Here is a 144,179-nt window from a genome sequence, read left to right as displayed (position 1 = left end):
CCTCATTGCAGTCACGGTCCATGAGCATAGTAAGATGCTGTAGAATCCCTTGTTGTCTTCTCTGCATTGTACGTCCCTCCCCATGCCCCCCTTCCACTTTATGCATGCCAAAGGTAATGTGCACATTGTCCCCCGCTCCCCCTGACTTACTGCTCCGTTCCCACCTGTGCACCTCCATCCCTTTCCCTTTGGTAACTGTTAGTGCACTCTTCTGGTGCCGTTTTTCTTCTTCGGAGGTCTCTTGGTTCTCCTGCACAGGCGAGTGAAATCATTTGATATTTGTGTTTCTCCACCTGCCTGCCTTATTGCACTGAGTATGATGCACTCTCACACCATCCATGTTTCTTCCAATGGTAGGATTTGTTTTCATATGACGGAATAATATTCCAATGTTCATCTACTGGTGGACACTGAGCTTGGCTATTGAGATTAGTGCTGTGGTAATCATAGGGATGCACGTGTCGCTTTTAAACTCGCGGCGGCATTCTCTCATTCATTCATTCATTCATCTATTTATTCTTTTATTTATTTGTCATCAATCTACAATTATGTGGATAACATCATGTACAGTACACTCCCCCCATCACCAACGTAGCAAAGGTTAAGGGACTAGGGAGGCTGGTTGTGAAGGACGGGAGCAGGCTGCTAAGGGGGCATTACGATGAGCTCACATAATGTGGGGGGGAATTCTATGGGGAAGGCAGTATAGTTCAGAGAATTCAAGCAGTGATTCTGTAGCATGTTACTCTGCTGGTGAACAGTGAGTGTAATGGGGTCTGCGGGGGCGACTGGATGATCTGGGCAGTCCAGTATCCTTAATGTTCCTTATATAATTGTAGATTGGTTATTCAGAATCGTGCTGCCATACATTTAGGGGTGCAGATGTCTTTCTTGAACTGGGCTGCTGCATTCTTTATGTATGTACGTTTGAATGTAGGTATGTATGTATGTATTCATCCTTCCATGCATCCATTCATTCATGCATTCTTTTATCTGTCTACCTATCTCTCTGTGTATCTTTGTGTCATTACTACACAATTAGATGAGTAACATGATGTCTACTAGACTCCTCCCATCACGCACGTGCCCCGAGATACCCCATTGCAGTCACAGTCCATGAGCATAGTAAGATACTGTAGAAGCCCTACTTGTCTTTTCTGTGTTTTGCAGCCCTGCCTGTGACCCCCGCTCCCACATTATATATTCTTATTCTAATGTGTCCTTACTTCCCCCTCCCTAATCCCTCCATGCCCACCCATTCACCTCAGTCTCTTTCCCTCTGTTAACTTTTAGTCCATTCATGGGTTTTCTGAGACTGCTGCTGTTTTGTTCTTCAGTTTTTTGTTTGTTCTGAGACTGTAATGATGAGTGATATCATTATACATATATATATATATATATATATAATATATATATATATATATATGTAGGTAAGTAACTCTAATGTTTGGTAAGATGATGCAGCTCTCCACGGCTGGGCAGTGCCCCTCCCCGTGGGTGAAGTTTGTGAGCGCATCACTGTTGCCTGGAGATTCCACGATGTCACAGTGGTTCCTCTGTCCTAGAGACATAATGTGTATGCTGAGAGGAGCAGGTGTGATTCCGGTGAGGTGGACACTGACCAACTTGACAGCATCAGGGTAAATGGAATCCAGAGCCAAGGTACTGTGTGTTCCTTTTAATTTTGGTGACACTACTTCACAGTTACATGAACAACATTATGGTTCCTAGACTACCCCCACTGTCAAGTCCCCACCACGTAGCCCGTAAGAGTGGCTGTCCAACAGCCCAGGAATATGCCGTAGAAGTGCTGCTGATCATCGCTATGTTATACGGACTTACCTAAGCACGCCGCCGGGCCGCTGCCTGTGTGCCACTCGTACTGCCCCATTTTCCCTCTCTCCCCTCCCTCCTAACCCGTCCTCCTCAGTCCCATTCCCTTTGGTAACCGTGAGTCCATTCTTGGGTTCGCTGCGGGTGCTACTGTCCTGTTCTATCACTCCCTTTCTTATTTCCGGTAGTCCCCAGGTGAGCGAAATCAGTTGACACTTGTCTTTCTCTGCGTGGCTTATTTCGCTGAGCATGATACCCGCTACCTCCCTCCATGTTGTTGCACATGGTAGGATTGGTTTCTTCATATGGCAGAATAATATTCCACTGTTCATCCTCTGATAGACACTTAACCTTTGCAGTTATGGATAGTGCTTGATAATCATACGGGTTCAGAGGTCTTTTTTAAACTGGGCTGCTGTATTCTAGTGGTTATTTTTGTATGTATGGATGTGTGAATGTATTTAGTCAGTCAATTACTCACTTAGATATCTGTTATTTATTTATTTATTTATCATTAGTCTACATCGACGTGAGTCACATGTGGTTGACTAAACTGCCCCCCACAACGAAATGCCCCCAGATACCTCATTGCAGTCACGGTCCATGAGCATAGTAAGATGCTGTAGAATCCCACGTTGTCTTCTCTGCATTGTACGTCCCTCCCCATGCCCCCCTTCCACTTTATGCATGCCAAAGGTAATGTGCACATTGTCCCCCGCTCCCCCTGACTTACTGCTCCGTTCCCACCTGTGCACCTCCATCCCTTTCCCTTTGGTAACTGTTAGTGCACTCTTCTGGTGCCGTTTTTCTTCTTCGGAGGTCTCTTGGTTCTCCTGCACAGGCGAGTGAAATCATTTGATATTTGTGTTTCTCCACCTGCCTGCCTTATTGCACTGAGTATGATGCACTCTCACACCATCCATGTTTCTGCCAATGGTAGGATTTGTTTTCATATGACGGAATAATATTCCAATGTTCATCTACTGGTGGACACTGAGCTTGGCTATTGAGAATAGTGCTGTGGTAATCATAGGGATGCACGTGTCGCTTTTAAACTGGCGGCGGCGGCATTCTCTCATTCATTCATTCATTCATTCATCTATTTATTCTTTTATTTATTTGTCATCAATCTACAATTATGTGGATAACATCATGTTGAGTACACTCCCCCCATCACCAACGTAGCAAAGGTTAAGGGACTAGGGAGGCTGGTTGTGAAGGACGGGAGCAGGCTGCTAAGGGGGCATTACGATGAGCTCACATAATGTGGGGGGGAATTCTATGGGGAAGGCAGTATAGTTCAGAGAATTCAAGCAGTGATTCTGTAGCATGTTACTCTGCTGGTGAACAGTGAGTGTAATGGGGTCTGCGGGGGCGACTGGATGATCTGGGCAGTCCAGTATCCGTAATGTTCCTTATATAATTGTAGATTGGTTATTCAGAATCGTGCTGCCATACATTTAGGGGTGCAGATGTCTTTCTTGAACTGGGCTGCTGCATTCTTTATGTATGTATGTTTGAATGTATGTATGTATGTATGTATTCATCCTTCCATGCATCCATTCATTCATGCATTCTTTTATCTGTCTACCTATCTCTCTGTGTATCTTTGTGTCATTAATACACAATTAGATGAGTAACATGATGTCTACTAGACTCCTCCCATCACGCACGTGCCCCGAGATACCCCATTGCAGTCACAGTCCATGAGCATAGTAAGATACTGTAGAAGCCCTACTTGTCTTTTCTGGGTTTTGCAGCCCTGCCTGTGACCCCCGCTCCCACATTATATATTCTTATTCTAATGTGTCCTTACTTCCCCCCTCCCTAATCCCTCCATGCCCACCCATTCACCTCAGTCTCTTTCCCTCTGTTAACTTTTAGTCCATTCATGGGTTTTCTGAGACAGCTGCTGTTTTGTTCTTCAGTTTTTTGTTTGTTCTGAGACTGTAATGATGAGTGATATCATTATACATATATATATATATATATAATATATATATATATATATATATATATGTAGGTAAGTAACTCTAATGTTTGGTAAGATGATGCAGCTCTCCACGGCTGGGCAGTGCCCCTCCCCGTGGGTGAAGTTTGTGAGCCCATCACTGTTGCCTGGAGATTCCACGATGTCACAGTGGTTCCTCTGTCCTAGAGACATAATGTGTATGCTGAGAGGAGCAGGTGTGATTCCGGTGAGGTGGACACTGACCAACTTGACAGCATCAGGGTAAATGGAATCCAGAGCCAAGGTACTGTGTGTTCCTTTTAATTTTGGTGACACTACTTCACAGTTACATGAACAACATTATGGTTCCTAGACTACCCCCACTGTCAAGTCCCCACCACGTAGCCCGTAAGAGTGGCTGTCCAACAGCCCAGGAATATGCCGTAGAAGTGCTGCTGATCATCGCTATGTTATACGGACTTACCTAAGCACGCCGCCGGGCCGCTGCCTGTGTGCCACTCGTACTGCCCCATTTTCCCTCTCTCCCCTCCCTCCTAACCCGTCCTCCTCAGTCCCATTCCCTTTGGTAACCGTGAGTCCATTCTTGGGTTCGCTGCGGGTGCTACTGTCCTGTTCTATCACTCCCTTTCTTCTTTCCGGTAGTCCCCAGGTGAGCGAAATCAGTTGACACTTGTCTTTCTCTGCGTGGCTTATTTCGCTGAGCATGATACCCGCTACCTCCCTCCATGTTGTTGCACATGGTAGGATTGGTTTCTTCATATGGCAGAATAATATTCCACTGTTCATCCTCTGATAGACACTTACCTTTGCAGTTATGGATAGTGCTTGATAATCATACGGGTTCAGAGGTCTTTTTTAAACTGGGCTGCTGTATTCTAGTGGTTATTTTTGTATGTATGGATGTGTGAATGTATTTAGTCAGTCAATTACTCACTTAGATATCTGTTATTTATTTATTTATTTATCATTAGTCTACATCGACGTGAGTCACATGTGGTTGACTAAACTGCCCCCCACAACGAAATGCCCCCAGATACCTCATTGCAGTCACGGTCCATGAGCATAGTAAGATGCTGTAGAATCCCTTGTTGTCTTCTCTGCATTGTACGTCCCTCCCCATGCCCCCCTTCCACTTTCTGCATGCCAAAGGTAATGTGCACATTGTCCCCCGCTCCCCCTGACTTACTGCTCCGTTCCCACCTGTGCACCTCCATCCCTTTCCCTTTGGTAACTGTTAGTGCACTCTTCTGGTGCCGTTTTTCTTCTTCGGAGGTCTCTTGGTTCTCCTGCACAGGCGAGTGAAATCATTTGATATTTGTGTTTCTCCACCTGCTTGCCTTATTGCACTGAGTATGATGCACTCTCACACCATCCATGTTTCTGCCAATGGTAGGATTTGTTTTCATATGACGGAATAATATTCCAATGTTCATCTACTGGTGGACACTGAGCTTGGCTATTGAGAATAGTGCTGTGGTAATCATAGGGATGCACGTGTCGCTTTTAAACTGGCGGCGGCGGCATTCTCTCATTCATTCATTCATTCATTCATCTATTTATTCTTTTATTTATTTGTCATCAATCTACAATTATGTGGATAACATCATGTTGAGTACACTCCCCCCATCACCAACGTAGCAAAGGTTAAGGGACTAGGGAGGCTGGTTGTGAAGGACGGGAGCAGGCTGCTAAGGGGGCATTACGATGAGCTCACATAATGTGGGGGGGAATTCTATGGGGAAGGCAGTATAGTTCAGAGAATTCAAGCAGTGATTCTGTAGCATGTTACTCTGCTGGTGAACAGTGAGTGTAATGGGGTCTGCGGGGGCGACTGGATGATCTGGGCAGTCCAGTATCCTTAATGTTCCTTATATAATTGTAGATTGGTTATTGAGAATCGTGCTGCCATACATTTAGGGGTGCAGATGTCTTTCTTGAACTGGGCTGCTGCATTCTTTATGTATGTATGTTTGAATGTATGTATGTATGTATGTATTCATCCTTCCATGCATCCATTCATTCATGCATTCTTTTATCTGTCTACCTATCTCTCTGTGTATCTTTGTGTCATTAATACACAATTAGATGAGTAACATGATGTCTACTAGACTCCTCCCATCACGCACGTGCCCCGAGATACCCCATTGCAGTCACAGTCCATGAGCATAGTAAGATACTGTAGAAGCCCTACTTGTCTTTTCTGGGTTTTGCAGCCCTGCCTGTGACCCCCGCTCCCACATTATATATTCTTATTCTAATGTGTCCTTACTTCCCCCCTCCCTAATCCCTCCATGCCCACCCATTCACCTCAGTCTCTTTCCCTCTGTTAACTTTTAGTCCATTCATGGGTTTTCTGAGACTGCTGCTGTTTTGTTCTTCAGTTTTTTGTTTGTTCTGAGACTGTAATGATGAGTGATATCATTATACATATATATATATATATATAATATATATATATATATATATATATGTAGGTAAGTAACTCTAATGTTTGGTAAGATGATGCAGCTCTCCACGGCTGGGCAGTGCCCCTCCCCGTGGGTGAAGTTTGTGAGCCCATCACTGTTGCCTGGAGATTCCACGATGTCACAGTGGTTCCTCTGTCCTAGAGACATAATGTGTATGCTGAGAGGAGCAGGTGTGATTCCGGTGAGGTGGACACTGACCAACTTGACAGCATCAGGGTAAATGGAATCCAGAGCCAAGGTACTGTGTGTTCCTTTTAATTTTGGTGACACTACTTCACAGTTACATGAACAACATTGTGGTTCCTAGACTACCCCCACTGTCAAGTCCCCACCACGTAGCCCGTAAGAGTGGCTGTCCAACAGCCCAGGAATATGCCGTAGAAGTGCTGCTGATCATCGCTATGTTATACGGACTTACCTAAGCACGCCGCCGGGCCGCTGCCTGTGTGCCACTCGTACTGCCCCATTTTCCCTCTCTCCCCTCCCTCCTAACCCGTCCTCCTCAGTCCCATTCCCTTTGGTAACCGTGAGTCCATTCTTGGGTTCGCTGCGGGTGCTACTGTCCTGTTCTATCACTCCCTTTCTTCTTTCCGGTAGTCCCCAGGTGAGCGAAATCAGTTGACACTTGTCTTTCTCTGCGTGGCTTATTTCGCTGAGCATGATACCCGCTACCTCCCTCCATGTTGTTGCACATGGTAGGATTGGTTTCTTCATATGGCAGAATAATATTCCACTGTTCATCCTCTGATAGACACTTACCTTTGCAGTTATGGATAGTGCTTGATAATCATACGGGTTCAGAGGTCTTTTTTAAACTGGGCTGCTGTATTCTAGTGGTTATTTTTGTATGTATGGATGTGTGAATGTATTTAGTCAGTCAATTACTCACTTAGATATCTGTTATTTATTTATTTATTTATCATTAGTCTACATCGACGTGAGTCACATGTGGTTGACTAAACTGCCCCCCACAACGAAATGCCCCCAGATACCTCATTGCAGTCACGGTCCATGAGCATAGTAAGATGCTGTAGAATCCCTTGTTGTCTTCTCTGCATTGTACGTCCCTCCCCATGCCCCCCTTCCACTTTCTGCATGCCAAAGGTAATGTGCACATTGTCCCCCGCTCCCCCTGACTTACTGCTCCGTTCCCACCTGTGCACCTCCATCCCTTTCCCTTTGGTAACTGTTAGTGCACTCTTCTGGTGCCGTTTTTCTTCTTCGGAGGTCTCTTGGTTCTCCTGCACAGGCGAGTGAAATCATTTGATATTTGTGTTTCTCCACCTGCTTGCCTTATTGCACTGAGTATGATGCACTCTCACACCATCCATGTTTCTGCCAATGGTAGGATTTGTTTTCATATGACGGAATAATATTCCAATGTTCATCTACTGGTGGACACTGAGCTTGGCTATTGAGAATAGTGCTGTGGTAATCATAGGGATGCACGTGTCGCTTTTAAACTGGCGGCGGCGGCATTCTCTCATTCATTCATTCATTCATCTATTTATTCTTTTATTTATTTGTCATCAATCTACAATTATGTGGATAACATCATGTTGAGTATACTCCCCCCATCACCAACGTAGCAAAGGTTAAGGGACTAGGGAGGCTGGTTGTGAAGGACGGGAGCAGGCTGCTAAGGGGGCATTACGATGAGCTCACATAATGTGGGGGGGAATTCTATGGGGAAGGCAGTATAGTTCAGAGAATTCAAGCAGTGATTCTGTAGCATGTTACTCTGCTGGTGAACAGTGAGTGTAATGGGGTCTGCGGGGGCGACTGGATGATCTGGGCAGTCCAGTATCCTTAATGTTCCTTATATAATTGTAGATTGGTTATTGAGAATCGTGCTGCCATACATTTAGGGGTGCAGATGTCTTTCTTGAACTGGGCTGCTGCATTCTTTATGTATGTATGTTTGAATGTATGTATGTATGTATGTATTCATCCTTCCATGCATCCATTCATTCATGCATTCTTTTATCTGTCTACCTATCTCTCTGTGTATCTTTGTGTCATTAATACACAATTAGATGAGTAACATGATGTCTACTAGACTCCTCCCATCACGCACGTGCCCCGAGATACCCCATTGCAGTCACAGTCCATGAGCATAGTAAGATACTGTAGAAGCCCTACTTGTCTTTTCTGGGTTTTGCAGCCCTGCCTGTGACCCCCGCTCCCACATTATATATTCTTATTCTAATGTGTCCTTACTTCCCCCCTCCCTAATCCCTCCATGCCCACCCATTCACCTCAGTCTCTTTCCCTCTGTTAACTTTTAGTCCATTCATGGGTTTTCTGAGACTGCTGCTGTTTTGTTCTTCAGTTTTTTGTTTGTTCTGAGACTGTAATGATGAGTGATATCATTATACATATATATATATATATAATATATATATATATATATATATGTAGGTAAGTAACTCTAATGTTTGGTAAGATGATGCAGCTCTCCACGGCTGGGCAGTGCCCCTCCCCGTGGGTGAAGTTTGTGAGCCCATCACTGTTGCCTGGAGATTCCACGATGTCACAGTGGTTCCTCTGTCCTAGAGACATAATGTGTATGCTGAGAGGAGCAGGTGTGATTCCGGTGAGGTGGACACTGACCAACTTGACAGCATCAGGGTAAATGGAATCCAGAGACAAGGTACTGTGTGTTCCTTTTAATTTTGGTGACACTACTTCACAGTTACATGAACAACATTATGGTTCCTAGACTACCCCCACTGTCAAGTCCCCACCACGTAGCCCGTAAGAGTGGCTGTCCAACAGCCCAGGAATATGCCGTAGAAGTGCTGCTGATCATCGCTATGTTATACGGACTTACCTAAGCACGCCGCCGGGCCGCTGCCTGTGTGCCACTCGTACTGCCCCATTTTCCCTCTCTCCCCTCCCTCCTAACCCGTCCTCCTCAGTCCCATTCCCTTTGGTAACCGTGAGTCCATTCTTGGGTTCGCTGCGGGTGCTACTGTCCTGTTCTATCACTCCCTTTCTTCTTTCCGGTAGTCCCCAGGTGAGCGAAATCAGTTGACACTTGTCTTTCTCTGCGTGGCTTATTTCGCTGAGCATGATACCCGCTACCTCCCTCCATGTTGTTGCACATGGTAGGATTGGTTTCTTCATATGGCAGAATAATATTCCACTGTTCATCCTCTGATAGACACTTACCTTTGCAGTTATGGATAGTGCTTGATAATCATACGGGTTCAGAGGTCTTTTTTAAACTGGGCTGCTGTATTCTAGTGGTTATTTTTGTATGTATGGATGTGTGAATGTATTTAGTCAGTCAATTACTCACTTAGATATCTGTTATTTATTTATTTATTTATCATTAGTCTACATCGACGTGAGTCACATGTGGTTGACTAAACTGCCCCCCACAACGAAATGCCCCCAGATACCTCATTGCAGTCACGGTCCATGAGCATAGTAAGATGCTGTAGAATCCCTTGTTGTCTTCTCTGCATTGTACGTCCCTCCCCATGCCCCCCTTCCACTTTATGCATGCCAAAGGTAATGTGCACATTGTCCCCCGCTCCCCCTGACTTACTGCTCCGTTCCCACCTGTGCACCTCCATCCCTTTCCCTTTGGTAACTGTTAGTGCACTCTTCTGGTGCCGTTTTTCTTCTTCGGAGGTCTCTTGGTTCTCCTGCACAGGCGAGTGAAATCATTTGATATTTGTGTTTCTCCACCTGCTTGCCTTATTGCACTGAGTATGATGCACTCTCACACCATCCATGTTTCTTCCAATGGTAGGATTTGTTTTCATATGACGGAATAATATTCCAATGTTCATCTACTGGTGGACACTGAGCTTGGCTATTGAGAATAGTGCTGTGGTAATCATAGGGATGCACGTGTCGCTTTTAAACTGGCGGCGGCGGCATTCTCTCATTCATTCATTCATTCATTCATCTATTTATTCTTTTATTTATTTGTCATCAATCTACAATTATGTGGATAACATCATGTTGAGTACACTCCCCCCATCACCAACGTAGCAAAGGTTAAGGGACTAGGGAGGCTGGTTGTGAAGGACGGGAGCAGGCTGCTAAGGGGGCATTACGATGAGCTCACATAATGTGGGGGGGAATTCTATGGGGAAGGCAGTATAGTTCAGAGAATTCAAGCAGTGATTCTGTAGCATGTTACTCTGCTGGTGAACAGTGAGTGTAATGGGGTCTGCGGGGGCGACTGGATGATCTGGGCAGTCCAGTATCCTTAATGTTCCTTATATAATTGTAGATTGGTTATTGAGAATCGTGCTGCCATACATTTAGGGGTGCAGATGTCTTTCTTGAACTGGGCTGCTGCATTCTTTATGTATGTATGTTTGAATGTATGTATGTATGTATGTATTCATCCTTCCATGCATCCATTCATTCATGCATTCTTTTATCTGTCTACCTATCTCTCTGTGTATCTTTGTGTCATTAATACACAATTAGATGAGTAACATGATGTCTACTAGACTCCTCCCATCACGCACGTGCCCCGAGATACCCCATTGCAGTCACAGTCCATGAGCATAGTAAGATACTGTAGAAGCCCTACTTGTCTTTTCTGGGTTTTGCAGCCCTGCCTGTGACCCCCGCTCCCACATTATATATTCTTATTCTAATGTGTCCTTACTTCCCCCCTCCCTAATCCCTCCATGCCCACCCATTCACCTCAGTCTCTTTCCCTCTGTTAACTTTTAGTCCATTCATGGGTTTTCTGAGACTGCTGCTGTTTTGTTCTTCAGTTTTTTGTTTGTTCTGAGACTGTAATGATGAGTGATATCATTATACATACATACATATATATATATATATATATATATGTAGGTAAGTAACTCTAATGTTTGGTAAGATGATGCAGCTCTCCACGGCTGGGCAGTGCCCCTCCCCGTGGGTGAAGTTTGTGAGCGCATCACTGTTGCCTGGAGATTCCACGATGTCACAGTGGTTCCTCTGTCCTAGAGACATAATGTGTATGCTGAGAGGAGCAGGTGTGATTCCGGTGAGGTGGACACTGACCAACTTGACAGCATCAGGGTAAATGGAATCCAGAGCCAAGGTACTGTGTGTTCCTTTTAATTTTGTTGACACTACTTCACAGTTACATGAACAACATTATGGTTCCTAGACTACCCCCACTGTCAAGTCCCCACCACGTAGCCCGTAAGAGTGGCTGTCCAACAGCCCAGGAATATGCCGTAGAAGTGCTGCTGATCATCGCTATGTTATACGGACTTCCCTAAGCACGCCGCCGGGCCGCAGCCTGTGTGCCACTCGTACTGCCCCATTTTCCCTCTCTCCCCTCCCTCCTAACCCGTCCTCCTCAGTCCCATTCCCTTTGGTAACCGTGAGTCCATTCTTGGGTTCGCTGCGGGTGCTACTGTCCTGTTCTATCACTCCCTTTCTTCTTTCCGGTAGTCCCCAGGTGAGCGAAATCAGTTGACACTTGTCTTTCTCTGCGTGGCTTATTTCGCTGAGCATGATACCCGCTACCTCCCTCCATGTTGTTGCACATGGTAGGATTGGTTTCTTCATATGGCAGAATAATATTCCACTGTTCATCCTCTGATAGACACTTACCTTTGCAGTTATGGATAGTGCTTGATAATCATACGGGTTCAGAGGTCTTTTTTAAACTGGGCTGCTGTATTCTAGTGGTTATTTTTGTATGTATGGATGTGTGAATGTATTTAGTCAGTCAATTACTCACTTAGATATCTGTTATTTATTTATTTATTTATCATTAGTCTACATCGACGTGAGTCACATGTGGTTGACTAAACTGCCCCCCACAACGAAATGCCCCCAGATACCTCATTGCAGTCATGGTCCATGAGCATAGTAAGATGCTGTAGAATCCCTTGTTGTCTTCTCTGCATTGTACGTCCCTCCCCATGCCCCCCTTCCACTTTATGCATGCCAAAGGTAATGTGCACATTGTCCCCCGCTCCCCCTGACTTACTGCTCCGTTCCCACCTGTGCACCTCCATCCCTTTCCCTTTGGTAACTGTTAGTGCACTCTTCTGGTGCCGTTTTTCTTCTTCGGAGGTCTCTTGGTTCTCCTGCACAGGCGAGTGAAATCATTTGATATTTGTGTTTCTCCACCTGCTTGCCTTATTGCACTGAGTATGATGCACTCTCACACCATGCATGTTTCTGCCAATGGTAGGATTTGTTTTCATATGACGGAATAATATTCCAATGTTCATCTACTGGTGGACACTGAGCTTGGCTATTGAGAATAGTGCTGTGGTAATCATAGGGATGCACGTGTCGCTTTTAAACTGGCGGCGGCGGCATTCTCTCATTCATTCATTCATTCATTCATCTATTTATTCTTTTATTTATTTGTCATCAATCTACAATTATGTGGATAACATCATGTTGAGTACACTCCCCCCATCACCAACGTAGCAAAGGTTAAGGGACTAGGGAGGCTGGTTGTGAAGGACGGGAGCAGGCTGCTAAGGGGGCATTACGATGAGCTCACATAATGTGGGGGGGAATTCTATGGGGAAGGCAGTATAGTTCAGAGAATTCAAGCAGTGATTCTGTAGCATGTTACTCTGCTGGTGAACAGTGAGTGTAATGGGGTCTGCGGGGGCGACTGGATGATCTGGGCAGTCCAGTATCCTTAATGTTCCTTATATAATTGTAGATTGGTTATTGAGAATCGTGCTGCCATATATTTAGGGGTGCAGATGTCTTTCTTGAACTGGGCTGCTGCATTCTTTATGTATGTATGTTTGAATGTATGTATGTATGTATGTATTCATCCTTCCATGCATCCATTCATTCATGCATTCTTTTATCTGTCTACCTATCTCTCTGTGTATCTTTGTGTCATTAATACACAATTAGATGAGTAACATGATGTCTACTAGACTCCTCCTATCACGCACGTGCCCCGAGATACCCCATTGCAGTCACAGTCCATGAGCATAGTAAGATACTGTAGAAGCCCTACTTGTCTTTTCTGGGTTTTGCAGCCCTGCCTGTGACCCCCGCTCCCACATTATATATTCTTATTCTAATGTGTCCTTACTTCCCCCCTCCCTAATCCCTCCATGCCCACCCATTCACCTCAGTCTCTTTCCCTCTGTTAACTTTTAGTCCATTCATGGGTTTTCTGAGACTGCTGCTGTTTTGTTCTTCAGTTTTTTGTTTGTTCTGAGACTGTAATGATGAGTGATATCATTATACATACATACATACATATATATATATATATATATATATGTAGGTAAGTAACTCTAATGTTTGGTAAGATGATGCAGCTCTCCACGGCTGGGCAGTGCCCCTCCCCGTGGGTGAAGTTTGTGAGCGCATCACTGTTGCCTGGAGATTCCACGATGTCACAGTGGTGCCTCTGTCCTAGAGACATAATGTGTATGCTGAGAGGAGCAGGTGTGATTCCGGTGAGGTGGACACTGACCAACTTGACAGCATCAGGGTAAATGGAATCCAGAGCCAAGGTACTGTGTGTTCCTTTTAATTTTGTTGACACTACTTCACAGTTACATGAACAACATTATGGTTCCTAGACTACCCCCACTGTCAAGTCCCCACCACGTAGCCCGTAAGAGTGGCTGTCCAACAGCCCAGGAATATGCCGTAGAAGTGCTGCTGATCATCGCTATGTTATACGGACTTCCCTAAGCACGCCGCCGGGCCGCAGCCTGTGTGCCACTCGTACTGCCCCATTTTCCCTCTCTCCCCTCCCTCCTAACCCGTCCTCCTCAGTCCCATTCCCTTTGGTAACCGTGAGTCCATTCTTGGGTTCGCTGCGGGTGCTACTGTCCTGTTCTATCACTCCCTTTCTTCTTTCCGGTAGTCCCCAGGTGAGCGAAATCAGTTGACACTTGTCTTTCTCTGCGTGGCTTATTTCGCTGAGCATGATACCCGCTACCTCCCTCCATGTTGTTGCACATGGTAGGATTGGTTTCTTCATATGGCAGAATAATATTCCACTGTTCATCCTCTGATAGACACTTACCTTTGCAGTTATGGATAGTGCTTGATAATCATACGGGTTCAGAGGTCTTTTTTAAACTGGGCTGCTGTATTCTAGTGGTTATTTTTGTATGTATGGATGTGTGAATGTATTTAGTCAGTCAATTACTCACTTAGATATCTGTTATTTATTTATTTATTTATCATTAGTCTACATCGACGTGAGTCACATGTGGTTGACTAAACTGCCCCCCACAACGAAATGCCCCCAGATACCTCATTGCAGTCACGGTCCATGAGCATAGTAAGATGCTGTAGAATCCCTTGTTGTCTTCTCTGCATTGTACGTCCCTCCCCATGCCCCCCTTCCACTTTATGCATGCCAAAGGTAATGTGCACATTGTCCCCCGCTCCCCCTGACTTACTGCTCCGTTCCCACCTGTGCACCTCCATCCCTTTCCCTTTGGTAACTGTTAGTGCACTCTTCTGGTGCCGTTTTTCTTCTTCGGAGGTCTCTTGGTTCTCCTGCACAGGCGAGTGAAATCATTTGATATTTGTGTTTCTCCACCTGCTTGCCTTATTGCACTGAGTATGATGCACTCTCACACCATGCATGTTTCTGCCAATGGTAGGATTTGTTTTCATATGACGGAATAATATTCCAATGTTCATCTACTGGTGGACACTGAGCTTGGCTATTGAGAATAGTGCTGTGGTAATCATAGGGATGCACGTGTCGCTTTTAAACTGGCGGCGGCATTCTCTCATTCATTCATTCATTCATTCATCTATTTATTCTTTTATTTATTTGTCATCAATCTACAATTATGTGGATAACATCACGTTGAGTACACTCCCCCCATCACCAACGTAGCAAAGGTTAAGGGACTAGGGAGGCTGGTTGTGAAGGACGGGAGCAGGCTGCTAAGGGGGCATTACGATGAGCTCACATAATGTGGGGGGGAATTCTATGGGGAAGGCAGTATAGTTCAGAGAATTCAAGCAGTGATTCTGTAGCATGTTACTCTGCTGGTGAACAGTGAGTGTAATGGGGTCTGCGGGGGCGACTGGATGATCTGGGCAGTCCAGTATCCTTAATGTTCCTTATATAATTGTAGATTGGTTATTGAGAATCGTGCTGCCATACATTTAGGGGTGCAGATGTCTTTCTTGAACTGGGCTGCTGCATTCTTTATGTATGTATGTTTGAATGTATGTATGTATGTATGTATTCATCCTTCCATGCATCCATTCATTCATGCATTCTTTTATCTGTCTACCTATCTCTCTGTGTATCTTTGTGTCATTAATACACAATTAGATGAGTAACATGATGTCTACTAGACTCCTCCCATCACGCACGTGCCCCGAGATACCCCATTGCAGTCACAGTCCATGAGCATAGTAAGATACTGTAGAAGCCCTACTTGTCTTTTCTGGGTTTTGCAGCCCTGCCTGTGACCCCCGCTCCCACATTATATATTCTTATTCTAATGTGTCCTTACTTCCCCCCTCCCTAATCCCTCCATGCCCACCCATTCACCTCAGTCTCTTTCCCTCTGTTAACTTTTAGTCCATTCATGGGTTTTCTGAGACTGCTGCTGTTTTGTTCTTCAGTTTTTTGTTTGTTCTGAGACTGTAATGATGAGTGATATCATTATACATACATACATATATATATATATATATATATATGTAGGTAAGTAACTCTAATGTTTGGTAAGATGATGCAGCTCTCCACGGCTGGGCAGTGCCCCTCCCCGTGGGTGAAGTTTGTGAGCGCATCACTGTTGCCTGGAGATTCCACGATGTCACAGTGGTTCCTCTGTCCTAGAGACATAATGTGTATGCTGAGAGGAGCAGGTGTGATTCCGGTGAGGTGGACACTGACCAACTTGACAGCATCAGGGTAAATGGAATCCAGAGCCAAGGTACTGTGTGTTCCTTTTAATTTTGTTGACACTACTTCACAGTTACATGAACAACATTATGGTTCCTAGACTACCCCCACTGTCAAGTCCCCACCACGTAGCCCGTAAGAGTGGCTGTCCAACAGCCCAGGAATATGCCGTAGAAGTGCTGCTGATCATCGCTATGTTATACGGACTTCCCTAAGCACGCCGCCGGGCCGCAGCCTGTGTGCCACTCGTACTGCCCCATTTTCCCTCTCTCCCCTCCCTCCTAACCCGTCCTCCTCAGTCCCATTCCCTTTGGTAACCGTGAGTCCATTCTTGGGTTCGCTGCGGGTGCTACTGTCCTGTTCTATCACTCCCTTTCTTCTTTCCGGTAGTCCCCAGGTGAGCGAAATCAGTTGACACTTGTCTTTCTCTGCGTGGCTTATTTCGCTGAGCATGATACCCGCTACCTCCCTCCATGTTGTTGCACATGGTAGGATTGGTTTCTTCATATGGCAGAATAATATTCCACTGTTCATCCTCTGATAGACACTTACCTTTGCAGTTATGGATAGTGCTTGATAATCATACGGGTTCAGAGGTCTTTTTTAAACTGGGCTGCTGTATTCTAGTGGTTATTTTTGTATGTATGGATGTGTGAATGTATTTAGTCAGTCAATTACTCACTTAGATATCTGTTATTTATTTATTTATTTATCATTAGTCTACATCGACGTGAGTCACATGTGGTTGACTAAACTGCCCCCCACAACGAAATGCCCCCAGATACCTCATTGCAGTCACGGTCCATGAGCATAGTAAGATGCTGTAGAATCCCTTGTTGTCTTCTCTGCATTGTACGTCCCTCCCCATGCCCCCCTTCCACTTTCTGCATGCCAAAGGTAATGTGCACATTGTCCCCCGCTCCCCCTGACTTACTGCTCCGTTCCCACCTGTGCACCTCCATCCCTTTCCCTTTGGTAACTGTTAGTGCACTCTTCTGGTGCCGTTTTTCTTCTTCGGAGGTCTCTTGGTTCTCCTGCACAGGCGAGTGAAATCATTTGATATTTGTGTTTCTCCACCTGCTTGCCTTATTGCACTGAGTATGATGCACTCTCACACCATCCATGTTTCTGCCAATGGTAGGATTTGTTTTCATATGACGGAATAATATTCCAATGTTCATCTACTGGTGGACACTGAGCTTGGCTATTGAGAATAGTGCTGTGGTAATCATAGGGATGCACGTGTCGCTTTTAAACTGGCGGCGGCGGCATTCTCTCATTCATTCATTCATTCATTCATCTATTTATTCTTTTATTTATTTGTCATCAATCTACAATTATGTGGATAACATCATGTTGAGTACACTCCCCCCATCACCAACGTAGCAAAGGTTAAGGGACTAGGGAGGCTGGTTGTGAAGGACGGGAGCAGGCTGCTAAGGGGGCATTACGATGAGCTCACATAATGTGGGGGGGAATTCTATGGGGAAGGCAGTATAGTTCAGAGAATTCAAGCAGTGATTCTGTAGCATGTTACTCTGCTGGTGAACAGTGAGTGTAATGGGGTCTGCGGGGGCGACTGGATGATCTGGGCAGTCCAGTATCCTTAATGTTCCTTATATAATTGTAGATTGGTTATTGAGAATCGTGCTGCCATATATTTAGGGGTGCAGATGTCTTTCTTGAACTGGGCTGCTGCATTCTTTATGTATGTATGTTTGAATGTATGTATGTATGTATGTATTCATCCTTCCATGCATCCATTCATTCATGCATTCTTTTATCTGTCTACCTATCTCTCTGTGTATCTTTGTGTCATTAATACACAATTAGATGAGTAACATGATGTCTACTAGACTCCTCCCATCACGCACGTGCCCCGAGATACCCCATTGCAGTCACAGTCCATGAGCATAGTAAGATACTGTAGAAGCCCTACTTGTCTTTTCTGGGTTTTGCAGCCCTGCCTGTGACCCCCGCTCCCACATTATATATTCTTATTCTAATGTGTCCTTACTTCCCCCCTCCCTAATCCCTCCATGCCCACCCATTCACCTCAGTCTCTTTCCCTCTGTTAACTTTTAGTCCATTCATGGGTTTTCTGAGACTGCTGCTGTTTTGTTCTTCAGTTTTTTGTTTGTTCTGAGACTGTAATGATGAGTGATATCATTATACATACATACATATATATATATATATATATATATGTAGGTAAGTAACTCTAATGTTTGGTAAGATGATGCAGCTCTCCACGGCTGGGCAGTGCCCCTCCCCGTGGGTGAAGTTTGTGAGCGCATCACTGTTGCCTGGAGATTCCACGATGTCACAGTGGTGCCTCTGTCCTAGAGACATAATGTGTATGCTGAGAGGAGCAGGTGTGATTCCGGTGAGGTGGACACTGACCAACTTGACAGCATCAGGGTAAATGGAATCCAGAGCCAAGGTACTGTGTGTTCCTTTTAATTTTGTTGACACTACTTCACAGTTACATGAACAACATTATGGTTCCTAGACTACCCCCACTGTCAAGTCCCCACCACGTAGCCCGTAAGAGTGGCTGTCCAACAGCCCAGGAATATGCCGTAGAAGTGCTGCTGATCATCGCTATGTTATACGGACTTCCCTAAGCACGCTGCCGGGCCGCAGCCTGTGTGCCACTCGTACTGCCCCATTTTCCCTCTCTCCCCTCCCTCCTAACCCGTCCTCCTCAGTCCCATTCCCTTTGGTAACCGTGAGTCCATTCTTGGGTTCGCTGCGGGTGCTACTGTCCTGTTCTATCACTCCCTTTCTTATTTCCGGTAGTCCCCAGGTGAGCGAAATCAGTTGACACTTGTCTTTCTCTGCGTGGCTTATTTCGCTGAGCGTGATACCCGCTACCTCCCTCCATGTTGTTGCACATGGTAGGATTGGTTTCTTCATATGGCAGAATAATATTCCACTGTTCATCCTCTGATAGACACTTACCTTTGCAGTTATGGATAGTGCTTGATAATCATACGGGTTCAGAGGTCTTTTTTAAACTGGGCTGCTGTATTCTAGTGGTTATTTTTGTATGTATGGATGTGTGAATGTATTTAGTTAGTCAATTACTCACTTAGATATCTGTTATTTATTTATTTATTTATCATTAGTCTACATCGACGTGAGTCACATGTGGTTGACTAAACTGCCCCCCACAACGAAATGCCCCCAGATACCTCATTGCAGTCACGGTCCATGAGCATAGTATGATGCTGTAGAATCCCTTGTTGTCTTCTCTGTGTTGTACGTCCCTCCCCATGCCCCCCTTCCACTTTATGCATGCCAAAGGTAATGTGCACATTGTCCCCCGCTCCCCCTGACTTACTGCTCCGTTCCCACCTGTGCACCTCCATCCCTTTCCCTTTGGTAACTGTTAGTGCACTCTTCTGGTGCCGTTTTTCTTCTTCGGAGGTCTCTTGGTTCTCCTGCACAGGCGAGTGAAATCATTTGATATTTGTGTTTCTCCACCTGCCTGCCTTATTGCACTGAGTATGATGCACTCTCACACCATCCATGTTTCTGCCAATGGTAGGATTTGTTTTCATATGATGGAATAATATTCCAATGTTCATCTACTGGTGGACACTGAGCTTTTCTATTGAGAATAGTGCTGTGGTAATCATAGGGATGCACGTGTCGCTTTTAAACTGACGGCGGCATTCTCTCATTCATTCATTCATTCATCTATTTATTCTTTTATTTATTTGTCATCAATCTACAATTATGTGGATAACATCATGTTGAGTACACTCCCCCCATCACCAACGTAGCAAAGGTTAAGGGACTAGGGAGGCTGGTTGTGAAGGACGGGAGCAGGCTGCTAAGGGGGCATTACGATGAGCTCACATAATGTGGGGGGGAATTCTATGGGGAAGGCAGTATAGTTCAGAGAATTCAAGCAGTGATTCTGTAGCATGTTACTCTGCTGGTGAACAGTGAGTGTAATGGGGTCTGCGGGGGCGACTGGATGATCTGGGCAGTCCAGTATCCTTAATGTTCCTTATATAATTGTAGATTGGTTATTGAGAATCGTGCTGCCATACATTTAGGGGTGCAGATGTCTTTCTTGAACTGGGCTGCTGCATTCTTTATGTATGTATGTTTGAATGTATGTATGTATGTATGTATTCATCCTTCCATGCATCCATTCATTCATGCATTCTTTTATCTGTCTACCTATCTCTCTGTGTATCTTTGTGTCATTAATACACAATTAGATGAGTAACATGATGTCTACTAGACTCCTCCCATCACGCACGTGCCCCAAGATACCCCATTGCAGTCACAGTCCATGAGCATAGTAAGATACTGTAGAAGCCCTACTTGTCTTTTCTGGGTTTTGCAGCCCTGCCTGTGACCCCCGCTCCCACATTATATATTCTTATTCTAATGTGTCCTTACTTCCCCCCTCCCTAATCCCTCCATGCCCACCCATTCACCTCAGTCTCTTTCCCTCTGTTAACTTTTAGTCCATTCATGGGTTTTCTGAGACTGCTGCTGTTTTGTTCTTCAGTTTTTTGTTTGTTCTGAGACTGTAATGATGAGTGATATCATTATACATACATACATATATATATATATATATATATATGTAGGTAAGTAACTCTAATGTTTGGTAAGATGATGCAGCTCTCCACGGCTGGGCAGTGCCCCTCCCCGTGGGTGAAGTTTGTGAGCGCCTCACTGTTGCCTGGAGATTCCACGATGTCACAGTGGTGCCTCTGTCCTAGAGACATAATGTGTATGCTGAGAGGAGCAGGTGTGATTCCGGTGAGGTGGACACTGACCAACTTGACAGCATCAGGGTAAATGGAATCCAGAGCCAAGGTACTGTGTGTTCCTTTTAATTTTGTTGACACTACTTCACAGTTACATGAACAACATTATGGTTCCTAGACTACTCCCACTGTCAAGTCCCCACCACGTAGCCCGTAAGAGTGGCTGTCCAACAGCCCAGGAATATGCCGTAGAAGTGCTGCTGATCATCGCTATGTTATACGGACTTACCTAAGCACGCCGCCGGGCCGCAGCCTGTGTGCCACTCATACTGCCCCATTTTCCCTCTCTCCCCTCCCTCCTAACCCGTCCTCCTCAGTCCCATTCCCTTTGGTAACCGTGAGTCCATTCTTGGGTTCGCTGCGGGTGCTACTGTCCTGTTCTATCACTCCCTTTCTTATTTCCGGTAGTCCCCAGGTGAGCGAAATCAGTTGACACTTGTCTTTCTCTGCGTGGCTTATTTCGCTGAGCGTGATACCCGCTACCTCCCTCCATGTTGTTGCACATGGTAGGATTGGTTTCTTCATATGGCAGAATAATATTCCACTGTTCATCCTCTGATAGACACTTACCTTTGCCGTTATGGATAGTGCTTGATAATCATACGGGTTCAGAGGTCTTTTCTAAACTGGGCTGCTGTATTCTAGTGGTTATTTTTGTATGTATGGATGTGTGAATGTATTTAGTTAGTCAATTACTCACTTAGATATCTGTTATTTATTTATTTATTTATCATTAGTCTACATCGACGTGAGTCACATGTGGTTGACTAAACTGCCCCCCGCAACGAAATGCCCCCAGATACCTCATTGCAGTCACGGTCCATGAGCATAGTAAGATGCTGTAGAATCCCTTGTTGTCTTCTCTGCATTGTACGTCCCTCCCCATGCCCCCCTTCCACTTTATGCATGCCAAAGGTAATGTGCACATTGTCCCCCGCTCCCCCTGACTTACTGCTCCGTTCCCACCTGTGCACCTCCATCCCTTTCCCTTTGGTAACTGTTAGTGCACTCTTCTGGTGCCGTTTTTCTTCCTCGGAGGTCTCTTGGTTCTCCTGCACAGGCGAGTGAAATCATTTGATATTTGTGTTTCTCCACCTGCCTGCCTTATTGCACTGAGTATGATGCACTCTCACACCATCCATGTTTCTGCCAATGGTAGGATTTGTTTTCATATGACGGAATAATATTCCAATGTTCATCTACTGGTGGACACTGAGCTTGGCTATTGAGAATAGTGCTGTGGTAATCATAGGGATGCACGTGTCACTTTTAAACTGGCGGCGGCATTCTCTCATTCATTCATTCATTCATTCATCTATTTATTCTTTTATTTATTTGTCATCAATCTACAATTATGTGGATAACATCACGTTGAGTACACTCCCCCCATCACCAACGTAGCAAAGGTTAAGGGACTAGGGAGGCTGGTTGTGAAGGACGGGAGCAGGCTGCTAAGGGGGCATTACGATGAGCTCACATAATGTGGGGGGGAATTCTATGGGGAAGGCAGTATAGTTCAGAGAATTCAAGCAGTGATTCTGTAGCATGTTACTCTGCTGGTGAACAGTGAGTGTAATGGGGTCTGCGGGGGCGACTGGATGATCTGGGCAGTCCAGTATCCTTAATGTTCCTTATATAATTGTAGATTGGTTATTGAGAATCGTGCTGCCATACATTTAGGGGTGCAGATGTCTTTCTTGAACTGGGCTGCTGCATTCTTTATGTATGTATGTTTGAATGTATGTATGTATGTATGTATTCATCCTTCCATGCATCCATTCATTCATGCATTCTTTTATCTGTCTACCTATCTATCTGTGTATCTTTGTGTCATTAATACACAATTAGATGAGTAACATGATGTTTACTAGACTCCTCCCATCACACACGTGCCCCGAGATACCCCATTGCAGTCACAGTCCATGAGCATAGTAAGATACTGTTGAAGCCCTACTTGTCTTTTCTGGGTTTTGCAGCCCTGCCTGTGACCCCCGCTCCCACATTATATATTCTTATTCTAATGTGTCCTTACTTCCCCCCTCCCTAATCCCTCCATGCCCACCCATTCACCTCAGTCTCTTTCCCTCTGTTAACTTTTTGTCCATTCATGGGTTTTCTGAGACTGCTGCTGTTTTTTCTTCAGTTTTTTTTTGTGCTGAGACTGTAATGATGAGTGATATCATTATACATATATATATATATATTTATATATATATGTAGGTAAGTAACTCTCATGTTTGGTAAGTTGATGCAGCTCTCCACGGGTGGGCAGTGCCCCTCCCCGTGGGTGAAGTTTGTGAGCGCATCACTGTTGCCTGGAGATTCCACGATGTCACAGTGGTGCCTCTGTCCTAGAGACATAATGTGTATGCTGAGAGGAGCAGGTGTGATTCCGGTGAGGTGGACACTGACCAACTTGACAGCATCAGGGTAAATGGAATCCAGAGCCAAGGTACTGTGTGTTCCTTTTAATTTTGTTGACACTACTTCACAGTTACATGAACAACATTATGGTTCCTAGACTACCCCCACTGTCAAGTCCCCACCACGTAGCCCGTAAGAGTGGCTGTCCAACAGCCCAGGAATATGCCGTAGAAGTGCTGCTGATCATCGCTATGTTATACGGACTTACCTAAGCACGCCGCCGGGCCGCAGCCTGTGTGCCACTCGTACTGCCCCATTTTCCCTCTCTCCCCTCCCTCCTAACCCGTCCTCCTCAGTCCCATTCCCTTTGGTAACCGTGAGTCCATTCTTGGGTTCGCTGCGGGTGCTACTGTCCTGTTCTATCACTCCCTTTCTTATTTCCGGTAGTCCCCAGGTGAGCGAAATCAGTTGACACTTGTCTTTCTCTGCGTGGCTTATTTCGCTGAGCATGATACCCGCTACCTCCCTCCATGTTGTTGCACATGGTAGGATTGGTTTCTTCATATGGCAGAATAATATTCCACTGTTCATCCTCTGATAGACACTTACCTTTGCAGTTATGGATAGTGCTTGATAATCATACGGGTTCAGAGGTCTTTTTTAAACTGGGCTGCTGTATTCTAGTGGTTATTTTTGTATGTATGGATGTGTGAATGTATTTAGTTAGTCAATTTCTCACTTAGATATCTGTTATTTATTTATTTATTTATCATTAGTCTACATCGACGTGAGTCACATGTGGTTGACTAAACTGCCCCCCACAACGAAATGCCCCCAGATACCTCATTGCAGTCACGGTCCATGAGCATAGTAAGATGCTGTAGAATCCCTTGTTGTCTTCTCTGCATTGTACGTCCCTCCCCATGCCCCCCTTCCACTTTATGCATGCCAAAGGTAATGTGCACATTGTCCCCCGCTCCCCCTGACTTACTGCTCCGTTCCCACCTGTGCACCTCCATCCCTTTCCCTTTGGTAACTGTTAGTGCACTCTTCTGGTGCCGTTTTTCTTCTTCGGAGGTCTCTTGGTTCTCCTGCACAGGCGAGTGAAATCATTTGATATTTGTGTTTCTCCACCTGCCTGCCTTATTGCACTGAGTATGATGCACTCTCACACCATCCATGTTTCTGCCAATGGTAGGATTTGTTTTCATATGACGGAATAATATTCCAATGTTCATCTACTGGTGGACACTGAGCTTGGCTATTGAGAATAGTGCTGTGGTAATCATAGGGATGCACGTGTCGCTTTTAAACTGGCGGCGGCGGCATTCTCTCATTCATTCATTCATTCATTCATCTATTTATTCTTTTATTTATTTGTCATCAATCTACAATTATGTGGATAACATCATGTTGAGTACACTCCCCCCATCACCAACGTAGCAAAGGTTAAGGGACTAGGGAGGCTGGTTGTGAAGGACGGGAGCAGGCTGCTAAGGGGGCATTACGATGAGCTCACATAATGTGGGGGGGAATTCTATGGGGAAGGCAGTATAGTTCAGAGAATTCAAGCAGTGATTCTGTAGCATGTTACTCTGCTGGTGAACAGTGAGTGTAATGGGGTCTGCGGGGGCGACTGGATGATCTGGGCAGTCCAGTATCCTTAATGTTCCTTATATAATTGTAGATTGGTTATTCAGAATCGTGCTGCCATACATTTAGGGGTGCAGATGTCTTTCTTGAACTGGGCTGCTGCATTCTTTATGTATGTATGTTTGAATGTATGTATGTATGTATGTATTCATCCTTCCATGCATCCATTCATTCATGCATTCTTTTATCTGTCTACCTATCTCTCTGTGTATCTTTGTGTCATTAATACACAATTAGATGAGTAACATGATGTTTACTAGACTCCTCCCATCACACACGTGCCCCGAGATACCCCATTGCAGTCACAGTCCATGAGCATAGTAAGATACTGTTGAAGCCCTACTTGTCTTTTCTGTGTTTTGCAGCCCTGCCTGTGACCCCCGCTCCCACATTATATATTCTTATTCTAATGTGTCCTTACTTCCCCCCTCCCTAATCCCTCCATGCCCACCCATTCACCTCAGTCTCTTTCCCTCTGTTAACTTTTAGTCCATTCATGGGTTTTCTGAGACTGCTGCTGTTTTTTCTTCAGTTTTTTGTTTGTGCTGAGACTGTAATGATGAGTGATATCATTATACATATATATATATATTTATATATATATGTAGGTAAGTAACTCTCATGTTTGGTAAGTTGATGCAGCTCTCCACGGGTGGGCAGTGCCCCTCCCCGTGGGTGAAGTTTGTGAGCGCATCACTGTTGCCTGGAGATTCCACGATGTCACAGTGGTGCCTCTGTCCTAGAGACATAATGTGTATGCTGAGAGGAGTTGGTGTGATTCCGGTGAGGTGGACACTGACCAACTTGACAGCATCAGGGTAAATGGAATCCAGAGCCAAGGTACTGTGTGTTCCTTTTAATTTTGTTGACACTACTTCACAGTTACATGAACAACATTATGGTTCCTAGACTACCCCCACTGTCAAGTCCCCACCACGTAGCCCGTAAGAGTGGCTGTCCAACAGCCCAGGAATATGCCGTAGAAGTGCTGCTGATCATCGCTATGTTATACGGACTTCCCTAAGCACGCCGCCGGGCCGCAGCCTGTGTGCCACTCGTACTGCCCCATTTTCCCTCTCTCCCCTCCCTCCTAACCCGTCCTCCTCAGTCCCATTCCCTTTGGTAACCGTGAGTCCATTCTTGGGTTCGCTGCGGGTGCTACTGTCCTGTTCTATCACTCCCTTTCTTATTTCCGGTAGTCCCCAGGTGAGCGAAATCAGTTGACACTTGTCTTTCTCTGCGTGGCTTATTTCGCTGAGCATGATACCCGCTACCTCCCTCCATGTTGTTGCACATGGTAGGATTGGTTTCTTCATATGGCAGAATAATATTCCACTGTTCATCCTCTGATAGACACTTACCTTTGCAGTTATGGATAGTGCTTGATAATCATACGGGTTCAGAGGTCTTTTTTAAACTGGGCTGCTGTATTCTAGTGGTTATTTTTGTATGTATGGATGTGTGAATGTATTTAGTTAGTCAATTTCTCACTTAGATATCTGTTATTTATTTATTTATTTATCATTAGTCTACATCGACGTGAGTCACATGTGGTTGACAAACTGCCCCCCACAACGAAATGCCCCCAGATACCTCATTGCAGTCACGGTCCATGAGCATAGTAAGATGCTGTAGAATCCCTTGTTGTCTTCTCTGCATTGTACGTCCCTCCCCATGCCCCCCTTCCACTTTATGCATGCCAAAGGTAATGTGCACATTGTCCCCCGCTCCCCCTGACTTACTGCTCCGTTCCCACCTGTGCACCTCCATCCCTTTCCCTTTGGTAACTGTTAGTGCACTCTTCTGGTGCCGTTTTTCTTCTTCGGAGGTCTCTTGGTTCTCCTGCACAGGCGAGTGAAATCATTTGATATTTGTGTTTCTCCACCTGCCTGCCTTATTGCACTGAGTATGATGCACTCTCACACCATCCATGTTTCTTCCAATGGTAGGATTTGTTTTCATATGACGGAATAATATTCCAATGTTCATCTACTGGTGGACACTGAGCTTGGCTATTGAGAATAGTGCTGTGGTAATCATAGGGATGCACGTGTCGCTTTTAAACTGGCGGCGGCATTCTCTCATTCATTCATTCATTCATCTATTTATTCTTTTATTTATTTGTCATCAATCTACAATTATGTGGATAACATCATGTACAGTACACTCCCCCCATCACCAACGTAGCAAAGGTTAAGGGACTAGGGAGGCTGGTTGTGAAGGACGGGAGCAGGCTGCTAAGGGGGCATTACGATGAGCTCACATAATGTGGGGGGGAATTCTATGGGGAAGGCAGTATAGTTCAGAGAATTCAAGCAGTGATTCTGTAGCATGTTACTCTGCTGGTGAACAGTGAGTGTAATGGGGTCTGCGGGGGCGACTGGATGATCTGGGCAGTCCAGTATCCTTAATGTTCCTTATATAATTGTAGATTGGTTATTGAGAATCGTGCTGCCATACATTTAGGGGTGCAGATGTCTTTCTTGAACTGGGCTGCTGCATTCTTTATGTATGTACGTTTGAATGTATGTATGTATGTATGTATTCATCCTTCCATGCATCCATTCATTCATGCATTCTTTTATCTGTCTACCTATCTCTCTGTGTATCTTTGTGTCATTACTACACAATTAGATGAGTAACATGATGTTTACTAGACTCCTCCCATCACGCACGTGCCCCGAGATACCCCATTGCAGTCACAGTCCATGAGCATAGTAAGATACTGTTGAAGCCCTACTTGTCTTTTCTGTGTTTTGCAGCCCTGCCTGTGACCCCCGCTCCCACATTATATATTCTTATTCTAATGTGTCCTTACTTCCCCCCTCCCTAATCCCTCCATGCCCACCCATTCACCTCAGTCTCTTTCCCTCTGTTAACTTTTAGTCCATTCATGGGTTTTCTGAGACTGCTGCTGTTTTGTTCTTCAGTTTTTTGTTTGTTCTGAGACTGTAATGATGAGTGATATCATTATACATATATATATATATATATATATATATATATATATATATATATATATATATATATATATATATGTAGGTAAGTAACTCTAATGTTTGGTAAGATGATGCAGCTCTCCACGGCTGGGCATTGCCCCTCCCCGTGGGTGAAGTTTGTGAGCGCATCACTGTTGCCTGGAGATTCCACGATGTCACAGTGGTGCCTCTGTCCTAGAGACATAATGTGTATGCTGAGAGGAGCAGGTGTGATTCCGGTGAGGTGGACACTGACCAACTTGACAGCATCAGGGTAAATGGAATCCAGAGCCAAGGTACTGTGTGTTCCTTTTAATTTTGGTGACACTACTTCACAGTTACATGAACAACATTGTGGTTCCTAGACTACCCCCACTGTCAAGTCCCCACCACGTAGCCCGTAAGAGTGGCTGTCCAACAGCCCAGGAATATGCCGTAGAAGTGCTGCTGATCATCGCTATGTTATACGGACTTACCTAAGCACGCCGCCGGGCCGCTGCCTGTGTGCCACTCGTACTGCCCCATTTTCCCTCTCTCCCCTCCCTCCTAACCCGTCCTCCTCAGTCCCATTCCCTTTGGTAACCGTGAGTCCATTCTTGGGTTCGCTGCGGGTGCTACTGTCCTGTTCTATCACTCCCTTTCTTCTTTCCGGTAGTCCCCAGGTGAGCGAAATCAGTTGACACTTGTCTTTCTCTGCGTGGCTTATTTCGCTGAGCATGATACCCGCTACCTCCCTCCATGTTGTTGCACATGGTAGGATTGGTTTCTTCATATGGCAGAATAATATTCCACTGTTCATCCTCTGATAGACACTTACCTTTGCAGTTATGGATAGTGCTTGATAATCATACGGGTTCAGAGGTCTTTTTTAAACTGGGCTGCTGTATTCTAGTGGTTATTTTTGTATGTATGGATGTGTGAATGTATTTAGTCAGTCAATTACTCACTTAGATATCTGTTATTTATTTATTTATTTATCATTAGTCTACATCGACGTGAGTCACATGTGGTTGACTAAACTGCCCCCCACAACGAAATGCCCCCAGATACCTCATTGCAGTCACGGTCCATGAGCATAGTAAGATGCTGTAGAATCCCTTGTTGTCTTCTCTGCATTGTACGTCCCTCCCCATGCCCCCCTTCCACTTTATGCATGCCAAAGGTAATGTGCACATTGTCCCCCGCTCCCCCTGACTTACTGCTCCGTTCCCACCTGTGCACCTCCATCCCTTTCCCTTTGGTAACTGTTAGTGCACTCTTCTGGTGCCGTTTTTCTTCTTCGGAGGTCTCTTGGTTCTCCTGCACAGGCGAGTGAAATCATTTGATATTTGTGTTTCTCCACCTGCCTGCCTTATTGCACTGAGTATGATGCACTCTCACACCATCCATGTTTCTTCCAATGGTAGGATTTGTTTTCATATGACGGAATAATATTCCAATGTTCATCTACTGGTGGACACTGAGCTTGGCTATTGAGAATAGTGCTGTGGTAATCATAGGGATGCACGTGTCGCTTTTAAACTGGCGGCGGCATTCTCTCATTCATTCATTCATTCATCTATTTATTCTTTTATTTATTTGTCATCAATCTACAATTATGTGGATAACATCATGTACAGTACACTCCCCCCATCACCAACGTAGCAAAGGTTAAGGGACTAGGGAGGCTGGTTGTGAAGGACGGGAGCAGGCTGCTAAGGGGGCATTACGATGAGCTCACATAATGTGGGGGGGAATTCTATGGGGAAGGCAGTATAGTTCAGAGAATTCAAGCAGTGATTCTGTAGCATGTTACTCTGCTGGTGAACAGTGAGTGTAATGGGGTCTGCGGGGGCGACTGGATGATCTGGGCAGTCCAGTATCCTTAATGTTCCTTATATAATTGTAGATTGGTTATTGAGAATCGTGCTGCCATACATTTAGGGGTGCAGATGTCTTTCTTGAACTGGGCTGCTGCATTCTTTATGTATGTACGTTTGAATGTATGTATGTATGTATGTATTCATCGTTCCATGCATCCATTCATTCATGCATTCTTTTATCTGTCTACCTATCTCTCTGTGTATCTTTGTGTCATTACTACACAATTAGATGAGTAACATGATGTTTACTAGACTCCTCCCATCACGCACGTGCCCCGAGATACCCCATTGCAGTCACAGTCCATGAGCATAGTAAGATACTGTTGAAGCCCTACTTGTCTTTTCTGTGTTTTGCAGCCCTGCCTGTGACCCCCGCTCCCACATTATATATTCTTATTCTAATGTGTCCTTACTTCCCCCCTCCCTAATCCCTCCATGCCCACCCATTCACCTCAGTCTCTTTCCCTCTGTTAACTTTTAGTCCATTCATGGGTTTTCTGAGACTGCTGCTGTTTTGTTCTTCAGTTTTTTGTTTGTTCTGAGACTGTAATGATGAGTGATATCATTATACATATATATATATATATATATATATATATATATATATATATATATATATATGTAGGTAAGTAACTCTAATGTTTGGTAAGATGATGCAGCTCTCCACGGCTGGGCATTGCCCCTCCCCGTGGGTGAAGTTTGTGAGCGCCTCACTGTTGCCTGGAGATTCCACGATGTCACAGTGGTTCCTCTGTCCTAGAGACATAATGTGTATGCTGAGAGGAGCAGGTGTGATTCCGGTGAGGTGGACACTGACCAACTTGACAGCATCAGGGTAAATGGAATCCAGAGCCAAGGTACTGTGTGTTCCTTTTAATTTTGTTGACACTACTTCACAGTTACATGAACAACATTATGGTTCCTAGACTACCCCCACTGTCAAGTCCCCACCACGTAGCCCGTAAGAGTGGCTGTCCAACAGCCCAGGAATATGCCGTAGAAGTGCTGCTGATCATCGCTATGTTATACGGACTTACCTAAGCACGCCGCCGGGCCGCAGCCTGTGTGCCACTCGTACTGCCCCATTTTCCCTCTCTCCCCTCCCTCCTAACCCGTCCTCCTCAGTCCCATTCCCTTTGGTAACCGTGAGTCCATTCTTGGGTTCGCTGCGGGTGCTACTGTCCTGTTCTATCACTCCCTTTCTTATTTCCGGTAGTCCCCAGTTGAGCGAAATCAGTTGACACTTGTCTTTCTCTGCGTGGCTTATTTCGCTGAGCATGATACCCGCTACCTCCCTCCATGTTGTTGCACATGGTAGGATTGGTTTATTCATATGGCAGAATAATATTCCACTGTTCATCCTCTGATAGACACTTACCTTTGCCGTTATGGATAGTGCTTGATAATCATACGGGTTCAGAGGTCTTTTTTAAACTGGGCTGCTGTATTCTAGTGGTTATTTTTGTATGTATGGATGTGTGAATGTATTTAGTTAGTCAATTACTCACTTAGATATCTGTTATTTATTTATTTATTTATCATTAGTCTACATCGACGTGAGTCACATGTGGTTGACTAAACTGCCCCCCGCAACGAAATGCCCCCAGATACCTCATTGCAGTTACGGTCCATGAGCATAGTATGATGCTGTAGAATCCCTTGTTGTCTTCTCTGTGTTGTACGTCCCTCCCCATGCCCCCCTTCCACTTTATGCATGCCAAAGGTAATGTGCACATTGTCCCCCGCTCCCCCTGACTTACTGCTCCGTTCCCACCTGTGCACCTCCATCCCTTTCCCTTTGGTAACTGTTAGTGCACTCTTCTGGTGCCGTTTTTCTTCTTCGGAGGTCTCTTGGTTCTCCTGCACAGGCGAGTGAAATCATTTGATATTTGTGTTTCTCCACCTGCCTGCCTTATTGCACTGAGTATGATGCACTCTCACACCATCCATGTTTCTGCCAATGGTAGGATTTGTTTTCATATGATGGAATAATATTCCAATGTTCATCTACTGGTGGACACTGAGCTTTTCTATTGAGAATAGTGCTGTGGTAATCATAGGGATGCACGTGTCGCTTTTAAACTGACGGCGGCATTCTCTCATTCATTCATTCATTCATCTATTTATTCTTTTATTTATTTGTCATCAATCTACAATTATGTGGATAACATCATGTTGAGTACACTCCCCCCATCACCAACGTAGCAAAGGTTAAGGGACTAGGGAGGCTGGTTGTGAAGGACGGGAGCAGGCTGCTAAGGGGGCATTACGATGAGCTCACATAATGTGGGGGGGAATTCTATGGGGAAGGCAGTATAGTTCAGAGAATTCAAGCAGTGATTCTGTAGCATGTTACTCTGCTGGTGAACAGTGAGTGTAATGGGGTCTGCGGGGGCGACTGGATGATCTGGGCAGTCCAGTATCCTTAATGTTCCTTATATAATTGTAGATTGGTTATTGAGAATCGTGCTGCCATACATTTAGGGGTGCAGATGTCTTTCTTGAACTGGGCTGCTGCATTCTTTATGTATGTATGTTTGAATGTATGTATGTATGTATGTATTCATCCTTCCATGCATCCATTCATTCATGCATTCTTTTATCTGTCTACCTATCTCTCTGTGTATCTTTGTGTCATTAATACACAATTAGATGAGTAACATGATGTCTACTAGACTCCTCCCATCACGCACGTGCCCCGAGATACCCCATTGCAGTCACAGTCCATGAGCATAGTAAGATACTGTAGAAGCCCTACTTGTCTTTTCTGGGTTTTGCAGCCCTGCCTGTGACCCCCGCTCCCACATTATATATTCTTATTCTAATGTGTCCTTACTTCCCCCCTCCCTAATCCCTCCATGCCCACCCATTCACCTCAGTCTCTTTCCCTCTGTTAACTTTTAGTCCATTCATGGGTTTTCTGAGACTGCTGCTGTTTTGTTCTTCAGTTTTTTGTTTGTTCTGAGACTGTAATGATGAGTGATATCATTATACATATATATATATATATATAATATATATATATATATATATATATGTAGGTAAGTAACTCTAATGTTTGGTAAGATGATGCAGCTCTCCACGGCTGGGCAGTGCCCCTCCCCGTGGGTGAAGTTTGTGAGCCCATCACTGTTGCCTGGAGATTCCACGATGTCACAGTGGTTCCTCTGTCCTAGAGACATAATGTGTATGCTGAGAGGAGCAGGTGTGATTCCGGTGAGGTGGACACTGACCAACTTGACAGCATCAGGGTAAATGGAATCCAGAGCCAAGGTACTGTGTGTTCCTTTTAATTTTGGTGACACTACTTCACAGTTACATGAACAACATTGTGGTTCCTAGACTACCCCCACTGTCAAGTCCCCACCACGTAGCCCGTAAGAGTGGCTGTCCAACAGCCCAGGAATATGCCGTAGAAGTGCTGCTGATCATCGCTATGTTATACGGACTTACCTAAGCACGCCGCCGGGCCGCTGCCTGTGTGCCACTCGTACTGCCCCATTTTCCCTCTCTCCCCTCCCTCCTAACCCGTCCTCCTCAGTCCCATTCCCTTTGGTAACCGTGAGTCCATTCTTGGGTTCGCTGCGGGTGCTACTGTCCTGTTCTATCACTCCCTTTCTTCTTTCCGGTAGTCCCCAGGTGAGCGAAATCAGTTGACACTTGTCTTTCTCTGCGTGGCTTATTTCGCTGAGCATGATACCCGCTACCTCCCTCCATGTTGTTGCACATGGTAGGATTGGTTTCTTCATATGGCAGAATAATATTCCACTGTTCATCCTCTGATAGACACTTACCTTTGCAGTTATGGATAGTGCTTGATAATCATACGGGTTCAGAGGTCTTTTTTAAACTGGGCTGCTGTATTCTAGTGGTTATTTTTGTATGTATGGATGTGTGAATGTATTTAGTCAGTCAATTACTCACTTAGATATCTGTTATTTATTTATTTATTTATCATTAGTCTACATCGACGTGAGTCACATGTGGTTGACTAAACTGCCCCCCACAACGAAATGCCCCCAGATACCTCATTGCAGTCACGGTCCATGAGCATAGTAAGATGCTGTAGAATCCCTTGTTGTCTTCTCTGCATTGTACGTCCCTCCCCATGCCCCCCTTCCACTTTATGCATGCCAAAGGTAATGTGCACATTGTCCCCCGCTCCCCCTGACTTACTGCTCCGTTCCCACCTGTGCACCTCCATCCCTTTCCCTTTGGTAACTGTTAGTGCACTCTTCTGGTGCCGTTTTTCTTCCTCGGAGGTCTCTTGGTTCTCCTGCACAGGCGAGTGAAATCATTTGATATTTGTGTTTCTCCACCTGCCTGCCTTATTGCACTGAGTATGATGCACTCTCACACCATCCATGTTTCTGCCAATGGTAGGATTTGTTTTCATATGACGGAATAATATTCCAATGTTCATCTACTGGTGGACACTGAGCTTGGCTATTGAGAATAGTGCTGTGGTAATCATAGGGATGCACGTGTCACTTTTAAACTGGCGGCGGCATTCTCTCATTCATTCATTCATTCATTCATCTATTTATTCTTTTATTTATTTGTCATCAATCTACAATTATGTGGATAACATCACGTTGAGTACACTCCCCCCATCACCAACGTAGCAAAGGTTAAGGGACTAGGGAGGCTGGTTGTGAAGGACGGGAGCAGGCTGCTAAGGGGGCATTACGATGAGCTCACATAATGTGGGGGGGAATTCTATGGGGAAGGCAGTATAGTTCAGAGAATTCAAGCAGTGATTCTGTAGCATGTTACTCTGCTGGTGAACAGTGAGTGTAATGGGGTCTGCGGGGGCGACTGGATGATCTGGGCAGTCCAGTATCCTTAATGTTCCTTATATAATTGTAGATTGGTTATTGAGAATCGTGCTGCCATACATTTAGGGGTGCAGATGTCTTTCTTGAACTGGGCTGCTGCATTCTTTATGTATGTATGTTTGAATGTATGTATGTATGTATGTATTCATCCTTCCATGCATCCATTCATTCATGCATTCTTTTATCTGTCTACCTATCTATCTGTGTATCTTTGTGTCATTAATACACAATTAGATGAGTAACATGATGTTTACTAGACTCCTCCCATCACGCACGTGCCCCGAGATACCCCATTGCAGTCACAGTCCATGAGCATAGTAAGATACTGTTGAAGCCCTACTTGTCTTTTCTGGGTTTTGCAGCCCTGCCTGTGACCCCCGCTCCCACATTATATATTCTTATTCTAATGTGTCCTTACTTCCCCCCTCACTAATCCCTCCATGCCCACCCATTCACCTCAGTCTCTTTCCCTCTGTTAACTTTTAGTCCATTCATGGGTTTTCTGAGACTGCTGCTGTTTTGTTCTTCAGTTTTTTGTTTGTTCTGAGACTGTAATGATGAGTGATATCATTATACATACATACATATATATATATATATATATATATATGTAGGTAAGTAACTCTAATGTTTGGTAAGATGATGCAGCTCTCCACGGCTGGGCAGTGCCCCTCCCCGTGGGTGAAGTTTGTGAGCGCATCACTGTTGCCTGGAGATTCCACGATGTCACAGTGGTGCCTCTGTCCTAGAGACATAATGTGTATGCTGAGAGGAGCAGGTGTGATTCCGGTGAGGTGGACACTGACCAACTTGACAGCATCAGGGTAAATGGAATCCAGAGCCAAGGTTCTGTGTGTTCCTTTTAATTTTGTTGACACTACTTCACAGTTACATGAACAACATTATGGTTCCTAGACTACCCGCACTGTCAAGTCCCAACCACGTAGCCCGTAAGAGTGGCTGTCCAACAGCCCAGGAATATGCCGTAGAAGTGCTGCTGATCATCGCTATGTTATACGGACTTACCTAAGCACGCCGCCGGGCCGCAGCCTGTGTGCCACTCGTACTGCCCCATTTTCCCTCTCTCCCCTCCCTCCTAACCCGTCCTCCTCAGTCCCATTCCCTTTGGTAACCGTGAGTCCATTCTTGGGTTCGCTGCGGGTGCTACTGTCCTGTTCTATCACTCCCTTTCTTATTTCCGGTAGTCCCCAGGTGAGCGAAATCAGTTGACACTTGTCTTTCTCTGCGTGGCTTATTTCGCTGAGCATGATACCCGCTACCTTCCTCCATGTTGTTGCACATGGTAGGATTGGTTTCTTCATATGGCAGAATAATATTCCACTGTTCATCCTCTGATAGACACTTACCTTTGCAGTTATGGATAGTGCTTGATAATCATACGGGTTCAGAGGTCTTTTTTAAACTGGGCTGCTGTATTCTAGTGGTTATTTTTGTATGTATGGATGTGTGAATGTATTTAGTTAGTCAATTACTCACTTAGATATCTGTTATTTATTTATTTATTTATCATTAGTCTACATCGACGTGAGTCACATGTGGTTGACTAAACTGCCCCCCACAACGAAATGCCCCCAGATACCTCATTGCAGTCACGGTCCATGAGCATAGTAAGATGCTGTAGAATCCCACGTTGTCTTCTCTGCATTGTACGTCCCTCCCCATGCCCCCCTTCCACTTTATGCATGCCAAAGGTAATGTGCACATTGTCCCCCGCTCCCCCTGACTTACTGCTCCGTTCCCACCTGTGCACCTCCATCCCTTTCCCTTTGGTAACTGTTAGTGCACTCTTCTGGTGCCGTTTTTCTTCTTCGGAGGTCTCTTGGTTCTCCTGCACAGGCGAGTGAAATCATTTGATATTTGTGTTTCTCCACCTGCCTGCCTTATTGCACTGAGTATGATGCACTCTCACACCATCCATGTTTCTGCCAATGGTAGGATTTGTTTTCATATGACGGAATAATATTCCAATGTTCATCTACTGGTGGACACTGAGCTTGGCTATTGAGAATAGTGCTGTGGTAATCATAGGGATGCACGTGTCGCTTTTAAACTGGCGGCGGCGGCATTCTCTCATTCATTCATTCATTCATTCATCTATTTATTCTTTTATTTATTTGTCATCAATCTACAATTATGTGGATAACATCATGTTGAGTACACTCCCCCCATCACCAACGTAGCAAAGGTTAAGGGACTAGGGAGGCTGGTTGTGAAGGACGGGAGCAGGCTGCTAAGGGGGCATTACGATGAGCTCACATAATGTGGGGGGGAATTCTATGGGGAAGGCAGTATAGTTCAGAGAATTCAACAGTGATTCTGTAGCATGTTACTCTGCTGGTGAACAGTGAGTGTAATGGGGTCTGCGGGGGCGACTGGATGATCTGGGCAGTCCAGTATCCTTAATGTTCCTTATATAATTGTAGATTGGTTATTGAGAATCGTGCTGCCATACATTTAGGGGTGCAGATGTCTTTCTTGAACTGGGCTGCTGCATTCTTTATGTATGTATGTTTGAATGTATGTATGTATGTATGTATTCATCCTTCCATGCATCCATTCATTCATGCATTCTTTTATCTGTCTACCTATCTCTCTGTGTATCTTTGTGTCATTAATACACAATTAGATGAGTAACATGATGTTTACTAGACTCCTCCCATCACGCACGTGCCCCGAGATACCCCATTGCAGTCACAGTCCATGAGCATAGTAAGATACTGTTGAAGCCCTACTTGTCTTTTCTGTGTTTTGCAGCCCTGCCTGTGACCCCCGCTCCCACATTATATATTCTTATTCTAATGTGTCCTTACTTCCCCCCTCCCTAATCCCTCCATGCCCACCCATTCACCTCAGTTTCTTTCCCTCTGTTAACTTTTAGTCCATTCATGGGTTTTCTGAGACTGCTGCTGTTTTGTTCTTCAGTTTTTTGTTTGTTCTGAGACTGTAATGATGAGTGATATCATTATACATATATATATATATATATTTATATATATATGTCGGTAAGTAACTCTCATGTTTGGTAAGTTGATGCAGCTCTCCACGGGTGGGCAGTGCCCCTCCCCGTGGGTGAAGTTTGTGAGCGCATCACTGTTGCCTGGAGATTCCACGATGTCACAGTGGTGCCTCTGTCCTAGAGACATAATGTGTATGCTGAGAGGAGCAGGTGTGATTCCGGTGAGGTGGACACTGACCAACTTGACAGCATCAGGGTAAATGGAATCCAGAGCCAAGGTACTGTGTGTTCCTTTTAATTTTGTTGACACTACTTCACAGTTACATGAACAACATTATGGTTCCTAGACTACCCCCACTGACAAGTCCCCACCACGTAGCCCGTAAGAGTGGCTGTCCTACAGCCCAGGAATATGCCGTAGAAGTGCTGCTGATCATCGCTATGTTATACGGACTTACCTAAGCACGCCGCCGGGCCGCAGCCTGTGTGCCACTCGTACTGCCCCATTTTCCCTCTCTCCCCTCCCTCCTAACCCGTCCTCCTCAGTCCCATTCCCTTTGGTAACCGTGAGTCCATTCTTGGGTTCGCTGCGGGTGCTACTGTCCTGTTCTATCACTCCCTTTCTTCTTTCCGGTAGTCCCCAGGTGAGCGAAATCAGTTGACACTTGTCTTTCTCTGCGTGGCTTATTTCGCTGAGCATGATACCCGCTACCTCCCTCCATGTTGTTGCACATGGTAGGATTGGTTTCTTCATATGGCAGAATAATATTCCACTGTTCATCCTCTGATAGACACTTACCTTTGCAGTTATGGATAGTGCTTGATAATCATACGGGTTCAGAGGTCTTTTTTAAACTGGGCTGCTGTATTCTAGTGGTTATTTTTGTATGTATGGATGTGTGAATGTATTTAGTTAGTCAATTACTCACTTAGATATCTGTTATTTATTTATTTATTTATCATTAGTCTACATCGACGTGAGTCACATGTGGTTGACTAAACTGCCCCCCACAACGAAATGCCCCCAGATACCTCATTGCAGTCACGGTCCATGAGCATAGTAAGATGCTGTAGAATCCCTTGTTGTCTTCTCTGCATTGTACGTCCCTCCCCATGCCCCCCTTCCACTTTATGCATGCCAAAGGTAATGTGCACATTGTCCCCCGCTCCCCCTGACTTACTGCTCCGTTCCCACCTGTGCACCTCCATCCCTTTCCCTTTGGTAACTGTTAGTGCACTCTTCTGGTGCCGTTTTTCTTCTTCGGAGGTCTCTTGGTTCTCCTGCACAGGCGAGTGAAATCATTTGATATTTGTGTTTCTCCACCTGCCTGCCTTATTGCACTGAGTATGATGCACTCTCACACCATCCATGTTTCTGCCAATGGTAGGATTTGTTTTCATATGACGGAATAATATTCCAATGTTCATCTACTGGTGGACACTGAGCTTGGCTATTGAGAATAGTGCTGTGGTAATCATAGGGATGCACGTGTCGCTTTTAAACTGGCGGCGGCGGCATTCTCTCATTCATTCATTCATTCATTCATCTATTTATTCTTTTATTTATTTGTCATCAATCTACAATTATGTGGATAACATCATGTTGAGTACACTCCCCCCATCACCAACGTAGCAAAGGTTAAGGGACTAGGGAGGCTGGTTGTGAAGGACGGGAGCAGGCTGCTAAGGGGGCATTACGATGAGCTCACATAATGTGGGGGGGAATTCTATGGGGAAGGCAGTATAGTTCAGAGAATTCAAGCAGTGATTCTGTAGCATGTTACTCTGCTGGTGAACAGTGAGTGTAATGGGGACTGCGGGGGCGACTGGATGATCTGGGCAGTCCAGTATCCTTAATGTTCCTTATATAATTGTAGATTGGTTATTGAGAATCGTGCTGCCATACATTTAGGGGTGCAGATGTCTTTCTTGAACTGGGCTGCTGCATTCTTTATGTATGTACGTTTGAATATATGTATGTATGTATGTATTCATCCTTCCATGCATCCATTCATTCATGCATTCTTTTATCTGTCTACCTATCTATCTGTGTATCTTTGTGTCATTACTACACAATTAGATGAGTAACATGATGTTTACTAGACTCCTCCCATCACGCACGTGCCCCGAGATACGCCATTGCAGTCACAGTCCATGAGCATAGTAAGATACTGTTGAAGCCCTACTTGTCTTTTCTGTGTTTTGCAGCCCTGCCTGTGACCCCCGCTCCCACATTATATATTCTTATTCTAATGTGTCCTTACTTCCCCCCTCCCTAATCCCTCCATGCCCACCCATTCACCTCAGTCTCTTTCCCTCTGTTAACTTTTAGTCCATTCATGGGTTTTCTGAGACTGCTGCTGTTTTGTTCTTCAGTTTTTTGTTTGTGCTGAGACTGTAATGATGAGTGATATCATTATACATATATATATATATATATATATATATATATATATATATATATATATATATATATATATATAGGTAAGTAACTCTAATGTTTGGTAAGATGATGCAGCTCTCCACGGCTGGGCAGTGCCCCTCCCCGTGGGTGAAGTTTGTGAGCGCATCACTGTTGCCTGGAGATTCCACGATGTCACAGTGGTGCCTCTGTCCTAGAGACATAATGTGTATGCTGAGAGGAGCAGGTGTGATTCCGGTGAGGTGGACACTGACCAACTTGACAGCATCAGGGTAAATGGAATCCAGAGCCAAGGTACTGTGTTTTACTTTTAATTTTGTTGACACTACTTCACAGTTACATGAACAACATTATGGTTCCTAGACTACCCCCACTGACAAGTCCCCACCACGTAGCCCGTAAGAGTGGCTGTCCTACAGCCCAGGAATATGCCGTAGAAGTGCTGCTGATCATCGCTATGTTATACGGACTTCCCTAAGCACGCCGCCGGGCCGCAGCCTGTGTGCCACTCGTACTGCCCCATTTTCCCTCTCTCCCCTCCCTCCTAACCCGTCCTCCTCAGTCCCATTCCCTTTGGTAACCGTGAGTCCATTCTTGGGTTCGCTGCGGGTGCTACTGTCCTCTTCTATCACTCCCTTTCTTATTTCCGGTAGTCCCCAGGTGAGCGAAATCAGTTGACACATGTCTTTCTCTGCGTGGCTTATTTCGCTGAGCATGATAGCCGCTACCTCCCTCCATGTTGTTGCACATGGTAGGATTGGTTTCTTCATATGGCAGAATAATATTCCACTGTTCATCCTCTGATAGACACTTACCTTTGCAGTTATGGATAGTGCTTGATAATCATATGGGTTCAGAGGTCTTTTTTAAACTGGGCTGCTGTATTCTAGTGGTTATTTTTGTATGTATGGATGTGTGAATATATTTAGTTAGTCAATTACTCACTTAGATATCTGTTATTTATTTATTTATTTATCATTAGTCTATATCGACGTGAGTCACATGTGGTTGACTAAACTGCCCCCCACAACGAAATGCCCCCAGATACCTCATTGCAGTCACGGTCCATGAGCATAGTAAGATGCTGTAGAATCCCTTGTTGTCTTCTCTGCGTTGTACGTCCCTCCCCATGCCCCCCTTCCACTTTATGCATGCCAAAGGTAATGTGCACAATGTCCCCCGCTCCCCCTGACTTACTGCTCCGTTCCCACCTGTGCACCTCCATCCCTTTCCCTTTGGTAACTGTTAGTGCACTCTTCTGGTGCCGTTTTTCTTCTTCGGAGGTCTCTTGGTTCTCCTGCACAGGCGAGTGAAATCATTTGATATTTGTGTTTCTCCACCTGCCTGCCTTATTGCACTGAGTATGATGCACTCTCACACCATCCATGTTTCTCCCAATGGTAGGATTTGTTTTCATATGACGGAATAATATTCCAATGTTCATCTACTGGTGGACACTGAGCTTGGCTATTGAGAATAGTGCTGTGGTAATCATAGGGATGCACGTGTCGCTTTTAAACTGACGGCGGCATTCTCTCATTCATTCATTCATTCATCTATTTATTCTTTTATTTATTTGTCATCAATCTACAGTTATGTGGATAACATCATGTTGAGTACACTCCCCCCATCACCAACGTAGCAAAGGTTAAGGGACTAGGGAGGCTGGTTGTGAAGGACGGGAGCAGGCTGCTAAGGGGGCATTACGATGAGTTCACATAATGTGGGGGGGAATTCTATGGGGAAGGCAGTATAGTTCAGAGAATTCAAGCAGTGATTCTGTAGCATGTTACTCTGCTGGTGAACAGTGAGTGTAATGGGGACTGCGGGGGCGACTGGATGATCTGGGCAGTCCAGTATCCTTAATGTTCCTTATATAATTGTAGATTGGTTATTGAGAATCGTGCTGCCATACATTTAGGGGTGCAGATGTCTTTCTTGAACTGGGCTGCTGCATTCTTTATGTATGTATGTTTGAATGTATGTATGTATGTATGTATTCATCCTTCCATGCATCCATTCATTCATGCATTCTTTTATCTGTCTACCTATCTCTCTGTGTATCTTTGTGTCATTAATACACAATTACATGAGTAACATGATGTTTACTAGACTCCTCCCATCACGCACGTGCCCCGAGATACCCCATTGCAGTCACAGTCCATGAGCATAGTAAGATACTGTAGAAGCCCTACTTGTCTTTTCTGTGTTTTGCAGCCCTGCCTGTGACCCCCGCTCCCACATTATATATTCTTATTCTAATGTGTCCTTACTTCCCCCCTCCCTAATCCCTCCATGCCCACCCATTCACCTCAGTCTCTTTCCCTCTGTTAACTTTTAGTCCATTCATGGGTTTTCTGAGACTGCTGCTGTTTTGTTCTTCAGTTTTTTGTTTGTGCTGAGACTGTAATGATGAGTGATATCATTATACATATATATATATATATATATATATATACATACATATGTAGGTAAGTAACTCTAATGTTTGGTAAGATGATGCAGCTCTCCACGGCTGGGCAGTGCCCCTCCCCGTGGGTGAAGTTTGTGAGCGCATCACTGTTGCCTGGAGATTCCACGATGTCACAGTGGTGCCTCTGTCCTAGAGACATAATGTGTATGCTGAGAGGAGCAGGTGTGATTCCGGTGAGGTGGACACTGACCAACTTGACAGCATCAGGGTAAATGGAATCCAGAGCCAAGGTACTGTGTGTTCCTTTTAATTTTGTTGACACTACTTCACAGTTACATGAACAACATTATGGTTCCTAGACTACCCCCACTGTCAAGTCCCCACCACTCAGCCCGTAAGAGTGGCTGTCCAACAGCCCAGGAATATGCCGTAGAAGTGCTGCTGATCATCGCTATGTTATACGGACTTACCTAAGCACGCCGCCGGGCCGCAGCCTGTGTGCCACTCGTACTGCCCCATTTTCCCTCTCTCCCCTCCCTCCTAACCCGTCCTCCTCAGTCCCATTCCCTTTGGTAACCGTGAGTCCATTCTTGGGTTCGCTGCGGGTGCTACTGTCCTGTTCTATCACTCCCTTTCTTCTTTCCGGTAGTCCCCAGGTGAGCGAAATCAGTTGACACTTGTCTTTCTCTGCGTGGCTTATTTCGCTGAGCATGATACCCGCTACCTCCCTCCATGTTGTTGCACATGGTAGGATTGGTTTCTTCATATGGCAGAATAATATTCCACTGTTCATCCTCTGATAGACACTTACCTTTGCAGTTATGGATAGTGCTTGATAATCATACGGGTTCAGAGGTCTTTTTTAAACTGGGCTGCTGTATTCTAGTGGTTATTTTTGTATGTATGGATGTGTGAATGTATTTAGTTAGTCAATTACTCACTTAGATATCTGTTATTTATTTATTTATTTATCATTAGTCTACATCGACGTGAGTCACATGTGGTTGACTAAACTGCCCCCCACAACGAAATGCCCCCAGATACCTCATTGCAGTCACGGTCCATGAGCATAGTAAGATGCTGTAGAATCCCTTGTTGTCTTCTCTGCATTGTACGTCCCTCCCCATGCCCCCCTTCCACTTTATGCATGCCAAAGGTAATGTGCACATTGTCCCCCGCTCCCCCTGACTTACTGCTCCGTTCCCACCTGTGCACCTCCATCCCTTTCCCTTTGGTAACTGTTAGTGCACTCTTCTGGTGCCGTTTTTCTTCTTCGGAGGTCTCTTGGTTCTCCTGCACAGGCGAGTGAAATCATTTGATATTTGTGTTTCTCCACCTGCCTGCCTTATTGCACTGAGTATGATGCACTCTCACACCATCCATGTTTCTGCCAATGGTAGGATTTGTTTTCATATGACGGAATAATATTCCAATGTTCATCTACTGGTGGACACTGAGCTTGGCTATTGAGAATAGTGCTGTGGTAATCATAGGGATGCACGTGTCGCTTTTAAACTGGCGGCGGCATTCTCTCATTCATTCATTCATTCATTCATCTATTTATTCTTTTATTTATTTGTCATCAATCTACAATTATGTGGATAACATCATGTTGAGTACACTCCCCCCATCACCAACGTAGCAAAGGTTAAGGGACTAGGGAGGCTGGTTGTGAAGGACGGGAGCAGGCTGCTAAGGGGGCATTACGATGAGCTCACATAATGTGGGGGGGAATTCTATGGGGAAGGCAGTATAGTTCAGAGAATTCAACAGTGATTCTGTAGCATGTTACTCTGCTGGTGAACAGTGAGTGTAATGGGGTCTGCGGGGGCAACTGGATGATCTGGGCAGTCCAGTATCCTTAATGTTCCTTATATAATTGTAGATTGGTTATTGAGAATCGTGCTGCCATACATTTAGGGGTGCAGATGTCTTTCTTGAACTGGGCTGCTGCATTCTTTATGTATGTATGTTTGAATGTATGTATGTATGTATGTATTCATCCTTCCATGCATCCATTCATTCATGCATTCTTTTATCTGTCTACCTATCTCTCTGTGTATCTTTGTGTCATTAATACACAATTAGATGAGTAACATGATGTTTACTAGACTCCTCCCATCACGCACGTGCCCCGAGATACCCCATTGCAGTCACAGTCCATGAGCATAGTAAGATACTGTTGAAGCCCTACTTGTCTTTTCTGTGTTTTGCAGCCCTGCCTGTGACCCCCGCTCCCACATTATATATTCTTATTCTAATGTGTCCTTACTTCCTCCCTCCCTAATCCCTCCATGCCCACCCATTCACCTCAGTTTCTTTCCCTCTGTTAACTTTTAGTCCATTCATGGGTTTTCTGAGACTGCTGCTGTTTTGTTCTTCAGTTTTTTGTTTGTTCTGAGACTGTAATGATGAGTGATATCATTATACATATATATATATATATTTATATATATATGTCTGTAAGTAACTCTCATGTTTGATAAGTTGATGCAGCTCTCCACGGGTGGGCAGTGCCCCTCCCCGTGGGTGAAGTTTGTGAGCGCATCACTGTTGCCTGGAGATTCCACGATGTCACAGTGGTGCCTCTGTCCTAGAGACATAATGTGTATGCTGAGAGGAGCAGGTGTGATTCCGGTGAGGTGGACACTGACCAACTTGACAGCATCAGGGTAAATGGAATCCAGAGCCAAGGTACTGTGTGTTCCTTTTAATTTTGTTGACACTACTTCACAGTTACATGAACAACATTATGGTTCCTAGACTACCCCCACTGACAAGTCCCCACCACGTAGCCCGTAAGAGTGGCTGTCCTACAGCCCAGGAATATGCCGTAGAAGTGCTGCTGATCATCGCTATGTTATACGGACTTCCCTAAGCACGCCGCCGGGCCGCAGCCTGTGTGCCACTCGTACTGCCCCATTTTCCCTCTCTCCCCTCCCTCCTAACCCGTCCTCCTCAGTCCCATTCCCTTTGGTAACCGTGAGTCCATTCTTGGGTTCGCTGCGGGTGCTACTGTCCTGTTCTATCACTCCCTTTCTTCTTTCCGGTAGTCCCCAGGTGAGCGAAATCAGTTGACACTTGTCTTTCTCTGCGTGGCTTATTTCGCTGAGCATGATACCCGCTACCTCCCTCCATGTTGTTGCACATGGTAGGATTGGTTTCTTCATATGGCAGAATAATATTCCACTGTTCATCCTCTGATAGACACTTACCTTTGCAGTTATGGATAGTGCTTGATAATCATACGGGTTCAGAGGTCTTTTTTAAACTGGGCTGCTGTATTCTAGTGGTTATTTTTGTATGTATGGATGTGTGAATGTATTTAGTTAGTCAATTACTCACTTAGATATCTGTTATTTATTTATTTATTTATCATTAGTCTACATCGACGTGAGTCACATGTGGTTGACTAAACTGCCCCCCACAACGAAATGCCCCCAGATACCTCATTGCAGTCACGGTCCATGAGCATAGTAAGATGCTGTAGAATCCCACGTTGTCTTCTCTGCATTGTACGTCCCTCCCCATGCCCCCCTTCCACTTTATGCATGCCAAAGGTAATGTGCACATTGTCCCCCGCTCCCCCTGACTTACTGCTCCGTTCCCACCTGTGCACCTCCATCCCTTTCCCTTTGGTAACTGTTAGTGCACTCTTCTGGTGCCGTTTTTCTTCTTCGGAGGTCTCTTGGTTCTCCTGCACAGGCGAGTGAAATCATTTGATATTTGTGTTTCTCCACCTGCCTGCCTTATTGCACTGAGTATGATGCACTCTCACACCATCCATGTTTCTGCCAATGGTAGGATTTGTTTTCATATGACGGAATAATATTCCAATGTTCATCTACTGGTGGACACTGAGCTTGGCTATTGAGAATAGTGCTGTGGTAATCATAGGGATGCACGTGTCGCTTTTAAACTGGCGGCGGCGGCATTCTCTCATTCATTCATTCATTCATTCATCTATTTATTCTTTTATTTATTTGTCATCAATCTACAATTATGTGGATAACATCATGTTGAGTACACTCCCCCCATCACCAACGTAGCAAAGGTTAAGGGACTAGGGAGGCTGGTTGTGAAGGACGGGAGCAGGCTGCTAAGGGGGCATTACGATGAGCTCACATAATGTGGGGGGGAATTCTATGGGGAAGGCAGTATAGTTCAGAGAATTCAACAGTGATTCTGTAGCATGTTACTCTGCTGGTGAACAGTGAGTGTAATGGGGTCTGCGGGGGCAACTGGATGATCTGGGCAGTCCAGTATCCTTAATGTTCCTTATATAATTGTAGATTGGTTATTGAGAATCGTGCTGCCATACATTTAGGGGTGCAGATGTCTTTCTTGAACTGGGCTGCTGCATTCTTTATGTATGTATGTTTGAATGTATGTATGTATGTATGTATTCATCCTTCCATGCATCCATTCATTCATGCATTCTTTTATCTGTCTACCTATCTCTCTGTGTATCTTTGTGTCATTAATACACAATTAGATGAGTAACATGATGTTTACTAGACTCCTCCCATCACGCACGTGCCCCGAGATACCCCATTGCAGTCACAGTCCATGAGCATAGTAAGATACTGTTGAAGCCCTACTTGTCTTTTCTGTGTTTTGCAGCCCTGCCTGTGACCCCCGCTCCCACATTATATATTCTTATTCTAATGTGTCCTTACTTCCCCCCTCCCTAATCCCTCCATGCCCACCCATTCACCTCAGTTTCTTTCCCTCTGTTAACTTTTAGTCCATTCATGGGTTTTCTGAGACTGCTGCTGTTTTGTTCTTCAGTTTTTTGTTTGTTCTGAGACTGTAATGATGAGTGATATCATTATACATATATATATATATATTTATATATATATGTCGGTAAGTAACTCTCATGTTTGGTAAGTTGATGCAGCTCTCCACGGGTGGGCAGTGCCCCTCCCCGTGGGTGAAATTTGTGAGCGCATCACTGTTGCCTGGAGATTCTACGATGTCACAGTGGTGCCTCTGTCCTAGAGACATAATGTGTATGCTGAGAGGAGCAGGTGTGATTCCGGTGAGGTGGACACTGACCAACTTGACAGCATCAGGGTAAATGGAATCCAGAGCCAAGGTACTGTGTGTTCCTTTTAATTTTGTTGACACTACTTCACAGTTACATGAACAACATTATGGTTCCTAGACTACCCCCACTGACAAGTCCCCACCACATAGCCCGTAAGAGTGGCTGTCCTACAGCCCAGGAATATGCCGTAGAAGTGCTGCTGATCATCGCTATGTTATACGGACTTCCCTAAGCACGCCGCCGGGCCGCAGCCTGTGTGCCACTCGTACTGCCCCATTTTCCCTCTCTCCCCTCCCTCCTAACCCGTCCTCCTCAGTCCCATTCCCTTTGGTAACCGTGAGTCCATTCTTGGGTTCGCTGCGGGTGCTACTGTCCTGTTCTATCACTCCCTTTCTTCTTTCCGGTAGTCCCCAGGTGAGCGAAATCAGTTGACACTTGTCTTTCTCTGCGTGGCTTATTTCGCTGAGCATGATACCCGCTACCTCCCTCCATGTTGTTGCACATGGTAGGATTGGTTTCTTCATATGGCAGAATAATATTCCACTGTTCATCCTCTGATAGACACTTACCTTTGCAGTTATGGATAGTGCTTGATAATCATACGGGTTCAGAGGTCTTTTTTAATCTGGGCTGCTGTATTCTAGTGGTTATTTTTGTATGTATGGATGTGTGAATGTATTTAGTTAGTCAATTACTCACTTAGATATCTGTTATTTATTTATTTATTTATCATTAGTCTACATCGACGTGAGTCACATGTGGTTGACTAAACTGCCCCCCACAACGAAATGCCCCCAGATACCTCATTGCAGTCACGGTCCATGAGCATAGTAAGATGCTGTAGAATCCCACGTTGTCTTCTCTGCATTGTACGTCCCTCCCCATGCCCCCCTTCCACTTTATGCATGCCAAAGGTAATGTGCACATTGTCCCCCGCTCCCCCTGACTTACTGCTCCGTTCCCACCTGTGCACCTCCATCCCTTTCCCTTTGGTAACTGTTAGTGCACTCTTCTGGTGCCGTTTTTCTTCTTCGGAGGTCTCTTGGTTCTCCTGCACAGGCGAGTGAAATCATTTGATATTTGTGTTTCTCCACCTGCCTGCCTTATTGCACTGAGTATGATGCACTCTCACACCATCCATGTTTCTGCCAATGGTAGGATTTGTTTTCATATGACGGAATAATATTCCAATGTTCATCTACTGGTGGACACTGAGCTTGGCTATTGAGAATAGTGCTGTGGTAATCATAGGGATGCACGTGTCGCTTTTAAACTGGCGGCGGCGGCATTCTCTCATTCATTCATTCATTCATTCATCTATTTATTCTTTTATTTATTTGTCATCAATCTACAATTATGTGGATAACATCATGTTGAGTACACTCCCCCCATCACCAACGTAGCAAAGGTTAAGGGACTAGGGAGGCTGGTTGTGAAGGACGGGAGCAGGCTGCTAAGGGGGCATTACGATGAGCTCACATAATGTGGGGGGGAATTCTATGGGGAAGGCAGTATAGTTCAGAGAATTCAACAGTGATTCTGTAGCATGTTACTCTGCTGGTGAACAGTGAGTGTAATGGGGTCTGCGGGGGCGACTGGATGATCTGGGCAGTCCAGTATCCTTAATGTTCCTTATATAATTGTAGATTGGTTATTGAGAATCGTGCTGCCATACATTTAGGGGTGCAGATGTCTTTCTTGAACTGGGCTGCTGCATTCTTTATGTATGTATGTTTGAATGTATGTATGTATGTATGTATTCATCCTTCCATGCATCCATTCATTCATGCATTCTTTTATCTGTCTACCTATCTCTCTGTGTATCTTTGTGTCATTAATACACAATTAGATGAGTAACATGATGTTTACTAGACTCCTCCCATCACGCACGTGCCCCGAGATACCCCATTGCAGTCACAGTCCATGAGCATAGTAAGATACTGTTGAAGCCCTACTTGTCTTTTCTGTGTTTTGCAGCCCTGCCTGTGACCCCCGCTCCCACATTATATATTCTTATTCTAATGTGTCCTTACTTCCCCCCTCCCTAATCCCTCCATGCCCACCCATTCACCTCAGTTTCTTTCCCTCTGTTAACTTTTAGTCCATTCATGGGTTTTCTGAGACTGCTGCTGTTTTGTTCTTCAGTTTTTTGTTTGTTCTGAGACTGTAATGATGAGTGATATCATTATACATATATATATATATATATTTATATATATATGTCGGTAAGTAACTCTCATGTTTGGTAAGTTGATGCAGCTCTCCACGGGTGGGCAGTGCCCCTCCCCGTGGGTGAAGTTTGTGAGCGCATCACTGTTGCCTGGAGATTCCACGATGTCACAGTGGTGCCTCTGTCCTAGAGACATAATGTGTATGCTGAGAGGAGCAGGTGTGATTCCGGTGAGGTGGACACTGACCAACTTGACAGCATCAGGGTAAATGGAATCCAGAGCCAAGGTACTGTGTGTTCCTTTTAATTTTGTTGACACTACTTCACAGTTACATGAACAACATTATGGTTCCTAGACTACCCCCACTGACAAGTCCCCACCACGTAGCCCGTAAGAGTGGCTGTCCTACAGCCCAGGAATATGCCGTAGAAGTGCTGCTGATCATCGCTATGTTATACGGACTTCCCTAAGCACGCCGCCGGGCCGCAGCCTGTGTGCCACTCGTACTGCCCCATTTTCCCTCTCTCCCCTCCCTCCTAACCCGTCCTCCTCAGTCCCATTCCCTTTGGTAACCGTGAGTCCATTCTTGGGTTCGCTGCGGGTGCTACTGTCCTGTTCTATCACTCCCTTTCTTCTTTCCGGTAGTCCCCAGGTGAGCGAAATCAGTTGACACTTGTCTTTCTCTGCGTGGCTTATTTCGCTGAGCATGATACCCGCTACCTCCCTCCATGTTGTTGCACATGGTAGGATTGGTTTCTTCATATGGCAGAATAATATTCCACTGTTCATCCTCTGATAGACACTTACCTTTGCAGTTATGGATAGTGCTTGATAATCATACGGGTTCAGAGGTCTTTTTTAAACTGGGCTGCTGTATTCTAGTGGTTATTTTTGTATGTATGGATGTGTGAATGTATTTAGTTAGTCAATTACTCACTTAGATATCTGTTATTTATTTATTTATTTATCATTAGTCTACATCGACGTGAGTCACATGTGGTTGACTAAACTGCCCCCCACAACGAAATGCCCCCAGATACCTCATTGCAGTCACGGTCCATGAGCATAGTAAGATGCTGTAGAATCCCTTGTTGTCTTCTCTGCATTGTACGTCCCTCCCCATGCCCCCCTTCCACTTTATGCATGCCAAAGGTAATGTGCACATTGTCCCCCGCTCCCCCTGACTTACTGCTCCGTTCCCACCTGTGCACCTCCATCCCTTTCCCTTTGGTAACTGTTAGTGCACTCTTCTGGTGCCGTTTTTCTTCTTCGGAGGTCTCTTGGTTCTCCTGCACAGGCGAGTGAAATCATTTGATATTTGTGTTTCTCCACCTGCCTGCCTTATTGCACTGAGTATGATGCACTCTCACACCATCCATGTTTCTGCCAATGGTAGGATTTGTTTTCATATGACGGAATAATATTCCAATGTTCATCTACTGGTGGACACTGAGCTTGGCTATTGAGAATAGTGCTGTGGTAATCATAGGGATGCACGTGTCGCTTTTAAACTGGCGGCGGCGGCATTCTCTCATTCATTCATTCATTCATTCATCTATTTATTCTTTTATTTATTTGTCATCAATCTACAATTATGTGGATAACATCATGTTGAGTACACTCCCCCCATCACCAACGTAGCAAAGGTTAAGGGACTAGGGAGGCTGGTTGTGAAGGACGGGAGCAGGCTGCTAAGGGGGCATTACGATGAGCTCACATAATGTGGGGGGGAATTCTATGGGGAAGGCAGTATAGTTCAGAGAATTCAAGCAGTGATTCTGTAGCATGTTACTCTGCTGGTGAACAGTGAGTGTAATGGGGACTGCGGGGGCGACTGGATGATCTGGGCAGTCCAGTATCCTTAATGTTCCTTATATAATTGTAGATTGGTTATTGAGAATCGTGCTGCCATACATTTAGGGGTGCAGATGTCTTTCTTGAACTGGGCTGCTGCATTCTTTATGTATGTACGTTTGAATATATGTATGTATGTATGTATTCATCCTTCCATGCATCCATTCATTCATGCATTCTTTTATCTGTCTACCTATCTATCTGTGTATCTTTGTGTCATTACTACACAATTAGATGAGTAACATGATGTTTACTAGACTCCTCCCATCACGCACGTGCCCCGAGATACGCCATTGCAGTCACAGTCCATGAGCATAGTAAGATACTGTTGAAGCCCTACTTGTCTTTTCTGTGTTTTGCAGCCCTGCCTGTGACCCCCGCTCCCACATTATATATTCTTATTCTAATGTGTCCTTACTTCCCCCCTCCCTAATCCCTCCATGCCCACCCATTCACCTCAGTCTCTTTCCCTCTGTTAACTTTTAGTCCATTCATGGGTTTTCTGAGACTGCTGCTGTTTTGTTCTTCAGTTTTTTGTTTGTTCTGAGACTGTAATGATGAGTGATATCATTATACATATATATATATATATATATATATATATATATATATATATATATATGTAGGTAAGTAACTCTAATGTTTGGTAAGATGATGCAGCTCTCCACGGCTGGGCAGTGCCCCTCCCCGTGGGTGAAGTTTGTGAGCGCATCACTGTTGCCTGGAGATTCCACGATGTCACAGTGGTGCCTCTGTCCTAGAGACATAATGTGTATGCTGAGAGGAGCAGGTGTGATTCCAGTGAGGTGGACACTGACCAACTTGACAGCATCAGGGTAAATGGAATCCAGAGCCAAGGTACTGTGTGTTCCTTTTAATTTTGTTGACACTACTTCACAGTTACATGAACAACATTATGGTTCCTAGACTACCCCCACTGTCAAGTCCCCACCACGTAGCCCGTAAGAGTGGCTGTCCAACAGCCCAGGAATATGCCGTAGAAGTGCTGCTGATCATCGCTATGTTATACGGACTTCCCTAAGCACGCCGCCGGGCCGCAGCCTGTGTGCCACTCGTACTGCCCCATTTTCCCTCTCTCCCCTCCCTCCTAACCCGTCCTCCTCAGTCCCATTCCCTTTGGTAACCGTGAGTCCATTCTTGGGTTCGCTGCGGGTGCTACTGTCCTGTTCTATCACTCCCTTTCTTCTTTCCGGTAGTCCCCAGGTGAGCGAAATCAGTTGACACTTGTCTTTCTCTGCGTGGCTTATTTCGCTGAGCATGATACCCGCTACCTCCCTCCATGTTGTTGCACATGGTAGGATTGGTTTCTTCATATGGCAGAATAATATTCCACTGTTCATCCTCTGATAGACACTTACCTTTGCAGTTATGGATAGTGCTTGATAATCATACGGGTTCAGAGGTCTTTTTTAAACTGGGCTGCTGTATTCTAGTGGTTATTTTTGTATGTATGGATGTGTGAATGTATTTAGTTAGTCAATTTCTCACTTAGATATCTGTTATTTATTTATTTATTTATCATTAGTCTACATCGACGTGAGTCACATGTGGTTGACTAAACTGCCCCCCACAACGAAATGCCCCCAGATACCTCATTGCAGTCACGGTCCATGAGCATAGTAAGATGCTGTAGAATCCCTTGTTGTCTTCTCTGCATTGTACGTCCCTCCCCATGCCCCCCTTCCACTTTATGCATGCCAAAGGTAATGTGCACATTGTCCCCCGCTCCCCCTGACTTACTGCTCCGTTCCCACCTGTGCACCTCCATCCCTTTCCCTTTGGTAACTGTTAGTGCACTCTTCTGGTGCCGTTTTTCTTCTTTGGAGGTCTCTTGGTTCTCCTGCACAGGCGAGTGAAATCATTTGATATTTGTGTTTCTCCACCTGCCTGCCTTATTGCACTGAGTATGATGCACTCTCACACCATCCATGTTTCTGCCAATGGTAGGATTTGTTTTCATATGACGGAATAATATTCCAATGTTCATCTACTGGTGGACACTGAGCTTGGCTATTGAGAATAGTGCTGTGGTAATCATAGGGATGCACGTGTCGCTTTTAAGCTGGCGGCGGCATTCTCTCATTCATTCATTCATTCATTCATCTATTTATTCTTTTATTTATTTGTCATCAATCTACAATTATGTGGATAACATCATGTTGAGTACACTCCCCCCATCACCAACGTAGCAAAGGTTAAGGGACTAGGGAGGCTGGTTGTGAAGGACGGGAGCAGGCTGCTAAGGGGGCATTACGATGAGCTCACATAATGTGGGGGGGAATTCTATGGGGAAGGCAGTATAGTTCAGAAAATTCAAGCAGTGATTCTGTAGCATGTTACTCTGCTGGTGAACAGTGAGTGTAATGGGGACTGCGGGGGCGACTGGATGATCTGGGCAGTCCAGTATCCTTAATGTTCCTTATATAATTGTAGATTGGTTATTCAGAATCGTGCTGCCATACATTTAGGGGTGCAGATGTCTTTCTTGAACTGGGCTGCTGCATTCTTTATGTATGTACGTTTGAATATATGTATGTATGTATGTATTCATCCTTCCATGCATCCATTCATTCATGCATTCTTTTATCTGTCTACCTATCTATCTGTGTATCTTTGTGTCATTACTACACAATTAGATGAGTAACATGATGTTTACTAGACTCCTCCCATCACGCACGTGCCCCGAGATACCCCATTGCAGTCACAGTCCATGAGCATAGTAAGATACTGTAGAAGCCCTACTTGTCTTTTCTGGGTTTTGCAGCCCTGCCTGTGACCCCCGCTCCCACATTATATATTCTTATTCTAATGTGTCCTTACTTCCCCCTTCCCTAATCCCTCCATGCCCACCCATTCACCTCAGTCTCTTTCCCTCTGTTAACTTTTAGTCCATTCATGGGTTTTCTGAGACTGCTGCTGTTTTGTTCTTCAGTTTTTTGTTTGTGCTGAGACTGTAATGATGAGTGATATCATTATACATATATATATATATATATATATATATATATATATATATATATATATATATATATATGTAGGTAAGTAACTCTAATGTTTGGTAAGATGATGCAGCTCTCCACGGCTGGGCAGTGCCCCTCCCCGTGGGTGAAGTTTGTGAGCGCATCACTGTTGCCTGGAGATTCCACGATGTCACAGTGGTGCCTCTGTCCTAGAGACATAATGTGTATGCTGAGAGGAGCAGGTGTGATTCCGGTGAGGTGGACACTGACCAACTTGACAGCATCAGGGTAAATGGAATCCAGAGCCAAGGTACTGTGTTTTACTTTTAATTTTGTTGACACTACTTCACAGTTACATGAACAACATTATGGTTCCTAGACTACCCCCACTGACAAGTCCCCACCACGTAGCCCGTAAGAGTGGCTGTCCTACAGCCCAGGAATATGCCGTAGAAGTGCTGCTGATCATCGCTATGTTATACGGACTTCCCTAAGCACGCCGCCGGGCCGCAGCCTGTGTGCCACTCGTACTGCCCCATTTTCCCTCTCTCCCCTCCCTCCTAACCCGTCCTCCTCAGTCCCATTCCCTTTGGTAACCGTGAGTCCATTCTTGGGTTCGCTGCGGGTGCTACTGTCCTCTTCTATCACTCCCTTTCTTATTTCCGGTAGTCCCCAGGTGAGCGAAATCAGTTGACACATGTCTTTCTCTGCGTGGCTTATTTCGCTGAGCATGATAGCCGCTACCTCCCTCCATGTTGTTGCACATGGTAGGATTGGTTTCTTCATATGGCAGAATAATATTCCACTGTTCATCCTCTGATAGACACTTACCTTTGCAGTTATGGATAGTGCTTGATAATCATATGGGTTCAGAGGTCTTTTTTAAACTGGGCTGCTGTATTCTAGTGGTTATTTTTGTATGTATGGATGTGTGAATATATTTAGTTAGTCAATTACTCACTTAGATATCTGTTATTTATTTATTTATTTATCATTAGTCTATATCGACGTGAGTCACATGTGGTTGACTAAACTGCCCCCCACAACGAAATGCCCCCAGATACCTCATTGCAGTCACGGTCCATGAGCATAGTAAGATGCTGTAGAATCCCTTGTTGTCTTCTCTGCGTTGTACGTCCCTCCCCATGCCCCCCTTCCACTTTATGCATGCCAAAGGTAATGTGCACAATGTCCCCCGCTCCCCCTGACTTACTGCTCCGTTCCCACCTGTGCACCTCCATCCCTTTCCCTTTGGTAACTGTTAGTGCACTCTTCTGGTGCCGTTTTTCTTCTTCGGAGGTCTCTTGGTTCTCCTGCACAGGCGAGTGAAATCATTTGATATTTGTGTTTCTCCACCTGCCTGCCTTATTGCACTGAGTATGATGCACTCTCACACCATCCATGTTTCTCCCAATGGTAGGATTTGTTTTCATATGACGGAATAATATTCCAATGTTCATCTACTGGTGGACACTGAGCTTGGCTATTGAGAATAGTGCTGTGGTAATCATAGGGATGCACGTGTCGCTTTTAAACTGACGGCGGCATTCTCTCATTCATTCATTCATTCATCTATTTATTCTTTTATTTATTTGTCATCAATCTACAGTTATGTGGATAACATCATGTTGAGTACACTCCCCCCATCACCAACGTAGCAAAGGTTAAGGGACTAGGGAGGCTGGTTGTGAAGGACGGGAGCAGGCTGCTAAGGGGGCATTACGATGAGTTCACATAATGTGGGGGGGAATTCTATGGGGAAGGCAGTATAGTTCAGAGAATTCAAGCAGTGATTCTGTAGCATGTTACTCTGCTGGTGAACAGTGAGTGTAATGGGGACTGCGGGGGCGACTGGATGATCTGGGCAGTCCAGTATCCTTAATGTTCCTTATATAATTGTAGATTGGTTATTGAGAATCGTGCTGCCATACATTTAGGGGTGCAGATGTCTTTCTTGAACTGGGCTGCTGCATTCTTTATGTATGTATGTTTGAATGTATGTATGTATGTATGTATTCATCCTTCCATGCATCCATTCATTCATGCATTCTTTTATCTGTCTACCTATCTCTCTGTGTATCTTTGTGTCATTAATACACAATTACATGAGTAACATGATGTTTACTAGACTCCTCCCATCACGCACGTGCCCCGAGATACCCCATTGCAGTCACAGTCCATGAGCATAGTAAGATACTGTAGAAGCCCTACTTGTCTTTTCTGTGTTTTGCAGCCCTGCCTGTGACCCCCGCTCCCACATTATATATTCTTATTCTAATGTGTCCTTACTTCCCCCCTCCCTAATCCCTCCATGCCCACCCATTCACCTCAGTCTCTTTCCCTCTGTTAACTTTTAGTCCATTCATGGGTTTTCTGAGACTGCTGCTGTTTTGTTCTTCAGTTTTTTGTTTGTGCTGAGACTGTAATGATGAGTGATATCATTATACATATATATATATATATATATATATATACATACATATGTAGGTAAGTAACTCTAATGTTTGGTAAGATGATGCAGCTCTCCACGGCTGGGCAGTGCCCCTCCCCGTGGGTGAAGTTTGTGAGCGCATCACTGTTGCCTGGAGATTCCACGATGTCACAGTGGTGCCTCTGTCCTAGAGACATAATGTGTATGCTGAGAGGAGCAGGTGTGATTCCGGTGAGGTGGACACTGACCAACTTGACAGCATCAGGGTAAATGGAATCCAGAGCCAAGGTACTGTGTGTTCCTTTTAATTTTGTTGACACTACTTCACAGTTACATGAACAACATTATGGTTCCTAGACTACCCCCACTGTCAAGTCCCCACCACTCAGCCCGTAAGAGTGGCTGTCCAACAGCCCAGGAATATGCCGTAGAAGTGCTGCTGATCATCGCTATGTTATACGGACTTACCTAAGCACGCCGCCGGGCCGCAGCCTGTGTGCCACTCGTACTGCCCCATTTTCCCTCTCTCCCCTCCCTCCTAACCCGTCCTCCTCAGTCCCATTCCCTTTGGTAACCGTGAGTCCATTCTTGGGTTCGCTGCGGGTGCTACTGTCCTGTTCTATCACTCCCTTTCTTCTTTCCGGTAGTCCCCAGGTGAGCGAAATCAGTTGACACTTGTCTTTCTCTGCGTGGCTTATTTCGCTGAGCATGATACCCGCTACCTCCCTCCATGTTGTTGCACATGGTAGGATTGGTTTCTTCATATGGCAGAATAATATTCCACTGTTCATCCTCTGATAGACACTTACCTTTGCAGTTATGGATAGTGCTTGATAATCATACGGGTTCAGAGGTCTTTTTTAAACTGGGCTGCTGTATTCTAGTGGTTATTTTTGTATGTATGGATGTGTGAATGTATTTAGTTAGTCAATTACTCACTTAGATATCTGTTATTTATTTATTTATTTATCATTAGTCTACATCGACGTGAGTCACATGTGGTTGACTAAACTGCCCCCCACAACGAAATGCCCCCAGATACCTCATTGCAGTCACGGTCCATGAGCATAGTAAGATGCTGTAGAATCCCTTGTCTTCTCTGCATTGTACGTCCCTCCCCATGCCCCCCTTCCACTTTATGCATGCCAAAGGTAATGTGCACATTGTCCCCCGCTCCCCCTGACTTACTGCTCCGTTCCCACCTGTGCACCTCCATCCCTTTCCCTTTGGTAACTGTTAGTGCACTCTTCTGGTGCCGTTTTTCTTCTTCGGAGGTCTCTTGGTTCTCCTGCACAGGCGAGTGAAATCATTTGATATTTGTGTTTCTCCACCTGCCTGCCTTATTGCACTGAGTATGATGCACTCTCACACCATCCATGTTTCTGCCAATGGTAGGATTTGTTTTCATATGACGGAATAATATTCCAATGTTCATCTACTGGTGGACACTGAGCTTGGCTATTGAGAATAGTGCTGTGGTAATCATAGGGATGCACGTGTCGCTTTTAAACTGGCGGCGGCATTCTCTCATTCATTCATTCATTCATTCATCTATTTATTCTTTTATTTATTTGTCATCAATCTACAATTATGTGGATAACATCATGTTGAGTACACTCCCCCCATCACCAACGTAGCAAAGGTTAAGGGACTAGGGAGGCTGGTTGTGAAGGACGGGAGCAGGCTGCTAAGGGGGCATTACGATGAGCTCACATAATGTGGGGGGGAATTCTATGGGGAAGGCAGTATAGTTCAGAGAATTCAACAGTGATTCTGTAGCATGTTACTCTGCTGGTGAACAGTGAGTGTAATGGGGTCTGCGGGGGCAACTGGATGATCTGGGCAGTCCAGTATCCTTAATGTTCCTTATATAATTGTAGATTGGTTATTGAGAATCGTGCTGCCATACATTTAGGGGTGCAGATGTCTTTCTTGAACTGGGCTGCTGCATTCTTTATGTATGTATGTTTGAATGTATGTATGTATGTATGTATTCATCCTTCCATGCATCCATTCATTCATGCATTCTTTTATCTGTCTACCTATCTCTCTGTGTATCTTTGTGTCATTAATACACAATTAGATGAGTAACATGATGTTTACTAGACTCCTCCCATCACGCACGTGCCCCGAGATACCCCATTGCAGTCACAGTCCATGAGCATAGTAAGATACTGTTGAAGCCCTACTTGTCTTTTCTGTGTTTTGCAGCCCTGCCTGTGACCCCCGCTCCCACATTATATATTCTTATTCTAATGTGTCCTTACTTCCTCCCTCCCTAATCCCTCCATGCCCACCCATTCACCTCAGTTTCTTTCCCTCTGTTAACTTTTAGTCCATTCATGGGTTTTCTGAGACTGCTGCTGTTTTGTTCTTCAGTTTTTTGTTTGTTCTGAGACTGTAATGATGAGTGATATCATTATACATATATATATATATATTTATATATATATGTCTGTAAGTAACTCTCATGTTTGATAAGTTGATGCAGCTCTCCACGGGTGGGCAGTGCCCCTCCCCGTGGGTGAAGTTTGTGAGCGCATCACTGTTGCCTGGAGATTCCACGATGTCACAGTGGTGCCTCTGTCCTAGAGACATAATGTGTATGCTGAGAGGAGCAGGTGTGATTCCGGTGAGGTGGACACTGACCAACTTGACAGCATCAGGGTAAATGGAATCCAGAGCCAAGGTACTGTGTGTTCCTTTTAATTTTGTTGACACTACTTCACAGTTACATGAACAACATTATGGTTCCTAGACTACCCCCACTGACAAGTCCCCACCACGTAGCCCGTAAGAGTGGCTGTCCTACAGCCCAGGAATATGCCGTAGAAGTGCTGCTGATCATCGCTATGTTATACGGACTTACCTAAGCACGCCGCCGGGCCGCAGCCTGTGTGCCACTCGTACTGCCCCATTTTCCCTCTCTCCCCTCCCTCCTAACCCGTCCTCCTCAGTCCCATTCCCTTTGGTAACCGTGAGTCCATTCTTGGGTTCGCTGCGGGTGCTACTGTCCTGTTCTATCACTCCCTTTCTTCTTTCCGGTAGTCCCCAGGTGAGCGAAATCAGTTGACACTTGTCTTTCTCTGCGTGGCTTATTTCGCTGAGCATGATACCCGCTACCTCCCTCCATGTTGTTGCACATGGTAGGATTGGTTTCTTCATATGGCAGAATAATATTCCACTGTTCATCCTCTGATAGACACTTACCTTTGCAGTTATGGATAGTGCTTGATAATCATACGGGTTCAGAGGTCTTTTTTAAACTGGGCTGCTGTATTCTAGTGGTTATTTTTGTATGTATGGATGTGTGAATGTATTTAGTTAGTCAATTACTCACTTAGATATCTGTTATTTATTTATTTATTTATCATTAGTCTACATCGACGTGAGTCACATGTGGTTGACTAAACTGCCCCCCACAACGAAATGCCCCCAGATACCTCATTGCAGTCACGGTCCATGAGCATAGTAAGATGCTGTAGAATCCCACGTTGTCTTCTCTGCATTGTACGTCCCTCCCCATGCCCCCCTTCCACTTTATGCATGCCAAAGGTAATGTGCACATTGTCCCCCGCTCCCCCTGACTTACTGCTCCGTTCCCACCTGTGCACCTCCATCCCTTTCCCTTTGGTAACTGTTAGTGCACTCTTCTGGTGCCGTTTTTCTTCTTCGGAGGTCTCTTGGTTCTCCTGCACAGGCGAGTGAAATCATTTGATATTTGTGTTTCTCCACCTGCCTGCCTTATTGCACTGAGTATGATGCACTCTCACACCATCCATGTTTCTGCCAATGGTAGGATTTGTTTTCATATGACGGAATAATATTCCAATGTTCATCTACTGGTGGACACTGAGCTTGGCTATTGAGAATAGTGCTGTGGTAATCATAGGGATGCACGTGTCGCTTTTAAACTGGCGGCGGCGGCATTCTCTCATTCATTCATTCATTCATTCATCTATTTATTCTTTTATTTATTTGTCATCAATCTACAATTATGTGGATAACATCATGTTGAGTACACTCCCCCCATCACCAACGTAGCAAAGGTTAAGGGACTAGGGAGGCTGGTTGTGAAGGACGGGAGCAGGCTGCTAAGGGGGCATTACGATGAGCTCACATAATGTGGGGGGGAATTCTATGGGGAAGGCAGTATAGTTCAGAGAATTCAACAGTGATTCTGTAGCATGTTACTCTGCTGGTGAACAGTGAGTGTAATGGGGTCTGCGGGGGCAACTGGATGATCTGGGCAGTCCAGTATCCTTAATGTTCCTTATATAATTGTAGATTGGTTATTGAGAATCGTGCTGCCATACATTTAGGGGTGCAGATGTCTTTCTTGAACTGGGCTGCTGCATTCTTTATGTATGTATGTTTGAATGTATGTATGTATGTATGTATTCATCCTTCCATGCATCCATTCATTCATGCATTCTTTTATCTGTCTACCTATCTCTCTGTGTATCTTTGTGTCATTAATACACAATTAGATGAGTAACATGATGTTTACTAGACTCCTCCCATCACGCACGTGCCCCGAGATACCCCATTGCAGTCACAGTCCATGAGCATAGTAAGATACTGTTGAAGCCCTACTTGTCTTTTCTGTGTTTTGCAGCCCTGCCTGTGACCCCCGCTCCCACATTATATATTCTTATTCTAATGTGTCCTTACTTCCCCCCTCCCTAATCCCTCCATGCCCACCCATTCACCTCAGTTTCTTTCCCTCTGTTAACTTTTAGTCCATTCATGGGTTTTCTGAGACTGCTGCTGTTTTGTTCTTCAGTTTTTTGTTTGTTCTGAGACTGTAATGATGAGTGATATCATTATACATATATATATATATATTTATATATATATGTCGGTAAGTAACTCTCATGTTTGGTAAGTTGATGCAGCTCTCCACGGGTGGGCAGTGCCCCTCCCCGTGGGTGAAATTTGTGAGCGCATCACTGTTGCCTGGAGATTCTACGATGTCACAGTGGTGCCTCTGTCCTAGAGACATAATGTGTATGCTGAGAGGAGCAGGTGTGATTCCGGTGAGGTGGACACTGACCAACTTGACAGCATCAGGGTAAATGGAATCCAGAGCCAAGGTACTGTGTGTTCCTTTTAATTTTGTTGACACTACTTCACAGTTACATGAACAACATTATGGTTCCTAGACTACCCCCACTGACAAGTCCCCACCACGTAGCCCGTAAGAGTGGCTGTCCTACAGCCCAGGAATATGCCGTAGAAGTGCTGCTGATCATCGCTATGTTATACGGACTTCCCTAAGCACGCCGCCGGGCCGCAGCCTGTGTGCCACTCGTACTGCCCCATTTTCCCTCTCTCCCCTCCCTCCTAACCCGTCCTCCTCAGTCCCATTCCCTTTGGTAACCGTGAGTCCATTCTTGGGTTCGCTGCGGGTGCTACTGTCCTGTTCTATCACTCCCTTTCTTCTTTCCGGTAGTCCCCAGGTGAGCGAAATCAGTTGACACTTGTCTTTCTCTGCGTGGCTTATTTCGCTGAGCATGATACCCGCTACCTCCCTCCATGTTGTTGCACATGGTAGGATTGGTTTCTTCATATGGCAGAATAATATTCCACTGTTCATCCTCTGATAGACACTTACCTTTGCAGTTATGGATAGTGCTTGATAATCATACGGGTTCAGAGGTCTTTTTTAATCTGGGCTGCTGTATTCTAGTGGTTATTTTTGTATGTATGGATGTGTGAATGTATTTAGTTAGTCAATTACTCACTTAGATATCTGTTATTTATTTATTTATTTATCATTAGTCTACATCGACGTGAGTCACATGTGGTTGACTAAACTGCCCCCCACAACGAAATGCCCCCAGATACCTCATTGCAGTCACGGTCCATGAGCATAGTAAGATGCTGTAGAATCCCACGTTGTCTTCTCTGCATTGTACGTCCCTCCCCATGCCCCCCTTCCACTTTATGCATGCCAAAGGTAATGTGCACATTGTCCCCCGCTCCCCCTGACTTACTGCTCCGTTCCCACCTGTGCACCTCCATCCCTTTCCCTTTGGTAACTGTTAGTGCACTCTTCTGGTGCCGTTTTTCTTCTTCGGAGGTCTCTTGGTTCTCCTGCACAGGCGAGTGAAATCATTTGATATTTGTGTTTCTCCACCTGCCTGCCTTATTGCACTGAGTATGATGCACTCTCACACCATCCATGTTTCTGCCAATGGTAGGATTTGTTTTCATATGACGGAATAATATTCCAATGTTCATCTACTGGTGGACACTGAGCTTGGCTATTGAGAATAGTGCTGTGGTAATCATAGGGATGCACGTGTCGCTTTTAAACTGGCGGCGGCATTCTCTCATTCATTCATTCATTCATTCATCTATTTATTCTTTTATTTATTTGTCATCAATCTACAATTATGTGGATAACATCATGTTGAGTACACTCCCCCCATCACCAACGTAGCAAAGGTTAAGGGACTAGGGAGGCTGGTTGTGAAGGACGGGAGCAGGCTGCTAAGGGGGCATTACGATGAGTTCACATAATGTGGGGGGGAATTCTATGGGGAAGGCAGTATAGTTCAGAGAATTCAAGCAGTGATTCTGTAGCATGTTACTCTGCTGGTGAACAGTGAGTGTAATGGGGACTGCGGGGGCGACTGGATGATCTGGGCAGTCCAGTATCCTTAATGTTCCTTATATAATTGTAGATTGGTTATTGAGAATCGTGCTGCCATACATTTAGGGGTGCAGATGTCTTTCTTGAACTGGGCTGCTGCATTCTTTATGTATGTATGTTTGAATGTATGTATGTATGTATGTATTCATCCTTCCATGCATCCATTCATTCATGCATTCTTTTATCTGTCTACCTATCTCTCTGTGTATCTTTGTGTCATTAATACACAATTAGATGAGTAACATGATGTTTACTAGACTCCTCCCATCACGCACGTGCCCCGAGATACCCCATTGCAGTCACAGTCCATGAGCATAGTAAGATACTGTAGAAGCCCTACTTGTCTTTTCTGTGTTTTGCAGCCCTGCCTGTGACCCCCGCTCCCACATTATATATTCTTATTCTAATGTGTCCTTACTTCCCCCCTCCCTAATCCCTCCATGCCCACCCATTCACCTCAGTCTCTTTCCCTCTGTTAACTTTTAGTCCATTCATGGGTTTTCTGAGACTGCTGCTGTTTTGTTCTTCAGTTTTTTGTTTGTGCTGAGACTGTAATGATGAGTGATATCATTATACATATATATATATATATATATATATATACATACATATGTAGGTAAGTAACTCTAATGTTTGGTAAGATGATGCAGCTCTCCACGGCTGGGCAGTGCCCCTCCCCGTGGGTGAAGTTTGTGAGCGCATCACTGTTGCCTGGAGATTCCACGATGTCACAGTGGTGCCTCTGTCCTAGAGACATAATGTGTATGCTGAGAGGAGCAGGTGTGATTCCGGTGAGGTGGACACTGACCAACTTGACAGCATCAGGGTAAATGGAATCCAGAGCCAAGGTACTGTGTGTTCCTTTTAATTTTGTTGACACTACTTCACAGTTACATGAACAACATTATGGTTCCTAGACTACCCCCACTGACAAGTCCCCACCACGTAGCCCGTAAGAGTGGCTGTCCTACAGCCCAGGAATATGCCGTAGAAGTGCTGCTGATCATCGCTATGTTATACGGACTTACCTAAGCACGCCGCCGGGCCGCAGCCTGTGTGCCACTCGTACTGCCCCATTTTCCCTCTCTCCCCTCCCTCCTAACCCGTCCTCCTCAGTCCCATTCCCTTTGGTAACCGTGAGTCCATTCTTGGGTTCGCTGCGGGTGCTACTGTCCTGTTCTATCACTCCCTTTCTTATTTCCGGTAGTCCCCAGGTGAGCGAAATCAGTTGACACTTGTCTTTCTCTGCGTGGCTTATTTCGCTGAGCATGATACCCGCTACCTCCCTCCATGTTGTTGCACATGGTAGGATTGGTTTCTTCATATGGCAGAATAATATTCCACTGTTCATCCTCTGATAGACACTTACCTTTGCAGTTATGGATAGTGCTTGATAATCATACGGGTTCAGAGGTCTTTTTTAAACTGGGCTGCTGTATTCTAGTGGTTATTTTTGTATGTATGGATGTGTGAATGTATTTAGTTAGTCAATTACTCACTTAGATATCTGTTATTTATTTATTTATTTATCATTAGTCTACATCGACGTGAGTCACATGTGGTTGACTAAACTGCCCCCCACAACGAAATGCCCCCAGATACCTCATTGCAGTCACGGTCCATGAGCATAGTAAGATGCTGTAGAATCCCACGTTGTCTTCTCTGCATTGTACGTCCCTCCCCATGCCCCCCTTCCACTTTATGCATGCCAAAGGTAATGTGCACATTGTCCCCCGCTCCCCCTGACTTACTGCTCCGTTCCCACCTGTGCACCTCCATCCCTTTCCCTTTGGTAACTGTTAGTGCACTCTTCTGGTGCCGTTTTTCTTCTTCGGAGGTCTCTTGGTTCTCCTGCACAGGCGAGTGAAATCATTTGATATTTGTGTTTCTCCACCTGCCTGCCTTATTGCACTGAGTATGATGCACTCTCACACCATCCATGTTTCTGCCAATGGTAGGATTTGTTTTCATATGACGGAATAATATTCCAATGTTCATCTACTGGTGGACACTGAGCTTGGCTATTGAGAATAGTGCTGTGGTAATCATAGGGATGCACGTGTCGCTTTTAAACTGGCGGCGGCGGCATTCTCTCATTCATTCATTCATTCATTCATCTATTTATTCTTTTATTTATTTGTCATCAATCTACAATTATGTGGATAACATCATGTTGAGTACACTCCCCCCATCACCAACGTAGCAAAGGTTAAGGGACTAGGGAGGCTGGTTGTGAAGGACGGGAGCAGGCTGCTAAGGGGGCATTACGATGAGCTCACATAATGTGGGGGGGAATTCTATGGGGAAGGCAGTATAGTTCAGAGAATTCAACAGTGATTCTGTAGCATGTTACTCTGCTGGTGAACAGTGAGTGTAATGGGGTCTGCGGGGGCAACTGGATGATCTGGGCAGTCCAGTATCCTTAATGTTCCTTATATAATTGTAGATTGGTTATTGAGAATCGTGCTGCCATACATTTAGGGGTGCAGATGTCTTTCTTGAACTGGGCTGCTGCATTCTTTATGTATGTATGTTTGAATGTATGTATGTATGTATGTATTCATCCTTCCATGCATCCATTCATTCATGCATTCTTTTATCTGTCTACCTATCTCTCTGTGTATCTTTGTGTCATTAATACACAATTAGATGAGTAACATGATGTTTACTAGACTCCTCCCATCACGCACGTGCCCCGAGATACCCCATTGCAGTCACAGTCCATGAGCATAGTAAGATACTGTTGAAGCCCTACTTGTCTTTTCTGTGTTTTGCAGCCCTGCCTGTGACCCCCGCTCCCACATTATATATTCTTATTCTAATGTGTCCTTACTTCCTCCCTCCCTAATCCCTCCATGCCCACCCATTCACCTCAGTTTCTTTCCCTCTGTTAACTTTTAGTCCATTCATGGGTTTTCTGAGACTGCTGCTGTTTTGTTCTTCAGTTTTTTGTTTGTTCTGAGACTGTAATGATGAGTGATATCATTATACATATATATATATATATTTATATATATATGTCGGTAAGTAACTCTCATGTTTGGTAAGTTGATGCAGCTCTCCACGGGTGGGCAGTGCCCCTCCCCGTGGGTGAAGTTTGTGAGCGCATCACTGTTTCCTGGAGATTCCACGATGTCACAGTGGTGCCTCTGTCCTAGAGACATAATGTGTATGCTGAGAGGAGCAGGTGTGATTCCGGTGAGGTGGACACTGACCAACTTGACAGCATCAGGGTAAATGGAATCCAGAGCCAAGGTACTGTGTGTTCCTTTTAATTTTGTTGACACTACTTCACAGTTACATGAACAACATTATGGTTCCTAGACTACCCCCACTGACAAGTCCCCACCACGTAGCCCGTAAGAGTGGCTGTCCTACAGCCCAGGAATATGCCGTAGAAGTGCTGCTGATCATCGCTATGTTATACGGACTTACCTAAGCACGCCGCCGGGCCGCAGCCTGTGTGCCACTCGTACTGCCCCATTTTCCCTCTCTCCCCTCCCTCCTAACCCGTCCTCCTCAGTCCCATTCCCTTTGGTAACCGTGAGTCCATTCTTGGGTTCGCTGCGGGTGCTACTGTCCTGTTCTATCACTCCCTTTCTTCTTTCCGGTAGTCCCCAGGTGAGCGAAATCAGTTGACACTTGTCTTTCTCTGCGTGGCTTATTTCGCTGAGCATGATACCCGCTACCTCCCTCCATGTTGTTGCACATGGTAGGATTGGTTTCTTCATATGGCAGAATAATATTCCACTGTTCATCCTCTGATAGACACTTACCTTTGCAGTTATGGATAGTGCTTGATAATCATACGGGTTCAGAGGTCTTTTTTAAACTGGGCTGCTGTATTCTAGTGGTTATTTTTGTATGTATGGATGTGTGAATGTATTTAGTTAGTCAATTACTCACTTAGATATCTGTTATTTATTTATTTATTTATCATTAGTCTACATCGACGTGAGTCACATGTGGTTGACTAAACTGCCCCCCACAACGAAATGCCCCCAGATACCTCATTGCAGTCACGGTCCATGAGCATAGTAAGATGCTGTAGAATCCCACGTTGTCTTCTCTGCATTGTACGTCCCTCCCCATGCCCCCCTTCCACTTTATGCATGCCAAAGGTAATGTGCACATTGTCCCCCGCTCCCCCTGACTTACTGCTCCGTTCCCACCTGTGCACCTCCATCCCTTTCCCTTTGGTAACTGTTAGTGCACTCTTCTGGTGCCGTTTTTCTTCTTCGGAGGTCTCTTGGTTCTCCTGCACAGGCGAGTGAAATCATTTGATATTTGTGTTTCTCCACCTGCCTGCCTTATTGCACTGAGTATGATGCACTCTCACACCATCCATGTTTCTGCCAATGGTAGGATTTGTTTTCATATGACGGAATAATATTCCAATGTTCATCTACTGGTGGACACTGAGCTTGGCTATTGAGAATAGTGCTGTGGTAATCATAGGGATGCACGTGTCGCTTTTAAACTGGCGGCGGCGGCATTCTCTCATTCATTCATTCATTCATTCATCTATTTATTCTTTTATTTATTTGTCATCAATCTACAATTATGTGGATAACATCATGTTGAGTACACTCCCCCCATCACCAACGTAGCAAAGGTTAAGGGACTAGGGAGGCTGGTTGTGAAGGACGGGAGCAGGCTGCTAAGGGGGCATTACGATGAGCTCACATAATGTGGGGGGGAATTCTATGGGGAAGGCAGTATAGTTCAGAGAATTCAACAGTGATTCTGTAGCATGTTACTCTGCTGGTGAACAGTGAGTGTAATGGGGTCTGCGGGGGCAACTGGATGATCTGGGCAGTCCAGTATCCTTAATGTTCCTTATATAATTGTAGATTGGTTATTGAGAATCGTGCTGCCATACATTTAGGGGTGCAGATGTCTTTCTTGAACTGGGCTGCTGCATTCTTTATGTATGTATGTTTGAATGTATGTATGTATGTATGTATTCATCCTTCCATGCATCCATTCATTCATGCATTCTTTTATCTGTCTACCTATCTCTCTGTGTATCTTTGTGTCATTAATACACAATTAGATGAGTAACATGATGTTTACTAGACTCCTCCCATCACGCACGTGCCCCGAGATACCCCATTGCAGTCACAGTCCATGAGCATAGTAAGATACTGTTGAAGCCCTACTTGTCTTTTCTGTGTTTTGCAGCCCTGCCTGTGACCCCCGCTCCCACATTATATATTCTTATTCTAATGTGTCCTTACTTCCCCCCTCCCTAATCCCTCCATGCCCACCCATTCACCTCAGTTTCTTTCCCTCTGTTAACTTTTAGTCCATTCATGGGTTTTCTGAGACTGCTGCTGTTTTGTTCTTCAGTTTTTTGTTTGTGCTGAGACTGTAATGATGAGTGATATCATTATACATATATATATATATATTTATATATATATGTCGGTAAGTAACTCTCATGTTTGGTAAGTTGATGCAGCTCTCCACGGGTGGGCAGTGCCCCTCCCCGTGGGTGAAATTTGTGAGCGCATCACTGTTGCCTGGAGATTCCACGATGTCACAGTGGTGCCTCTGTCCTAGAGACATAATGTGTATGCTGAGAGGAGCAGGTGTGATTCCGGTGAGGTGGACACTGACCAACTTGACAGCATCAGGGTAAATGGAATCCAGAGCCAAGGTACTGTGTGTTCCTTTTAATTTTGTTGACACTACTTCACAGTTACATGAACAACATTATGGTTCCTAGACTACCCCCACTGACAAGTCCCCACCACGTAGCCCGTAAGAGTGGCTGTCCTACAGCCCAGGAATATGCCGTAGAAGTGCTGCTGATCATCGCTATGTTATACGGACTTCCCTAAGCACGCCGCCGGGCCGCAGCCTGTGTGCCACTCGTACTGCCCCATTTTCCCTCTCTCCCCTCCCTCCTAACCCGTCCTCCTCAGTCCCATTCCCTTTGGTAACCGTGAGTCCATTCTTGGGTTCGCTGCGGGTGCTACTGTCCTGTTCTATCACTCCCTTTCTTCTTTCCGGTAGTCCCCAGGTGAGCGAAATCAGTTGACACTTGTCTTTCTCTGCGTGGCTTATTTCGCTGAGCATGATACCCGCTACCTCCCTCCATGTTGTTGCACATGGTAGGATTGGTTTCTTCATATGGCAGAATAATATTCCACTGTTCATCCTCTGATAGACACTTACCTTTGCAGTTATGGATAGTGCTTGATAATCATACGGGTTCAGAGGTCTTTTTTAATCTGGGCTGCTGTATTCTAGTGGTTATTTTTGTATGTATGGATGTGTGAATGTATTTAGTTAGTCAATTACTCACTTAGATATCTGTTATTTATTTATTTATTTATCATTAGTCTACATCGACGTGAGTCACATGTGGTTGACTAAACTGCCCCCCACAACGAAATGCCCCCAGATACCTCATTGCAGTCACGGTCCATGAGCATAGTAAGATGCTGTAGAATCCCACGTTGTCTTCTCTGCATTGTACGTCCCTCCCCATGCCCCCCTTCCACTTTATGCATGCCAAAGGTAATGTGCACATTGTCCCCCGCTCCCCCTGACTTACTGCTCCGTTCCCACCTGTGCACCTCCATCCCTTTCCCTTTGGTAACTGTTAGTGCACTCTTCTGGTGCCGTTTTTCTTCTTCGGAGGTCTCTTGGTTCTCCTGCACAGGCGAGTGAAATCATTTGATATTTGTGTTTCTCCACCTGCCTGCCTTATTGCACTGAGTATGATGCACTCTCACACCATCCATGTTTCTGCCAATGGTAGGATTTGTTTTCATATGACGGAATAATATTCCAATGTTCATCTACTGGTGGACACTGAGCTTGGCTATTGAGAATAGTGCTGTGGTAATCATAGGGATGCACGTGTCGCTTTTAAACTGGCGGCGGCGGCATTCTCTCATTCATTCATTCATTCATTCATCTATTTATTCTTTTATTTATTTGTCATCAATCTACAATTATGTGGATAACATCATGTTGAGTACACTCCCCCCATCACCAACGTAGCAAAGGTTAAGGGACTAGGGAGGCTGGTTGTGAAGGACGGGAGCAGGCTGCTAAGGGGGCATTACGATGAGCTCACATAATGTGGGGGGGAATTCTATGGGGAAGGCAGTATAGTTCAGAGAATTCAACAGTGATTCTGTAGCATGTTACTCTGCTGGTGAACAGTGAGTGTAATGGGGTCTGCGGGGGCAACTGGATGATCTGGGCAGTCCAGTATCCTTAATGTTCCTTATATAATTGTAGATTGGTTATTGAGAATCGTGCTGCCATACATTTAGGGGTGCAGATGTCTTTCTTGAACTGGGCTGCTGCATTCTTTATGTATGTATGTTTGAATGTATGTATGTATGTATGTATTCATCCTTCCATGCATCCATTCATTCATGCATTCTTTTATCTGTCTACCTATCTCTCTGTGTATCTTTGTGTCATTAATACACAATTAGATGAGTAACATGATGTTTACTAGACTCCTCCCATCACGCACGTGCCCCGAGATACCCCATTTCAGTCACAGTCCATGAGCATAGTAAGATACTGTTGAAGCCCTACTTGTCTTTTCTGTGTTTTGCAGCCCTGCCTGTGACCCCCGCTCCCACATTATATATTCTTATTCTAATGTGTCCTTACTTCCCCCCTCCCTAATCCCTCCATGCCCACCCATTCACCTCAGTCTCTTTCCCTCTGTTAACTTTTAGTCCATTCATGGGTTTTCTGAGACTGCTGCTGTTTTGTTCTTCAGTTTTTTGTTTGTTCTGAGACTGTAATGATGAGTGATATCATTATACATATATATATATATATTTATATATATATGTAGGTAAGTAACTCTAATGTTTGGTAAGATGATGCAGCTCTCCACGGCTGGGCAGTGCCCCTCCCCGTGGGTGAAGTTTGTGAGCGCATCACTGTTGCCTGGAGATTCCACGATGTCACAGTGGTGCCTCTGTCCTAGAGACATAATGTGTATGCTGAGAGGAGCAGGTGTGATTCCGGTGAGGTGGACACTGACCAACTTGACAGCATCAGGGTAAATGGAATCCAGAGCCAAGGTACTGTGTGTTCCTTTTAATTTTGTTGACACTACTTCACAGTTACATGAACAACATTATGGTTCCTAGACTACCCCCACTGTCAAGTCCCCACCACGTAGCCCGTAAGAGTGGCTGTCCAACAGCCCAGGAATATGCCGTAGAAGTGCTGCTGATCATCGCTATGTTATACGGACTTCCCTAAGCACGCCGCCGGGCCGCAGCCTGTGTGCCACTCGTACTGCCCCATTTTCCCTCTCTCCCCTCCCTCCTAACCCGTCCTCCTCAGTCCCATTCCCTTTGGTAACCGTGAGTCCATTCTTGGGTTCGCTGCGGGTGCTACTGTCCTGTTCTATCACTCCCTTTCTTCTTTCCGGTAGTCCCCAGGTGAGCGAAATCAGTTGACACTTGTCTTTCTCTGCGTGGCTTATTTCGCTGAGCATGATACCCGCTACCTCCCTCCATGTTGTTGCACATGGTAGGATTGGTTTCTTCATATGGCAGAATAATATTCCACTGTTCATCCTCTGATAGACACTTACCTTTGCAGTTATGGATAGTGCTTGATAATCATACGGGTTCAGAGGTCTTTTTTAAACTGGGCTGCTGTATTCTAGTGGTTATTTTTGTATGTATGGATGTGTGAATGTATTTAGTTAGTCAATTACTCACTTAGATATCTGTTATTTATTTATTTATTTATCATTAGTCTACATCGACGTGAGTCACATGTGGTTGACTAAACTGCCCCCCACAACGAAATGCCCCCAGATACCTCATTGCAGTCACGGTCCATGAGCATAGTAAGATGCTGTAGAATCCCTTGTTGTCTTCTCTGCATTGTACGTCCCTCCCCATGCCCCCCTTCCACTTTATGCATGCCAAAGGTAATGTGCACATTGTCCCCCGCTCCCCCTGACTTACTGCTCCGTTCCCACCTGTGCACCTCCATCCCTTTCCCTTTGGTAACTGTTAGTGCACTCTTCTGGTGCCGTTTTTCTTCTTCGGAGGTCTCTTGGTTCTCCTGCACAGGCGAGTGAAATCATTTGATATTTGTGTTTCTCCACCTGCCTGCCTTATTGCACTGAGTATGATGCACTCTCACACCATCCATGTTTCTCCCAATGGTAGGATTTGTTTTCATATGACGGAATAATATTCCAATGTTCATCTACTGGTGGACACTGAGCTTGGCTATTGAGAATAGTGCTGTGGTAATCATAGGGATGCACGTGTCGCTTTTAAACTGGCGGCGGCATTCTCTCATTCATTCATTCATTCATTCATCTATTTATTCTTTTATTTATTTGTCATCAATCTACAATTATGTGGATAACATCATGTTGAGTACACTCCCCCCATCACCAACGTAGCAAAGGTTAAGGGACTAGGGAGGCTGGTTGTGAAGGACGGGAGCAGGCTGCTAAGGGGGCATTACGATGAGCTCACATAATGTGGGGGGGAATTCTATGGGGAAGGCAGTATAGTTCAGAGAATTCAAGCAGTGATTCTGTAGCATGTTACTCTGCTGGTGAACAGTGAGTGTAATGGGGTCTGCGGGGGCGACTGGATGATCTGGGCAGTCCAGTATCCTTAATGTTCCTTATATAATTGTAGATTGGTTATTGAGAATCGTGCTGCCATACATTTAGGGGTGCAGATGTCTTTCTTGAACTGGGCTGCTGCATTCTTTATGTATGTATGTTTGAATGTATGTATGTATGTATGTATTCATCCCTCCATGCATCCATTCATTCATGCATTCTTTTATCTGTCTACCTATCTCTCTGTGTATCTTTGTGTCATTAATACACAATTAGATGAGTAACATGATGTTTACTAGACTCCTCCCATCACGCACGTGCCCCGAGATACCCCATTGCAGTCACAGTCCATGAGCATAGTAAGATACTGTAGAAGCCCTACTTGTCTTTTCTGGGTTTTGCAGCCCTGCCTGTGACCCCCGCTCCCACATTATATATTCTTATTCTAATGTGTCCTTACTTCCCCCCTCCCTAATCCCTCCATGCCCACCCATTCACCTCAGTCTCTTTCCCTCTGTTAACTTTTAGTCCATTCATGGGTTTTCTGAGACTGCTGCTGTTTTGTTCTTCAGTTTTTTGTTTGTTCTGAGACTGTAATGATGAGTGATATCATTATACATATATATATATATATTTATATATATATGTAGGTAAGTAACTCTAATGTTTGGTAAGATGATGCAGCTCTCCACGGCTGGGCAGTGCCCCTCCCCGTGGGTGAAGTTTGTGAGCGCATCACTGTTGCCTGGAGATTCCACGATGTCACAGTGGTGCCTCTGTCCTAGAGACATAATGTGTATGCTGAGAGGAGCAGGTGTGATTCCGGTGAGGTGGACACTGACCAACTTGACAGCATCAGGGTAAATGGAATCCAGAGCCAAGGTACTGTGTGTTCCTTTTAATTTTGTTGACACTACTTCACAGTTACATGAACAACATTATGGTTCCTAGACTACCCCCACTGTCAAGTCCCCACCACGTAGCCCGTAAGAGTGGCTGTCCAACAGCCCAGGAATATGCCGTAGAAGTGCTGCTGATCATCGCTATGTTATACGGACTTCCCTAAGCACGCCGCCGGGCCGCAGCCTGTGTGCCACTCGTACTGCCCCATTTTCCCTCTCTCCCCTCCCTCCTAACCCGTCCTCCTCAGTCCCATTCCCTTTGGTAACCGTGAGTCCATTCTTGGGTTCGCTGCGGGTGCTACTGTCCTGTTCTATCACTCCCTTTCTTATTTCCGGTAGTCCCCAGGTGAGCGAAATCAGTTGACACTTGTCTTTCTCTGCGTGGCTTATTTCGCTGAGCATGATACCCGCTACCTCCCTCCATGTTGTTGCACATGGTAGGATTGGTTTCTTCATATGGCAGAATAATATTCCACTGTTCATCCTCTGATAGACACTTACCTTTGTAGTTATGGATAGTGCTTGATAATCATACGGGTTCAGAGGTCTTTTTTAAACTGGGCTGCTGTATTCTAGTGGTTATTTTTGTATGTATGGATGTGTGAATGTATTTAGTTAGTCAATTACTCACTTAGATATCTGTTATTTATTTATTTATTTATCATTAGTCTACATCGACGTGAGTCACATGTGGTTGACTAAACTGCCCCCCACAACGAAATGCCCCCAGATACCTCATTGCAGTCACGGTCCATGAGCATAGTAAGATGCTGTAGAATCCCACGTTGTCTTCTCTGCATTGTACGTCCCTCCCCATGCCCCCCTTCCACTTTATGCATGCCAAAGGTAATGTGCACATTGTCCCCCGCTCCCCCTGACTTACTGCTCCGTTCCCACCTGTGCACCTCCATCCCTTTCCCTTTGGTGACTGTTAGTGCACTCTTCTGGTGCCGTTTTTCTTCTTCGGAGGTCTCTTGGTTCTCCTGCACAGGCGAGTGAAATCATTTGATATTTGTGTTTCTCCACCTGCCTGCCTTATTGCACTGAGTATGATGCACTCTCACACCATCCATGTTTCTGCCAATGGTAGGATTTGTTTTCATATGACGGAATAATATTCCAATGTTCATCTACTGGTGGACACTGAGCTTGGCTATTGAGAATAGTGCTGTGGTAATCATAGGGATGCACGTGTCGCTTTTAAACTGGCGGCGGCGGCATTCTCTCATTCATTCATTCATTCATTCATCTATTTATTCTTTTATTTATTTGTCATCAATCTACAATTATGTGGATAACATCATGTTGAGTACACTCCCCCCATCACCAACGTAGCAAAGGTTAAGGGACTAGGGAGGCTGGTTGTGAAGGACGGGAGCAGGCTGCTAAGGGGGCATTACGATGAGCTCACATAATGTGGGGGGGAATTCTATGGGGAAGGCAGTATAGTTCAGAGAATTCAACAGTGATTCTGTAGCATGTTACTCTGCTGGTGAACAGTGAGTGTAATGGGGTCTGCGGGGGCAACTGGATGATCTGGGCAGTCCAGTATCCTTAATGTTCCTTATATAATTGTAGATTGGTTATTGAGAATCGTGCTGCCATACATTTAGGGGTGCAGATGTCTTTCTTGAACTGGGCTGCTGCATTCTTTATGTATGTATGTTTGAATGTATGTATGTATGTATGTATTCATCCTTCCATGCATCCATTCATTCATGCATTCTTTTATCTGTCTACCTATCTCTCTGTGTATCTTTGTGTCATTAATACACAATTAGATGAGTAACATGATGTTTACTAGACTCCTCCCATCACGCACGTGCCCCGAGATACCCCATTGCAGTCACAGTCCATGAGCATAGTAAGATACTGTTGAAGCCCTACTTGTCTTTTCTGTGTTTTGCAGCCCTGCCTGTGACCCCCGCTCCCACATTATATATTCTTATTCTAATGTGTCCTTACTTCCCCCCTCCCTAATCCCTCCATGCCCACCCATTCACCTCAGTTTCTTTCCCTCTGTTAACTTTTAGTCCATTCATGGGTTTTCTGAGACTGCTGCTGTTTTGTTCTTCAGTTTTTTGTTTGTTCTGAGACTGTAATGATGAGTGATATCATTATACATATATATATATATATTTATATATATATGTCGGTAAGTAACTCTCATGTTTGGTAAGTTGATGCAGCTCTCCACAGGTGGGCAGTGCCCCTCCCCGTGGGTGAAGTTTGTGAGCGCATCACTGTTGCCTGGAGATTCCACGATGTCACAGTGGTGCCTCTGTCCTAGAGACATAATGTGTATGCTGAGAGGAGCAGGTGTGATTCCGGTGAGGTGGACACTGACCAACTTGACAGCATCAGGGTAAATGGAATCCAGAGCCAAGGTACTGTGTGTTCCTTTTAATTTTGTTGACACTACTTCACAGTTACATGAACAACATTATGGTTCCTAGACTACCCCCACTGACAAGTCCCCACCACGTAGCCCGTAAGAGTGGCTGTCCTACAGCCCAGGAATATGCCGTAGAAGTGCTGCTGATCATCGCTATGTTATACGGACTTACCTAAGCACGCCGCCGGGCCGCAGCCTGTGTGCCACTCGTACTGCCCCATTTTCCCTCTCTCCCCTCCCTCCTAACCCGTCCTCCTCAGTCCCATTCCCTTTGGTAACCGTGAGTCCATTCTTGGGTTCGCTGCGGGTGCTACTGTCCTGTTCTATCACTCCCTTTCTTCTTTCCGGTAGTCCCCAGGTGAGCGAAATCAGTTGACACTTGTCTTTCTCTGCGTGGCTTATTTCGCTGAGCATGATACCCGCTACCTCCCTCCATGTTGTTGCACATGGTAGGATTGGTTTCTTCATATGGCAGAATAATATTCCACTGTTCATCCTCTGATAGACACTTACCTTTGCAGTTATGGATAGTGCTTGATAATCATACGGGTTCAGAGGTCTTTTTTAAACTGGGCTGCTGTATTCTAGTGGTTATTTTTGTATGTATGGATGTGTGAATGTATTTAGTTAGTCAATTACTCACTTAGATATCTGTTATTTATTTATTTATTTATCATTAGTCTACATCGACGTGAGTCACATGTGGTTGACTAAACTGCCCCCCACAACGAAATGCCCCCAGATACCTCATTGCAGTCACGGTCCATGAGCATAGTAAGATGCTGTAGAATCCCTTGTTGTCTTCTCTGCATTGTACGTCCCTCCCCATGCCCCCCTTCCACTTTATGCATGCCAAAGGTAATGTGCACATTGTCCCCCGCTCCCCCTGACTTACTGCTCCGTTCCCACCTGTGCACCTCCATCCCTTTCCCTTTGGTAACTGTTAGTGCACTCTTCTGGTGCCGTTTTTCTTCTTCGGAGGTCTCTTGGTTCTCCTGCACAGGCGAGTGAAATCATTTGATATTTGTGTTTCTCCACCTGCCTGCCTTATTGCACTGAGTATGATGCACTCTCACACCATCCATGTTTCTGCCAATGGTAGGATTTGTTTTCATATGACGGAATAATATTCCAATGTTCATCTACTGGTGGACACTGAGCTTGGCTATTGAGAATAGTGCTGTGGTAATCATAGGGATGCACGTGTCGCTTTTAAACTGGCGGCGGCGGCATTCTCTCATTCATTCATTCATTCATTCATCTATTTATTCTTTTATTTATTTGTCATCAATCTACAATTATGTGGATAACATCATGTTGAGTACACTCCCCCCATCACCAACGTAGCAAAGGTTAAGGGACTAGGGAGGCTGGTTGTGAAGGACGGGAGCAGGCTGCTAAGGGGGCATTACGATGAGCTCACATAATGTGGGGGGGAATTCTATGGGGAAGGCAGTATAGTTCAGAGAATTCAACAGTGATTCTGTAGCATGTTACTCTGCTGGTGAACAGTGAGTGTAATGGGGTCTGCGGGGGCAACTGGATGATCTGGGCAGTCCAGTATCCTTAATGTTCCTTATATAATTGTAGATTGGTTATTGAGAATCGTGCTGCCATACATTTAGGGGTGCAGATGTCTTTCTTGAACTGGGCTGCTGCATTCTTTATGTATGTATGTTTGAATGTATGTATGTATGTATGTATTCATCCTTCCATGCATCCATTCATTCATGCATTCTTTTATCTGTCTACCTATCTCTCTGTGTATCTTTGTGTCATTAGTACACAATTAGATGAGTAACATGATGTTTACTAGACTCCTCCCATCACGCACGTGCCCCGAGATACCCCATTGCAGTCACAGTCCATGAGCATAGTAAGATACTGTTGAAGCCCTACTTGTCTTTTCTGTGTTTTGCAGCCCTGCCTGTGACCCCCGCTCCCACATTATATATTCTTATTCTAATGTGTCCTTACTTCCCCCCTCCCTAATCCCTCCATGCCCACCCATTCACCTCAGTTTCTTTCCCTCTGTTAACTTTTAGCCCATTCATGGGTTTTCTGAGACTGCTGCTGTTTTGTTCTTCAGTTTTTTGTTTGTTCTGAGACTGTAATGATGAGTGATATCATTATACATATATATATATATATTTATATATATATGTCGGTAAGTAACTCTCATGTTTGGTAAGTTGATGCAGCTCTCCACGGGTGGGCAGTGCCCCTCCCCGTGGGTGAAGTTTGTGAGCGCATCACTGTTGCCTGGAGATTCCACGATGTCACAGTGGTGCCTCTGTCCTAGAGACATAATGTGTATGCTGAGAGGAGCAGGTGTGATTCCGGTGAGGTGGACACTGACCAACTTGACAGCATCAGGGTAAATGGAATCCAGAGCCAAGGTACTGTGTGTTCCTTTTAATTTTGTTGACACTACTTCACAGTTACATGAACAACATTATGGTTCCTAGACTACCCCCACTGTCAAGTCCCCACCACGTAGCCCGTAAGAGTGGCTGTCCAACAGCCCAGGAATATGCCGTAGAAGTGCTGCTGATCATCGCTATGTTATACGGACTTCCCTAAGCACGCCGCCGGGCCGCAGCCTGTGTGCCACTCGTACTGCCCCATTTTCCCTCTCTCCCCTCCCTCCTAACCCGTCCTCCTCAGTCCCATTCCCTTTGGTAACCGTGAGTCCATTCTTGGGTTCGCTGCGGGTGCTACTGTCCTGTTCTATCACTCCCTTTCTTATTTCCGGTAGTCCCCAGGTGAGCGAAATCAGTTGACACTTGTCTTTCTCTGCGTGGCTTATTTCGCTGAGCATGATACCCGCTACCTCCCTCCATGTTGTTGCACATGGTAGGATTGGTTTCTTCATATGGCAGAATAATATTCCACTGTTCATCCTCTGATAGACACTTACCTTTGCAGTTATGGATAGTGCTTGATAATCATACGGGTTCAGAGGTCTTTTATAAACTGGGCTGCTGTATTCTAGTGGTTATTTTTGTATGTATGGATGTGTGAATGTATTTAGTTAGTCAATTACTCACTTAGATATCTGTTATTTATTTATTTATTTATCATTAGTCTACATCGACGTGAGTCACATGTGGTTGACTAAACTGCCCCCCACAACGAAATGCCCCCAGATACCTCATTGCAGTCACGGTCCATGAGCATAGTAAGATGCTGTAGAATCCCACGTTGTCTTCTCTGCATTGTACGTCCCTCCCCATGCCCCCCTTCCACTTTATGCATGCCAAAGGTAATGTGCACATTGTCCCCCGCTCCCCCTGACTTACTGCTCCGTTCCCACCTGTGCACCTCCATCCCTTTCCCTTTGGTAACTGTTAGTGCACTCTTCTGGTGCCGTTTTTCTTCTTCGGAGGTCTCTTGGTTCTCCTGCACAGGCGAGTGAAATCATTTGATATTTGTGTTTCTCCACGTGCCTGCCTTATTGCACTGAGTATGATGCACTCTCACACCATCCATGTTTCTGCCAATGGTAGGATTTGTTTTCATATGACGGAATAATATTCCAATGTTCATCTACTGGTGGACACTGAGCTTGGCTATTGAGAATAGTGCTGTGGTAATCATAGGGATGCACGTGTCGCTTTTAAACTGGCGGCGGCGGCATTCTCTCATTCATTCATTCATTCATTCATCTATTTATTCTTTTATTTATTTGTCATCAATCTACAATTATGTGGATAACATCATGTTGAGTACACTCCCCCCATCACCAACGTAGCAAAGGTTAAGGGACTAGGGAGGCTGGTTGTGAAGGACGGGAGCAGGCTGCTAAGGGGGCATTACGATGAGCTCACATAATGTGGGGGGGAATTCTATGGGGAAGGCAGTATAGTTCAGAGAATTCAAGCAGTGATTCTGTAGCATGTTACTCTGCTGGTGAACAGTGAGTGTAATGGGGTCTGCGGGGGCGACTGGATGATCTGGGCAGTCCAGTATCCTTAATGTTCCTTATATAATTGTAGATTGGTTATTGAGAATCGTGCTGCCATACATTTAGGGGTGCAGATGTCTTTCTTGAACTGGGCTGCTGCATTCTTTATGTATGTATGTTTGAATGTATGTATGTATGTATGTATTCATCCTTCCATGCATCCATTCATTCATGCATTCTTTTCTGTCTACCTATCTCTCTGTGTATCTTTGTGTCATTAATACACAATTAGATGAGTAACATGATGTTTACTAGACTCCTCCCATCACGCACGTGCCCCGAGATACCCCATTGCAGTCACAGTCCATGAGCATAGTAAGATACTGTAGAAGCCCTACTTGTCTTTTCTGTGTTTTGCAGCCCTGCCTGTGACCCCCGCTCCCACATTATATATTCTTATTCTAATGTGTCCTTACTTCCCCCCTCCCTAATCCCTCCATGCCCACCCATTCACCTCAGTCTCTTTCCCTCTGTTAACTTTTAGTCCATTCATGGATTTTCTGAGACTGCTGCTGTTTTGTTCTTCAGTTTTTAGTTTGTTCTGAGACTGTAATGATGAGTGATATCATTATACATACATATATATATATATATATATATATATATATATATATATATATGTAGGTAAGTAACTCTAATGTTTGGTAAGATGATGCAGCTCTCCACGGCTGGGCAGTGCCCCTCCCCGTGGGTGAAGTTTGTGAGCGCATCACTGTTGCCTGGAGATTCCACGATGTCACAGTGGTGCCTCTGTCCTAGAGACATAATGTGTATGCTGAGAGGAGCAGGTGTGATTCCAGTGAGGTGGACACTGACCAACTTGACAGCATCAGGGTAAATGGAATCCAGAGCCAAGGTACTGTGTGTTCCTTTTAATTTTGTTGACACTACTTCACAGTTACATGAACAACATTATGGTTCCTAGACTACCCCCACTGTCAAGTCCCCACCACGTAGCCCGTAAGAGTGGCTGTCCAACAGCCCAGGAATATGCCTTAGAAGTGCTGCTGATCATCGCTATGTTATACGGACTTACCTAAGCACGCCGCCGGGCCGCAGCCTGTGTGCCACTCGTACTGCCCCATTTTCCCTCTCTCCCCTCCCTCCTAACCCGTCCTCCTCAGTCCCATTCCCTTTGGTAACCGTGAGTCCATTCTTGGGTTCGCTGCGGGTGCTACTGTCCTGTTCTATCACTCCCTTTCTTCTTTCCGGTAGTCCCCAGGTGAGCGAAATCAGTTGACACTTGTCTTTCTCTGCGTGGCTTATTTCGCTGAGCATGATACCCGCTACCTCCCTCCATGTTGTTGCACATGGTAGGATTGGTTTCTTCATATGGCAGAATAATATTCCACTGTTCATCCTCTGATAGACACTTACCTTTGCAGTTATGGATAGTGCTTGATAATCATACGGGTTCAGAGGTCTTTTTTAAACTGGGCTGCTGTATTCTAGTGGTTATTTTTGTATGTATGGATGTGTGAATGTATTTAGTTAGTCAATTTCTCACTTAGATATCTGTTATTTATTTATTTATTTATCATTAGTCTACATCGACGTGAGTCACATGTGGTTGACTAAACTGCCCCCCACAACGAAATGCCCCCAGATACCTCATTGCAGTCACGGTCCATGAGCATAGTAAGATGCTGTAGAATCCCTTGTTGTCTTCTCTGCATTGTACGTCCCTCCCCATGCCCCCCTTCCACTTTATGCATGCCAAAGGTAATGTGCACATTGTCCCCCGCTCCCCCTGACTTACTGCTCCGTTCCCACCTGTGCACCTCCATCCCTTTCCCTTTGGTAACTGTTAGTGCACTCTTCTGGTGCCGTTTTTCTTCTTCGGAGGTCTCTTGGTTCTCCTGCACAGGCGAGTGAAATCATTTGATATTTGTGTTTCTCCACCTGCCTGCCTTATTGCACTGAGTATGATGCACTCTCACACCATCCATGTTTCTGCCAATGGTAGGATTTGTTTTCATATGACGGAATAATATTCCAATGTTCATCTACTGGTGGACACTGAGCTTGGCTATTGAGAATAGTGCTGTGGTAATCATAGGGATGCACGTGTCGCTTTTAAACTGGCGGCGGCATTCTCTCATTCATTCATTCATTCATCTATTTATTCTTTTATTTATTTGTCATCAATCTACAATTATGTGGATAACATCATGTTGAGTACACTCCCCCCATCACCAACGTAGCAAAGGTTAAGGGACTAGGGAGGCTGGTTGTGAAGGACGGGAGCAGGCTGCTAAGGGGGCATTACGATGAGCTCACATAATGTGGGGGGGAATTCTATGGGGAAGGCAGTATAGTTCAGAGAATTCAAGCAGTGATTCTGTAGCATGTTACTCTGCTGGTGAACAGTGAGTGTAATGGGGTCTGCGGGGGCGACTGGATGATCTGGGCAGTCCAGTATCCTTAATGTTCCTTATATAATTGTAGATTGGTTATTGAGAATCGTGCTGCCATACATTTAGGGGTGCAGATGTCTTTCTTGAACTGGGCTGCTGCATTCTTTATGTATGTATGTTTGAATGTATGTATGTATGTATGTATTCATCCTTCCATGCATCCATTCATTCATGCATTCTTTTATCTGTCTACCTATCTCTCTGTGTATCTTTGTGTCATTAATACACAATTAGATGAGTAACATGATGTTTACTAGACTCCTCCCATCACGCACGTGCCCCGAGATACCCCATTGCAGTCACAGTCCATGAGCATAGTAAGATACTGTTGAAGCCCTACTTGTCTTTTCTGGGTTTTGCAGCCCTGCCTGTGACCCCCGCTCCCACATTATATATTCTTATTCTAATGTGTCCTTACTTCCCCCCTCCCTAATCCCTCCATGCCCACCCATTCACCTCAGTCTCTTTCCCTCTGTTAACTTTTAGTCCATTCATGGGTTTTCTGAGACTGCTGCTGTTTTTTCTTCAGTTTTTTGTTTGTGCTGAGACTGTAATGATGAGTGATATCATTATACATATATATATATATATTTATATATATATGTAGGTAAGTAACTCTCATGTTTGGTAAGTTGATGCAGCTCTCCACGGGTGGGCAGTGCCCCTCCCCGTGGGTGAAGTTTGTGAGCGCATCACTGTTGCCTGGAGATTCCACGATGTCACAGTGGTGCCTCTGTCCTAGAGACATAATGTGTATGCTGAGAGGAGCAGGTGTGATTCCAGTGAGGTGGACACTGACCAACTTGACAGCATCAGGGTAAATGGAATCCAGAGCCAAGGTACTGTGTGTTCCTTTTAATTTTGTTGACACTACTTCACAGTTACATGAACAACATTATGGTTCCTAGACTACCCCCACTGTCAAGTCCCCACCACGTAGCCCGTAAGAGTGGCTGTCCAACAGCCCAGGAATATGCCGTAGAAGTGCTGCTGATCATCGCTATGTTATACGGACTTCCCTAAGCACGCCGCCGGGCCGCAGCCTGTGTGCCACTCGTACTGCCCCATTTTCCCTCTCTCCCCTCCCTCCTAACCCGTCCTCCTCAGTCCCATTCCCTTTGGTAACCGTGAGTCCATTCTTGGGTTCGCTGCGGGTGCTACTGTCCTGTTCTATCACTCCCTTTCTTCTTTCCGGTAGTCCCCAGGTGAGCGAAATCAGTTGACACTTGTCTTTCTCTGCGTGGCTTATTTCGCTGAGCATGATACCCGCTACCTCCCTCCATGTTGTTGCACATGGTAGGATTGGTTTCTTCATATGGCAGAATAATATTCCACTGTTCATCCTCTGATAGACACTTACCTTTGCAGTTATGGATAGTGCTTGATAATCATACGGGTTCAGAGGTCTTTTTTAAACTGGGCTGCTGTATTCTAGTGGTTATTTTTGTATGTATGGATGTGTGAATGTATTTAGTTAGTCAATTTCTCACTTAGATATCTGTTATTTATTTATTTATTTATTTATCATTAGTCTACATCGACGTGAGTCACATGTGGTTGACTAAACTGCCCCCCACAACGAAATGCCCCCAGATACCTCATTGCAGTCACGGTCCATGAGCATAGTAAGATGCTGTAGAATCCCTTGTTGTCTTCTCTGCATTGTACGTCCCTCCCCATGCCCCCCTTCCACTTTATGCATGCCAAAGGTAATGTGCACATTGTCCCCCGCTCCCCCTGACTTACTGCTCCGTTCCCACCTGTGCACCTCCATCCCTTTCCCTTTGGTAACTGTTAGTGCACTCTTCTGGTGCCGTTTTTCTTCTTCGGAGGTCTCTTGGTTCTCCTGCACAGGCGAGTGAAATCATTTGATATTTGTGTTTCTCCACCTGCCTGCCTTATTGCACTGAGTATGATGCACTCTCACACCATCCATGTTTCTGCCAATGGTAGGATTTGTTTTCATATGACGGAATAATATTCCAATGTTCATCTACTGGTGGACACTGAGCTTGGCTATTGAGAATAGTGCTGTGGTAATCATAGGGATGCACGTGTCGCTTTTAAACTGGCGGCGGCATTCTCTCATTCATTCATTCATTCATTCATTCATCTATTTATTCTTTTATTTATTTGTCATCAATCTACAATTATGTGGATAACATCATGTTGAGTACACTCCCCCCATCACCAACGTAGCAAAGGTTAAGGGACTAGGGAGGCTGGTTGTGAAGGACGGGAGCAGGCTGCTAAGGGGGCATTACGATGAGCTCACATAATGTGGGGGGGAATTCTATGGGGAAGGCAGTATAGTTCAGAGAATTCAAGCAGTGATTCTGTAGCATGTTACTCTGCTGGTGAACAGTGAGTGTAATGGGGTCTGCGGGGGCGACTGGATGATCTGGGCAGTCCAGTATCCTTAATGTTCCTTATATAATTGTAGATTGGTTATTCAGAATCGTGCTGCCATACATTTAGGGGTGCAGATGTCTTTCTTGAACTGGGCTGCTGCATTCTTTATGTATGTATGTTTGAATGTATGTATGTATGTATGTATTCATCCTTCCATGCATCCATTCATTCATGCATTCTTTTATCTGTCTACCTATCTCTCTGTGTATCTTTGTGTCATTAATACACAATTAGATGAGTAACATGATGTTTACTAGACTCCTCCCATCACGCACGTGCCCCGAGATACCCCATTGCAGTCACAGTCCATGAGCATAGTAAGATACTGTAGAAGCCCTACTTGTCTTTTCTGGGTTTTGCAGCCCTGCCTGTGACCCCCGCTCCCACATTATATATTCTTATTCTAATGTGTCCTTACTTCCCCCCTCCCTAATCCCTCCATGCCCACCCATTCACCTCAGTCTCTTTCCCTCTGTTAACTTTTAGTCCATTCATGGGTTTTCTGAGACTGCTGCTGTTTTGTTCTTCAGTTTTTAGTTTGTTCTGAGACTGTAATGATGAGTGATATCATTATACATACATATATATATATATATATATATATATATATATATGTAGGTAAGTAACTCTAATGTTTGGTAAGATGATGCAGCTCTCCACGGCTGGGCAGTGCCCCTCCCCGTGGGTGAAGTTTGTGAGCGCATCACTGTTGCCTGGAGATTCCACGATGTCACAGTGGTGCCTCTGTCCTAGAGACATAATGTGTATGCTGAGAGGAGCAGGTGTGATTCCGGTGAGGTGGACACTGACCAACTTGACAGCATCAGGGTAAATGGAATCCAGAGCCAAGGTACTGTGTGTTCCTTTTAATTTTGTTGACACTACTTCACAGTTACATGAACAACATTATGGTTCCTAGACTACCCCCACTGTCAAGTCCCCACCACGTAGCCCGTAAGAGTGGCTGTCCAACAGCCCAGGAATATGCCGTAGAAGTGCTGCTGATCATCGCTATGTTATACGGACTTACCTAAGCACGCCGCCGGGCCGCAGCCTGTGTGCCACTCGTACTGCCCCATTTTCCCTCTCTCCCCTCCCTCCTAACCCGTCCTCCTCAGTCCCATTCCCTTTGGTAACCGTGAGTCCATTCTTGGGTTCGCTGCGGGTGCTACTGTCCTGTTCTATCACTCCCTTTCTTATTTCCGGTAGTCCCCAGGTGAGCGAAATCAGTTGACACTTGTCTTTCTCTGCGTGGCTTATTTCGCTGAGCATGATACCCGCTACCTCCCTCCATGTTGTTGCACATGGTAGGATTGGTTTCTTCATATGGCAGAATAATATTCCACTGTTCATCCTCTGATAGACACTTACCTTTGCAGTTATGGATAGTGCTTGATAATCATACGGGTTCAGAGGTCTTTTTTAAACTGGGCTGCTGTATTCTAGTGGTTATTTTTGTATGTATGGATGTGTGAATGTATTTAGTTAGTCAATTACTCACTTAGATATCTGTTATTTATTTATTTATTTATCATTAGTCTACATCGACGTGAGTCACATGTGGTTGACTAAACTGCCCCCCACAACGAAATGCCCCCAGATACCTCATTGCAGTCACGGTCCATGAGCATAGTAAGATGCTGTAGAATCCCTTGTTGTCTTCTCTGCGTTGTACGTCCCTCCCCATGCCCCCCTTCCACTTTATGCATGCCAAAGGTAATGTGCACATTGTCCCCCGCTCCCCCTGACTTACTGCTCCGTTCCCACCTGTGCACCTCCATCCCTTTCCCTTTGGTAACTGTTAGTGCACTCTTCTGGTGCCGTTTTTCTTCTTCGGAGGTCTCTTGGTTCTCCTGCACAGGCGAGTGAAATCATTTGATATTTGTGTTTCTCCACCTGCCTGCCTTATTGCACTGAGTATGATGCACTCTCACACCATCCATGTTTCTGCCAATGGTAGGATTTGTTTTCATATGACGGAATAATATTACAATGTTCATCTACTGGTGTTCACTGAGCTTTTCTATTGAGAATAGTGCTGTGGTAATCATAGGGATGCACGTTTCGCTTTTAAACTGACGGCGGCATTCTCTCATTCATTCATTCATTCATTCATCTATTTATTCTTTTATTTATTTGTCATCAATCTACAATTATGTGGATAACATCATGTTGAGTACACTCCCCCCATCACCAACGTAGCAAAGGTTAAGGGACTAGGGAGGCTGGTTGTGAAGGACGGGAGCAGGCTGCTAAGGCGGCATTACGATGAGCTCACATAATGTGGGGGGGAATTCTATGGGGAAGGCAGTATAGTTCAGAGAATTCAAGCAGTGATTCTGTAGCATGTTACTCTGCTGGTGAACAGTGAGTGTAATGGGGTCTGCGGGGGCGACTGGATGATCTGGGCAGTCCAGTATCCGTAATGTTCCTTATATAATTGTAGATTGGTTATTGAGAATCGTGCTGCCATACATTTAGGGGTGCAGATGTCTTTCTTGAACTGGGCTGCTGCATTCCTTATGTAAGTACGTTTGAATGTATGTATGTATGTATGTATTCATCCTTCCATGCATCCATTCATTCATGCATTCTTTTATCTGTCTACCTATCTCTCTGTGTATCTTTGTGTCATTAATACACAATTAGATGAGTAACATGATGTCTACTAGACTCCTCCCATCACGCACGTGCCCGAGATACCCCATTGCAGTCACAGTCCATGAGCATAGTAAGATACTGTAGAAGCCCTACTTGTCTTTTCTGGGTTTTGCAGCCCTGCCTGTGACCCCCGCTCCCACATTATATATTCTTATTCTAATGTGTCCTTACTTCCCCCCTCCCTAATCCCTCCCTGCCCACCCATTCACCTCAGTCTCTTTCCCTCTGTTAACTTTTAGTCCATTCATGGGTTTTCTGAGACTGCTGCTGTTTTGTTCTTCAGTTTTTTGTTTGTTCTGAGACTGTAATGATGAGTGATATCATTATACATACATATATATATATATATATATATATATATATATATATATATATATGTAGGTAAGTAACTCTAATGTTTGGTAAGATGATGCAGCTCTCCACGGCTGGGCAGTGCCCCTCCCCGTGGGTGAAGTTTGTGAGCGCCTCACTGTTGCCTGGAGATTCCACGATGTCGCAGTGGTTCCTCTGTCCTAGAGACATAATGTGTATGCTGAGAGGAGCAGGTGTGATTCCGGTGAGGTGGACACTGACCAACTTGACAGCATCAGGGTAAATGGAATCCAGAGCCAAGGTACTGTGTGTTCCTTTTAATTTTGTTGACACTACTTCACAGTTACATGAACAACATTATGGTTCCTAGACTACCCCCACTGTCATGTCCCCACCACGTAGCCCGTAAGAGTGGCTGTCCAACAGCCCAGGAATATGCCGTAGAAGTGCTGCTGATCATCGCTATGTTATACGGACTTCCCTAAGCACGCCGCCGGGCCGCAGCCTGTGTGCCACTCGTACTGCCCCATTTTCCCTCTCTCCCCTCCCTCCTAACCCGTCCTCCTCAGTCCCATTCCCTTTGGTAACCGTGAGTCCATTCTTGGGTTCGCTGCGGGTGCTACTGTCCTGTTCTATCACTCCCTTTCTTATTTCCGGTAGTCCCCAGGTGAGCGAAATCAGTTGACACTTGTCTTTCTCTGCGTGGCTTATTTCGCTGAGCATGATACCCGCTTCCTCCCTCCATGTTGTTGCACATGGTAGGATTGGTTTCTTCATATGGCAGAATAATATTCCACTGTTCATCCTCTGATAGACACTTACCTTTGCAGTTATGGATAGTGCTTGATAATCATACGGGTTCAGAGGTCTTTTTTAAACTGGGCTGCTGTATTCTAGTGGTTATTTTTGTATGTATGGATGTGTGAATGTATTTAGTCAGTCAATTTCTCACTTAGATATCTGTTATTTATTTATTTATTTATCATTAGTCTACATCGACGTGAGTCACATGTGGTTGACTAAACTGCCCCCCACAACGAAATGCCCCCAGATACCTCATTGCAGTCACGGTCCATGAGCATAGTAAGATGCTGTAGAATCCCTTGTTGTCTTCTCTGCATTGTACGTCCCTCCCCATGCCCCCCTTCCACTTTATGCATGCCAAAGGTAATGTGCACATTGTCCCCCGCTCCCCCTGACTTACTGCTCCGTTCCCACCTGTGCACCTCCATCCCTTTCCCTTTGGTAACTGTTAGTGCACTCTTCTGGTGCCGTTTTTCTTCTTCGGAGGTCTCTTGGTTCTCCTGCACAGGCGAGTGAAATCATTTGATATTTGTGTTTCTCCACCTGCCTGCCTTATTGCACTGAGTATGATGCACTCTCACACCATCCATGTTTCTGCCAATGGTAGGATTTGTTTTCATATGACGGAATAATATTCCAATGTTCATCTACTGGTGGACACTGAGCTTGGCTATTGAGAATAGTGCTGTGGTAATCATAGGGATGCACGTGTCGCTTTTAAACTGGCGGCGGCATTCTCTCATTCATTCATTCATTCATTCATCTATTTATTCTTTTATTTATTTGTCATCAATCTACAATTATGTGGATAACATCATGTTGAGTACACTCCCCCCATCACCAACGTAGCAAAGGTTAAGGGACTAGGGAGGCTGGTTGTGAAGGACGGGAGCAGGCTGCTAAGGGGGCATTACGATGAGCTCACATAATGTGGGGGGGAATTCTATGGGGAAGGCAGTATAGTTCAGAGAATTCAAGCAGTGATTCTGTAGCATGTTACTCTGCTGGTGAACAGTGAGTGTAATGGGGTCTGCGGGGGCGACTGGATGATCTGGGCAGTCCAGTATCCTTAATGTTCCTTATATAATTGTAGATTGGTTATTCAGAATCGTGCTGCCATACATTTAGGGGTGCAGATGTCTTTCTTGAACTGGGCTGCTGCATTCTTTATGTATGTATGTTTGAATGTATGTATGTATGTATGTATTCATCCTTCCATGCATCCATTCATTCATGCATTCTTTTATCTGTCTACCTATCTCTCTGTGTATCTTTGTGTCATTAATACACAATTAGATGAGTAACATGATGTTTACTAGACTCCTCCCATCACGCACGTGCCCCGAGATACCCCATTGCAGTCACAGTCCATGAGCATAGTAAGATACTGTTGAAGCCCTACTTGTCTTTTCTGGGTTTTGCAGCCCTGCCTGTGACCCCCGCTCCCACATTATATATTCTTATTCTAATGTGTCCTTACTTCCCCCCTCCCTAATCCCTCCATACCCACCCATTCACCTCAGTCTCTTTCCCTCTGTTAACTTTTAGTCCATTCATGGGTTTTCTGAGACTGCTGCTGTTTTTTCTTCAGTTTTTTGTTTGTGCTGAGACTGTAATGATGAGTGATATCATTATACATATATATATATATATATTTATATATATATGTAGGTAAGTAACTCTCATGTTTGGTAAGTTGATGCAGCTCTCCACGGGTGGGCAGTGCCCCTCCCCGTGGGTGAAGTTTGTGAGCGCATCACTGTTGCCTGGAGATTCCACGATGTCACAGTGGTGCCTCTGTCCTAGAGACATAATGTGTATGCTGAGAGGAGCAGGTGTGATTCCGGTGAGGTGGACACTGACCAACTTGACAGCATCAGGGTAAATGGAATCCAGAGCCAAGGTACTGTGTGTTCCTTTTAATTTTGTTGACACTACTTCACAGTTACATGAACAACATTATGGTTCCTAGACTACCCCCACTGTCAAGTCCCCACCACGTAGCCCGTAAGAGTGGCTGTCCAACAGCCCAGGAATATGCCGTAGAAGTGCTGCTGATCATCGCTATGTTATACGGACTTACCTAAGCACGCCGCCGGGCCGCAGCCTGTGTGCCACTCGTACTGCCCCATTTTCCCTCTCTCCCCTCCCTCCTAACCCGTCCTCCTCAGTCCCATTCCCTTTGGTAACCGTGAGTCCATTCTTGGGTTCGCTGCGGGTGCTACTGTCCTGTTCTATCACTCCCTTTCTTATTTCCGGTAGTCCCCAGGTGAGCGAAATCAGTTGACACTTGTCTTTCTCTGCGTGGCTTATTTCGCTGAGCATGATACCCGCTACCTCCCTCCATGTTGTTGCACATGGTAGGATTGGTTTCTTCATATGGCAGAATAATATTCCACTGTTCATCCTCTGATAGACACTTACCTTTGCAGTTATGGATAGTGCTTGATAATCATACGGGTTCAGAGGTCTTTTTTAAACTGGGCTGCTGTATTCTAGTGGTTATTTTTGTATGTATGGATGTGTGAATGTATTTAGTTAGTCAATTTCTCACTTAGATATCTGTTATTTATTTATTTATTTATCATTAGTCTACATCGACGTGAGTCACATGTGGTTGACTAAACTGCCCCCCACAACGAAATGCCCCCAGATACCTCATTGCAGTCACGGTCCATGAGCATAGTAAGATGCTGTAGAATCCCTTGTTGTCTTCTCTGCATTGTACGTCCCTCCCCATGCCCCCCTTCCACTTTATGCATGCCAAAGGTAATGTGCACATTGTCCCCCGCTCCCCCTGACTTACTGCTCCGTTCCCACCTGTGCACCTCCATCCCTTTCCCTTTGGTAACTGTTAGTGCACTCTTCTGGTGCCGTTTTTCTTCTTCGGAGGTCTCTTGGTTCTCCTGCACAGGCGAGTGAAATCATTTGATATTTGTGTTTCTCCACCTGCCTGCCTTATTGCACTGAGTATAATGCACTCTCACACCATCCATGTTTCTGCCAATGGTAGGATTTGTTTTCATATGACGGAATAATATTCCAATGTTCATCTACTGGTGGACACTGAGCTTGGCTATTGAGAATAGTGCTGTGGTAATCATAGGGATGCACGTGTCGCTTTTAAACTGGCGGCGGCATTCTCTCATTCATTCATTCATTCATCTATTTATTCTTTTATTTATTTGTCATCAATCTACAATTATGTGGATAACATCATGTTGAGTACACTCCCCCCATCACCAACGTAGCAAAGGTTAAGGGACTAGGGAGGCTGGTTGTGAAGGACGGGAGCAGGCTGCTAAGGGGGCATTACGATGAGCTCACATAATGTGGGGGGGAATTCTATGGGGAAGGCAGTATAGTTCAGAGAATTCAAGCAGTGATTCTGTAGCATGTTACTCTGCTGGTGAACAGTGAGTGTAATGGGGTCTGCGGGGGCGACTGGATGATCTGGGCAGTCCAGTATCCGTAATGTTCCTTATATAATTGTAGATTGGTTATTCAGAATCGTGCTGCCATACATTTAGGGGTGCAGATGTCTTTCTTGAACTGGGCTGCTGCATTCTTTATGTATGTATGTTTGAATGTATGTATGTATGTATGTATTCATCCTTCCATGCATCCATTCATTCATGCATTCTTTTATCTGTCTACCTATCTCTCTGTGTATCTTTGTGTCATTAATACACAATTAGATGAGTAACATGATGTTTACTAGACTCCTCCCATCACACACGTGCCCCGAGATACCCCATTGCAGTCACAGTCCATGAGCATAGTAAGATACTGTTGAAGCCCTACTTGTCTTTTCTGGGTTTTGCAGCCCTGCCTGTGACCCCCGCTCCCACATTATATATTCTTATTCTAATGTGTCCTTACTTCCCCCCTCCCTAATCCCTCCATGCCCACCCATTCACCTCAGTCTCTTTCCCTCTGTTAACTTTTAGTCCATTCATGGGTTTTCTGAGACTGCTGCTGTTTTTTCTTCAGTTTTTTTTTGTGCTGAGACTGTAATGATGAGTGATATCATTATACATATATATATATATATTTATATATATATGTAGGTAAGTAACTCTCATGTTTGGTAAGTTGATGCAGCTCTCCACGGGTGGGCAGTGCCCCTCCCCGTGGGTGAAGTTTGTGAGCGCATCACTGTTGCCTGGAGATTCCACGATGTCACAGTGGTGCCTCTGTCCTAGAGACATAATGTGTATGCTGAGAGGAGCAGGTGTGATTCCGGTGAGGTGGACACTGACCAACTTGACAGCATCAGGGTAAATGGAATCCAGAGCCAAGGTACTGTGTGTTCCTTTTAATTTTGTTGACACTACTTCACAGTTACATGAACAACATTATGGTTCCTAGACTACCCCCACTGTCAAGTCCCCACCACGTAGCCCGTAAGAGTGGCTGTCCAACAGCCCAGGAATATGCCGTAGAAGTGCTGCTGATCATCGCTATGTTATACGGACTTCCCTAAGCACGCCGCCGGGCCGCAGCCTGTGTGCCACTCGTACTGCCCCATTTTCCCTCTCTCCCCTCCCTCCTAACCCGTCCTCCTCAGTCCCATTCCCTTTGGTAACCGTGAGTCCATTCTTGGGTTCGCTGCGGGTGCTACTGTCCTGTTCTATCACTCCCTTTCTTATTTCCGGTAGTCCCCAGGTGAGCGAAATCAGTTGACACTTGTCTTTCTCTGCGTGGCTTATTTCGCTGAGCATGATACCCGCTACCTCCCTCCATGTTGTTGCACATGGTAGGATTGGTTTCTTCATATGGCAGAATAATATTCCACTGTTCATCCTCTGATAGACACTTACCTTTGCAGTTATGGATAGTGCTTGATAATCATACGGGTTCAGAGGTCTTTTTTAAACTGGGCTGCTGTATTCTAGTGGTTATTTTTGTATGTATGGATGTGTGAATGTATTTAGTTAGTCAATTACTCACTTAGATATCTGTTATTTATTTATTTATTTATCATTAGTCTACATCGACGTGAGTCACATGTGGTTGACTAAACTGCCCCCCACAACGAAATGCCCCCAGATACCTCATTGCAGTCACGGTCCATGAGCATAGTAAGATGCTGTAGAATCCCTTGTTGTCTTCTCTGCATTGTACGTCCCTCCCCATGCCCCCCTTCCACTTTATGCATGCCAAAGGTAATGTGCACATTGTCCCCCGCTCCCCCTGACTTACTGCTCCGTTCCCACCTGTGCACCTCCATCCCTTTCCCTTTGGTAACTGTTAGTGCACTCTTCTGGTGCCGTTTTTCTTCTTCGGAGGTCTCTTGGTTCTCCTGCACAGGCGAGTGAAATCATTTGATATTTGTGTTTCTCCACCTGCCTGCCTTATTGCACTGAGTATGATGCACTCTCACACCATCCATGTTTCTGCCAATGGTAGGATTTGTTTTCATATGACGGAATAATATTCCAATGTTCATCTACTGGTGGACACTGAGCTTGGCTATTGAGATTAGTGCTGTGGTAATCATAGGGATGCACGTGTCGCTTTTAAACTCGCGGCGGCATTCTCTCATTCATTCATTCATTCATCTATTTATTCTTTTATTTATTTGTCATCAATCTACAATTATGTGGATAACATCATGTACAGTACACTCCCCCCATCACCAACGTAGCAAAGGTTAAGGGACTAGGGAGGCTGGTTGTGAAGGACGGGAGCAGGCTGCTAAGGGGGCATTACGATGAGCTCACATAATGTTGGGGGGAATTCTATGGGGAAGGCAGTATAGTTCAGAGAATTCAAGCAGTGATTCTGTAGCATGTTACTCTGCTGGTGAACAGTGAGTGTAATGGGGTCTGCGGGGGCGACTGGATGATCTGGGCAGTCCAGTATCCTTAATGTTCCTTATATAATTGTAGATTGGTTATTGAGAATCGTGCTGCCATACATTTAGGGGTGCAGATGTCTTTCTTGAACTGGGCTGCTGCATTCTTTATGTATGTACGTTTGAATGTATGTATGTATGTATGTATTCATCCTTCCATGCATCCATTCATTCATGCATTCTTTTATCTGTCTACCTATCTCTCTGTGTATCTTTGTGTCATTACTACACAATTAGATGTGTAACATGATGTTTACTAGACTCCTCCCATCACGCACGTGCCCCGAGATACCCCATTGCAGTCACAGTCCATGAGCATAGTAAGATACTGTAGAAGCCCTACTTGTCTTTTCTGTGTTTTGCAGCCCTGCCTGTGACCCCCGCTCCCACATTATATATTCTTATTCTAATGTGTCCTTACTTCCCCCCTCCCTAATCCCTCCATGCCCACCCATTCACCTCAGTCTCTTTCCCTCTGTTAACTTTTAGTCCATTCATGGGTTTTCTGAGACTGCTGCTGTTTTGTTCTTCAGTTTTTTGTTTGTTCTGAGACTGTAATGATGAGTGATATCATTATACATATATATATATATATATATATATATATATATATATATATATATATATATATATATATATATGTAGGTAAGTAACTCTAATGTTTGGTAAGATGATGCAGCTCTCCACGGCTGGGCAGTACCCCTCCCCGTGGGTGAAGTTTGTGAGCGCCTCACTGTTGCCTGGAGATTCCACCATGTCACAGTGGTTCCTCTGTCCTAGAGACATAATGTGTATGCTGAGAGGAGCAGGTGTGATTCCGGTGAGGTGGACACTGACCAACTTGACAGCATCAGGGTAAATGGAATCCAGAGCCAAGGTACTGTGTGTTCCTTTTAATTTTGTTGACACTACTTCACAGTTACATGAACAACATTATGGTTCCTAGACTACCCCCACTGTCAAGTCCCCACCACGTAGCCCGTAAGAGTGGCTGTCCAACAGCCCAGGAATATGCCGTAGAAGTGCTGCTGATCATCGCTATGTTATACGGACTTACCTAAGCACGCCGCCGGGCCGCAGCCTGTGTGCCACTCGTACTGCCCCATTTTCCCTCTCTCCCCTCCCTCCTAACCCGTCCTCCTCAGTCCCATTCCCTTTGGTAACCGTGAGTCCATTCTTGGGTTCGCTGCGGGTGCTACTGTCCTGTTCTATCACTCCCTTTCTTATTTCCGGTAGTCCCCAGTTGAGCGAAATCAGTTGACACTTGTCTTTCTCTGCGTGGCTTATTTCGCTGAGCATGATACCCGCTACCTCCCTCCATGTTGTTGCACATGGTAGGATTGGTTTCTTCATATGGCAGAATAATATTCCACTGTTCATCCTCTGATAGACACTTACCTTTGCCGTTATGGATAGTGCTTGATAATCATACGGGTTCAGAGGTCTTTTTTAAACTGGGCTGCTGTATTCTAGTGGTTATTTTTGTATGTATGGATGTGTGAATGTATTTAGTTAGTCAATTACTCACTTAGATATCTGTTATTTATTTATTTATTTATCATTAGTCTACATCGACGTGAGTCACATGTGGTTGACTAAACTGCCCCCCGCAACGAAATGCCCCCAGATACCTCATTGCAGTTACGGTCCATGAGCATAGTATGATGCTGTAGAATCCCTTGTTGTCTTCTCTGTGTTGTACGTCCCTCCCCATGCCCCCCTTCCACTTTATGCATGCCAAAGGTAATGTGCACATTGTCCCCCGCTCCCCCTGACTTACTGCTCCGTTCCCACCTGTGCACCTCCATCCCTTTCCCTTTGGTAACTGTTAGTGCACTCTTCTGGTGCCGTTTTTCTTCTTCGGAGGTCTCTTGGTTCTCCTGCACAGGCGAGTGAAATCATTTGATATTTGTGTTTCTCCACCTGCCTGCCTTATTGCACTGAGTATGATGCACTCTCACACCATCCATGTTTCTGCCAATGGTAGGATTTGTTTTCATATGATGGAATAATATTCCAATGTTCATCTACTGGTGGACACTGAGCTTTTCTATTGAGAATAGTGCTGTGGTAATCATAGGGATGCACGTGTCGCTTTTAAACTGACGGCGGCATTCTCTCATTCATTCATTCATTCATTCATCTATTTATTCTTTTATTTATTTGTCATCAATCTACAATTATGTGGATAACATCATGTTGAGTACACTCCCCCCATCACCAACATAGCAAAGGTTAAGGGACTAGGGAGGCTGGTTGTGAAGGACGGGAGCAGGCTGCTAAGGGGGCATTACGATGAGCTCACATAATGTGGGGGGGAATTCTATGGGGAAGGCAGTATAGTTCAGAGAATTCAAGCAGTGATTCTGTAGCATGTTACTCTGCTGGTGAACAGTGAGTGTAATGGGGTCTGCGGGGGCGACTGGATGATCTGGGCAGTCCAGTATCCTTAATGTTCCTTATATAATTGTAGATTGGTTATTGAGAATCGTGCTGCCATACATTTAGGGGTGCAGATGTCTTTCTTGAACTGGGCTGCTGCATTCTTTATGTATGTATGTTTGAATGTATGTATGTATGTATGTATTCATCCTTCCATGCATCCATTCATTCATGCATTCTTTTATCTGTCTACCTATCTCTCTGTGTATCTTTGTGTCATTAATACACAATTAGATGAGTAACATGATGTCTACTAGACTCCTCCCATCACGCACGTGCCCGAGATACCCCATTGCAGTCACAGTCCATGAGCATAGTAAGATACTGTAGAAGCCCTACTTGTCTTTTCTGTGTTTTGCAGCCCTGCCTGTGACCCCCGCTCCCACATTATATATTCTTATTCTAATGTGTCCTTACTTCCCCCCTCCCTAATCCCTCCCTGCCCACCCATTCACCTCAGTCTCTTTCCCTCTGTTAACTTTTAGTCCATTCATGGGTTTTCTGAGACTGCTGCTGTTTTGTTCTTCAGTTTTTTGTTTGTTCTGAGACTGTAATGATGAGTGATATCATTATACATACATATATATATATATATATATATATATATATATATATATGTAGGTAAGTAACTCTAATGTTTGGTAAGATGATGCAGCTCTCCACGGCTGGGCAGTGCCCCTCCCCGTGGGTGAAGTTTGTGAGCGCCTCACTGTTGCCTGGAGATTCCACGATGTCACAGTGGTTCCTCTGTCCTAGAGACATAATGTGTATGCTGAGAGGAGCAGGTGTGATTCCGGTGAGGTGGACACTGACCAACTTGACAGCATCAGGGTAAATGGAATCCAGAGCCAAGGTACTGTGTGTTCCTTTTAATTTTGTTGACACTACTTCACAGTTACATGAACAACATTATGGTTCCTAGACTACCCCCACTGTCAAGTCCCCACCACGTAGCCCGTAAGAGTGGCTGTCCAACAGCCCAGGAATATGCCGTAGAAGTGCTGCTGATCATCGCTATGTTATACGGACTTCCCTAAGCACGCCGCCGGGCCGCAGCCTGTGTGCCACTCGTACTGCCCCATTTTCCCTCTCTCCCCTCCCTCCTAACCCGTCCTCCTCAGTCCCATTCCCTTTGGTAACCGTGAGTCCATTCTTGGGTTCGCTGCGGGTGCTACTGTCCTGTTCTATCACTCCCTTTCTTATTTCCGGTAGTCCCCAGGTGAGCGAAATCAGTTGACACTTGTCTTTCTCTGCGTGGCTTATTTCGCTGAGCATGATACCCGCTACCTCCCTCCATGTTGTTGCACATGGTAGGATTGGTTTCTTCATATGGCAGAATAATATTCCACTGTTCATCCTCTGATAGACACTTACCTTTGCAGTTATGGATAGTGCTTGATAATCATACGGGTTCAGAGGTCTTTTTTAAACTGGGCTGCTGTATTCTAGTGGTTATTTTTGTACGTATGGATGTGTGAATGTATTTAGTTAGTCAATTACTCACTTAGATATCTGTTATTTATTTATTTATTTATCATTAGTCTACATCGACGTGAGTCACATGTGGTTGACTAAACTGCCCCCCACAACGAAATGCCCCCAGATACCTCATTGCAGTCACGGTCCATGAGCATAGTAAGATGCTGTAGAATCCCTTGTTGTCTTCTCTGCATTGTACGTCCCTCCCCATGCCCCCCTTCCACTTTATGCATGCCAAAGGTAATGTGCACATTGTCCCCCGCTCCCCCTGACTTACTGCTCCGTTCCCACCTGTGCACCTCCATCCCTTTCCCTTTGGTAACTGTTAGTGCACTCTTCTGGTGCCGTTTTTCTTCTTCGGAGGTCTCTTGGTTCTCCTGCACAGGCGAGTGAAATCATTTGATATTTGTGTTTCTCCACCTGCCTGCCTTATTGCACTGAGTATGATGCACTCTCACACCATCCATGTTTCTGCCAATGGTAGGATTTGTTTTCATATGACGGAATAATATTCCAATGTTCATCTACTGGTGGACACTGAGCTTGGCTATTGAGAATAGTGCTGTGGTAATCATAGGGATGCACGTGTCGCTTTTAAACTGGCGGCGGCGGCATTCTCTCATTCATTCATTCATTCATTCATCTATTTATTCTTTTATTTATTTGTCATCAATCTACAATTATGTGGATAACATCATGTTGAGTACACTCCCCCCATCACCAACGTAGCAAAGGTTAAGGGACTAGGGTGGCTGGTTGTGAAGGACGGGAGCAGGCTGCTAAGGGGGCATTACGATGAGCTCACATAATGTGGGGGGGAATTCTATGGGGAAGGCAGTATAGTTCAGAGAATTCAAGCAGTGATTCTGTAGCATGTTACTCTGCTGGTGAACAGTGAGTGTAATGGGGTCTGCGGGGGCGACTGGATGATCTGGGCAGTCCAGTATCCTTAATGTTCCTTATATAATTGTAGATTGGTTATTGAGAATCGTGCTGCCATACATTTAGGGGTGCAGATGTCTTTCTTGAACTGGGCTGCTGCATTCTTTATGTATGTATGTTTGAATGTATGTATGTATGTATGTATTCATCCTTCCATGCATCCATTCATTCATGCATTCTTTTATCTGTCTACCTATCTCTCTGTGTATCTTTGTGTCATTAATACACAATTAGATGAGTAACATGATGTCTACTAGACTCCTCCCATCACGCACGTGCCCGAGATACCCCATTGCAGTCACAGTCCATGAGCATAGTAAGATACTGTAGAAGCCCTACTTGTCTTTTCTGTGTTTTGCAGCCCTGCCTGTGACCCCCGCTCCCACATTATATATTCTTATTCTAATGTGTCCTTACTTCCCCCCTCCCTAATCCCTCCCTGCCCACCCATTCACCTCAGTCTCTTTCCCTCTGTTAACTTTTAGTCCATTCATGGGTTTTCTGAGACTGCTGCTGTTTTGTTCTTCAGTTTTTTGTTTGTTCTGAGACTGTAATGATGAGTGATATCATTATACATACATATATATATATATATATATATATATATATATATATATATATGTAGGTAAGTAACTCTAATGTTTGGTAAGATGATGCAGCTCTCCACGGCTGGGCAGTGCCCCTCCCCGTGGGTGAAGTTTGTGAGCGCCTCACTGTTGCCTGGAGATTCCACGATGTCACAGTGGTTCCTCTGTCCTAGAGACATAATGTGTATGCTGAGAGGAGCAGGTGTGATTCCGGTGAGGTGGACACTGACCAACTTGACAGCATCAGGGTAAATGGAATCCAGAGCCAAGGTACTGTGTGTTCCTTTTAATTTTGTTGACACTACTTCACAGTTACATGAACAACATTATGGTTCCTAGACTACCCCCACTGTCAAGTCCCCACCACGTAGCCCGTAAGAGTGGCTGTCCAACAGCCCAGGAATATGCCGTAGAAGTGCTGCTGATCATCGCTATGTTATACGGACTTCCCTAAGCACGCCGCCGGGCCGCAGCCTGTGTGCCACTCGTACTGCCCCATTTTCCCTCTCTCCCCTCCCTCCTAACCCGTCCTCCTCAGTCCCATTCCCTTTGGTAACCGTGAGTCCATTCTTGGGTTCGCTGCGGGTGCTACTGTCCTGTTCTATCACTCCCTTTCTTCTTTCCGGTAGTCCCCAGGTGAGCGAAATCAGTTGACACTTGTCTTTCTCTGCGTGGCTTATTTCGCTGAGCATGATACCCGCTACCTCCCTCCATGTTGTTGCACATGGTAGGATTGGTTTCTTCATATGGCAGAATAATATTCCACTGTTCATCCTCTGATAGACACTTACCTTTGCAGTTATGGATAGTGCTTGATAATCATACGGGTTCAGAGGTCTTTTTTAAACTGGGCTGCTGTATTCTAGTGGTTATTTTTGTATGTATGGATGTGTGAATGTATTTAGTTAGTCAATTACTCACTTAGATATCTGTTATTTATTTATTTATTTATCATTAGTCTACATCGACGTGAGTCACATGTGGTTGACTAAACTGCCCCCCACAACGAAATGCCCCCAGATACCTCATTGCAGTCACGGTCCATGAGCATATTAAGATGCTGTAGAATCCCTTGTTGTCTTCTCTGCATTGTACGTCCCTCCCCATGCCCCCCTTCCACTTTATGCATGCCAAAGGTAATGTGCACATTGTCCCCCGCTCCCCCTGACTTACTGCTCCGTTCCCACCTGTGCACCTCCATCCCTTTCCCTTTGGTAACTGTTAGTGCACTCTTCTGGTGCCGTTTTTCTTCTTCGGAGGTCTCTTGGTTCTCCTGCACAGGCGAGTGAAATCATTTGATATTTGTGTTTCTCCACCTGCCTGCCTTATTGCACTGAGTATGATGCACTCTCACACCATCCATGTTTCTGCCAATGGTAGGATTTGTTTTCATATGACGGAATAATATTCCAATGTTCATCTACTGGTGGACACTGAGCTTGGCTATTGAGAATAGTGCTGTGGTAATCATAGGGATGCACGTGTCGCTTTTAAACTGGCGGCGGCGGCATTCTCTCATTCATTCATTCATTCATTCATCTATTTATTCTTTTATTTATTTGTCATCAATCTACAATTATGTGGATAACATCATGTTGAGTACACTCCCCCCATCACCAACGTAGCAAAGGTTAAGGGACTAGGGAGGCTGGTTGTGAAGGACGGGAGCAGGCTGCTAAGGGGGCATTACGATGAGCTCACATAATGTGGGGGGGAATTCTATGGGGAAGGCAGTATAGTTCAGAGAATTCAAGCAGTGATTCTGTAGCATGTTACTCTGCTGGTGAACAGTGAGTGTAATGGGGTCTGCGGGGGCGACTGGATGATCTGGGCAGTCCAGTATCCTTAATGTTCCTTATATAATTGTAGATTGGTTATTGAGAATCGTGCTGCCATACATTTAGGGGTGCAGATGTCTTTCTTGAACTGGGCTGCTGCATTCTTTATGTATGTATGTTTGAATGTATGTATGTATGTATGTATTCATCCTTCCATGCATCCATTCATTCATGCATTCTTTTATCTGTCTACCTATCTCTCTGTGTATCTTTGTGTCATTAATACACAATTAGATGAGTAACATGATGTCTACTAGACTCCTCCCATCACGCACGTGCCCCGAGATACCCCATTGCAGTCACAGTCCATGAGCATAGTAAGATACTGTAGAAGCCCTACTTGTCTTTTCTGGGTTTTGCAGCCCTGCCTGTGACCCCCGCTCCCACATTATATATTCTTATTCTAATGTGTCCTTACTTCCCCCCTCCCTAATCCCTCCATGCCCACCCATTCACCTCAGTCTCTTTCCCTCTGTTAACTTTTAGTCCATTCATGGGTTTTCTGAGACTGCTGCTGTTTTGTTCTTCAGTTTTTTGTTTGTTCTGAGACTGTAATGATGAGTGATATCATTATACATATATATATATATATATATAATATATATATATATATATGTAGGTAAGTAACTCTAATGTTTGGTAAGATGATGCAGCTCTCCACGGCTGGGCAGTGCCCCTCCCCGTGGGTGAAGTTTGTGAGCGCATCACTGTTGCCTGGAGATTCCACGATGTCACAGTGGTTCCTCTGTCCTAGAGACATAATGTGTATGCTGAGAGGAGCAGGTGTGATTCCGGTGAGGTGGACACTGACCAACTTGACAGCATCAGGGTAAATGGAATCCAGAGCCAAGGTACTGTGTGTTCCTTTTAATTTTGGTGACACTACTTCACAGTTACATGAACAACATTATGGTTCCTAGACTACCCCCACTGTCAAGTCCCCACCACGTAGCCCGTAAGAGTGGCTGTCCAACAGCCCAGGAATATGCCGTAGAAGTGCTGCTGATCATCGCTATGTTATACGGACTTACCTAAGCACGCCGCCGGGCCGCTGCCTGTGTGCCACTCGTACTGCCCCATTTTCCCTCTCTCCCCTCCCTCCTAACCCGTCCTCCTCAGTCCCATTCCCTTTGGTAACCGTGAGTCCATTCTTGGGTTCGCTGCGGGTGCTACTGTCCTGTTCTATCACTCCCTTTCTTATTTCCGGTAGTCCCCAGGTGAGCGAAATCAGTTGACACTTGTCTTTCTCTGCGTGGCTTATTTCGCTGAGCATGATACCCGCTACCTCCCTCCATGTTGTTGCACATGGTAGGATTGGTTTCTTCATATGGCAGAATAATATTCCACTGTTCATCCTCTGATAGACACTTAACCTTTGCAGTTATGGATAGTGCTTGATAATCATACGGGTTCAGAGGTCTTTTTTAAACTGGGCTGCTGTATTCTAGTGGTTATTTTTGTATGTATGGATGTGTGAATGTATTTAGTCAGTCAATTACTCACTTAGATATCTGTTATTTATTTATTTATTTATCATTAGTCTACATCGACGTGAGTCACATGTGGTTGACTAAACTGCCCCCCACAACGAAATGCCCCCAGATACCTCATTGCAGTCACGGTCCATGAGCATAGTAAGATGCTGTAGAATCCCACGTTGTCTTCTCTGCATTGTACGTCCCTCCCCATGCCCCCCTTCCACTTTATGCATGCCAAAGGTAATGTGCACATTGTCCCCCGCTCCCCCTGACTTACTGCTCCGTTCCCACCTGTGCACCTCCATCCCTTTCCCTTTGGTAACTGTTAGTGCACTCTTCTGGTGCCGTTTTTCTTCTTCGGAGGTCTCTTGGTTCTCCTGCACAGGCGAGTGAAATCATTTGATATTTGTGTTTCTCCACCTGCCTGCCTTATTGCACTGAGTATGATGCACTCTCACACCATCCATGTTTCTGCCAATGGTAGGATTTGTTTTCATATGACGGAATAATATTCCAATGTTCATCTACTGGTGGACACTGAGCTTGGCTATTGAGAATAGTGCTGTGGTAATCATAGGGATGCACGTGTCGCTTTTAAACTGGCGGCGGCGGCATTCTCTCATTCATTCATTCATTCATTCATCTATTTATTCTTTTATTTATTTGTCATCAATCTACAATTATGTGGATAACATCATGTTGAGTACACTCCCCCCATCACCAACGTAGCAAAGGTTAAGGGACTAGGGAGGCTGGTTGTGAAGGACGGGAGCAGGCTGCTAAGGGGGCATTACGATGAGCTCACATAATGTGGGGGGGAATTCTATGGGGAAGGCAGTATAGTTCAGAGAATTCAAGCAGTGATTCTGTAGCATGTTACTCTGCTGGTGAACAGTGAGTGTAATGGGGTCTGCGGGGGCGACTGGATGATCTGGGCAGTCCAGTATCCTTAATGTTCCTTATATAATTGTAGATTGGTTATTGAGAATCGTGCTGCCATACATTTAGGGGTGCAGATGTCTTTCTTGAACTGGGCTGCTGCATTCTTTATGTATGTATGTTTGAATGTATGTATGTATGTATGTATTCATCCTTCCATGCATCCATTCATTCATGCATTCTTTTATCTGTCTACCTATCTCTCTGTGTATCTTTGTGTCATTAATACACAATTAGATGAGTAACATGATGTCTACTAGACTCCTCCCATCACGCACGTGCCCCGAGATACCCCATTGCAGTCACAGTCCATGAGCATAGTAAGATACTGTAGAAGCCCTACTTGTCTTTTCTGGGTTTTGCAGCCCTGCCTGTGACCCCCGCTCCCACATTATATATTCTTATTCTAATGTGTCCTTACTTCCCCCCTCCCTAATCCCTCCATGCCCACCCATTCACCTCAGTCTCTTTCCCTCTGTTAACTTTTAGTCCATTCATGGGTTTTCTGAGACTGCTGCTGTTTTGTTCTTCAGTTTTTTGTTTGTTCTGAGACTGTAATGATGAGTGATATCATTATACATATATATATATATATTTATATATATATGTAGGTAAGTAACTCTAATGTTTGGTAAGATGATGCAGCTCTCCACGGCTGGGCAGTGCCCCTCCCCGTGGGTGAAGTTTGTGAGCGCATCACTGTTGCCTGGAGATTCCACGATGTCACAGTGGTGCCTCTGTCCTAGAGACATAATGTGTATGCTGAGAGGAGCAGGTGTGATTCCGGTGAGGTGGACACTGACCAACTTGACAGCATCAGGGTAAATGGAATCCAGAGCCAAGGTACTGTGTGTTCCTTTTAATTTTGTTGACACTACTTCACAGTTACATGAACAACATTATGGTTCCTAGACTACCCCCACTGTCAAGTCCCCACCACGTAGCCCGTAAGAGTGGCTGTCCAACAGCCCAGGAATATGCCGTAGAAGTGCTGCTGATCATCGCTATGTTATACGGACTTCCCTAAGCACGCCGCCGGGCCGCAGCCTGTGTGCCACTCGTACTGCCCCATTTTCCCTCTCTCCCCTCCCTCCTAACCCGTCCTCCTCAGTCCCATTCCCTTTGGTAACCGTGAGTCCATTCTTGGGTTCGCTGCGGGTGCTACTGTCCTGTTCTATCACTCCCTTTCTTATTTCCGGTAGTCCCCAGGTGAGCGAAATCAGTTGACACTTGTCTTTCTCTGCGTGGCTTATTTCGCTGAGCATGATACCCGCTACCTCCCTCCATGTTGTTGCACATGGTAGGATTGGTTTCTTCATATGGCAGAATAATATTCCACTGTTCATCCTCTGATAGACACTTACCTTTGTAGTTATGGATAGTGCTTGATAATCATACGGGTTCAGAGGTCTTTTTTAAACTGGGCTGCTGTATTCTAGTGGTTATTTTTGTATGTATGGATGTGTGAATGTATTTAGTTAGTCAATTACTCACTTAGATATCTGTTATTTATTTATTTATTTATCATTAGTCTACATCGACGTGAGTCACATGTGGTTGACTAAACTGCCCCCCACAACGAAATGCCCCCAGATACCTCATTGCAGTCACGGTCCATGAGCATAGTAAGATGCTGTAGAATCCCACGTTGTCTTCTCTGCATTGTACGTCCCTCCCCATGCCCCCCTTCCACTTTATGCATGCCAAAGGTAATGTGCACATTGTCCCCCGCTCCCCCTGACTTACTGCTCCGTTCCCACCTGTGCACCTCCATCCCTTTCCCTTTGGTGACTGTTAGTGCACTCTTCTGGTGCCGTTTTTCTTCTTCGGAGGTCTCTTGGTTCTCCTGCACAGGCGAGTGAAATCATTTGATATTTGTGTTTCTCCACCTGCCTGCCTTATTGCACTGAGTATGATGCACTCTCACACCATCCATGTTTCTGCCAATGGTAGGATTTGTTTTCATATGACGGAATAATATTCCAATGTTCATCTACTGGTGGACACTGAGCTTGGCTATTGAGAATAGTGCTGTGGTAATCATAGGGATGCACGTGTCGCTTTTAAACTGGCGGCGGCGGCATTCTCTCATTCATTCATTCATTCATTCATCTATTTATTCTTTTATTTATTTGTCATCAATCTACAATTATGTGGATAACATCATGTTGAGTACACTCCCCCCATCACCAACGTAGCAAAGGTTAAGGGACTAGGGAGGCTGGTTGTGAAGGACGGGAGCAGGCTGCTAAGGGGGCATTACGATGAGCTCACATAATGTGGGGGGGAATTCTATGGGGAAGGCAGTATAGTTCAGAGAATTCAACAGTGATTCTGTAGCATGTTACTCTGCTGGTGAACAGTGAGTGTAATGGGGTCTGCGGGGGCAACTGGATGATCTGGGCAGTCCAGTATCCTTAATGTTCCTTATATAATTGTAGATTGGTTATTGAGAATCGTGCTGCCATACATTTAGGGGTGCAGATGTCTTTCTTGAACTGGGCTGCTGCATTCTTTATGTATGTATGTTTGAATGTATGTATGTATGTATGTATTCATCCTTCCATGCATCCATTCATTCATGCATTCTTTTATCTGTCTACCTATCTCTCTGTGTATCTTTGTGTCATTAATACACAATTAGATGAGTAACATGATGTTTACTAGACTCCTCCCATCACGCACGTGCCCCGAGATACCCCATTGCAGTCACAGTCCATGAGCATAGTAAGATACTGTTGAAGCCCTACTTGTCTTTTCTGTGTTTTGCAGCCCTGCCTGTGACCCCCGCTCCCACATTATATATTCTTATTCTAATGTGTCCTTACTTCCCCCCTCCCTAATCCCTCCATGCCCACCCATTCACCTCAGTTTCTTTCCCTCTGTTAACTTTTAGTCCATTCATGGGTTTTCTGAGACTGCTGCTGTTTTGTTCTTCAGTTTTTTGTTTGTTCTGAGACTGTAATGATGAGTGATATCATTATACATATATATATATATATTTATATATATATGTCGGTAAGTAACTCTCATGTTTGGTAAGTTGATGCAGCTCTCCACAGGTGGGCAGTGCCCCTCCCCGTGGGTGAAGTTTGTGAGCGCATCACTGTTGCCTGGAGATTCCACGATGTCACAGTGGTGCCTCTGTCCTAGAGACATAATGTGTATGCTGAGAGGAGCAGGTGTGATTCCGGTGAGGTGGACACTGACCAACTTGACAGCATCAGGGTAAATGGAATCCAGAGCCAAGGTACTGTGTGTTCCTTTTAATTTTGTTGACACTACTTCACAGTTACATGAACAACATTATGGTTCCTAGACTACCCCCACTGACAAGTCCCCACCACGTAGCCCGTAAGAGTGGCTGTCCTACAGCCCAGGAATATGCCGTAGAAGTGCTGCTGATCATCGCTATGTTATACGGACTTACCTAAGCACGCCGCCGGGCCGCAGCCTGTGTGCCACTCGTACTGCCCCATTTTCCCTCTCTCCCCTCCCTCCTAACCCGTCCTCCTCAGTCCCATTCCCTTTGGTAACCGTGAGTCCATTCTTGGGTTCGCTGCGGGTGCTACTGTCCTGTTCTATCACTCCCTTTCTTCTTTCCGGTAGTCCCCAGGTGAGCGAAATCAGTTGACACTTGTCTTTCTCTGCGTGGCTTATTTCGCTGAGCATGATACCCGCTACCTCCCTCCATGTTGTTGCACATGGTAGGATTGGTTTCTTCATATGGCAGAATAATATTCCACTGTTCATCCTCTGATAGACACTTACCTTTGCAGTTATGGATAGTGCTTGATAATCATACGGGTTCAGAGGTCTTTTTTAAACTGGGCTGCTGTATTCTAGTGGTTATTTTTGTATGTATGGATGTGTGAATGTATTTAGTTAGTCAATTACTCACTTAGATATCTGTTATTTATTTATTTATTTATCATTAGTCTACATCGACGTGAGTCACATGTGGTTGACTAAACTGCCCCCCACAACGAAATGCCCCCAGATACCTCATTGCAGTCACGGTCCATGAGCATAGTAAGATGCTGTAGAATCCCTTGTTGTCTTCTCTGCATTGTACGTCCCTCCCCATGCCCCCCTTCCACTTTATGCATGCCAAAGGTAATGTGCACATTGTCCCCCGCTCCCCCTGACTTACTGCTCCGTTCCCACCTGTGCACCTCCATCCCTTTCCCTTTGGTAACTGTTAGTGCACTCTTCTGGTGCCGTTTTTCTTCTTCGGAGGTCTCTTGGTTCTCCTGCACAGGCGAGTGAAATCATTTGATATTTGTGTTTCTCCACCTGCCTGCCTTATTGCACTGAGTATGATGCACTCTCACACCATCCATGTTTCTGCCAATGGTAGGATTTGTTTTCATATGACGGAATAATATTCCAATGTTCATCTACTGGTGGACACTGAGCTTGGCTATTGAGAATAGTGCTGTGGTAATCATAGGGATGCACGTGTCGCTTTTAAACTGGCGGCGGCGGCATTCTCTCATTCATTCATTCATTCATTCATCTATTTATTCTTTTATTTATTTGTCATCAATCTACAATTATGTGGATAACATCATGTTGAGTACACTCCCCCCATCACCAACGTAGCAAAGGTTAAGGGACTAGGGAGGCTGGTTGTGAAGGACGGGAGCAGGCTGCTAAGGGGGCATTACGATGAGCTCACATAATGTGGGGGGGAATTCTATGGGGAAGGCAGTATAGTTCAGAGAATTCAACAGTGATTCTGTAGCATGTTACTCTGCTGGTGAACAGTGAGTGTAATGGGGTCTGCGGGGGCAACTGGATGATCTGGGCAGTCCAGTATCCTTAATGTTCCTTATATAATTGTAGATTGGTTATTGAGAATCGTGCTGCCATACATTTAGGGGTGCAGATGTCTTTCTTGAACTGGGCTGCTGCATTCTTTATGTATGTATGTTTGAATGTATGTATGTATGTATGTATTCATCCTTCCATGCATCCATTCATTCATGCATTCTTTTATCTGTCTACCTATCTCTCTGTGTATCTTTGTGTCATTAGTACACAATTAGATGAGTAACATGATGTTTACTAGACTCCTCCCATCACGCACGTGCCCCGAGATACCCCATTGCAGTCACAGTCCATGAGCATAGTAAGATACTGTTGAAGCCCTACTTGTCTTTTCTGTGTTTTGCAGCCCTGCCTGTGACCCCCGCTCCCACATTATATATTCTTATTCTAATGTGTCCTTACTTCCCCCCTCCCTAATCCCTCCATGCCCACCCATTCACCTCAGTTTCTTTCCCTCTGTTAACTTTTAGCCCATTCATGGGTTTTCTGAGACTGCTGCTGTTTTGTTCTTCAGTTTTTTGTTTGTTCTGAGACTGTAATGATGAGTGATATCATTATACATATATATATATATATTTATATATATATGTCGGTAAGTAACTCTCATGTTTGGTAAGTTGATGCAGCTCTCCACGGGTGGGCAGTGCCCCTCCCCGTGGGTGAAGTTTGTGAGCGCATCACTGTTGCCTGGAGATTCCACGATGTCACAGTGGTGCCTCTGTCCTAGAGACATAATGTGTATGCTGAGAGGAGCAGGTGTGATTCCGGTGAGGTGGACACTGACCAACTTGACAGCATCAGGGTAAATGGAATCCAGAGCCAAGGTACTGTGTGTTCCTTTTAATTTTGTTGACACTACTTCACAGTTACATGAACAACATTATGGTTCCTAGACTACCCCCACTGTCAAGTCCCCACCACGTAGCCCGTAAGAGTGGCTGTCCAACAGCCCAGGAATATGCCGTAGAAGTGCTGCTGATCATCGCTATGTTATACGGACTTCCCTAAGCACGCCGCCGGGCCGCAGCCTGTGTGCCACTCGTACTGCCCCATTTTCCCTCTCTCCCCTCCCTCCTAACCCGTCCTCCTCAGTCCCATTCCCTTTGGTAACCGTGAGTCCATTCTTGGGTTCGCTGCGGGTGCTACTGTCCTGTTCTATCACTCCCTTTCTTATTTCCGGTAGTCCCCAGGTGAGCGAAATCAGTTGACACTTGTCTTTCTCTGCGTGGCTTATTTCGCTGAGCATGATACCCGCTACCTCCCTCCATGTTGTTGCACATGGTAGGATTGGTTTCTTCATATGGCAGAATAATATTCCACTGTTCATCCTCTGATAGACACTTACCTTTGCAGTTATGGATAGTGCTTGATAATCATACGGGTTCAGAGGTCTTTTATAAACTGGGCTGCTGTATTCTAGTGGTTATTTTTGTATGTATGGATGTGTGAATGTATTTAGTTAGTCAATTACTCACTTAGATATCTGTTATTTATTTATTTATTTATCATTAGTCTACATCGACGTGAGTCACATGTGGTTGACTAAACTGCCCCCCACAACGAAATGCCCCCAGATACCTCATTGCAGTCACGGTCCATGAGCATAGTAAGATGCTGTAGAATCCCACGTTGTCTTCTCTGCATTGTACGTCCCTCCCCATGCCCCCCTTCCACTTTATGCATGCCAAAGGTAATGTGCACATTGTCCCCCGCTCCCCCTGACTTACTGCTCCGTTCCCACCTGTGCACCTCCATCCCTTTCCCTTTGGTAACTGTTAGTGCACTCTTCTGGTGCCGTTTTTCTTCTTCGGAGGTCTCTTGGTTCTCCTGCACAGGCGAGTGAAATCATTTGATATTTGTGTTTCTCCACGTGCCTGCCTTATTGCACTGAGTATGATGCACTCTCACACCATCCATGTTTCTGCCAATGGTAGGATTTGTTTTCATATGACGGAATAATATTCCAATGTTCATCTACTGGTGGACACTGAGCTTGGCTATTGAGAATAGTGCTGTGGTAATCATAGGGATGCACGTGTCGCTTTTAAACTGGCGGCGGCGGCATTCTCTCATTCATTCATTCATTCATTCATCTATTTATTCTTTTATTTATTTGTCATCAATCTACAATTATGTGGATAACATCATGTTGAGTACACTCCCCCCATCACCAACGTAGCAAAGGTTAAGGGACTAGGGAGGCTGGTTGTGAAGGACGGGAGCAGGCTGCTAAGGGGGCATTACGATGAGCTCACATAATGTGGGGGGGAATTCTATGGGGAAGGCAGTATAGTTCAGAGAATTCAAGCAGTGATTCTGTAGCATGTTACTCTGCTGGTGAACAGTGAGTGTAATGGGGTCTGCGGGGGCGACTGGATGATCTGGGCAGTCCAGTATCCTTAATGTTCCTTATATAATTGTAGATTGGTTATTGAGAATCGTGCTGCCATACATTTAGGGGTGCAGATGTCTTTCTTGAACTGGGCTGCTGCATTCTTTATGTATGTATGTTTGAATGTATGTATGTATGTATGTATTCATCCTTCCATGCATCCATTCATTCATGCATTCTTTTCTGTCTACCTATCTCTCTGTGTATCTTTGTGTCATTAATACACAATTAGATGAGTAACATGATGTTTACTAGACTCCTCCCATCACGCACGTGCCCCGAGATACCCCATTGCAGTCACAGTCCATGAGCATAGTAAGATACTGTAGAAGCCCTACTTGTCTTTTCTGTGTTTTGCAGCCCTGCCTGTGACCCCCGCTCCCACATTATATATTCTTATTCTAATGTGTCCTTACTTCCCCCCTCCCTAATCCCTCCATGCCCACCCATTCACCTCAGTCTCTTTCCCTCTGTTAACTTTTAGTCCATTCATGGATTTTCTGAGACTGCTGCTGTTTTGTTCTTCAGTTTTTAGTTTGTTCTGAGACTGTAATGATGAGTGATATCATTATACATACATATATATATATATATATATATATATATATATATATATATATGTAGGTAAGTAACTCTAATGTTTGGTAAGATGATGCAGCTCTCCACGGCTGGGCAGTGCCCCTCCCCGTGGGTGAAGTTTGTGAGCGCATCACTGTTGCCTGGAGATTCCACGATGTCACAGTGGTGCCTCTGTCCTAGAGACATAATGTGTATGCTGAGAGGAGCAGGTGTGATTCCAGTGAGGTGGACACTGACCAACTTGACAGCATCAGGGTAAATGGAATCCAGAGCCAAGGTACTGTGTGTTCCTTTTAATTTTGTTGACACTACTTCACAGTTACATGAACAACATTATGGTTCCTAGACTACCCCCACTGTCAAGTCCCCACCACGTAGCCCGTAAGAGTGGCTGTCCAACAGCCCAGGAATATGCCTTAGAAGTGCTGCTGATCATCGCTATGTTATACGGACTTACCTAAGCACGCCGCCGGGCCGCAGCCTGTGTGCCACTCGTACTGCCCCATTTTCCCTCTCTCCCCTCCCTCCTAACCCGTCCTCCTCAGTCCCATTCCCTTTGGTAACCGTGAGTCCATTCTTGGGTTCGCTGCGGGTGCTACTGTCCTGTTCTATCACTCCCTTTCTTCTTTCCGGTAGTCCCCAGGTGAGCGAAATCAGTTGACACTTGTCTTTCTCTGCGTGGCTTATTTCGCTGAGCATGATACCCGCTACCTCCCTCCATGTTGTTGCACATGGTAGGATTGGTTTCTTCATATGGCAGAATAATATTCCACTGTTCATCCTCTGATAGACACTTACCTTTGCAGTTATGGATAGTGCTTGATAATCATACGGGTTCAGAGGTCTTTTTTAAACTGGGCTGCTGTATTCTAGTGGTTATTTTTGTATGTATGGATGTGTGAATGTATTTAGTTAGTCAATTTCTCACTTAGATATCTGTTATTTATTTATTTATTTATCATTAGTCTACATCGACGTGAGTCACATGTGGTTGACTAAACTGCCCCCCACAACGAAATGCCCCCAGATACCTCATTGCAGTCACGGTCCATGAGCATAGTAAGATGCTGTAGAATCCCTTGTTGTCTTCTCTGCATTGTACGTCCCTCCCCATGCCCCCCTTCCACTTTATGCATGCCAAAGGTAATGTGCACATTGTCCCCCGCTCCCCCTGACTTACTGCTCCGTTCCCACCTGTGCACCTCCATCCCTTTCCCTTTGGTAACTGTTAGTGCACTCTTCTGGTGCCGTTTTTCTTCTTCGGAGGTCTCTTGGTTCTCCTGCACAGGCGAGTGAAATCATTTGATATTTGTGTTTCTCCACCTGCCTGCCTTATTGCACTGAGTATGATGCACTCTCACACCATCCATGTTTCTGCCAATGGTAGGATTTGTTTTCATATGACGGAATAATATTCCAATGTTCATCTACTGGTGGACACTGAGCTTGGCTATTGAGAATAGTGCTGTGGTAATCATAGGGATGCACGTGTCGCTTTTAAACTGGCGGCGGCATTCTCTCATTCATTCATTCATTCATCTATTTATTCTTTTATTTATTTGTCATCAATCTACAATTATGTGGATAACATCATGTTGAGTACACTCCCCCCATCACCAACGTAGCAAAGGTTAAGGGACTAGGGAGGCTGGTTGTGAAGGACGGGAGCAGGCTGCTAAGGGGGCATTACGATGAGCTCACATAATGTGGGGGGGAATTCTATGGGGAAGGCAGTATAGTTCAGAGAATTCAAGCAGTGATTCTGTAGCATGTTACTCTGCTGGTGAACAGTGAGTGTAATGGGGTCTGCGGGGGCGACTGGATGATCTGGGCAGTCCAGTATCCTTAATGTTCCTTATATAATTGTAGATTGGTTATTGAGAATCGTGCTGCCATACATTTAGGGGTGCAGATGTCTTTCTTGAACTGGGCTGCTGCATTCTTTATGTATGTATGTTTGAATGTATGTATGTATGTATGTATTCATCCTTCCATGCATCCATTCATTCATGCATTCTTTTATCTGTCTACCTATCTCTCTGTGTATCTTTGTGTCATTAATACACAATTAGATGAGTAACATGATGTTTACTAGACTCCTCCCATCACGCACGTGCCCCGAGATACCCCATTGCAGTCACAGTCCATGAGCATAGTAAGATACTGTTGAAGCCCTACTTGTCTTTTCTGGGTTTTGCAGCCCTGCCTGTGACCCCCGCTCCCACATTATATATTCTTATTCTAATGTGTCCTTACTTCCCCCCTCCCTAATCCCTCCATGCCCACCCATTCACCTCAGTCTCTTTCCCTCTGTTAACTTTTAGTCCATTCATGGGTTTTCTGAGACTGCTGCTGTTTTTTCTTCAGTTTTTTGTTTGTGCTGAGACTGTAATGATGAGTGATATCATTATACATATATATATATATATTTATATATATATGTAGGTAAGTAACTCTCATGTTTGGTAAGTTGATGCAGCTCTCCACGGGTGGGCAGTGCCCCTCCCCGTGGGTGAAGTTTGTGAGCGCATCACTGTTGCCTGGAGATTCCACGATGTCACAGTGGTGCCTCTGTCCTAGAGACATAATGTGTATGCTGAGAGGAGCAGGTGTGATTCCAGTGAGGTGGACACTGACCAACTTGACAGCATCAGGGTAAATGGAATCCAGAGCCAAGGTACTGTGTGTTCCTTTTAATTTTGTTGACACTACTTCACAGTTACATGAACAACATTATGGTTCCTAGACTACCCCCACTGTCAAGTCCCCACCACGTAGCCCGTAAGAGTGGCTGTCCAACAGCCCAGGAATATGCCGTAGAAGTGCTGCTGATCATCGCTATGTTATACGGACTTCCCTAAGCACGCCGCCGGGCCGCAGCCTGTGTGCCACTCGTACTGCCCCATTTTCCCTCTCTCCCCTCCCTCCTAACCCGTCCTCCTCAGTCCCATTCCCTTTGGTAACCGTGAGTCCATTCTTGGGTTCGCTGCGGGTGCTACTGTCCTGTTCTATCACTCCCTTTCTTCTTTCCGGTAGTCCCCAGGTGAGCGAAATCAGTTGACACTTGTCTTTCTCTGCGTGGCTTATTTCGCTGAGCATGATACCCGCTACCTCCCTCCATGTTGTTGCACATGGTAGGATTGGTTTCTTCATATGGCAGAATAATATTCCACTGTTCATCCTCTGATAGACACTTACCTTTGCAGTTATGGATAGTGCTTGATAATCATACGGGTTCAGAGGTCTTTTTTAAACTGGGCTGCTGTATTCTAGTGGTTATTTTTGTATGTATGGATGTGTGAATGTATTTAGTTAGTCAATTTCTCACTTAGATATCTGTTATTTATTTATTTATTTATTTATCATTAGTCTACATCGACGTGAGTCACATGTGGTTGACTAAACTGCCCCCCACAACGAAATGCCCCCAGATACCTCATTGCAGTCACGGTCCATGAGCATAGTAAGATGCTGTAGAATCCCTTGTTGTCTTCTCTGCATTGTACGTCCCTCCCCATGCCCCCCTTCCACTTTATGCATGCCAAAGGTAATGTGCACATTGTCCCCCGCTCCCCCTGACTTACTGCTCCGTTCCCACCTGTGCACCTCCATCCCTTTCCCTTTGGTAACTGTTAGTGCACTCTTCTGGTGCCGTTTTTCTTCTTCGGAGGTCTCTTGGTTCTCCTGCACAGGCGAGTGAAATCATTTGATATTTGTGTTTCTCCACCTGCCTGCCTTATTGCACTGAGTATGATGCACTCTCACACCATCCATGTTTCTGCCAATGGTAGGATTTGTTTTCATATGACGGAATAATATTCCAATGTTCATCTACTGGTGGACACTGAGCTTGGCTATTGAGAATAGTGCTGTGGTAATCATAGGGATGCACGTGTCGCTTTTAAACTGGCGGCGGCATTCTCTCATTCATTCATTCATTCATTCATTCATCTATTTATTCTTTTATTTATTTGTCATCAATCTACAATTATGTGGATAACATCATGTTGAGTACACTCCCCCCATCACCAACGTAGCAAAGGTTAAGGGACTAGGGAGGCTGGTTGTGAAGGACGGGAGCAGGCTGCTAAGGGGGCATTACGATGAGCTCACATAATGTGGGGGGGAATTCTATGGGGAAGGCAGTATAGTTCAGAGAATTCAAGCAGTGATTCTGTAGCATGTTACTCTGCTGGTGAACAGTGAGTGTAATGGGGTCTGCGGGGGCGACTGGATGATCTGGGCAGTCCAGTATCCTTAATGTTCCTTATATAATTGTAGATTGGTTATTCAGAATCGTGCTGCCATACATTTAGGGGTGCAGATGTCTTTCTTGAACTGGGCTGCTGCATTCTTTATGTATGTATGTTTGAATGTATGTATGTATGTATGTATTCATCCTTCCATGCATCCATTCATTCATGCATTCTTTTATCTGTCTACCTATCTCTCTGTGTATCTTTGTGTCATTAATACACAATTAGATGAGTAACATGATGTTTACTAGACTCCTCCCATCACGCACGTGCCCCGAGATACCCCATTGCAGTCACAGTCCATGAGCATAGTAAGATACTGTAGAAGCCCTACTTGTCTTTTCTGGGTTTTGCAGCCCTGCCTGTGACCCCCGCTCCCACATTATATATTCTTATTCTAATGTGTCCTTACTTCCCCCCTCCCTAATCCCTCCATGCCCACCCATTCACCTCAGTCTCTTTCCCTCTGTTAACTTTTAGTCCATTCATGGGTTTTCTGAGACTGCTGCTGTTTTGTTCTTCAGTTTTTAGTTTGTTCTGAGACTGTAATGATGAGTGATATCATTATACATACATATATATATATATATATATATATATATATATATGTAGGTAAGTAACTCTAATGTTTGGTAAGATGATGCAGCTCTCCACGGCTGGGCAGTGCCCCTCCCCGTGGGTGAAGTTTGTGAGCGCATCACTGTTGCCTGGAGATTCCACGATGTCACAGTGGTGCCTCTGTCCTAGAGACATAATGTGTATGCTGAGAGGAGCAGGTGTGATTCCGGTGAGGTGGACACTGACCAACTTGACAGCATCAGGGTAAATGGAATCCAGAGCCAAGGTACTGTGTGTTCCTTTTAATTTTGTTGACACTACTTCACAGTTACATGAACAACATTATGGTTCCTAGACTACCCCCACTGTCAAGTCCCCACCACGTAGCCCGTAAGAGTGGCTGTCCAACAGCCCAGGAATATGCCGTAGAAGTGCTGCTGATCATCGCTATGTTATACGGACTTACCTAAGCACGCCGCCGGGCCGCAGCCTGTGTGCCACTCGTACTGCCCCATTTTCCCTCTCTCCCCTCCCTCCTAACCCGTCCTCCTCAGTCCCATTCCCTTTGGTAACCGTGAGTCCATTCTTGGGTTCGCTGCGGGTGCTACTGTCCTGTTCTATCACTCCCTTTCTTATTTCCGGTAGTCCCCAGGTGAGCGAAATCAGTTGACACTTGTCTTTCTCTGCGTGGCTTATTTCGCTGAGCATGATACCCGCTACCTCCCTCCATGTTGTTGCACATGGTAGGATTGGTTTCTTCATATGGCAGAATAATATTCCACTGTTCATCCTCTGATAGACACTTACCTTTGCAGTTATGGATAGTGCTTGATAATCATACGGGTTCAGAGGTCTTTTTTAAACTGGGCTGCTGTATTCTAGTGGTTATTTTTGTATGTATGGATGTGTGAATGTATTTAGTTAGTCAATTACTCACTTAGATATCTGTTATTTATTTATTTATTTATCATTAGTCTACATCGACGTGAGTCACATGTGGTTGACTAAACTGCCCCCCACAACGAAATGCCCCCAGATACCTCATTGCAGTCACGGTCCATGAGCATAGTAAGATGCTGTAGAATCCCTTGTTGTCTTCTCTGCGTTGTACGTCCCTCCCCATGCCCCCCTTCCACTTTATGCATGCCAAAGGTAATGTGCACATTGTCCCCCGCTCCCCCTGACTTACTGCTCCGTTCCCACCTGTGCACCTCCATCCCTTTCCCTTTGGTAACTGTTAGTGCACTCTTCTGGTGCCGTTTTTCTTCTTCGGAGGTCTCTTGGTTCTCCTGCACAGGCGAGTGAAATCATTTGATATTTGTGTTTCTCCACCTGCCTGCCTTATTGCACTGAGTATGATGCACTCTCACACCATCCATGTTTCTGCCAATGGTAGGATTTGTTTTCATATGACGGAATAATATTACAATGTTCATCTACTGGTGTTCACTGAGCTTTTCTATTGAGAATAGTGCTGTGGTAATCATAGGGATGCACGTTTCGCTTTTAAACTGACGGCGGCATTCTCTCATTCATTCATTCATTCATTCATCTATTTATTCTTTTATTTATTTGTCATCAATCTACAATTATGTGGATAACATCATGTTGAGTACACTCCCCCCATCACCAACGTAGCAAAGGTTAAGGGACTAGGGAGGCTGGTTGTGAAGGACGGGAGCAGGCTGCTAAGGCGGCATTACGATGAGCTCACATAATGTGGGGGGGAATTCTATGGGGAAGGCAGTATAGTTCAGAGAATTCAAGCAGTGATTCTGTAGCATGTTACTCTGCTGGTGAACAGTGAGTGTAATGGGGTCTGCGGGGGCGACTGGATGATCTGGGCAGTCCAGTATCCGTAATGTTCCTTATATAATTGTAGATTGGTTATTGAGAATCGTGCTGCCATACATTTAGGGGTGCAGATGTCTTTCTTGAACTGGGCTGCTGCATTCCTTATGTAAGTACGTTTGAATGTATGTATGTATGTATGTATTCATCCTTCCATGCATCCATTCATTCATGCATTCTTTTATCTGTCTACCTATCTCTCTGTGTATCTTTGTGTCATTAATACACAATTAGATGAGTAACATGATGTCTACTAGACTCCTCCCATCACGCACGTGCCCGAGATACCCCATTGCAGTCACAGTCCATGAGCATAGTAAGATACTGTAGAAGCCCTACTTGTCTTTTCTGGGTTTTGCAGCCCTGCCTGTGACCCCCGCTCCCACATTATATATTCTTATTCTAATGTGTCCTTACTTCCCCCCTCCCTAATCCCTCCCTGCCCACCCATTCACCTCAGTCTCTTTCCCTCTGTTAACTTTTAGTCCATTCATGGGTTTTCTGAGACTGCTGCTGTTTTGTTCTTCAGTTTTTTGTTTGTTCTGAGACTGTAATGATGAGTGATATCATTATACATACATATATATATATATATATATATATATATATATATATATATATATGTAGGTAAGTAACTCTAATGTTTGGTAAGATGATGCAGCTCTCCACGGCTGGGCAGTGCCCCTCCCCGTGGGTGAAGTTTGTGAGCGCCTCACTGTTGCCTGGAGATTCCACGATGTCGCAGTGGTTCCTCTGTCCTAGAGACATAATGTGTATGCTGAGAGGAGCAGGTGTGATTCCGGTGAGGTGGACACTGACCAACTTGACAGCATCAGGGTAAATGGAATCCAGAGCCAAGGTACTGTGTGTTCCTTTTAATTTTGTTGACACTACTTCACAGTTACATGAACAACATTATGGTTCCTAGACTACCCCCACTGTCATGTCCCCACCACGTAGCCCGTAAGAGTGGCTGTCCAACAGCCCAGGAATATGCCGTAGAAGTGCTGCTGATCATCGCTATGTTATACGGACTTCCCTAAGCACGCCGCCGGGCCGCAGCCTGTGTGCCACTCGTACTGCCCCATTTTCCCTCTCTCCCCTCCCTCCTAACCCGTCCTCCTCAGTCCCATTCCCTTTGGTAACCGTGAGTCCATTCTTGGGTTCGCTGCGGGTGCTACTGTCCTGTTCTATCACTCCCTTTCTTATTTCCGGTAGTCCCCAGGTGAGCGAAATCAGTTGACACTTGTCTTTCTCTGCGTGGCTTATTTCGCTGAGCATGATACCCGCTTCCTCCCTCCATGTTGTTGCACATGGTAGGATTGGTTTCTTCATATGGCAGAATAATATTCCACTGTTCATCCTCTGATAGACACTTACCTTTGCAGTTATGGATAGTGCTTGATAATCATACGGGTTCAGAGGTCTTTTTTAAACTGGGCTGCTGTATTCTAGTGGTTATTTTTGTATGTATGGATGTGTGAATGTATTTAGTCAGTCAATTTCTCACTTAGATATCTGTTATTTATTTATTTATTTATCATTAGTCTACATCGACGTGAGTCACATGTGGTTGACTAAACTGCCCCCCACAACGAAATGCCCCCAGATACCTCATTGCAGTCACGGTCCATGAGCATAGTAAGATGCTGTAGAATCCCTTGTTGTCTTCTCTGCATTGTACGTCCCTCCCCATGCCCCCCTTCCACTTTATGCATGCCAAAGGTAATGTGCACATTGTCCCCCGCTCCCCCTGACTTACTGCTCCGTTCCCACCTGTGCACCTCCATCCCTTTCCCTTTGGTAACTGTTAGTGCACTCTTCTGGTGCCGTTTTTCTTCTTCGGAGGTCTCTTGGTTCTCCTGCACAGGCGAGTGAAATCATTTGATATTTGTGTTTCTCCACCTGCCTGCCTTATTGCACTGAGTATGATGCACTCTCACACCATCCATGTTTCTGCCAATGGTAGGATTTGTTTTCATATGACGGAATAATATTCCAATGTTCATCTACTGGTGGACACTGAGCTTGGCTATTGAGAATAGTGCTGTGGTAATCATAGGGATGCACGTGTCGCTTTTAAACTGGCGGCGGCATTCTCTCATTCATTCATTCATTCATTCATCTATTTATTCTTTTATTTATTTGTCATCAATCTACAATTATGTGGATAACATCATGTTGAGTACACTCCCCCCATCACCAACGTAGCAAAGGTTAAGGGACTAGGGAGGCTGGTTGTGAAGGACGGGAGCAGGCTGCTAAGGGGGCATTACGATGAGCTCACATAATGTGGGGGGGAATTCTATGGGGAAGGCAGTATAGTTCAGAGAATTCAAGCAGTGATTCTGTAGCATGTTACTCTGCTGGTGAACAGTGAGTGTAATGGGGTCTGCGGGGGCGACTGGATGATCTGGGCAGTCCAGTATCCTTAATGTTCCTTATATAATTGTAGATTGGTTATTCAGAATCGTGCTGCCATACATTTAGGGGTGCAGATGTCTTTCTTGAACTGGGCTGCTGCATTCTTTATGTATGTATGTTTGAATGTATGTATGTATGTATGTATTCATCCTTCCATGCATCCATTCATTCATGCATTCTTTTATCTGTCTACCTATCTCTCTGTGTATCTTTGTGTCATTAATACACAATTAGATGAGTAACATGATGTTTACTAGACTCCTCCCATCACGCACGTGCCCCGAGATACCCCATTGCAGTCACAGTCCATGAGCATAGTAAGATACTGTTGAAGCCCTACTTGTCTTTTCTGGGTTTTGCAGCCCTGCCTGTGACCCCCGCTCCCACATTATATATTCTTATTCTAATGTGTCCTTACTTCCCCCCTCCCTAATCCCTCCATACCCACCCATTCACCTCAGTCTCTTTCCCTCTGTTAACTTTTAGTCCATTCATGGGTTTTCTGAGACTGCTGCTGTTTTTTCTTCAGTTTTTTGTTTGTGCTGAGACTGTAATGATGAGTGATATCATTATACATATATATATATATATATTTATATATATATGTAGGTAAGTAACTCTCATGTTTGGTAAGTTGATGCAGCTCTCCACGGGTGGGCAGTGCCCCTCCCCGTGGGTGAAGTTTGTGAGCGCATCACTGTTGCCTGGAGATTCCACGATGTCACAGTGGTGCCTCTGTCCTAGAGACATAATGTGTATGCTGAGAGGAGCAGGTGTGATTCCGGTGAGGTGGACACTGACCAACTTGACAGCATCAGGGTAAATGGAATCCAGAGCCAAGGTACTGTGTGTTCCTTTTAATTTTGTTGACACTACTTCACAGTTACATGAACAACATTATGGTTCCTAGACTACCCCCACTGTCAAGTCCCCACCACGTAGCCCGTAAGAGTGGCTGTCCAACAGCCCAGGAATATGCCGTAGAAGTGCTGCTGATCATCGCTATGTTATACGGACTTACCTAAGCACGCCGCCGGGCCGCAGCCTGTGTGCCACTCGTACTGCCCCATTTTCCCTCTCTCCCCTCCCTCCTAACCCGTCCTCCTCAGTCCCATTCCCTTTGGTAACCGTGAGTCCATTCTTGGGTTCGCTGCGGGTGCTACTGTCCTGTTCTATCACTCCCTTTCTTATTTCCGGTAGTCCCCAGGTGAGCGAAATCAGTTGACACTTGTCTTTCTCTGCGTGGCTTATTTCGCTGAGCATGATACCCGCTACCTCCCTCCATGTTGTTGCACATGGTAGGATTGGTTTCTTCATATGGCAGAATAATATTCCACTGTTCATCCTCTGATAGACACTTACCTTTGCAGTTATGGATAGTGCTTGATAATCATACGGGTTCAGAGGTCTTTTTTAAACTGGGCTGCTGTATTCTAGTGGTTATTTTTGTATGTATGGATGTGTGAATGTATTTAGTTAGTCAATTTCTCACTTAGATATCTGTTATTTATTTATTTATTTATCATTAGTCTACATCGACGTGAGTCACATGTGGTTGACTAAACTGCCCCCCACAACGAAATGCCCCCAGATACCTCATTGCAGTCACGGTCCATGAGCATAGTAAGATGCTGTAGAATCCCTTGTTGTCTTCTCTGCATTGTACGTCCCTCCCCATGCCCCCCTTCCACTTTATGCATGCCAAAGGTAATGTGCACATTGTCCCCCGCTCCCCCTGACTTACTGCTCCGTTCCCACCTGTGCACCTCCATCCCTTTCCCTTTGGTAACTGTTAGTGCACTCTTCTGGTGCCGTTTTTCTTCTTCGGAGGTCTCTTGGTTCTCCTGCACAGGCGAGTGAAATCATTTGATATTTGTGTTTCTCCACCTGCCTGCCTTATTGCACTGAGTATAATGCACTCTCACACCATCCATGTTTCTGCCAATGGTAGGATTTGTTTTCATATGACGGAATAATATTCCAATGTTCATCTACTGGTGGACACTGAGCTTGGCTATTGAGAATAGTGCTGTGGTAATCATAGGGATGCACGTGTCGCTTTTAAACTGGCGGCGGCATTCTCTCATTCATTCATTCATTCATCTATTTATTCTTTTATTTATTTGTCATCAATCTACAATTATGTGGATAACATCATGTTGAGTACACTCCCCCCATCACCAACGTAGCAAAGGTTAAGGGACTAGGGAGGCTGGTTGTGAAGGACGGGAGCAGGCTGCTAAGGGGGCATTACGATGAGCTCACATAATGTGGGGGGGAATTCTATGGGGAAGGCAGTATAGTTCAGAGAATTCAAGCAGTGATTCTGTAGCATGTTACTCTGCTGGTGAACAGTGAGTGTAATGGGGTCTGCGGGGGCGACTGGATGATCTGGGCAGTCCAGTATCCGTAATGTTCCTTATATAATTGTAGATTGGTTATTCAGAATCGTGCTGCCATACATTTAGGGGTGCAGATGTCTTTCTTGAACTGGGCTGCTGCATTCTTTATGTATGTATGTTTGAATGTATGTATGTATGTATGTATTCATCCTTCCATGCATCCATTCATTCATGCATTCTTTTATCTGTCTACCTATCTCTCTGTGTATCTTTGTGTCATTAATACACAATTAGATGAGTAACATGATGTTTACTAGACTCCTCCCATCACACACGTGCCCCGAGATACCCCATTGCAGTCACAGTCCATGAGCATAGTAAGATACTGTTGAAGCCCTACTTGTCTTTTCTGGGTTTTGCAGCCCTGCCTGTGACCCCCGCTCCCACATTATATATTCTTATTCTAATGTGTCCTTACTTCCCCCCTCCCTAATCCCTCCATGCCCACCCATTCACCTCAGTCTCTTTCCCTCTGTTAACTTTTAGTCCATTCATGGGTTTTCTGAGACTGCTGCTGTTTTTTCTTCAGTTTTTTTTTGTGCTGAGACTGTAATGATGAGTGATATCATTATACATATATATATATATATTTATATATATATGTAGGTAAGTAACTCTCATGTTTGGTAAGTTGATGCAGCTCTCCACGGGTGGGCAGTGCCCCTCCCCGTGGGTGAAGTTTGTGAGCGCATCACTGTTGCCTGGAGATTCCACGATGTCACAGTGGTGCCTCTGTCCTAGAGACATAATGTGTATGCTGAGAGGAGCAGGTGTGATTCCGGTGAGGTGGACACTGACCAACTTGACAGCATCAGGGTAAATGGAATCCAGAGCCAAGGTACTGTGTGTTCCTTTTAATTTTGTTGACACTACTTCACAGTTACATGAACAACATTATGGTTCCTAGACTACCCCCACTGTCAAGTCCCCACCACGTAGCCCGTAAGAGTGGCTGTCCAACAGCCCAGGAATATGCCGTAGAAGTGCTGCTGATCATCGCTATGTTATACGGACTTCCCTAAGCACGCCGCCGGGCCGCAGCCTGTGTGCCACTCGTACTGCCCCATTTTCCCTCTCTCCCCTCCCTCCTAACCCGTCCTCCTCAGTCCCATTCCCTTTGGTAACCGTGAGTCCATTCTTGGGTTCGCTGCGGGTGCTACTGTCCTGTTCTATCACTCCCTTTCTTATTTCCGGTAGTCCCCAGGTGAGCGAAATCAGTTGACACTTGTCTTTCTCTGCGTGGCTTATTTCGCTGAGCATGATACCCGCTACCTCCCTCCATGTTGTTGCACATGGTAGGATTGGTTTCTTCATATGGCAGAATAATATTCCACTGTTCATCCTCTGATAGACACTTACCTTTGCAGTTATGGATAGTGCTTGATAATCATACGGGTTCAGAGGTCTTTTTTAAACTGGGCTGCTGTATTCTAGTGGTTATTTTTGTATGTATGGATGTGTGAATGTATTTAGTTAGTCAATTACTCACTTAGATATCTGTTATTTATTTATTTATTTATCATTAGTCTACATCGACGTGAGTCACATGTGGTTGACTAAACTGCCCCCCACAACGAAATGCCCCCAGATACCTCATTGCAGTCACGGTCCATGAGCATAGTAAGATGCTGTAGAATCCCTTGTTGTCTTCTCTGCATTGTACGTCCCTCCCCATGCCCCCCTTCCACTTTATGCATGCCAAAGGTAATGTGCACATTGTCCCCCGCTCCCCCTGACTTACTGCTCCGTTCCCACCTGTGCACCTCCATCCCTTTCCCTTTGGTAACTGTTAGTGCACTCTTCTGGTGCCGTTTTTCTTCTTCGGAGGTCTCTTGGTTCTCCTGCACAGGCGAGTGAAATCATTTGATATTTGTGTTTCTCCACCTGCCTGCCTTATTGCACTGAGTATGATGCACTCTCACACCATCCATGTTTCTGCCAATGGTAGGATTTGTTTTCATATGACGGAATAATATTCCAATGTTCATCTACTGGTGGACACTGAGCTTGGCTATTGAGATTAGTGCTGTGGTAATCATAGGGATGCACGTGTCGCTTTTAAACTCGCGGCGGCATTCTCTCATTCATTCATTCATTCATCTATTTATTCTTTTATTTATTTGTCATCAATCTACAATTATGTGGATAACATCATGTACAGTACACTCCCCCCATCACCAACGTAGCAAAGGTTAAGGGACTAGGGAGGCTGGTTGTGAAGGACGGGAGCAGGCTGCTAAGGGGGCATTACGATGAGCTCACATAATGTTGGGGGGAATTCTATGGGGAAGGCAGTATAGTTCAGAGAATTCAAGCAGTGATTCTGTAGCATGTTACTCTGCTGGTGAACAGTGAGTGTAATGGGGTCTGCGGGGGCGACTGGATGATCTGGGCAGTCCAGTATCCTTAATGTTCCTTATATAATTGTAGATTGGTTATTGAGAATCGTGCTGCCATACATTTAGGGGTGCAGATGTCTTTCTTGAACTGGGCTGCTGCATTCTTTATGTATGTACGTTTGAATGTATGTATGTATGTATGTATTCATCCTTCCATGCATCCATTCATTCATGCATTCTTTTATCTGTCTACCTATCTCTCTGTGTATCTTTGTGTCATTACTACACAATTAGATGTGTAACATGATGTTTACTAGACTCCTCCCATCACGCACGTGCCCCGAGATACCCCATTGCAGTCACAGTCCATGAGCATAGTAAGATACTGTAGAAGCCCTACTTGTCTTTTCTGTGTTTTGCAGCCCTGCCTGTGACCCCCGCTCCCACATTATATATTCTTATTCTAATGTGTCCTTACTTCCCCCCTCCCTAATCCCTCCATGCCCACCCATTCACCTCAGTCTCTTTCCCTCTGTTAACTTTTAGTCCATTCATGGGTTTTCTGAGACTGCTGCTGTTTTGTTCTTCAGTTTTTTGTTTGTTCTGAGACTGTAATGATGAGTGATATCATTATACATATATATATATATATATATATATATATATATATATATATATATATATATATATATATATATGTAGGTAAGTAACTCTAATGTTTGGTAAGATGATGCAGCTCTCCACGGCTGGGCAGTACCCCTCCCCGTGGGTGAAGTTTGTGAGCGCCTCACTGTTGCCTGGAGATTCCACCATGTCACAGTGGTTCCTCTGTCCTAGAGACATAATGTGTATGCTGAGAGGAGCAGGTGTGATTCCGGTGAGGTGGACACTGACCAACTTGACAGCATCAGGGTAAATGGAATCCAGAGCCAAGGTACTGTGTGTTCCTTTTAATTTTGTTGACACTACTTCACAGTTACATGAACAACATTATGGTTCCTAGACTACCCCCACTGTCAAGTCCCCACCACGTAGCCCGTAAGAGTGGCTGTCCAACAGCCCAGGAATATGCCGTAGAAGTGCTGCTGATCATCGCTATGTTATACGGACTTACCTAAGCACGCCGCCGGGCCGCAGCCTGTGTGCCACTCGTACTGCCCCATTTTCCCTCTCTCCCCTCCCTCCTAACCCGTCCTCCTCAGTCCCATTCCCTTTGGTAACCGTGAGTCCATTCTTGGGTTCGCTGCGGGTGCTACTGTCCTGTTCTATCACTCCCTTTCTTATTTCCGGTAGTCCCCAGTTGAGCGAAATCAGTTGACACTTGTCTTTCTCTGCGTGGCTTATTTCGCTGAGCATGATACCCGCTACCTCCCTCCATGTTGTTGCACATGGTAGGATTGGTTTCTTCATATGGCAGAATAATATTCCACTGTTCATCCTCTGATAGACACTTACCTTTGCCGTTATGGATAGTGCTTGATAATCATACGGGTTCAGAGGTCTTTTTTAAACTGGGCTGCTGTATTCTAGTGGTTATTTTTGTATGTATGGATGTGTGAATGTATTTAGTTAGTCAATTACTCACTTAGATATCTGTTATTTATTTATTTATTTATCATTAGTCTACATCGACGTGAGTCACATGTGGTTGACTAAACTGCCCCCCGCAACGAAATGCCCCCAGATACCTCATTGCAGTTACGGTCCATGAGCATAGTATGATGCTGTAGAATCCCTTGTTGTCTTCTCTGTGTTGTACGTCCCTCCCCATGCCCCCCTTCCACTTTATGCATGCCAAAGGTAATGTGCACATTGTCCCCCGCTCCCCCTGACTTACTGCTCCGTTCCCACCTGTGCACCTCCATCCCTTTCCCTTTGGTAACTGTTAGTGCACTCTTCTGGTGCCGTTTTTCTTCTTCGGAGGTCTCTTGGTTCTCCTGCACAGGCGAGTGAAATCATTTGATATTTGTGTTTCTCCACCTGCCTGCCTTATTGCACTGAGTATGATGCACTCTCACACCATCCATGTTTCTGCCAATGGTAGGATTTGTTTTCATATGATGGAATAATATTCCAATGTTCATCTACTGGTGGACACTGAGCTTTTCTATTGAGAATAGTGCTGTGGTAATCATAGGGATGCACGTGTCGCTTTTAAACTGACGGCGGCATTCTCTCATTCATTCATTCATTCATTCATCTATTTATTCTTTTATTTATTTGTCATCAATCTACAATTATGTGGATAACATCATGTTGAGTACACTCCCCCCATCACCAACATAGCAAAGGTTAAGGGACTAGGGAGGCTGGTTGTGAAGGACGGGAGCAGGCTGCTAAGGGGGCATTACGATGAGCTCACATAATGTGGGGGGGAATTCTATGGGGAAGGCAGTATAGTTCAGAGAATTCAAGCAGTGATTCTGTAGCATGTTACTCTGCTGGTGAACAGTGAGTGTAATGGGGTCTGCGGGGGCGACTGGATGATCTGGGCAGTCCAGTATCCTTAATGTTCCTTATATAATTGTAGATTGGTTATTGAGAATCGTGCTGCCATACATTTAGGGGTGCAGATGTCTTTCTTGAACTGGGCTGCTGCATTCTTTATGTATGTATGTTTGAATGTATGTATGTATGTATGTATTCATCCTTCCATGCATCCATTCATTCATGCATTCTTTTATCTGTCTACCTATCTCTCTGTGTATCTTTGTGTCATTAATACACAATTAGATGAGTAACATGATGTCTACTAGACTCCTCCCATCACGCACGTGCCCGAGATACCCCATTGCAGTCACAGTCCATGAGCATAGTAAGATACTGTAGAAGCCCTACTTGTCTTTTCTGTGTTTTGCAGCCCTGCCTGTGACCCCCGCTCCCACATTATATATTCTTATTCTAATGTGTCCTTACTTCCCCCCTCCCTAATCCCTCCCTGCCCACCCATTCACCTCAGTCTCTTTCCCTCTGTTAACTTTTAGTCCATTCATGGGTTTTCTGAGACTGCTGCTGTTTTGTTCTTCAGTTTTTTGTTTGTTCTGAGACTGTAATGATGAGTGATATCATTATACATACATATATATATATATATATATATATATATATATATATATGTAGGTAAGTAACTCTAATGTTTGGTAAGATGATGCAGCTCTCCACGGCTGGGCAGTGCCCCTCCCCGTGGGTGAAGTTTGTGAGCGCCTCACTGTTGCCTGGAGATTCCACGATGTCACAGTGGTTCCTCTGTCCTAGAGACATAATGTGTATGCTGAGAGGAGCAGGTGTGATTCCGGTGAGGTGGACACTGACCAACTTGACAGCATCAGGGTAAATGGAATCCAGAGCCAAGGTACTGTGTGTTCCTTTTAATTTTGTTGACACTACTTCACAGTTACATGAACAACATTATGGTTCCTAGACTACCCCCACTGTCAAGTCCCCACCACGTAGCCCGTAAGAGTGGCTGTCCAACAGCCCAGGAATATGCCGTAGAAGTGCTGCTGATCATCGCTATGTTATACGGACTTCCCTAAGCACGCCGCCGGGCCGCAGCCTGTGTGCCACTCGTACTGCCCCATTTTCCCTCTCTCCCCTCCCTCCTAACCCGTCCTCCTCAGTCCCATTCCCTTTGGTAACCGTGAGTCCATTCTTGGGTTCGCTGCGGGTGCTACTGTCCTGTTCTATCACTCCCTTTCTTATTTCCGGTAGTCCCCAGGTGAGCGAAATCAGTTGACACTTGTCTTTCTCTGCGTGGCTTATTTCGCTGAGCATGATACCCGCTACCTCCCTCCATGTTGTTGCACATGGTAGGATTGGTTTCTTCATATGGCAGAATAATATTCCACTGTTCATCCTCTGATAGACACTTACCTTTGCAGTTATGGATAGTGCTTGATAATCATACGGGTTCAGAGGTCTTTTTTAAACTGGGCTGCTGTATTCTAGTGGTTATTTTTGTACGTATGGATGTGTGAATGTATTTAGTTAGTCAATTACTCACTTAGATATCTGTTATTTATTTATTTATTTATCATTAGTCTACATCGACGTGAGTCACATGTGGTTGACTAAACTGCCCCCCACAACGAAATGCCCCCAGATACCTCATTGCAGTCACGGTCCATGAGCATAGTAAGATGCTGTAGAATCCCTTGTTGTCTTCTCTGCATTGTACGTCCCTCCCCATGCCCCCCTTCCACTTTATGCATGCCAAAGGTAATGTGCACATTGTCCCCCGCTCCCCCTGACTTACTGCTCCGTTCCCACCTGTGCACCTCCATCCCTTTCCCTTTGGTAACTGTTAGTGCACTCTTCTGGTGCCGTTTTTCTTCTTCGGAGGTCTCTTGGTTCTCCTGCACAGGCGAGTGAAATCATTTGATATTTGTGTTTCTCCACCTGCCTGCCTTATTGCACTGAGTATGATGCACTCTCACACCATCCATGTTTCTGCCAATGGTAGGATTTGTTTTCATATGACGGAATAATATTCCAATGTTCATCTACTGGTGGACACTGAGCTTGGCTATTGAGAATAGTGCTGTGGTAATCATAGGGATGCACGTGTCGCTTTTAAACTGGCGGCGGCGGCATTCTCTCATTCATTCATTCATTCATTCATCTATTTATTCTTTTATTTATTTGTCATCAATCTACAATTATGTGGATAACATCATGTTGAGTACACTCCCCCCATCACCAACGTAGCAAAGGTTAAGGGACTAGGGTGGCTGGTTGTGAAGGACGGGAGCAGGCTGCTAAGGGGGCATTACGATGAGCTCACATAATGTGGGGGGGAATTCTATGGGGAAGGCAGTATAGTTCAGAGAATTCAAGCAGTGATTCTGTAGCATGTTACTCTGCTGGTGAACAGTGAGTGTAATGGGGTCTGCGGGGGCGACTGGATGATCTGGGCAGTCCAGTATCCTTAATGTTCCTTATATAATTGTAGATTGGTTATTGAGAATCGTGCTGCCATACATTTAGGGGTGCAGATGTCTTTCTTGAACTGGGCTGCTGCATTCTTTATGTATGTATGTTTGAATGTATGTATGTATGTATGTATTCATCCTTCCATGCATCCATTCATTCATGCATTCTTTTATCTGTCTACCTATCTCTCTGTGTATCTTTGTGTCATTAATACACAATTAGATGAGTAACATGATGTCTACTAGACTCCTCCCATCACGCACGTGCCCGAGATACCCCATTGCAGTCACAGTCCATGAGCATAGTAAGATACTGTAGAAGCCCTACTTGTCTTTTCTGTGTTTTGCAGCCCTGCCTGTGACCCCCGCTCCCACATTATATATTCTTATTCTAATGTGTCCTTACTTCCCCCCTCCCTAATCCCTCCCTGCCCACCCATTCACCTCAGTCTCTTTCCCTCTGTTAACTTTTAGTCCATTCATGGGTTTTCTGAGACTGCTGCTGTTTTGTTCTTCAGTTTTTTGTTTGTTCTGAGACTGTAATGATGAGTGATATCATTATACATACATATATATATATATATATATATATATATATATATATATATGTAGGTAAGTAACTCTAATGTTTGGTAAGATGATGCAGCTCTCCACGGCTGGGCAGTGCCCCTCCCCGTGGGTGAAGTTTGTGAGCGCCTCACTGTTGCCTGGAGATTCCACGATGTCACAGTGGTTCCTCTGTCCTAGAGACATAATGTGTATGCTGAGAGGAGCAGGTGTGATTCCGGTGAGGTGGACACTGACCAACTTGACAGCATCAGGGTAAATGGAATCCAGAGCCAAGGTACTGTGTGTTCCTTTTAATTTTGTTGACACTACTTCACAGTTACATGAACAACATTATGGTTCCTAGACTACCCCCACTGTCAAGTCCCCACCACGTAGCCCGTAAGAGTGGCTGTCCAACAGCCCAGGAATATGCCGTAGAAGTGCTGCTGATCATCGCTATGTTATACGGACTTCCCTAAGCACGCCGCCGGGCCGCAGCCTGTGTGCCACTCGTACTGCCCCATTTTCCCTCTCTCCCCTCCCTCCTAACCCGTCCTCCTCAGTCCCATTCCCTTTGGTAACCGTGAGTCCATTCTTGGGTTCGCTGCGGGTGCTACTGTCCTGTTCTATCACTCCCTTTCTTCTTTCCGGTAGTCCCCAGGTGAGCGAAATCAGTTGACACTTGTCTTTCTCTGCGTGGCTTATTTCGCTGAGCATGATACCCGCTACCTCCCTCCATGTTGTTGCACATGGTAGGATTGGTTTCTTCATATGGCAGAATAATATTCCACTGTTCATCCTCTGATAGACACTTACCTTTGCAGTTATGGATAGTGCTTGATAATCATACGGGTTCAGAGGTCTTTTTTAAACTGGGCTGCTGTATTCTAGTGGTTATTTTTGTATGTATGGATGTGTGAATGTATTTAGTTAGTCAATTACTCACTTAGATATCTGTTATTTATTTATTTATTTATCATTAGTCTACATCGACGTGAGTCACATGTGGTTGACTAAACTGCCCCCCACAACGAAATGCCCCCAGATACCTCATTGCAGTCACGGTCCATGAGCATATTAAGATGCTGTAGAATCCCTTGTTGTCTTCTCTGCATTGTACGTCCCTCCCCATGCCCCCCTTCCACTTTATGCATGCCAAAGGTAATGTGCACATTGTCCCCCGCTCCCCCTGACTTACTGCTCCGTTCCCACCTGTGCACCTCCATCCCTTTCCCTTTGGTAACTGTTAGTGCACTCTTCTGGTGCCGTTTTTCTTCTTCGGAGGTCTCTTGGTTCTCCTGCACAGGCGAGTGAAATCATTTGATATTTGTGTTTCTCCACCTGCCTGCCTTATTGCACTGAGTATGATGCACTCTCACACCATCCATGTTTCTGCCAATGGTAGGATTTGTTTTCATATGACGGAATAATATTCCAATGTTCATCTACTGGTGGACACTGAGCTTGGCTATTGAGAATAGTGCTGTGGTAATCATAGGGATGCACGTGTCGCTTTTAAACTGGCGGCGGCGGCATTCTCTCATTCATTCATTCATTCATTCATCTATTTATTCTTTTATTTATTTGTCATCAATCTACAATTATGTGGATAACATCATGTTGAGTACACTCCCCCCATCACCAACGTAGCAAAGGTTAAGGGACTAGGGAGGCTGGTTGTGAAGGACGGGAGCAGGCTGCTAAGGGGGCATTACGATGAGCTCACATAATGTGGGGGGGAATTCTATGGGGAAGGCAGTATAGTTCAGAGAATTCAAGCAGTGATTCTGTAGCATGTTACTCTGCTGGTGAACAGTGAGTGTAATGGGGTCTGCGGGGGCGACTGGATGATCTGGGCAGTCCAGTATCCTTAATGTTCCTTATATAATTGTAGATTGGTTATTGAGAATCGTGCTGCCATACATTTAGGGGTGCAGATGTCTTTCTTGAACTGGGCTGCTGCATTCTTTATGTATGTATGTTTGAATGTATGTATGTATGTATGTATTCATCCTTCCATGCATCCATTCATTCATGCATTCTTTTATCTGTCTACCTATCTCTCTGTGTATCTTTGTGTCATTAATACACAATTAGATGAGTAACATGATGTCTACTAGACTCCTCCCATCACGCACGTGCCCCGAGATACCCCATTGCAGTCACAGTCCATGAGCATAGTAAGATACTGTAGAAGCCCTACTTGTCTTTTCTGGGTTTTGCAGCCCTGCCTGTGACCCCCGCTCCCACATTATATATTCTTATTCTAATGTGTCCTTACTTCCCCCCTCCCTAATCCCTCCATGCCCACCCATTCACCTCAGTCTCTTTCCCTCTGTTAACTTTTAGTCCATTCATGGGTTTTCTGAGACTGCTGCTGTTTTGTTCTTCAGTTTTTTGTTTGTTCTGAGACTGTAATGATGAGTGATATCATTATACATATATATATATATATATATAATATATATATATATATATATGTAGGTAAGTAACTCTAATGTTTGGTAAGATGATGCAGCTCTCCACGGCTGGGCAGTGCCCCTCCCCGTGGGTGAAGTTTGTGAGCGCATCACTGTTGCCTGGAGATTCCACGATGTCACAGTGGTTCCTCTGTCCTAGAGACATAATGTGTATGCTGAGAGGAGCAGGTGTGATTCCGGTGAGGTGGACACTGACCAACTTGACAGCATCAGGGTAAATGGAATCCAGAGCCAAGGTACTGTGTGTTCCTTTTAATTTTGGTGACACTACTTCACAGTTACATGAACAACATTATGGTTCCTAGACTACCCCCACTGTCAAGTCCCCACCACGTAGCCCGTAAGAGTGGCTGTCCAACAGCCCAGGAATATGCCGTAGAAGTGCTGCTGATCATCGCTATGTTATACGGACTTACCTAAGCACGCCGCCGGGCCGCTGCCTGTGTGCCACTCGTACTGCCCCATTTTCCCTCTCTCCCCTCCCTCCTAACCCGTCCTCCTCAGTCCCATTCCCTTTGGTAACCGTGAGTCCATTCTTGGGTTCGCTGCGGGTGCTACTGTCCTGTTCTATCACTCCCTTTCTTATTTCCGGTAGTCCCCAGGTGAGCGAAATCAGTTGACACTTGTCTTTCTCTGCGTGGCTTATTTCGCTGAGCATGATACCCGCTACCTCCCTCCATGTTGTTGCACATGGTAGGATTGGTTTCTTCATATGGCAGAATAATATTCCACTGTTCATCCTCTGATAGACACTTAACCTTTGCAGTTATGGATAGTGCTTGATAATCATACGGGTTCAGAGGTCTTTTTTAAACTGGGCTGCTGTATTCTAGTGGTTATTTTTGTATGTATGGATGTGTGAATGTATTTAGTCAGTCAATTACTCACTTAGATATCTGTTATTTATTTATTTATTTATCATTAGTCTACATCGACGTGAGTCACATGTGGTTGACTAAACTGCCCCCCACAACGAAATGCCCCCAGATACCTCATTGCAGTCACGGTCCATGAGCATAGTAAGATGCTGTAGAATCCCACGTTGTCTTCTCTGCATTGTACGTCCCTCCCCATGCCCCCCTTCCACTTTATGCATGCCAAAGGTAATGTGCACATTGTCCCCCGCTCCCCCTGACTTACTGCTCCGTTCCCACCTGTGCACCTCCATCCCTTTCCCTTTGGTAACTGTTAGTGCACTCTTCTGGTGCCGTTTTTCTTCTTCGGAGGTCTCTTGGTTCTCCTGCACAGGCGAGTGAAATCATTTGATATTTGTGTTTCTCCACCTGCCTGCCTTATTGCACTGAGTATGATGCACTCTCACACCATCCATGTTTCTGCCAATGGTAGGATTTGTTTTCATATGACGGAATAATATTCCAATGTTCATCTACTGGTGGACACTGAGCTTGGCTATTGAGAATAGTGCTGTGGTAATCATAGGGATGCACGTGTCGCTTTTAAACTGGCGGCGGCGGCATTCTCTCATTCATTCATTCATTCATTCATCTATTTATTCTTTTATTTATTTGTCATCAATCTACAATTATGTGGATAACATCATGTTGAGTACACTCCCCCCATCACCAACGTAGCAAAGGTTAAGGGACTAGGGAGGCTGGTTGTGAAGGACGGGAGCAGGCTGCTAAGGGGGCATTACGATGAGCTCACATAATGTGGGGGGGAATTCTATGGGGAAGGCAGTATAGTTCAGAGAATTCAAGCAGTGATTCTGTAGCATGTTACTCTGCTGGTGAACAGTGAGTGTAATGGGGTCTGCGGGGGCGACTGGATGATCTGGGCAGTCCAGTATCCTTAATGTTCCTTATATAATTGTAGATTGGTTATTGAGAATCGTGCTGCCATACATTTAGGGGTGCAGATGTCTTTCTTGAACTGGGCTGCTGCATTCTTTATGTATGTATGTTTGAATGTATGTATGTATGTATGTATTCATCCTTCCATGCATCCATTCATTCATGCATTCTTTTATCTGTCTACCTATCTCTCTGTGTATCTTTGTGTCATTAATACACAATTAGATGAGTAACATGATGTCTACTAGACTCCTCCCATCACGCACGTGCCCCGAGATACCCCATTGCAGTCACAGTCCATGAGCATAGTAAGATACTGTAGAAGCCCTACTTGTCTTTTCTGGGTTTTGCAGCCCTGCCTGTGACCCCCGCTCCCACATTATATATTCTTATTCTAATGTGTCCTTACTTCCCCCCTCCCTAATCCCTCCATGCCCACCCATTCACCTCAGTCTCTTTCCCTCTGTTAACTTTTAGTCCATTCATGGGTTTTCTGAGACTGCTGCTGTTTTGTTCTTCAGTTTTTTGTTTGTTCTGAGACTGTAATGATGAGTGATATCATTATACATATATATATATATATATAATATATATATATATATATATATATATATATGTAGGTAAGTAACTCTAATGTTTGGTAAGATGATGCAGCTCTCCACGGCTGGGCAGTGCCCCTCCCCGTGGGTGAAGTTTGTGAGCCCATCACTGTTGCCTGGAGATTCCACGATGTCACAGTGGTTCCTCTCTCCTAGAGACATAATGTGTATGCTGAGAGGAGCAGGTGTGATTCCGGTGAGGTGGACACTGACCAACTTGACAGCATCAGGGTAAATGGAATCCAGAGCCAAGGTACTGTGTGTTCCTTTTAATTTTGGTGACACTACTTCACAGTTACATGAACAACATTATGGTTCCTAGACTACCCCCACTGTCAAGTCCCCACCACGTAGCCCGTAAGAGTGGCTGTCCAACAGCCCAGGAATATGCCGTAGAAGTGCTGCTGATCATCGCTATGTTATACGGACTTACCTAAGCACGCCGCCGGGCCGCTGCCTGTGTGCCACTCGTACTGCCCCATTTTCCCTCTCTCCCCTCCCTCCTAACCCGTCCTCCTCAGTCCCATTCCCTTTGGTAACCGTGAGTCCATTCTTGGGTTCGCTGCGGGTGCTACTGTCCTGTTCTATCACTCCCTTTCTTCTTTCCGGTAGTCCCCAGGTGAGCGAAATCAGTTGACACTTGTCTTTCTCTGCGTGGCTTATTTCGCTGAGCATGATACCCGCTACCTCCCTCCATGTTGTTGCACATGGTAGGATTGGTTTCTTCATATGGCAGAATAATATTCCACTGTTCATCCTCTGATAGACACTTACCTTTGCAGTTATGGATAGTGCTTGATAATCATACGGGTTCAGAGGTCTTTTTTAAACTGGGCTGCTGTATTCTAGTGGTTATTTTTGTATGTATGGATGTGTGAATGTATTTAGTCAGTCAATTACTCACTTAGATATCTGTTATTTATTTATTTATTTATCATTAGTCTACATCGACGTGAGTCACATGTGGTTGACTAAACTGCCCCCCACAACGAAATGCCCCCAGATACCTCATTGCAGTCACGGTCCATGAGCATAGTAAGATGCTGTAGAATCCCTTGTTGTCTTCTCTGCATTGTACGTCCCTCCCCATGCCCCCCTTCCACTTTATGCATGCCAAAGGTAATGTGCACATTGTCCCCCGCTCCCCCTGACTTACTGCTCCGTTCCCACCTGTGCACCTCCATCCCTTTCCCTTTGGTAACTGTTAGTGCACTCTTCTGGTGCCGTTTTTCTTCTTCGGAGGTCTCTTGGTTCTCCTGCACAGGCGAGTGAAATCATTTGATATTTGTGTTTCTCCACCTGCTTGCCTTATTGCACTGAGTATGATGCACTCTCACACCATCCATGTTTCTGCCAATGGTAGGATTTGTTTTCATATGACGGAATAATATTCCAATGTTCATCTACTGGTGGACACTGAGCTTGGCTATTGAGAATAGTGCTGTGGTAATCATAGGGATGCACGTGTCGCTTTTAAACTGGCGGCGGCGGCATTCTCTCATTCATTCATTCATTCATTCATCTATTTATTCTTTTATTTATTTGTCATCAATCTACAATTATGTGGATAACATCATGTTGTGTACACTCCCCCCATCACCAACGTAGCAAAGGTTAAGGGACTAGGGAGGCTGGTTGTGAAGGACGGGAGCAGGCTGCTAAGGGGGCATTACGATGAGCTCACATAATGTGGGGGGGAATTCTATGGGGAAGGCAGTATAGTTCAGAGAATTCAAGCAGTGATTCTGTAGCATGTTACTCTGCTGGTGAACAGTGAGTGTAATGGGGTCTGCGGGGGCGACTGGATGATCTGGGCAGTCCAGTATCCTTAATGTTCCTTATATAATTGTAGATTGGTTATTGAGAATCGTGCTGCCATACATTTAGGGGTGCAGATGTCTTTCTTGAACTGGGCTGCTGCATTCTTTATGTATGTATGTTTGAATGTATGTATGTATGTATGTATTCATCCTTCCATGCATCCATTCATTCATGCATTCTTTTATCTGTCTACCTATCTCTCTGTGTATCTTTGTGTCATTAATACACAATTAGATGAGTAACATGATGTCTACTAGACTCCTCCCATCACGCACGTGCCCCGAGATACCCCATTGCAGTCACAGTCCATGAGCATAGTAAGATACTGTAGAAGCCCTACTTGTCTTTTCTGTGTTTTGCAGCCCTGCCTGTGACCCCCGCTCCCACATTATATATTCTTATTCTAATGTGTCCTTACTTCCCCCCTCCCTAATCCCTCCATGCCCACCCATTCACCTCAGTCTCTTTCCCTCTGTTAACTTTTAGTCCATTCATGGGTTTTCTGAGACTGCTGCTGTTTTGTTCTTCAGTTTTTTGTTTGTTCTGAGACTGTAATGATGAGTGATATCATTATACATATATATATATATATATAATATATATATATATATATATATATGTAGGTAAGTAACTCTAATGTTTGGTAAGATGATGCAGCTCTCCACGGCTGGGCAGTGCCCCTCCCCGTGGGTGAAGTTTGTGAGCCCATCACTGTTGCCTGGAGATTCCACGATGTCACAGTGGTTCCTCTGTCCTAGAGACATAATGTGTATGCTGAGAGGAGCAGGTGTGATTCCGGTGAGGTGGACACTGACCAACTTGACAGCATCAGGGTAAATGGAATCCAGAGCCAAGGTACTGTGTGTTCCTTTTAATTTTGGTGACACTACTTCACAGTTACATGAACAACATTATGGTTCCTAGACTACCCCCACTGTCAAGTCCCCACCACGTAGCCCGTAAGAGTGGCTGTCCAACAGCCCAGGAATATGCCGTAGAAGTGCTGCTGATCATCGCTATGTTATACGGACTTACCTAAGCACGCCGCCGGGCCGCTGCCTGTGTGCCACTCGTACTGCCCCATTTTCCCTCTCTCCCCTCCCTCCTAACCCGTCCTCCTCAGTCCCATTCCCTTTGGTAACCGTGAGTCCATTCTTGGGTTCGCTGCGGGTGCTACTGTCCTGTTCTATCACTCCCTTTCTTCTTTCCGGTAGTCCCCAGGTGAGCGAAATCAGTTGACACTTGTCTTTCTCTGCGTGGCTTATTTCGCTGAGCATGATACCCGCTACCTCCCTCCATGTTGTTGCACATGGTAGGATTGGTTTCTTCATATGGCAGAATAATATTCCACTGTTCATCCTCTGATAGACACTTACCTTTGCAGTTATGGATAGTGCTTGATAATCATACGGGTTCAGAGGTCTTTTTTAAACTGGGCTGCTGTATTCTAGTGGTTATTTTTGTATGTATGGATGTGTGAATGTATTTAGTCAGTCAATTACTCACTTAGATATCTGTTATTTATTTATTTATTTATCATTAGTCTACATCGACGTGAGTCACATGTGGTTGACTAAACTGCCCCCCACAACGAAATGCCCCCAGATACCTCATTGCAGTCACGGTCCATGAGCATAGTAAGATGCTGTAGAATCCCTTGTTGTCTTCTCTGCATTGTACGTCCCTCCCCATGCCCCCCTTCCACTTTATGCATGCCAAAGGTAATGTGCACATTGTCCCCCGCTCCCCCTGACTTACTGCTCCGTTCCCACCTGTGCACCTCCATCCCTTTCCCTTTGGTAACTGTTAGTGCACTCTTCTGGTGCCGTTTTTCTTCTTCGGAGGTCTCTTGGTTCTCCTGCACAGGCGAGTGAAATCATTTGATATTTGTGTTTCTCCACCTGCTTGCCTTATTGCACTGAGTATGATGCACTCTCACACCATCCATGTTTCTGCCAATGGTAGGATTTGTTTTCATATGACGGAATAATATTCCAATGTTCATCTACTGGTGGACACTGAGCTTGGCTATTGAGAATAGTGCTGTGGTAATCATAGGGATGCACGTGTCGCTTTTAAACTGGCGGCGGCGGCATTCTCTCATTCATTCATTCATTCATTCATCTATTTATTCTTTTATTTATTTGTCATCAATCTACAATTATGTGGATAACATCATGTTGAGTACACTCCCCCCATCACCAACGTAGCAAAGGTTAAGGGACTAGGGAGGCTGGTTGTGAAGGACGGGAGCAGGCTGCTAAGGGGGCATTACGATGAGCTCACATAATGTGGGGGGGAATTCTATGGGGAAGGCAGTATAGTTCAGAGAATTCAAGCAGTGATTCTGTAGCATGTTACTCTGCTGGTGAACAGTGAGTGTAATGGGGTCTGCGGGGGCGACTGGATGATCTGGGCAGTCCAGTATCCTTAATGTTCCTTATATAATTGTAGATTGGTTATTGAGAATCGTGCTGCCATACATTTAGGGGTGCAGATGTCTTTCTTGAACTGGGCTGCTGCATTCTTTATGTATGTATGTTTGAATGTATGTATGTATGTATGTATTCATCCTTCCATGCATCCATTCATTCATGCATTCTTTTATCTGTCTACCTATCTCTCTGTGTATCTTTGTGTCATTAATACACAATTAGATGAGTAACATGATGTCTACTAGACTCCTCCCATCACGCACGTGCCCCGAGATACCCCATTGCAGTCACAGTCCATGAGCATAGTAAGATACTGTAGAAGCCCTACTTGTCTTTTCTGGGTTTTGCAGCCCTGCCTGTGACCCCCGCTCCCACATTATATATTCTTATTCTAATGTGTCCTTACTTCCCCCCTCCCTAATCCCTCCATGCCCACCCATTCACCTCAGTCTCTTTCCCTCTGTTAACTTTTAGTCCATTCATGGGTTTTCTGAGACTGCTGCTGTTTTGTTCTTCAGTTTTTTGTTTGTTCTGAGACTGTAATGATGAGTGATATCATTATACATATATATATATATATATAATATATATATATATATATATATGTAGGTAAGTAACTCTAATGTTTGGTAAGATGATGCAGCTCTCCACGGCTGGGCAGTGCCCCTCCCCGTGGGTGAAGTTTGTGAGCCCATCACTGTTGCCTGGAGATTCCACGATGTCACAGTGGTTCCTCTGTCCTAGAGACATAATGTGTATGCTGAGAGGAGCAGGTGTGATTCCGGTGAGGTGGACACTGACCAACTTGACAGCATCAGGGTAAATGGAATCCAGAGCCAAGGTACTGTGTGTTCCTTTTAATTTTGGTGACACTACTTCACAGTTACATGAACAACATTGTGGTTCCTAGACTACCCCCACTGTCAAGTCCCCACCACGTAGCCCGTAAGAGTGGCTGTCCAACAGCCCAGGAATATGCCGTAGAAGTGCTGCTGATCATCGCTATGTTATACGGACTTACCTAAGCACGCCGCCGGGCCGCTGCCTGTGTGCCACTCGTACTGCCCCATTTTCCCTCTCTCCCCTCCCTCCTAACCCGTCCTCCTCAGTCCCATTCCCTTTGGTAACCGTGAGTCCATTCTTGGGTTCGCTGCGGGTGCTACTGTCCTGTTCTATCACTCCCTTTCTTCTTTCCGGTAGTCCCCAGGTGAGCGAAATCAGTTGACACTTGTCTTTCTCTGCGTGGCTTATTTCGCTGAGCATGATACCCGCTACCTCCCTCCATGTTGTTGCACATGGTAGGATTGGTTTCTTCATATGGCAGAATAATATTCCACTGTTCATCCTCTGATAGACACTTACCTTTGCAGTTATGGATAGTGCTTGATAATCATACGGGTTCAGAGGTCTTTTTTAAACTGGGCTGCTGTATTCTAGTGGTTATTTTTGTATGTATGGATGTGTGAATGTATTTAGTCAGTCAATTACTCACTTAGATATCTGTTATTTATTTATTTATTTATCATTAGTCTACATCGACGTGAGTCACATGTGGTTGACTAAACTGCCCCCCACAACGAAATGCCCCCAGATACCTCATTGCAGTCACGGTCCATGAGCATAGTAAGATGCTGTAGAATCCCTTGTTGTCTTCTCTGCATTGTACGTCCCTCCCCATGCCCCCCTTCCACTTTATGCATGCCAAAGGTAATGTGCACATTGTCCCCCGCTCCCCCTGACTTACTGCTCCGTTCCCACCTGTGCACCTCCATCCCTTTCCCTTTGGTAACTGTTAGTGCACTCTTCTGGTGCCGTTTTTCTTCTTCGGAGGTCTCTTGGTTCTCCTGCACAGGCGAGTGAAATCATTTGATATTTGTGTTTCTCCACCTGCTTGCCTTATTGCACTGAGTATGATGCACTCTCACACCATCCATGTTTCTGCCAATGGTAGGATTTGTTTTCATATGACGGAATAATATTCCAATGTTCATCTACTGGTGGACACTGAGCTTGGCTATTGAGAATAGTGCTGTGGTAATCATAGGGATGCACGTGTCGCTTTTAAACTGGCGGCGGCGGCATTCTCTCATTCATTCATTCATTCATTCATCTATTTATTCTTTTATTTATTTGTCATCAATCTACAATTATGTGGATAACATCATGTTGAGTACACTCCCCCCATCACCAACGTAGCAAAGGTTAAGGGACTAGGGAGGCTGGTTGTGAAGGACGGGAGCAGGCTGCTAAGGGGGCATTACGATGAGCTCACATAATGTGGGGGGGAATTCTATGGGGAAGGCAGTATAGTTCAGAGAATTCAAGCAGTGATTCTGTAGCATGTTACTCTGCTGGTGAACAGTGAGTGTAATGGGGTCTGCGGGGGCGACTGGATGATCTGGGCAGTCCAGTATCCTTAATGTTCCTTATATAATTGTAGATTGGTTATTGAGAATCGTGCTGCCATACATTTAGGGGTGCAGATGTCTTTCTTGAACTGGGCTGCTGCATTCTTTATGTATGTATGTTTGAATGTATGTATGTATGTATGTATTCATCCTTCCATGCATCCATTCATTCATGCATTCTTTTATCTGTCTACCTATCTCTCTGTGTATCTTTGTGTCATTAATACACAATTAGATGAGTAACATGATGTCTACTAGACTCCTCCCATCACGCACGTGCCCCGAGATACCCCATTGCAGTCACAGTCCATGAGCATAGTAAGATACTGTAGAAGCCCTACTTGTCTTTTCTGGGTTTTGCAGCCCTGCCTGTGACCCCCGCTCCCACATTATATATTCTTATTCTAATGTGTCCTTACTTCCCCCCTCCCTAATCCCTCCATGCCCACCCATTCACCTCAGTCTCTTTCCCTCTGTTAACTTTTAGTCCATTCATGGGTTTTCTGAGACTGCTGCTGTTTTGTTCTTCAGTTTTTTGTTTGTTCTGAGACTGTAATGATGAGTGATATCATTATACATACATACATATATATATATATATATATATATGTAGGTAAGTAACTCTAATGTTTGGTAAGATGATGCAGCTCTCCACGGCTGGGCAGTGCCCCTCCCCGTGGGTGAAGTTTGTGAGCGCATCACTGTTGCCTGGAGATTCCACGATGTCACAGTGGTTCCTCTGTCCTAGAGACATAATGTGTATGCTGAGAGGAGCAGGTGTGATTCCGGTGAGGTGGACACTGACCAACTTGACAGCATCAGGGTAAATGGAATCCAGAGCCAAGGTACTGTGTGTTCCTTTTAATTTTGGTGACACTACTTCACAGTTACA

The sequence above is a fragment of the Manis pentadactyla genome, chromosome 6, assembly GCF_030020395.1.
Source record: "Manis pentadactyla isolate mManPen7 chromosome 6, mManPen7.hap1, whole genome shotgun sequence".
Classification (NCBI taxonomy): Eukaryota; Metazoa; Chordata; class Mammalia; order Pholidota; family Manidae; genus Manis; species Manis pentadactyla.
The sequence above is the reverse complement of the archived record's forward strand: the minus strand, read 5'-3'. Positions refer to the sequence as shown.